General features: G+C 40.8%; 1 protein-coding gene, 2 long non-coding RNA genes and 1 pseudogene across 3 annotated transcripts; 2 read left to right on the forward strand and 2 right to left on the reverse strand.

Moving 5' to 3' along the window:
• Nucleotides 1–32621: 32621 nt before the first annotated feature.
• On the forward strand, nucleotides 32622–43662 carry LOC120952277 (uncharacterized; annotated as a pseudogene).
• A 190-nt stretch (nucleotides 43663–43852) lies between these two features.
• LOC120953422 (uncharacterized) lies at nucleotides 43853–46287 on the reverse strand. Its single transcript, XM_049605533.1, has 4 exons — nucleotides 45978–46287; nucleotides 45517–45913; nucleotides 45132–45442; nucleotides 43853–45055 (listed from the first exon to the last, which is right to left on the reverse strand). Exons 1-4 carry the CDS (start codon nucleotides 46090–46092, stop codon nucleotides 43872–43874), a joined length of 2007 nt encoding a protein of 668 aa, XP_049461490.1. The 5' UTR covers nucleotides 46093–46287; the 3' UTR covers nucleotides 43853–43871.
• A 17779-nt stretch (nucleotides 46288–64066) lies between these two features.
• Nucleotides 64067–64920, forward strand: LOC125906505 (uncharacterized). The gene is made up of 3 exons (XR_007451881.1): nucleotides 64067–64170; nucleotides 64233–64327; nucleotides 64409–64920. It is a non-coding gene; the product is annotated as an uncharacterized LOC125906505 (long non-coding RNA).
• A 10861-nt stretch (nucleotides 64921–75781) lies between these two features.
• On the reverse strand, nucleotides 75782–77304 carry LOC125906504 (uncharacterized). Its single transcript, XR_007451880.1, has 3 exons — nucleotides 77029–77304; nucleotides 76872–76966; nucleotides 75782–76790 (listed from the first exon to the last, which is right to left on the reverse strand). It is a non-coding gene; the product is annotated as an uncharacterized LOC125906504 (long non-coding RNA).
• Nucleotides 77305–144179: the final 66875 nt, after the last annotated feature.

Raw genomic sequence — 144179 nt, forward strand, 5'->3', positions numbered from 1 at the left:
ACCTAACGGCGCGCAATTCATGTGAAGCGGTCAGAGGGAGTTACGTTGTAGGAAAGGAGAAACAAGACACCGAGAGAGAAGATGGTAGAGATAGAGATGTGTGTGATATCACTTTTTTCCATATATATATTTTGTCCACCAACACTTTTGCTATCAAAGTGTGTGTGTGGTCAAAATTTTTGGCCATTTAAATTTTGTCCACCAACACCGTTGCATTTCGGAGCTTTTTTCTTGCCAGAAAGAGATAACCATACACTTGACATACGCTGTCTCGCTCATATGACACTTCCAAGGCTCGCAAGCTCTTTAATGCGAGGGCTCTGGAGCAGTGAACTTGTATGGCGTGCGAGCCCTCGCGCGCCCTCGCAAATCGCTGTCACTCGCACTGCGGGTTTAAATGTACTGTCCCAACGAGCAATGTTTACATTTTGCGACGCCGTCTGTCATGCAGCCCTCGACGCGAGAGTTGTATGGAGAAAGTAGTCGCAAGGAAGGCCTGTGCGACTTTTTTGAGCGCCTTGTTTTGATTTTGTGGCGGCGCGCTTCAACGGTTGTGTTGGTAATGAGTTACTCTCTCTCGCAGCAGTGAGCTCTCATGATTGGTGCGCTGTTCCGGAGCGCGCATAAAATGGCGGCCCATATGATCGTGCCATGTGATAGAACGAAAAAAAGGACAAAAGTTATATCTTTATCTATCTGTCTTATTACCACCCATTGCAGTATTCATCTCTATCTTTCCCGTTGAAGCGTATCCTCCTTGCATGCATGCTACCCTAGTATTGAAGGAAGATCAGCTGGTAACAATTTTTTTTATAAGTACAGATATTGAGGAAAGAAACGTACTTACGGTTACATCCTGGTGATTGCTATCCCCTCACGATGCTGGCACGACCAATCGGGTGTTGCGTGCCAACCACGTTACGAACGCAATATAAATGGTTTAGTCAGCTAACTTGAACACCAAGTTGAAGGCGATTGTTTTATGACGCTCGCTTACAATGTCTTTTAAATTACCGTTACATTGCGGTGTGATTGTGATGTACATTACCGAATAAGAGCATTAACATTATTACTGTCTTTGAGGACAAGGTTCAAAATAGAAAATGACTACGGTTTATTTTTGTAAAACAAGGATACTCTTGCAAACATGAATTTAATTTCAATAGAAAATAATGGGTACATTGCATGTGAGAAATCCGGGAATGCGTATTTCTCCTTTCCTTTTTTCTTCAGCTAGCTCTTTTTTAAAATAATGTTGTTGTTTTTTATTCCCTTCCGGAAAAGGTAATAAAATGTGAGAGTGTTTAAGCTCACCTGACTTAAAAAATCAGGTAAAATTGTGCACCTGTTGAACCATGCATAGAAGACGCCGGGCAAACATGGATGAGGTAGATTTCCGATCAGTTCTGGGGTAACGACACTGTACTGAAGGGTCACATTTAGTACCTACAACAATGAGTATAGTGAAAAAGGATACATACAGAATGGGACAAAACGGCAAAATTCGGCATTCGAAGAATGAGAATTGGCAAAACATACCCGTGCTTAAATACGTATTCCGCACCGTTGCGTGGAACGGGTGCAAATTTGCATACCATTTGTCTCTCTAACCCTGTCCTTGCATTAGGGTGAGTGTGTGTATGTGTGTGTTAGGATATGTCAGCTCGCGCTTATGTTCGTATCCTCCATCATTCACAACCAGTACGCAGTGCAGTTCAAGTAGTAGGAGATTCAGTTCCTTTTTTGAAGCTACAATGTCGTCAAGGGCCGGATTCAAGGAGCGAGCAACGGAAACCGGCAGTCATAGTGGTACCAATTCGTCAACTTGGTCAGCAACTGAGTTCGATATACCACTACAGACAGGCATCCGCGGCTTACTCCCATCAATAGAACTGCCATCAACATCAGCAGTGCCAGCAAAAGCATCATGGGCACAACAGCATGCATCAGCATCACCTGGAATGATGTCGACGATGAATGAGGCAATACTCGGAAAACCATCATCATCAGCTAGACCGCTAAATTTATTTTCACCAACTGTACTGCCAAAACCGCCATCATCATCAACAAGGCCGTCAAAACTTCCATCATCATCAGCTGGGCCGTTTAAGCTATCAGCTGGGCCGCTAAAGTTAGCACCTAGGCCGCAAAAGCTAGCACCTAGGCCGCAAAAGCTAGCACCTAGGCCGCTAAAGCTAGCATCATCATCAGTTGCACCGCCTAAACCACCATCATCATGAACAGGGCCGCTGATGCTATCATCATCAACAGGGCCGCCAAAGCCGCCATCATCATCAGCTGAGCCGTTCAAGCTTTCAGCTGGGCCGTTGAAGCTTTCAGCTGGGCCGCTAAAGCTGTCATCATCATCAGTTGCACCGCCAAAACCACCATCATTATCAACAGGGCCGCCAAACCCATCATCATCATCGACAGGGCCGCTAAAGCTATCAGCTAGACCGCCAAAACCATCATTGGGGCCCTTTCCGTTTTAAGTTCGTAGGCTGAAATTTCAGCCTGTCAACTGTTTGCATTGTGTACCAGATTTTGAGCAGCTATCTAAGTGGGTATAATATACAGGTAGGCTTATCCCAAGGTGTATGAATTTAGAAGGCGGATTTTTATCGCTGCTGTTTCTGAACTAAGTTTTTTAGAGTGTTTTGTGTATTCGTCAAGCCTCCAGAAAGCTTGTTTGAACGCACCCATCCTGTCAAAAAGTGATATTCAAATTTGGTTATAAAAACATGCTATGAGACCACCTGGACTACATACACTTTGATTGTGCACTCCATCACCTGATCTCTTTAATTCACCTTGGGTTAAATGTAAACACGATCTTGTTTTGCCATTTTTCGAGCAGGTACTCGAATCTAATTCTAGCTTTGAGGCTAGAATAATCTAGACTGAAAATTGCAGGCTAGTTTTATATGTGGTTTTGTATGGAGTGTTTACATGATTTCAGCCTCCAACTGTCAAACTCCATACAAAAAGCTGACTAGAATCGTGAAGGGCCCCATTGATTGATTTTAGATTCTCCGAAGAACTAATTGACCGTCATCACATTTCATTTTAATAACTAATTTAATGCGAAGTTCGTTTCTCATTGTAGAGTTGTCCCGTTCGGTTTCGTTATTTCGCTTCTTTGGTTATATGTGTATATACGTCCGTTCGCTAGCGTCGTTCGATCACTTTTGCCGTTCACCATCAATTCTATCTCTCCTTCTCCTCTCATTTCTCCTCTCTCGTCTATCTCAGGAGTGTAGAATGATCATGAGCGATATGAGAGACTGAGTTTTTCTGGTACTCAACTCTACATCCCTTTTCTCGTCCAATTTAAAGAAAGCAACAAGAGAAAAAAAATTACCGATACCTCAAAGGTGGTTTAGGAGTTCGTTTTACTCTTTCTGTTTTGACTTGAGAAATTTCCCGATCTACCATTACGTTACTATTTTGTTCGCTTGCCTTGCCATTATTGTTTGAGAGATCTTTCATATTCTCGATCTTCATGAGGTGTGCGACTGGTCTACGGTATTGTATCCACTGATCACTTAAAGAAAACTGATAACGATACCATTGTGTTAAGACCTTGTAATTTTCCTTTGACCATTTCGATTCTAGTTTCTTCTTCTTTGGCTCAACAACCGATGTCGGTCAAGGCCTGCCTGTACCAAACTTGTGGGCATTGGCTTTTCAGTGACTAATTGATTCCCCCCCATAGCAGGATAGTCAGTCCTACGTATGGTGGCACGGTCTATTTGGGGATTGAACCCATGACGGGCATGTTGTTATGTCGTACGAGTTGACGACTGTACTACGAGACCGTTCGATTCTAGTTTACCTGAATCATAATTCCGAATTCTAACTTTGTTGCCCTCTGTTTGACGTTTTTGACCCGCGCCTCTTATTGGCATACATTTTTCCTTTCATTTTACGGATTTAGTCAGAGTCTCTTTCATTTTCATCTCTACTCCAGCATGAATCTGTCTTTGGGGACGGTAAAAGATCTTCACCTTCAAAATTAACTGTAGGGTTTTGTGATCAGTAAAAAAAAGTGAATCTTGTTCCAAACACGTAGTAGTAAAATTTTTCTACTGCCCATACTATGGCTAGAGCTTCGCGTTGGGTTTCAGGATATATCCTTTCGATATTCGACAATCCTTTAGATGCGAAACTAATGATGCGGGCCTGCCCTGTCTTGGATCGTTATGCTAATACTGCTCCTAACCCTACCGGAGAGGCGTACATAATTCAGTGTTGTCTGTTGGGTTAAAGAAACCCAGTCTGCTTACTGTATTACACAGTTCTTTTCTTTACTCGTCAAAGGCCATTTCTCCGTCCTTTCCGAATGAATCAGTGTCTCCAAGCATAAATGTCTTGAATGGTTCTGATTTTGTTGAAAGGTCTGCGATAAATTGGCCTAAAAAATGATTAACCCTAGAAAATTCCTCACTTCTTCTCTTGTCTCTGGTTTCCTAAAGCTATTAATAGCTGTTACTTTTTCTTATGAGGGAGATATTCCTTCCGCACTGACGTTGTATCCCATAATCTCTAAGCTAGATTCTCCAAAAGTACATTTGTCTTTGTTAAGCGTGGCATTGTTTTTGTTTTAGATATCTAGGACCTTCTTTAGGTGATAGTCATGTTCCTCTTTCGATTCTCCTACGACAACAATATCGTCCATATAAATAAAAACACCTTCGATCCCTATCAACATTTGAAACATGATCCGCTGGAAAATTTCAGGCGCACAATTTAAACCGAACATCAATCGTTTAGATGTCATTAATCCATTGCTCGTCATAAACGACGTGATGTCTCTTGATTCAGGGAGTAACTCTACATGATGATAAGCTGAAGTAATGTCTTATTTCAACAATATGCGTGAACCTCTCAACTTGTTAATCTAGGTATCTATTACAGGTAGTGGATAATATTCCCGTTGAATGGCTTGATTTGGGCCGCGCATATTAATGCATATTCGAATATCGTCCTTTCCTTTTGGCACTACTACCATAGGAGATATCCAATCTACTGGTCCCTTAACTGCTTCAATTATATTGGTGTCTAACATGTCCTGAATTTTACTTTCGACTTTCTCTTCTAACGCTATTGGTATTCTTAGATATGAAATATTTTTTGGTACTACTTCTCTGTCAATTGACTATTTCACCTGGATGTTTGGAAATTTCGGAAAGGTTTTCTTCATTTGATCTACTTGTAGTACTTCTAACCCGACTTTCAGTACCCGTAATGCCTCTGTTGTTCTTTTCCCCAATAAACATTTCCTACTACCTTCAAATCACGAAAAATTGCGCGTATGCTTTTGGTTTTGCTTCGTTCACTTTTACCCATGCCTCGAATTTTTCTTGGAGTCTTAACGGTTTCTTAGTTGCATATGCAGTTATACGCAGATCGTTGTCGGTTTCTTGATGAACAATCGTAGCATTAGTTTGTTTCAGCTGTTTCCATACTTCTGGTGTAACTGTGCTTATCGACGCTCCCGAGTCAATTAAGAAATTAACTGGAAAAATATCAATCCAACATGTTATAATACCATTTCCATTTTGTTTTCCCTAAAATAAATAAAGACGAATGCAAACAAAAACAAGGAAAGTGGCAAAATAAAGGAACTTCTATTTTATTCAGTTCAATTGTAAATATGTATGTACACATAAAAATGCATGATCCCATATGCATATATACCCATGTAAATATGCTATCTTCTCTTTTCAGCTATATAGTTGTTTCCAAAAACGATGTTGGCCTCTTTTGACCTTTTCCATTGGTATTTTGAAGCAATGCATTTTCCGCAGCATTTTCCTCTTTTGCTCCGTTACAGGGTTTCACACTTTATCTCAAGACCGCGGGACCCCTTCCCGAATCTGTCTTAGTCAATGCCAAGACTGCGGTATGATGCTTGAAAACGTTAATGATACCTGAATTCATCCGATGCAATGCTGAATCTGCGGCACATTTCTCGAAACACACTGGTCCGCGCCGAGGACATGCGGTCGAATATTTTTTTACAGATATAACCTTTGTGTACATCAGTGTACTGGACTTCTTCTTCTTCTTCTTTGGCTCAACAACCGTTGTCGGTCAAGGCCTGCCTGTACCACTAGTGGGCTTTTTGGCTTTCAGTGACTAATTTATTTCCCCCCATAGCAGGATAGTCAATCCTACGTATGGCGGCACGACGTATGGAATAGACATTTGGGGATCGAACCCAAGACGGGCACGTTGTTAAGTCGTACGAGTTGGCGAATGTATTACAAGACCGGCTCAGAAACTGGACACACCTCACCTCAGAAACTGGGCTCAGTGTACTGGACACACCTGATTATTCTTTTCGTGTTTTTACCAAAAAAGAGTATTTAAACAGTTGAAACTACTCTCTTAACACATTTAAAATATTTTTATTAAACAAATATGCATTCACTCATTTTATCAAATTGTCTTTTTTGGTTAAAACACGAAAAGGATAATTGGGTGTTTCTAATACACTGATGTGCACAAATGTTATACGTGTAAAAAAAATATTCGACCGCATCTCCTCGACGCGAACAGTATGTTCGAGAAATGTGCCGCAGATTCAGCATTGCATCCGATAAATTCAGGTATCATCAACGTTTTCAGGTATCATCAACGTTTTCAAGCATCATACCGCAGTCTTGGCTTTGGCTAAGACAGATTCGGGAAGGGGTCCCGCGGTCTTGAGATAAAGTGTGAAACCCTGTAACACCTCACGATTTATGGCATAATTGATCAATTCGTCAATATTCATAGCATTTTCCATGCCCTTGTCTCGCACTCTTTCGTTTTTTGCGCCGATGGTAATTTGATGATATATTTCTTTTGGTGTGCGCGTTTGGAAATCGCATTTTGCTGTCTGCGTTCGAATTCTTAGTACGAATTGATTAAAACTTTCTTACTCCTTTTATTATCAATTATTATTATTATTATTTATTGTTTAATATTTACGGGCCGTATGGCCTAATAAAGATAATTAACAGTACATTAAAAAAAATATACATAGCATCAACAAGATTTGTAACGCAATTCACTGCAGCCACGGCAGAAGCCGGAGACGTTTCTTGAAGCACTGAGTTGAGATGTCGAAGTCGAAGCAATCCGAAGTGTTGAAAACAGCCGACATGCGGAACATAGGGCTAGACCGACCAGCGCTGGATCGGGGTTCAGCGAGCCGTAGAGTCTCTCCAGACCTAAGTTTTCGGGATGGTGCATAGATATCGACTCGATGCAACAAGGGCGATGAGTCGATAGAGCCATTTAGCAAACCAACGATGAAAGAGCACTGTGCATTGTTTTAACGACCGAGATATTTCCTGTTCGATTCTTTCATTTCTTTTTCCCACAAAGAAGTTGTTAAGTCTTTTCACCGCATTGTCGTTCACAGGTGTAACTTTCGGTCGGAATGGTATTTCAACTCGCCGGAGTGCTTCTTCTTCCTCACTAGGCGTTAAGTTATATAAAATTCGCTGCAGGTTCCTTCCTTCACGAGCTTGCATATATGCTAGTTTGGTTTTTTACGATTTAATCGAATTGAGCAATAAAATTAATTCCAGTGCACGATGCCACTCTTCCCATTCTCGCCGTAAGTCTGCCGGGTTCGCCGCGTCGTTGTATGGTTCCAATGGCCAACGTTCCAAATTCATCTAAAGAAAAATAAAAATTAATATGATTCATCTCTTTACATAGATGTTCCTTTACATAATTGACGCGCAGAATTGCTTGTAATATCTGACGCGAAAAAAAGAAGGAAAAAAATTAAAAAAAAAACTGTCCCAATATCATTTTTCCTTTTTTTTTTGGGTTATCGCTACCATTTTACACTCTTGGATATTCTCAACCATTTCCCGCTCACACAAATACAGCGCGATATTTGTTCCTTGCTAATTTATATCACGATATGGATGTTTCCGTTTGCTATGACCAATACCGTACGTTTGTCATTTCAGCCACTATGGAGTTCTTCAAACCTGTGTTTGTGCTGCGGCTTTGCACCGGACCCACACTTCTACACTTTTCTACTCATATGCGACATTACGGATTTCTCCGGATTTGCGTTTGTGCTGCGGCCACGCACCGGACTCACAATTGAACTTTTTTTTTTTCCTTTCGACACTTCGGACTTTACCGGACTTGTCTTTTGTGCTGCGTTTCTATTTTGTATAGGAGTCACACTTTTACACTTTTCTACCCGTATGCAAGCAATCGCAAAACTAAATTTCCTTATCACCCATCTTACAGGGTTTCCAATCATATAGCGCGTGGCCACGGAGCTGAAAAAATGTTGAAAAATTTTTCAACTTTGTAAGCGAAAGGCCATGGGAGTGACAAAATGCTGACAATTTTTTCAAAATGTGAGCTTTTGTCACTTTTTTGAGCTTTTGTCAAAATTTTGTAACCTGGAGCAGCCAGGAAAAAAAATTGACAAAAGTTGACCAAAAGTGACAAAATTTGACGTTCGTGAAAAAGCGTAAACAAACAGCTATTTGGCGCAGTTGTGACCCATTGTTATGATAATAATGCTAAAATGCATGATTCTAATTGATTTATGTACCTAGTTAGTGCTTCTTAAACAAAATATCGATGATATTCAGATGTTGGAGCTTTTTGTCGCTCTTGTGTATGTTTTTGGTGCGGCCACGAGAAAAGCTCTTTTTTGCAGTTGACAAGCAATTTTGACAAAGTTGAAAAAATTTTAAAACATTTTTTCAGCTCCGTGGCCACGCGCTATATGATTGCAAACTTCCACAGCTTGCATGCAACATTCCCTTACCGATTTGCAACTTTCACCTACCGATTTCCAACATTCCCGTACCGATTTGCAACATTTCCCTAAGTGATTGAACTATGCCCTTATATTATTAGAAACCCCGTAAATGAAATGAAATGAACTGAAATGAATCATCCACAATTTGCAGCACGTTTTTGAAGACGTTGATCGTTTTTCTCTTTGCCAGAAATTTCAACTTATCCATTCGAAAACATGCTTCAATACCTGAAAAATTTACTTCGTAGTGGATGGAAAAATCTTGACCAAGCCATCAACAGACTTTCAAAGTTGGATGAATTCGACATTTCAAAGGAAAGCAACTCTGTAAAGTATTCTACAATCAGCACCAAAGGAAAGATTACGTCTGTTCGTGTCCGAGAAAATTTTGATTTTGCAGAACAATGAGAAAAATTGTTGGTTTATTACGAAGGACAACTGCACCATAAAGTTTAAATCAACAAAAACGGATACGGTTGCTGATAATTGACTGTCTATAAGCGAACAAAAGCTCGCAGTAAAAGGATCAGCGTTTAGCGAGCCATTTGATTCCAGCGAGATATTTATGTATAAGGGAAACACTGAAAGTCTTGAAAAATATCGTTTAGAATTAAATGCTGATGTTATCGAATAAAAGTTAGTAGGGTAAATGTACCTATAGTGGTGGTAGTACCAATAGTGGTGCTATTGCTCTAAAATGCGGTTCATAGGGCAAATTAAAAGTATTTAAGTTATTTAAGTTAGTGTGAAATGTTCTTTAGCCTTTTACAAAGGGTTTAAAAGTTAAATGGGACCATTCCGTTATTTAGTGACCGAAAAATCCATTATTTTGTGAAATGTGTCAACATTTTTCCAAAATCCGTAGGATTTCATAACGAAACTCATTTTTCTGTTAACGTTCTAAATGACCACATAACCACGCAATAACTAGTTTTTCAACCTAACTGTTATGAAATGTTATTGTTTTACTAAAATTATTTGCCTTTTGACCATATTTATGCATTTTTAAGTGTTTTTTACCATAGTGCCATTATAGGTACACAAAACAGGCATGTTCCTATAGTGGTTATAGTTATAAAATCAATAACTACAGGTCATTTTAGATTTTTTCGAGGAAATTTTTGACATGTCGTACTGTTTTCACTAGAATAAGCAACAGAAATGAGTTTTATTTAGGTAATTTACCAAAAACTGGCCAATATTAGCTTATCTGGCTGAATGAAAAATTGACTTCAAATCAAACACACTCTTCCGGGTGTTGGTTGATGACAGGTGTGATGCAGTACTTTAGTGAATTTCATCAATCAAATTTATACATTTTTTTATGATCAAATTACGCAAGAAACCAATATTATGGCAGTAATCGTTGCTATTCACACGAAAACATCTTCAAAACTAAGTTATATTGATATTATACACTGTTTTGAGGCATCCTTGTTTACCACCACTATAGGAACACAATACGACGACTATAAGAACCTGTTCAGGCTTAGGCACGGAAGCCCTGCCAGTTGATTCGTGTTTAACGAAACACGAAGATCATTCGTTGAGTTCGGAGCGTTCGGGCACGATCGATTAGTTTATAAGTATAAGTGAATTGCGTGAAATAAACTCTCTTCTAATTGTGCAATACAAGGAACAACACCCGGTAATTAAAAAACGCTAGAAAAAGTTACACCGAAACGCGAAAGAACATTATCCGAAATCGTAAGACTGAACATTGGTGCCGTGACCAGGATAACGACGGATTCTGGTTGAACTAGTTTTACGGATTCTCGCGATATTTGTGATTATTGTGCGTGTAACTTTGCTTTAGTCGCAACACCGTCGACCGAGCTCACTGTGTTCGTGAAATTTAGCTTCATCCTAAAACCGAACTATGGCAACCCAACAACGCATCCTATCGTCCAGAAGGACAGCGTTGCTAGCGATGTTACCGGATTACGAAAAGTTTCTCATAAACTTTTACCCAGAACGGGATGCAATGCAGATCGACCCTCTCATTGCAAAAATCGAACAGCTTTCCATCGACTTGGAAACTGTGCAATGCCAATTAGAAGACGCAGCAGTCACACACGACGAAATTGTGCATAATGCCGCTGTACGCGATGATTACGATGACCGTTTGATACGCATAGAAGCCGTATTAAAATCGAACAAAATGCATCTGCTGCGAAATGAAAGCGCAGGCATAATTTCTTTGGCAGGGACAAAACAGCCCACCATCGCGCTTCCCGGGTTAGCTTGTGGTTACACTAGTGTAAACAATACCGCGGCGACACCTAGCGGAAAACAAATGTCCTACCAGCATAAAAAAGCTAAACCTTTACGCGAAGCTAATTCTCCGGCTACGACTTACGCACACACACGCACATGCCCTATATGCTATTCGCAACACTCTATAGCGAAATGCCCGCAATTCATGCTCATGAATTCGGATGAACGATATCAGAACGCAAATACACTCAAGCTCTGCCTAAATTGCTTGCACGACAATCACCACACGCGTGATTGCTCGTTGCAACACAAGTGTAAGCACTGTAGTTCAGCACACCACACACTGATACACACGCCGCACTACACCAGCACATTTGCCACTGCACCGAAGCCAGCTGCGCCAAATGCTCCTGCGTGTAATACACAAAACACCGGCACATTTTCCACTGCATCGACGCCAGCTGAGCAAAATGTTTCCGCGTGTTACACACATAAAATCGGTGCATTTTCCACTGCAACCAAGCCAGCTGCGCAAAATGCTCCGGTGACACACACACACAACACTGACGATCACACGGCAAGCACTAAAACAAACAGCGAGGCAGCACTGAGACAAACTTCTGAGAAAGTTCTGTCTCAAACTGCGGTTATTCATGCTAGCGATGCACATAGTATAATGCATCCTACAAGCATACAGTTAGATGGTGTAACTCAGCTTATTCCAATCAGCGATCGATTCGCTTATACATCAAATACAAAACATAATTCGATCGACATCACTCTGACTGGTGCGGATCAATTTTCTATCCCGGTGCAAAACACGGTGCTTGCGAAGTTTGCGTCCAAAGCCACCCACTACGAGCTGGATGTTGATGTTTTGATGATCCCCAAATTGTCCGAAATCTTTTACATGCCATCGGTAGCATGCATGGCATCACGAAATCAATCCACCGAGCGATTCTGTAAAGAAGAAGAAGCACAAGTTAATGATAGATATTCACTCAAAGTACGAAAGCATGAAAAGTTTCACGAAGTGACAAAACACCAAGCTGTTCACTTACCTATTGAGCTACATTTAGATAAAACGTATGACGTATCCAATTCACTTAATGTGCTCGCTGCTATATGCTACATGGCCGTAACGATGTTACACCTGTTTCCATCTACGTTCGAATCTCGTGCCGTTTGCATCGAATCGCAAACCGCCTGCTTCGAACCGCATGCCACTACGATCGAATGCGTGCAACCATGGTTGAATCGCGTGCCAGTACGGTCGAATCGCGTTCCACTATGGTTGAATCATATGCCACTACGATCGAATCGTGTGCCGCAACCATTGGATTTCTGAAAGCAAGAGCATAGTAAACTGTTTGTTTACGTTTGAAAGCTGTTTCTATCTTCACCGACGGTATTTAGCTAGTAAAATACTAATAAAAAGGGATTCTCTGATTACAGATAAATCACGAATATTGGTTTAAACCAGGGGCCTCCAAACTTTTCAGCCCGCGGGCCGCATTGCTTCAAAAATCACCATGTTGAGGGCCATTTGATGTTACCTATAATTGATGAGTGAACGTTTAAATCTCATTTTTATAACAAAATACTAACGATACTTGAACAGATTCGTGTTACTAAAGCTTGATTTTTGTCTAAGAAATGTAAAAAAATACAATTTCTTTTGAAAAAGTCAAAATAACCTAATATTTATTCTAAATCTGGCAAAGTCATCGGGGCCGCATTTTAAGCACTTGAGGGCCGCATGCGGCCCGCGGGCCGTAGTTTGGAGACCCCTGGTTTAAACCATAGATTTTACCATCAACAACGAACACCGAATATTAGTTGAAAACATGGATTTTACCATCAACAAAGGACCATGGTTTGAACCAATATTCGTGATTTACCTATAATCAGAGAATTCCCTTTTATTAGTATTTTACAAACTAAATGCCGTCGGCGAAGAAAGAAACAGCTTTCAAACGTAAACAAACAGTTTACTATGCTCTTGCTTTCAGGAATCCAATCGTAGCGGCACACGATTCGATCGTAGTGGCATATGATTCAACCATAGTGGAACGCGATTCGACCGTACTGGCACGCGATTCAACCATGGTTGCACGCATTCGATCGTAGTGGCATGCGATTCGAAGCAGGCGGTTTGCGATTCGATGCAAATGGCACGAGATTCGAACGTAGATGGAAACAGGTGTACATGCTGAACAGATCGAGACACGCTCGGCGCGAAAGCTTTTACCATACGAGGAGGTAAAGGCTCACGTTGTTTTATATGATCCAGAGCAAGATGATTCATGCTTCGATGTGCAGCACCGTTCGCACCAGCGATCGTGGAAGCATTTATCCTGCGCGTATTTTCCCGCAGATTTCGTTTTTCACGGTATGTCAGCAGAATTCCTGAAAAGTAAGCTGCGGAGCTTCGGTCCGGATTGGTTTTGTCTACCCGCTTCCATCTGGCCCAACTCTAACCCTGAACCAACCGAAGAAAAGAATCTTGAGATTCGTATGGTGAGTGCTACCGTAATGATAACGCCTACTAATTTTCCTTTGTTTACGTGTTACAGCTACAAGCGATTGTCGCGTATCGTTGCATACTGCATTCGCTACGCACGTAACACTAAGGAAAGGTCACGCACTCAACGAACAGCAGCACACCACCACGCACCTTTAATCATCACTACCGAGCGCATGAAAACTGCAAACACTGTGCTACACCATACAGCGCAGCTGGATGCATTTTCAATGGATCTCGGGCAGCCCGAAAAAGGCAACGTGGTGACGAAACAAATACCCTGGCGAACACTAGCTTCACTCCTAGACCCTCTAGGAATCATTCGAGTTTCCCAGCTGCCCTACCATGCAAAGCATCCTGTCCTGCCTCCTAAAATGCAGTCGTTTACGCAAATGATCGACAAGTGCCGTTACACGGAGCTTCATCAGCAAGAAGGAAGATCATTGCTCTCGACGGTACGGGATGAGCATTGGCCGTTAGATGGAAGGCTAATTTTGTATTGGTCAGTTGAAATAATTTTTTGTCGGTGCACACGACAGCAACCAACAGTTTAACAACTACAACTTTTATCACTACCACGATTGACTGCGCGACGCAGTTTACCAGCACACAACGCGAGTGCTGCAAGTGAGCTTCATGAGCTAGTTAATCTGTTCCGCGGCGAACAACTATACTTATTCGTTACAGATCGCAACCGAATTTGCACTTGACACTTTCCTCTACCCACACCACACCACCCTCTTGCGGATTGTGGAAGGCAGCAGCGAAGACCGTCAAGCGATAACCACCTACACTGCAACTTTCACCTGCACTACCGGTCTAAACTTAATCGAAGCAGCGACGCGTTCGCGTCCTCTTCTATCGATGCCTGATGACCCTATCGATTAGTCGTCACTTACCCCAGCGCATTTCCTAGTCGGCACATAGGTTCAGCATTTGTCGAAGGCTTGCCTACAAGAAGTACAACGCGTTTATTCTATGGCGATGATGAACAACAACAGTTTAGTTTACCTGGCAGACAGACTATCCCGAAGATCGGTTTGCTCCTTTGCAACACCACACGGCATGCGCACACCGAAGACGATAAGCTGGCACGGGTAGTAAAGCTGAAAATAACGAAAGGTATCGTAACATGCCCCCTCTTAAGAATTTGTATCTTACCTGCATCTGAACGCGAAGGCACATACTTTTAACTTCCGTTATTTTTATTTGTTATTATTTTGATTATTGACTTGCGTCAAGGGGGGGAGGATGTTCAGGCTTAGGCACGGAAGCCCTGCCAGTTGATTCGTGTTTAACGAAACACGAAGATCATTCGTTGAGTTCGGAGCGTTCGGGCACGATCGATTAGTTTATAAGTATAAGTGAATTGCGTGAAATAAACTCTCTTCTAATTGTGCAATACAAGGAACAACACCCGGTAATTAAAAAACGCTAGAAAAAGTTACACCGAAACGCGAAAGAACATTATCCGAAATCGTAAGATTGAACAGAACCATACCACCATTATAGGTACAACGAAGCAATCACAAAAATATGTATTTTTTCGTAAATGTGATGTGTTTCATGGTAAAAATGGTTGCAATTGCGAAGATAAAACATATTCCAATTGCTATGTGTTAAAATATTCAGAAATTGTCCTTCCTGACACTTTAAATACATTAAAACACATCGGTACCTCTACAAATTGCACCACTATTGGTACATTTACCCTAGTTATGTGAGGGACACATTGAGTCTTGTAAAAAAAATATATTTTTCTTAATCAACCTAACACGTCTATCGCTGGTGAGTTACAAATCTGAACTGACTGCGAGCATCCAAATTACTGCCCACGCCCGAATGCAGAACCTATGGCATACGATTCTATCTTTACCATTAACATGATAGGGACAGGGCTTACACCCCGAAGGTACCCTAAAGGTATGCATGCTTCACCCATCAGGTTCTAAAGGCAAGGATAAGGCAAAAGAGACACAGAAAAGTTTCCTCACGGCTACACATATCCTTTTGATGCGTTGTCTATGCGTCTCGCTTGGTATCACAGCGGCATACGGCAGGTAAGCAGTACAAATGCTGCTACCTGATACGCACGTATGTTTAACGAACACAACTATTCGGTTTGGCTCAGTAAAGGTCGGGTTTACCCGACGGAATAGCCGGAACGCAAAGGCGCAGAATTTTTCATGATTTTGTATGACTTCGGCTGTTTTGGACCATACGTGTAGGCGCTGGCACTTAAACTCCCTAGTCCTAACTAGCTCGAGCCTAAGGCTATTGCGCCGATGCTTCATGATGTCATCTTCGGGCGGATGTTCCACGACAGTGGTCTTCGGGCGGATGCTCCACTTCGGGTAGATGCTGGTAGTCGCTGTTCCATCGGGCATGGCACATTTTATGCTAGCTCAGCATAAAATATGATCTGCGATGTTTCGCTGTGCAGAACCATGGGAGATTGCTACGATGATCTTGTGGTGTGGTTCTTGTGATAGGTAGTCGATGTCTGCTTTGCTCCCGTTTAGCTGGAACTACACCCTATGTGTGTAACATAAGTATATGCTGAGCAATGTTTTGTGATTATGATTCAATCTCAGACATTTCTAAAACTATACTAAAGCACTTAAGTAGCTAGACGTTAAAAAAGTGTGTCTATGTTATGTCTTTGTTATCTTTGGTTTCTTTATTACACACGTAACAAGATAGCAGGATAATAATGTAATAATACGTAATAATTGCTTCGACTGCCGCTCTGTCTCGATTTTGAGCTTTCGAGCCTTTCTCTCAGCAGTCGAAATGATCCTCGTAATCGGTATTTTTCCGTTACGCTCGGTTCGTCAACTGCAGTATAATTGTTTACTATATAAAGTGCGCGTGAGTGGCTAATTGCATTCTTTTATTCCAAAACGATCATTGACGCAATACAAGCTTTAATACTATGCCGCTCGCCACCGTGTCCTACCTGTGCTCCTGCTCGACCGGTTGCTCCTTACACAACCTCGTGTCTGCTCACACGACAAGCACTATGCAGTTCGCGTTTGGCGTGCGATCGATAGTGTGACACGGCCAACAACAGTTTATTCAAACCAATTATCGTGATTAATTGCGATGAGTATCAATTTCAAAATCGGTTTAAACAAACCCCTTGATACAGCATATTTTTATGTACGAGCAGCTACGATTAAGAATGAAGTTTTACTGCAATGAAGCTCAGCTTAAGGTAACTACCTTCTTAATTTCTTACTTATGCGGCGCTAAAAATATTTTGCCAGTTTGGCCAGTTGCTGGTGTGTTATAATCCACATATGGTATTGGGCTTTCATCTGCCAATCTAGCTATGCTAACTTTGTTCGCACTGGCTATATTCACACAAGTGCAACTGCTTTTTTCTTTTTTTTTCGTCTTTTAGTTGAAACATGTTTTAAGTTTGTATTTTGTACACGAGATTTTAACATTTTTGTTTTATATTAGAAGGAAGTACATATTTTATTTTTAAACAGTGGATATAAAATTCAATTCAACTATGTTGTAGTGAATAATTCAATTAAATTGTAGAAAATTTGCCATATGCATTCGGATTTGCATCATATCTATGTTTGGTCGAGATCTGTTGGCATCTATACTGCGCATATTAAAATTATCTTCAACTCAATTTGGCAGAAATTGTCTTATATCTTGTCTTCTTGCATGCTCAGTCCTACGTATAAAGTTGTGCAAGTATATAGTATCCAATACCACTTTTTTTAATTTTCCTCATTTAATTCAATTGGCTTCCTTAAAACCCGAAATCTCCCACTATGAATCCCGTATGCTGTTTTTACTGGTTCCCTGGCGATAGAGTGTCGCTGGTTAAAAATTCGCTCAGCAGATCCTCTTTCCGTAAATCCACTGAAAGGCCTAAGGCAGTAACGTGTTAATGGGAATGCCTTATCTCCTAAAACCATATAAGGGACATGGATGTGAGATGATTCATGTAAAGGCGTGGGATTTGAAAATCTAATTCGTTGCGTTCTAGTTTTTTGTAGAGTAATGAATCTCTGAATCTGAAATTCTGTTTTTGGACCCAATGCCTGCATATATAAAATTGCAGTTGGAGTCAACCACTCCTAACGATACTAAAAAACTTTTTATAATTAAAGTAGTCCGATCCACTATGTGGGGGAGATTTTATCATAACAAGTTTGCCATCAATTGCCCCGAGCGTATGAGAAAAGTTCCATTTGTCTTCAAAACCTCGAACAATGTCCATCCATTCGTCTGATGTTGAGGGTAGAGTACCGAACAATAAGATAGGGCCTTTTTTTCAACGCACCATGCACCCGTTGGGACAGGTTTATGTGTAGGTTGTATGTGTTTGTGTTTGTGTGTGTGTGCATATGTTTGTGTGTGTGTGTGTTTTTTTTTGTTTTACAAGGAGGGAGAATCTCCGAAAGACTCCCGTTGTCGCACGGGTGTTGACATGGGATTCTTACCCAGTAAACCCCCTCCTTGGGCCATATACCCTTCCCCATGGGTTCACCTCTCGGTATGCTTCTTGGGGAAGGCCTTATGCATTAGCATTTCATCCTCGCTACTGCACGATGAGCCAAAGTTCGCGAGACAGATTTGACAGTTATCACGCGAACACAAGACGGTCATGACGACGACGCGAAACACTAGACATTAAACGACACTTTTTCCGCCGCGCACTCACGCGTTCACTAACACATACACTCACGACGAATTTAAATATCGCCGAGCTGCTGGTCTTGCTTCCATTTTTGGTGCAGCTTGGTCAGGATCAGACGCATTGTTGTTGCCGCTGCCTCCCATGAGTCGGTGTGCTGCAGCATGACTTGTACCAGGTTTGAACGGCCCACCTCTACTCTGCAACTCTCGTTCAACTGCAGGCGTTCCTCGGCGAATCGAGGGCAGTGGAACATGACGTGGTCCACCGTCTCATCTTCATCCTTGCACGCAGGGCACCGAGATGAAGAGGCGCGATTGAACCTGTGCAGATAGCTTCTAAAACAGCCATGGCCGGAAAGAACCTGGGTGACAAAGTAGTCCACATCACCATGTTTCCTGTCTAGCCATGCTGCAACGTCGGGGATCAGCAAGTAGGTCCATCTTCCGTTCAACGAGTTACTCCACTCGTTCTGCCATTGCCGCATCGATGCTTGCCTTGAGGCTTTCTTGGCAGTCTCAGTGAAAGATTCCCCCGCACGCGATTTCCGGAAGTTCTTCGAGTCCTCCTCGAGGGTGATGCAAAGAGGCATCATGCTCGCAATAACGCATACCGCTTCGTACGAAATGGTACAGTACGCGCTAGTAACACGCATGGCCAACTTCCTGTGCACCTTATTCACGGTGTTTTGGTGCTGCTTCTCCTTTAGTATATGCGCCCAAACCTGCGCTCCGTACCTCAACACCGAGATGGCGCAGTTAGCATGAAGGCGCCTAATGCTGCTACTCGGTCCGCCAGTGTTTGGAGTGAATGCCGCTAGTGCATTTATTGCTTTCATGGCCTTCTTGCTGGCTTCCTCGAGGTGGCTCTTAAATTTCAGTCGGTCATCAATGACTACTCCAAGATACTTCAACGATCTGGTAGACTCGACTTGTACAGTTCCTGCCATTATCGATGCTTTTTGGTGCACCTTGTGACTGCTGATGACGATGAACTCAGTCTTCGCATGCGCAATCACTAGCTTTGCGTCCCGCATCCACCGGTCAATCCGACCGACTGCGTCGGTGGCGAGCATCTCTACCTCCTCAATAGACACAGCTGAGACAGTGATAGCGATGTCGTCTGCAAAACCAGTGATTTCGACACCAGGAGGGAGGGCGAGGGTCAATACTCCATCATACATGACGTTCCACAGGGTGGGACCAAGCACTGATCCCTGGGGTACGCCTGCGGTGATAGCATTGGTTTTCACTCCTTCCGCCGTATCATACTGCAGCACGCGACCGTCAAGATAATTCCTCAACAGCCTGCACAAGTGCGGGGGAATCTTCATGCGCTCTACCGCTGCCGCAATTGCCTCCCAACTAGCACTGTTGAAGGCATTCTTCACGTCGATGGGTATGAGCGCACAGTATCGAGCTCCACATCGCTTCCGTTGAAACGCCGCATTACCTTTTTCCAGCACCGCCAGTATCGCGTCCACTGTAGATCGTTTTTTTCGGAAGCCTAATTGACGATCAGACAGACCGTGTGGTCCCTCAGTGTATTTTGTTAGGCGGTCCAAAATCACCATCTCTTGCACTTTGGCCAGGTTATCCACAAGTCCCAAGGGCCTCAAAGCTGACGGGTGACCTGGCGGCTTACCTGGCTTCGGTATCAAGACTAGTTTCTGTCTTTTCCACATTGACGGAAACTGGCCGGTAGTCAGGGTGTTCATTAGCACGTTTTTGAACACATCAGGGTATGCCAACATAGCAGCCTTGATCGCCATATTGGGGATGCCATCTATCCCAGGAGCTTTGCCACATTTTAAACGATTGGCCAGGTTAATAATCTCCTGTCTCGTTATAGGCACAGGGTCAGTCTCTGGCGTGTTGATCGTAAGACTGAGGTTCGGTGGTGCATGTGTTGGAAACAGGGTTTCAATAATGCTCTTCAGTTTTACAGGACACTGTTCTACAGGTTCCGAAGACTTTACCTTATTCATGAGTGTATTGAAGGCAAGTCCCCAGGGCTTCCGAGCGATTTCGTCGCATAGCTTGAGGAAGTGTTGCCTTTTACTGGCTTTAATCGCTCTTTTAAGTTCTGACCTAGCCGCAATGTATACGATCCTGAGTTGTTGTTTTACTTCAGGGCATCTTTCTCGCTGCATTTTGCGCCGTGCTGCTACGCATTCAGCCCGTTGTCTTTTAATCGACGCGTTCCACCAGTACACAGGTGGTCGTCGCCCGTTAGGAGGTTTTCTTCTTGGCATAGCGCCATCACAGGCTTTGGTAAGGGCTATCACGATTTGAGAGGCGCTCACGGCTTCGCCGAAATCTCCGAAAGCTAAAAGCTCCTTAAAGAAATCCTCATTGAAGGATTCGGTTTTCCAGCCTCTACCACCAACTCGGGACCCATGCGCTGATGATGATGTTAGCCTATGCCCTTGGATGATGGCGTATCTGACAACATTATGGTCGCTGAGAGTGAGTGCATCACTAACTCGCCAGTTCAATCTCTCCGAGAGGGTGGGACTGCAGAACGTAATATCAACGATTGATGTCCTCTCGTTTCTGTTGAACGTGGGGGTTGTGCCGGTATTTCCCAGCGTTACTCCCAGCCGGGCGAAGCTTTCGAGAACAGCATCACCTCTGCTATTAGTTCGCTTGCTCCCCCAATCAACAGCCCAAGCCCAAGTTTGTGTGTGTGTGCATGTGTGTGTGTATGTGTGTATGTATGTTTGAATGTGTATTGGTGTGTGTGTTTGTGTCACAAGTATGTCGTTTCGAATAGAGTTGTTAGTAGTTTTTTTTGTGTTTGGGTTAGGTTTTTGTTTTAATTAGCAGGACCACTGCCCTCGCGACCAGTGTTTCTTCGATATATTAACAATCTTACGGTCTTCTTTCGCCATGGTCTTCAGAGGACGTCCGGGTGACTTGCGCGTTTCGGTTGTCCAAGCGCGTTTCGGTTGTCCAACCACGTTTCGGTTGTCCGAAGCGCGTTTGCCACAAAAGTGCGCGATCGTTCCATCACGAACTCGATCGTTTTGCGCTTAATGCCAGCAGCCGCCATTCGCTTTATGATATGGCGCTGATAATCGGCACAATGTTTACCTCGATCGATTGTTACTAACATTGCTTCTAAACGCGATGAATCACATCGTTGTAGAGCTGCGAAAATAGCGTATTGATAAAAACTATCAATGAGTACGCGAGTAAGCGTCTACCCATCAAAATCGAGAACAGGATACTGCCGCGCTCATCAAACGAAACGCTCATTGAAAAGAACACCTGCGCGCTTGCTCAATGCACACTTAAAGTTTCCCATGCACACACGAGGTTCAACGCAGAGATGCACGCAGGCCTTTAAATGGCGTGCACTGGAAAAACACCTCTGAGGGAATGCCGAGTTCATTGCTGTTGTGCGCGTTTCCATTTCGCATCGCTGTCACATGCACATTCATCAAACTGCACACCTGCGTTTTCGTCCGAGGAACAAGAGCTACTGTCGATGCAAACTTTAGCTTTTATCCAAGTGTAAACGCACGCTGTTTCACATGATAACACACATTATCAGAAAACTTTCAATGCATTATGTCATAAATGGCAAGCTACGTTTTTCAGACACAAACCCGAGCACTTGCAAATACACATTAAAAAGCACACTCTCTTTCTACTACACACACACACTCAAACACACACACACACACACACACACACACACACACACACACACACACACACACACACACACACACACACACACACACACACACACACACACACACACACACACACACACACACACACACACACACACACACACACACACACACACACACACAACACACACACACACACACAAGTAACGTGGTAAAACAAGTGCGCGGTGCAATGAAAAAAAAGGCCCTGTCTTATTGTCCGATACTGTAGCTGTAAAAAGAAGTAAAATAATAAATTAAATTGTAGTTAATTGTGACAACATAATGGCTGGTATTATTGAATCCGTTCGTAGCGGGAACGTACGGCGCTCACATGAAATTCTAGGGATGGCAACACATTTCTTGAACCCGGTCCTACAACGCCGGGGTGAATAACTGTAGCAACCATCTAGTGTGCTGTTTTGGAAATTGAGGTGTTAGGATATAATGACCCTCAACTTGGGTTGTCCGAAGCGGAATTCCCACATTCTGGTACATCGCGTGAAGGGTAGCCACTTTCGGGATCGTCTGGTGGATCGCTGTCACGTTCAGAACTGTCGCATGAATTCACAACTATTGTCGGAACGTTATCCGTGACCGTCTGGTGGATCATCGTCACGTTCAGAACTGTCGCATGATTTCACAACTATTGCCGGACCGTCACCGCGTGAACAGCCGCAGAGCTCAATAATGTATAGTGGATACTCTCCGCAAGCTTTGCCAAGTCGAATGCCGCGCCGCTTCGCTGAGGTGTGCAGCTCGTCCAACTACTCCGCAGAACCAAACATTAAAGAACCGAAAAAGGCGTTTGAAAGATATTAACAATGCATTTAACGAAGAGATGATTGAAACATTGCGGACGGTAGGACAGACGACAAATAATCTAATAGATCAGCAGAGTACGTCAGTGATTTTTATAATGGTATTCGTCAGACCGCGAAAAATTGGACCCCCGAACACCAACGTACAATTGAAATGCGCATACGGCGCATGGTTGCTGACGAAGAAGACGACAGATTCCAACAAAGTTTTGGTTGCAGGGCTTAAAGCTCTAATAAGAAAAAAAACAAACATGTTTTTTGGTATATATTATGAAGGCTGTTTATGAATTTAATGTGATATAAAGTTCAAAACAAGAAAATGAATTAACTATCAATTATGAATAAATAAATATTCAGCGTAAGTTTAATTATTTAAATATTTAACCAATAGCACTAATAACTAGAACTAATAAATGATTGAAAGTTAAAGCTGATGAAATCCACATTCTGTAAACATTTTGCCCAATATTATCTAATTGCCAATTTTGCATTCCAAACATGTATTGCATTTAAACAGTCTCGCAGAAGAAAAGAATTTGCAGACTGCAATGTTCAATAAAAAAAGAAAATTACACTCTTAAATATACAGGCTTGGATAGATAAAAACTAGATAAATCTTATAACGTAGTACTTAGGGACAATATTGGTAAATCTAAACACCCTTTGCCAATCAGGAATTATAAACAAATACCGGGCGAACAATTTTACACCAAACCATTAGCAATGCTAGGACTTTGTAGTAAATTTTCTGTAGATGATACTGTGTAAGTTTTAAACAGATGACATATGCTCAGCTCAACATGAGGTTACATGTATTACAGCCGTTGCCGTCAAATTTTGGCTCGAAGTCACCAATTTTTGACAGTGTGCATCAATTTTTGTCTTGAAGGCGTCAATTTTTGACAGTGTGCATCAATTTTTGTCTCGAATGCGTCAATTTTTGTCAGTGCACGTCAATTTTTGTCTCGAAGGCACCAATTTTTGTCTCATGGTCATCAATTTTTGTCGCTTGTTCATGAAATTTTGCCTCTTTACACATCAACATGAGTTTACCTGATTTGACGCGTAGTTGGGGTTATTTAATTGTAGTAACATTTAATTTCAATAAAAATCTGTGGTTTATGAATATTTTATTGGGATTTTAAGGAAAATGCTTCAAATTTTTTGACTAAATTACAGGTACGTAGATCAACACAGCTGATTGCTTTTGAACAACGAATATACTTTGTACTCCTCAATCGAAAATAGCAGTACAATGATAAACCGTAATACAGTCGTCAACTCGTACGACTTACACATGCCCATAATGTAATAACATGCTCATAATGGGTTCAAGCCCCAAATGGACCGTGTCGCCATACGTAGGATGGACTATCCTGCTATGGGGGGTAATCCATACAGGGTTTTACAAGTCAGAATCGAATGTCAGCAAAACAATTTCAGAAGCTCAAGATTCACTTTAGCCATCAAACGTTGTTGTTTCACCGCACCGATGCTATTTTCAATAGCGCAATTTGATTTTTAAATCGCTCAAGTTGGTTTTTTAGAGGCCTTTCGCATCGTTTTGCAAATTCAAACACGAATTTTAAGATTATTTGTATACAAATCAATTATTTAGTGCATTTCTAGCGTTATATTCATGAAACATTACGTATTTATTGTAAAAAATGAGTGTTTCTGTGTAAAAAGCTACGAGCACTTGCGTATGTAAACATGTACAATGTTTATGTAGCTTTTTGCACAGAAAATCGCCATTTTTTACCATAAATACGTAATATTTCATAAATATAATGCTTAAATGAATAAAAGCATTGATCTCAATCATATAATCTAAAAATGAGTGTTTGAATTTGCAAAACGATGCGAAAGGCCTCTAAAAAAACAACTTGAGCGATTTAAAAATCAAATTGCGCTATTGAAAATAGCATCGGTGCGGTGAAACAACAACGTTTGGCAGCTAAAGTGAATCTTGAGCTTCTGAAATTGTTTTGCTGACATTCTATTCTGACTTGTAAAACCCTGTAAGTCACTGAAAGCCAAGCCCACAAGTTGTGGTACAGGCAGGCTTCGATCGACAACGTTCGTTGAGCCAAAAGAAGAAGAAGATTTGCCACGATGCCAAAATGAAGAAATAATCGAGGATTAATCTTCTCTAAATTGTTTTGATATTATTATAATTAAGACATAACACTATGTGAAATAAACAGATTTCCTGAATTAATTCCTTTGCATTGTATAACCGCTCTAATTTTGTTGTGCATTCTGCAATTATTAAAATATTAAAATAACAAAAAAATACCAAGAGACAAAAATTCGTGACCATGAGACAAAAATTTGTGCCTTCGAGACAAAAATTGATTCACACTGACAAAAATTGACGCATTCGAGACAAAAATTGATGCGCACTGTCAAAAATGGACACCTTCGGGACATAAATTGATGCACACTGTCAAAAATTGACGGCTACGAGACAAAAATACATGACTTACGGCCAAAATTTGACGGCAACGGCTGTAACTCAGTTGAGCTGAGCAAATGCTATCTCTTTACAGGGTTTCACACTTTATCTCAAGACCGCGGGACCCCTTCCCGAATCTGTCTTAGCCAAAGCCAAGACTGCGGTATGATGCTTGAAAACGTTGATGATACCTGAATTCATCGGATGCAATGCTGTATCTGCGGCACATTTCTCGAAACACACTGGCCCGCGCCGAGGACATGCGGTCGAATATTTTTTTACACGGATAACCTTTGTGTACATGTACAGTGTACAGTGTACTGAAAACAGTTAATTATTTTTTCGTGTTTTTACCAAAAAAGATTATTTAAACAGTTCAAACTACTTTCTTAACACTTGTAAATATTTTAATTAAACAAATATGCGCAGTTAAAAATATTTCACGACCTTGGTTAAAAAAACTGCCGAAATCCGTCGGCTCTTTCGATTCTTGCTGATATGTCAGTTGAAAAAACCCAGTAGCCGAAAATCAGTACCATTTAAAACTGAAATATCAGTTCAATAAAAATTTGAACCGAAACTCGGCAACACAACATGCCGAGAACATACGTTAACACTGCTGTCATCGAGATAATCCGTCAAAATAACCGAGATTTCAACTTTACTACTTGGATTAGCCGAGGCTCGGTATTCTATCTGTCATTCGGCATTCTGTTAATCTCGTGCTAATGAAACGAAAACTTTTCGGAGTGATGTTGTGATGTAAAATAAAAAATGTAAAAAAAATGAAAATGAGTCTCTCAGCGTGAAAAAAACGAGAATCAGTTGCGTGCGATCGAGCACAGGTATGGAGCGGGGTTGGGGCTAGGAAACTCCATCAGCGCATGCAACCGGTGCTCTTCAGAGCGTCGCTCGGAGCAGTCCTTATTTAAGGATCAGATGTGGAACCTAATCCGGTTGGTTCAACCTTTGCCAGACCGTACAGACTTCCAGGATTCATTTCCGGTCACCTACACGAGGTAAGTATCAACACTCGATCACAAGAAATCTAAAAAGGGTTCACTCAGACTTGTTTCACTCTGCCCGCTTTACAGAACCGTGCCTGTACCAGTGCCCGCTCCTTGTCCGGCTCATTTTCCTGTACCGGTACCACATCCAAACGCTGTGCCCCAACCGGCGGTTGAATCGGCGCCTGTCCCAACGCTTTCCATCACATCAAAAAACCCATTTGATACGCAAATAAAATCACTAAAATAAAAATAAAATGTTTTTTTATTTAGCCGAAATCTCGATTTGCTCTAACCGAAAATCTCGGTTAAACGTAAACGTCAAAACAAAATGACATTAACCGAGATGTCGGCAACAGAAATTTAACCGAGATCTTTGCCGAGATCTCAGTTGTGCAGATCTCGGCAAAAAATAACCGAGATTCGGCAAAATTTTTTAAGAGTGTACATTCACTCATTTTATTAAATTGTCTTTTTTTGGTAAAAAACGAAAGGGATAATTGAGTGTTTCTAATAGACTGATGTACACAAAGGTTATCCGTGTAAAAAAATATTCGACCGCATGTCCTCGGCGTGGACCAGTGTGTTTCGAGAAATGTGCCGCAGATACAGCATTGCATCCGATGAATTCAGGTATCATCAACGTTTTCAGGTATCATCAACGATTTCAAGCATCACACCGCAATCTTGGCTTTGGCTAAGACAGATTCGGGAAGGGGTCCCGCGGTCTTGAGATAAAGTGTGAAACCCTGTAAGACTTACACAGTAACATCTCCAGATAATTGAACCTAATGAACCTGAAGTATATGTATAGATAAATACATAGCAATGATAAAAATACTTAAATAATAAGAATAACTCCAAAAATTAACCATTGTTTATTACCTTAACATATTCCCCAAGAAATTCGATTACACAATCACACACCTCGGGAATGAATTTACCGATTATTTGAGCTGAAATCTGAAAACAGATAAAGATTAATGGAGAATGTTGGTTTTATAAAGTATGTAATACTCACCCGAAAATGATATTCAAGAGATATGTACTGATGTCCTGTGGCCAAATATCCTAAAGTAACTATGAGTTTATCTTTGGCTGATACACTCGGGCACATATTTCTATCCATATTTTGAATCGCTGGTCCGATTTGCTCTAGTATACAGATGATGTCGTTTCTGGACATCATCATAAAGTTAATTATTATGTTGTCCAACTCTTCTTGTAGAATAGTTTCAACTAATCGACTAGCTTGGTTATTTCTTTCGAGAAGCATGAGGCGCGCCCATTCTCTAAGAGGTAGAGGGCGACGGAGCGAAACCATATACATTATTATAAAATTGGACCATGCATTGGTTAATCGCAAAGCGGTAATTTTTTGTTGACGGCTCATTTCAGAAGGTTTTCAAATGTGTTTGTTCTAATTTTAATCTGTGATATAATTCCTTACTATCGGAACGTATACAATAATTCCCAACCATAACCACAACCACAAGCCGCATTCAATTGTCATCTGGAGCTCGGATGGTTGCATACACGAACCACGATTTTCTCGCTTATCCGTCAGATTTTATAACAGAATTGACAACTCAAGTCATAAGCGATTTTCGCGGTACCACGACGATCTTGGTTCGTCTATTTCCAGCCTCACAAGCACACTGCCAAGATATGTATTATGAAACAGAGACGGAAATCCAAAACTGTCAAACTGCTTTCCATTAGCTTTTTGCCACGTAAAGGCGCCAATCTCAGATTCTTTATATATATATAGGGGGATGTTCAAGAGTGACCAGACCGCTTTTTGGGAAGAAATGGCCGAGCATATTTACGACCTTGGACCGCTTATAAGAACGGGTGCAACGTGGAAGCGGGTAATATGAAAAGAGCAACAATACTTCTATACATTTTGCTTTTAATTTTCGATGTCAAGAGGTTTGGTTTACAGGTATGGTTGATTAAAGTTGAAAAAATGAAAAAAATGAAAGGTGCAAAAGAAAGTTTTACAGGTATGGTTGGATAACAAATCTGCGGTGAAAAAAAGCTGCGAATAAATTAATCGTCGTTGTTGGCTACTGGTGGCGGGCCGTTCCATCAAAGGCCTTTAAACGACGTGGAAGAACAAGTGGCTAACTTAACTAACTTAAAGACCGCCATAGAAGGCAATTCAGACTGTTCTTTGGGCAATCAGATTGGCACGATTGACAATAACAACAACAACAACAACAACCAATTGTTGGCCATTAACAACAGCGAGCAGCCAAACATCGACAACGAGAAGCCAAATAGCGACAGCGAGATGCCAAATGTCGAGCAGCAAAATCCGATTACCACCCCGCTGCGCAAAGCGATCGAAAACTTCTCAAACTCAAACTGCAAACATATTTCACAGCTCATGGCTGTGAAATATTTCGCATTTAAAATTGTCGCAAATTTATAAATGAAATATTTCAAATATTTCAGCGATGAAATTTTTGGATTGAAATATTTCTTCGATCGGAATCCAAGCGTTTTCTCTGACATTCCCGCACGACAAAATCGAGCAGTTTTGTAGCTCGGATTTTCGATCGCTTTCCGCAAAAACCGATCGAAAAAGCAAGCAGAAATGTCAGGGAAAACGCTTGGATTCCGATCGAAGAAATATTTCAATCCTAAAATTTCAGCGCCCCGCTGCGCAAAGCGATCGAAAACTTCTCAAACTCAAACTGCAAACATATTTCACAGCCCGTGGCTGTGAAATATTTCGCATTTAAAATTGTTGCAAATTTTTAAATGAAATATTTCGAAATTTTCAGCGCTAAAAATGTCGAAATATTTCATTTATAAACTGTGAAATATTTCGCATTTGAAATTGTTGCAAATTTTTAAATGAAATATTTCGAAATTTTCAGCGCTAAAAATGTCGAAATATTTCATTTATAAATTTGCAACAAGTTTGAATGCGAAATATTTCACAGCCATGGGCTGTGAAATATGTTTGCAGTTTGAGTTTGAGAAGTTTTCGATCGCTTTGCGCAGCGGGTTTCTGCTCGCTTTTTCGATCACTTTTGGCGGAAAGCGATCGAAAATCTGAGCTACAAAACTGCTCGATTTTGTCGTGCGGGACCAAAGCTCGACAAAAGCGAAGCTGGAAGCGTATAAACACCGAAGCGGTGTTGCGCCAGAACGAAGAGCTTCTACAGCTCATGAAGCGCAACATCGAGGCGCAAAAAGAATCAACCGCCGCTTTAACAGTGGTAGCTGGCGCAATAGACAACGCCACAACAGCACTGAAAGAGGCTATGGAACGCCTTACAATTATTATTTTTTTTGCATTATCTTTAAGTTTTTAGTTATTTGATTATGTTTAATTTTATTGATCAGATCTGAACTCTGATGCATTTTGTGATGTTAACTTTTGTGATGAATTTAAAATAAAAAATAGAACTCAATCGCTAACTTAGTTGTGTAGCCTTTTATTCATCTGAGCTTGGCTCTTGGGGTCTCTGATATTCAATCAAGACCTGTTTATAGCATGGTTCAATTCTTACAGACAAGTGATACACGTTCCAGCCAAAACTAAAACAACCCGTGCCGCATCTGAGGTGTGTTTTCGAAGACGACAATTGTGAAATTGATATGGACAGTGTACCAAAAGTGTACCAGTGCTTATATATATATATATATATATATATATATATATATATATATATATATAAATATATATATATATATATATATATATATATATATATATATATATATATATATATATATATATATATATATATATATATATATATATATATATATATATATATATATATATATATATATATATATATATATATATATATATATACATATATATATATATATATATATATATATATATATATATATATATATATATATATATATATACATATATATATCCGGTACTCGCCCCGATAGTCACATCTACCGCCGTCGTTGGAAGTGATGATCTAAAAATAGATCTGTTGGGTGATTGAGAGAGGGGGGGGGGCGTAGAACTGAGAACGTCAGCGTGAGTGTGTGTGTGTGTGTGTGTGTGTGTGTGTGTGTATGTGTGTGTGTGTGTGTGTGTGTGTGTGTGTGTGTGTGTGTGTGTGTGTGTGTGTGTGTGTGTGTGTGTGTGTGTGTGTGTGTGTGTGTGTGTGTGTGTGTGTGTGTGTGTGTGTGTGTGTGTGTGTGTGTGTGTGTGTGTGTGTGTGTGTGTGTGTGTGTGTGGTGTTGTACACTCTCGAGAACGGGAAGTAGAAGGCTACTTCATATTATATTTTTCTTACTACTTTGGAGTGTTTTGAATCGCTTGAGGAGTCCGTACTCCGGCCCTTTTATCCTCGATGGAGTTTTGTCCTGTCAAACAGTGGAACTCTACAACAGTTTCACAACATTCTCCCCATCCGTTTAGCGCCCCTGAGTGCTACACTCGTATGACGTTTGTTTCTGCTCGTTCTGTTCTCCACTGCTGTCATTAATCCCATGCGGTTTCCTCTGTTGTTCTTTGCTAGACTCATCACTCGACTTAGCCTTTTCGCCTACATCTAGAACCGCAATTTTGGTCGCCGGACATTCTAATTTCCCGTTTACCGTCTGCACTGTCGCTTTTTTGACTTGCCCATCCATTGCACAAATTATCCTTAATACTCTCCTCATCGGTCAACTGTTCCTCGGCAAATTTCCGTCCACAATCACTTCAACATCATCTACCTTGGTGCGCGGTGCCGGATGAAACCATTGCGATCTGCGGGTCAGTGTAGAAAAATAATCCGCGATCCATCTCTTCCACAACAAGTCCGCATTCCCTTGTGTGGCGTTCCAAGACGATTTAATCAAAGCCGAAGTCATCGAAGAACGTCGCAGTTTTTCTTCCACCTGAGCTGCCTAGCAGTAGGTGGTTTGTGGTTATGGGAAAGTCCAAGTCCGAATCGAGCGGTATGTAAGTGTTGTGGGCAGCCGTGCCGACCCCTGGACTTGCCGTGGCAGTTGCGCTGCCACCGGTCAACGTCCAGGGGGACGACAGTGTGTCACGCACACTGTCGCACACACTAACCAGCGCAAGGCTTAGTGTGTGCCGAGCGCACAAGCAGAGTGTGTTTGCGAGCCGATCGAGCAGGAGCTCTCGGCAGGGGCGCTCGGTGCGGCTGGTGCGCGGCCACCGCACTTGTATCATTTTAAAGTGTGTTGTATCAGTTCTATATTGTGTTTTATTATTCATTATGTTAAGTTTTAATATGTGTAATAAAGTAGCAAAAGTTACAAACACAACAGTAAGTCAACGGCCGAGAGTTTACTATCATCTCAATCTCCGTCATCGTGGTGAGTAGTATTTCATCTGTCGGTAAACGCGGTAAATTAAAATTACATAATTTTTTTTCTGATTGTACCAGGCGTTCCCAACATCCACCAAAGTGTGGTGCGGCCGGCGGACTTAAACTCCACTTTAGCTCGAGTGAGCTGAATCTCGACTGCAGTGTAACCTCATCTACTTCCTACAGGGCATAGTTGAGCTCTCGTGCGTTACCAATGAGGTTAGTGCCCCTGTCACTAACAATTTCTCGCGGTGAGCCTCTTTTAGCGATGAATCGACATTTTGCTAGGATACAAGAAGCAGTAGTTAGCGAATGTGCCAGTTCGATGTGTATCGCACCAACTACCACAAGTATCGGTCCGAAAGAGTCCAGTCCTGTATGTGTGAAAGCCCTTTGAGGTACGGCCAATCTCTGGGTTTGGTAATTTGGCATTTGGCATTCTTCACCTTGCAGCGCTGCCAGTCACGTCGAACCCGGTTAAATTCCATCAGTGGGGTCCTTGCCGTTTTAAGTTCGTAGGCTGAAATTTAAGCCTAACACCTGTTTGCATTGTATAGCAGTTTTCGAGCAGCTATCTAAGTAGGTATAATATACAGGTGGGCTTATCCCAAGGTGTATGAATTTAGAAGGCTGATTTTTATCACTTCTGCTTCTGAATGAAGATTTTAGGAGTGTTTTGTGTATTCGTCAAGCCTCCAGAAAGGTTGATTGAACAAAAGTTTTCACCCATCCTGGCAAAAAGTGATATTAAAATTTGGTTATAAAAAACATGCTATCAGACCACCTGGACTACATACACTTTCATTCTAGATACCACCACGTCATCTCTTTAATGCACCTTGGGGTAAATGTAAACAACACCGTGTTTTCGAGCAAGTATTCATATCTAATTCTAGCTTTGAGGCTAGAATAATATAGACTGAAAATTGCAGGCTAGTTTTATGTGAGGTTTTGTATGGAGTGCTCACATGATTTCAGCCTCCAACTGTCAAACTCCATACAAAAAACTAACTAGAATTGTGAAGGGCCTCAGTATCGAGTAACTCCATAAAAGTAACGAGTACGCAGTTGGTTTATCACTGTTCTGTGGCTCTGATGGCAGTACCGTTCATGGAAGTCCCAGATGATTAAGTCGGTCACGTGATGTCGTCTCGGTAAGATGGCCGGTTTTTCTTCTACAAAAGAACATTCAGTTAACCGCCCACAAACCCTCAAAATCCTTTTTTCGTCTATCATAGGTGATAATTTGTACAACACGCTGCCGCGAGCAATTGGCTTCTTCCACGGATGATTTTGCTGTGCATCACTCTTCAGCCGCTTAATGTCCGACAAGAATCCATCGGCCTGAGTCCAGATAAGCAGCGAATGCGCGGAATCCAACAATTCCTGCTGTGTCAATGGACCATCGATCTTCGCTGACTGTTGAACACGCTTTCGCATGTTCCCGATGAAACGATGAACGTAACTTACCGTCCTTAGCAATCTCTTCCACCGCGAGCATCGTGGGAAATTAACTACAGTGGCATCTGCAACGTGATGCATTAAAAAGCAACTACAACAGATACGCTCGCACAGCCCGTTACGATTTCCTCATCTGCCATGACCACTACAGACTCAGCTTTGTTTACAAACGAACCACATCTTGACCTTAATGAGCGAATGCTTGTTACCACCACACCTACCAGGTCACCTCCCGAATGTTTAGCCGCTCCTAAAAAACGACCGAAGCGAAACGCTAAACGGACTGATGAATCTGCTGACGCTGGCCCGTCGGATGAATAGCAATCTTGTACTGCATCCGGCGATGCACCTCGTTCAGCTCATCCCAGTCTCTCTATCTACTACCAAAATGTACGCGGTCTACGAACGAAAACTACAATTCTTCGCCTGGCGCTATCAGAATCAGAATATGATTTTATCATTCTCACCGAGACTTGGCTTACTCAGTCCATACCTTCTTCGCTCCTCACTGACGATCATTATCATATCTACAGGTGCGATAGGAATCTTTCCAACAGTGCCCTCTCACGCGGTGGGGGTGTTTTAATTGCATGTTCCTCTTCAATACCGACATGTGAAATCGCATCGCCTAATACCATACTGGAACAACTTTGGATCAAAACATTGCTGCCAGATGTCTCTGTTTACATCGGTGTTGTTTACATTCCGCCTAGTCATGCGAATGACCCCGCAGTGATGAGCGCTTTACACGATAGTGTACGTGAAATTTCAAGCCGCATTAAAGAGAGCGATTTATTATACGTCTTCGGAGACTTCAATAAACCTGATATCAGATGGGAGCTCACTAATACATTAGAAGCCACCGATTGCTCTCCATATTATTCTGTCATGCATTATGCACCTTTATGCAATTCCGTGGCTAATACCGATTTCGTTGATGGGTTGCATAGTATCGGATTATTTCAGTTGAGTGGTATTGCAAATCAATCTGGGCGTCAATTGGAGCTGGTCTTCGCAAACCTTGCTGCAACCAATATTTTGTGCGACTCAATCACACCTCTGCACTCTGTGAATAGTACTTCGGCTCTAGAGAACTTCCTCCCATACGTAACACTCTGTAGTATTCCACTTATCAGTGAGGACTTTCATCATCCTTCATTGGATATGATGATTTTTTATCCCGTACAACTATCCCACACCACCAACTGTCACACTAGCAGTACAGTCAATAGAAATTTCTTCAAAACGAATGTGGAACGTATGAATTCTCTTATTGTGTCGTTTGACCGCAATTTTGACTGCTCCAACTTTGCCACTATCGACGAAGCCACCGATTTCTTTAGCGTTTTTATGCGCTCAGCGATTAACTCCTGCGTTCCTGTTGCTCGACGAAAGTCTGGCCCCGATTGGTCTAATGCATCTTTAAGACGGTTGAAAAAAATAAAATCAAAAGCCTACGCGGATTACAGTAGAACGAGATCATCGCTGCATAGGAGAATTTTTTTCGATGCACTGAACAATTATCGTCGTGTGCTCTACCGCTCCTTCATTCGCCGTACTGAAAGGCAACTATTTTCTAAGCCGACACGGTTCTGAAGCTTCTGGAACAAACGGCGCAATATACACCTGTTCTCACTTTCCTCTGAATCGTTATCCGGTTGCTATGGATCGCAATCCATGAGAATGGATCGCAATCAACTACGTCTGAATCGTTGTCAGCTACGTTTGGATCGTTTTCAGCTACATTTGGATCGCTCTCAGCTACCTTTGGATTTTGGGGTAGTTCGCGCAAATTTCATTGTAGCGCAACCGTTTATTCAGTGACCGCGGGACACATTTGCATCCCAAGGAAAGCATTAAAAAATTAATGCATTCAATTGTAAAATCTAATCATATTTTTTATGTGAAACTTACATACATTACCATTCATACATTTCTTTATTCTTTGACCAAGTTTTCCTAACAAATCTGCACAATCTTCTTCTTTTTGGCGTAACGACCTTTGTGGTCTTTCAGTCATGTTCCAGCTTTCGAGATTTAGCCGGATATTCCTTCTATGCCATAGAGGGACGGTCTGGTTGCGAATCTATTCTGATGCGTTTCTACAAATCTGTGCCGACAAATCTGTCAATTGTTATTCATTGCCTAAAAATGGGTTTTCAACACAAGTTCTCAATTGGGTTCAAACATAGAACAATATTAAATTGTTGCTTTTCATATTGTCTGTTATGATGTGAATCGTTCAGTACGCCAAGGGGTCACTAAATAAACTTTGCGCCGCAACGAAATTTGCGCGAGCTACCGCAAAATCCAAAGGTAGCTGAGAGCGATCCAAATGTAGCTGAAAACGATCCAAACGTAGCTGACAACGATTCAGACGTAGTTGATTGCGATCCATTCTCATGGATTGCGATCCATAGCAACCGGATAAAGATTCAGAGGAAAGTGAGAACAGGTGTAAGTAGTATCCCTCCGTCAATTAGCTACAATGGCGAAACTAGTATCGATACATCCGATATCTGCAACACTTTTGCCAATCGTTTCGCTGATGCATTCACCCTTCCTGTTCACAATCATAATACACTAGCAGAGGCCACCCGCAATACTCCATCCGATGCTATCGATTTTATTATTCCCACAATTGACCAAGCATTAATTTCGCGCACACTCAACGATATAAAACCATCTACATCATCTGGACCTAACAATATTCCCGCATACATTTTGAAGCACTGCCGTCAATCACTTGCACCCATTCTTGCCAAAATATTTAATGATTCCCTTATGCGTGGCACGTATCCTGCGTCCTGGAAACACGCGCGAATGGTTCCTATCCATAAAAAGGCAGTCGACTTCATGCTAGTAATTATCGTGGCATTGTATCCCTATGCGCTTGTGCAAAGGTGTTTGAGCTCATTCTATACAATCCGCTACTCACAGCAGTTCAAAACTATATGAGCCCTAGTCAGCATGGATTTCTCCCAAGGAGATCTTCCACCACAAATCTTGCTGAATTTGTTGGCTACTGCTTCGACAACATGGATCGTGGTACTCAAGTTGATGCAGTATATATCGACTTCAGGGCTGCGTTCGATAGTATTTCTCATGATATTCTACTTTCGAAGCTAAAAAAACTCGGTTTCCTCGACTGGCACATCACCTGGCTGCGTTCATATTTAACTGGTCGTTCGTACTACATAAGCATAGGATCTCATCGTTCTCACTCCTTTACCAGCTCCTCCGGTGTGCCTCAAGGGAGTAATTTGGGACCGCTACTCTTCCTCATCTATATAAATGATTTATCTTTCGTTTTACCGCCAGGCCAACACCTAATGTACGCCGACGATGTAAAAATATTCGCTCCAGTTAGAAACGACAGTAACTGTGTACGCCTTCAAACGATCCTTGAGAATCTGGATAGCTGGTGCAGCAGAAACGCCCTCCAAGTGTGTGCTGATAAATGCCAGTGTATATCATTCAGCAGAGCCCGTCACCCCATCACGTTTACATACACTATGCTCAACACGGCTTTGGCTTGCACGACATGTATCCGTGATCTGGGGGTGCTACTAGATCAGAAGATGTCATTTCGCAATGAAGTGTTATGTAGCGCCCGATAGTTAGGCAATTAGTATAATACTAGGAATAATCAATTATAGTAAGCAATTATGGTAGCGATCGTTTATGGTATGACAGGAAGGATAGGAAGGATAGGAATAATTATAGCAAGTAAATTACATAAAAATGCATTAGCTAGATAAGGACAGAATATAGGGCATATGATAGAATAGGATAGGGAGATAAGCTAATAGCCACATAAGATATGTTTAAGATAAATACTTTTAGCCAATAGAAAAAACGTAGGGTAAATTTTGGCGCGAAAAGGAGTAGTATAAATAAGAGTTAGGAATAGGAATTAGGTCATTAAGGAAACTGTATACTAAGAGGAAACGCTGCCCAAAAATACAAAGAGTAAAAAGTATTTCTAAATCGGTGTAGTTATTTCGAGTTGGATGTAAAGAAACCTTTGTCCACCACAAAAAAGTATTTCTAAATCGGTGTAGTTATTTCGAGTTGGATGTAAAGAAACCTTTGTCCACCACAGTTAGATTTGTTCGATTTCAGTATGTCTACTTCTACGTTCAAGGAGAAATTGCGTCTACGTCACATTTAATGTTAGCTTATAACTAGAGGTCTATTTATATGTTATAAATGATCATTGTTATACATATCTTAATTTAATTATAAGGTTGCCGATTAGACACAATGGTCCGTCGGTTGTTTATGAAATAAATAAATAAATAAATAAATAAACTGTGGCGAAATTCTTCGAAGGTTTCACCTGGGTCGACAGGGTTAACCGGCCACTTATCTTCCGACTCCCACAGAAACTCAGGACTGCGGAACCACCTGCTGGATGAACACAAGTCAGGATTCCCTTGCCATTTGGTTCCGTCGTCGGCAGCGTTGACCTTAGTGGAGAGCCAGCGCCATTCATCCACGTTCGTAGTTTCCGCTTATTCGCTCACTCGGAATGCGACGAAGGCACATGATCAACCGCACTCTATCTTGTTTTTGTCAGGGCTGCTTCGATTGCCTTAAGGGGGGTTATAAAAATTTCTAAATAAAAAAAAACTAAAATCTTTGACCCTGGACACGATCACCCAAACACAAAAAGCCAAAATAGAAACAAACACGTTGCAAACAGTTCGCAGTTCAAACAATAAATTTAACCAAATTGATACAACAGTGCATCGTTTTGTCAATAGTAATGTAATTCTCAACACAGTGGATAGGCAAATGATTCATATTTACATGTTTTGATACGTCAAAAATTTTAATCTTCCGGACGGACTTTGATGGCAATTGTACCAGCAGTCTGTTGCAGGTACTTCTGGTTCAACTCTAACGTTGTCTCGATTCTAAATCAAGCGACCACTTGTAATGCTTGTAATTGTTTATATTGTTTCAGCAAGCATGGATGCATCAGTGGTCGCACCTTGACGCCGAAACTAAACTCCTTCGAACGAAGACTGGAACTGAATACAATGGTGTTTGAAAACAGAACATCCGGAAAAGACATTGCCACAATGCTGAATATGGTTCGAGTAGCAGTTTATGGCATTATAATAAACTTCCAAAACAATTCTTTGTAAAGTTACGGCTGCCAAACGAGGTGGCAATCGTAAAAAAACTTTTATTGGAAGAGGTAGCTCACAGCCGCATTAGACAATTCTCTACTACTAGCAAACAGATATGAAACTATGAGCGAGAGGTAGAACGCTCTAAAAACAAAAATAATAAATTGTGTAAATAATACACTCCCGTCACAACGTAGCAACACCAAATCTGGCTGGTTCGACAAAGACAGAAACCCGAAGTCCAAGAAGAGTAAGGAGGATGAAGAACATGATGCGACTCATAGATCAGTGCATAGCGAAGCTCAAAAAGAGCTTAAGGAAAAGTTGAGCTAGAAAAGTTTTGAGGCGCAGGAGGATGGAGAACCTCCGAAACAACACACAAAACACAACTCGAGCGCTTGAAACACTACGCAAACAATCTCACGATTGAATACCTGTATGGTGGAATGATTGCTTGAGTTCATGGAAACAATGTACAAGGAGATCGGTGCGTTGAAGAAACAACTAAAACAGCGCAAAACCCGTGACACGGAAGTGCAAACGGCTCAACAATCCGAGTCGACAGAAGAGGCTCCGTTTGTGCCTCAAACACGGAAGGGTCGAGTTCCAAAGGAAGCTCGAAAATATGATATCAATGCGCGGCAAAGGTCTGCGCAGAGAGAGGCTCCGAGGAACAGGTTGGGTCTAAACAACAAAAAAGAGAGACCCAAAAGAAAGATTAAGAAAAAGAGACCAAAAGCCAGACCCGAAGCAGTGGTCATCGAGAAATGCAAGGAAGTCGATCTGACGAAGGTACTCATAACGCTAACTCTGTTGGACACAGGACCACCCTGTGTGCAACGCAGGACAGTTAGCTGTCACACCTCAAAACTGAATTACCCTTGTCTACACACTATTCACCTGTACTGTATGAACTTGGATCATTTTGTGTCAAATAAAACTTCCTTCTTCATCATCACTCCAATCGAATCACACTTGCTTCTGTCTATTCCTCATTTTCCTATGGCACTGCAATCTCTAAAAAACTCATGACGAATCTCCCAATGACGTCGGCGATCAAGTGGCCAAGGTGCGCAGAACGCAAAATGGTGGCATGCTGGTGCTTAAAAGAGGCAAGGCAGCGACGCAGTTGGAAGCGGGCATCAAGAATGCCTTAAATGACAAGACGTGTGTCAGGTCACTTGCGCCTATGGTCACAAAGACAATCGATCACAAAGACATCAAAGTCCTAGAAGGTAAAACAAAAGGCACACAGAATTCGATATTCACAGTGCCAAAATTGGATGGTGCGTTTGCAGTCTGAGAGAAACTACAGCCCCGGTGAAGTGTTTCAAAGGCTAGAGAGTGGGCCATAGAGGCTTCGAGTGTAATGGCCAAGATTGAAGCAAACTTTGCATCAAATGTGGCCAAGAAGGGTATAAGCTACGTGAGTGTGGAAACGCTATGTGCCTAGACTGCCGTGGGGTGATGGTTGAACCCCACCACAAAGGCAGCTTCAAAGAGAAATGGACGTATTTATTGTTGCTGACCCGGTGAAATAAAAACAGCACAATAACAATATATTATACAGTGAGGATCAGTTGACAGCAATTGTAAAATGTGGCAATTTCCCGATACAAAGGGTTGTCAACAAATCATCAAGAGGAATGCTAGCAGTAGAGGTGGGAGGCATCCTTGTCGTAAGTGCATACGCTCCACCCAGCTGGACCCTGCAGGAATTGGAACAACTGTTAGATAATATTGTTCTGACTGTTAATAGATCATCGAAGTTTATCGTAGCAGGTGATTTCAACGCATGGTCGGCAAGCTGGGCAAACACTCTTGGAGCGTTTAAGAGGAGACACACTGCTAGCAGCCTTCGCTGGACTAGAGATGGTATTCATGAACGACGGTCAAGACACCTTCGTCACGCCTGAACGTAAATCTGCAATTGACCTTATGTTCGTGAGCCGATCACTAATGCGGACAGTAAAATAGGAAGTACTGCCAGATTACTTGAACTCAGACCAAAAGGGTACTTTAATCACCATTTGCCAGGAACAAGTTCGTAGTCTGAAAGGCAACGCAAAGAAGGGATGGAAGACAACTCTTTTTAAGAAGAACTATTGGCCGCAGCAATAGACAGAGTTTTACACGAGATGCGAGACCTGGTCAAAGCTCTAGAGAAAGCATGTGATGCTACCATGTCCAGGCTTAAGAAAACTTGTAAGAGGAGGGGCGTCTACTGGTGGACGCCCCGATAGCAGACCTGGGTATAAGATGCAAGGCCGCAAGCAGAGTTGCCTAAAGGGCATTCGGCACTCTGGACTTCCCAGAGCACAGAAGATAATACAAGATGGCGAGAAATTCACTAATGAGGGATGTTGGAACCTCGCACCTAAGTTCCAACTACCTGTCATAAACGGAACGTTTAAAACGAGCGTAGGCGTGAAACGAGCAAGACACGAAGCGTAACCGAAGAAAAGGGTAAAAAAGGCCCGCAAGACAGGAACGAGCTCTTTAAAAAACCAACCGCGGAAAACCCGTCGAATTTTTTGGCGCGTAATATTGTAAAAAATCGTTTTGGCAAGAAACGTAATCCGCCTTGGTTTTAATTCCCAACAAGGGAAATAAAACGAACCAAAAAAGCAACTAGGAATAGGCTAGTCAACATGTCTGACACTATCCTTTATGGCGAGGTCTATGTTATCGTAAAGCGCATGGTTGGAGGTAGGCATGGGCAAAACGATTCTTTTCACCGAACGTACTAGTTTGCTCACCAAAAAGAACCGAACATGAACGACGATCATTTCGTTCTTTTTTTTCATACGGTTTTTAATCACAAAGAACGCTCGTTATCTTTTTCATTTACCCACCATAGACGCATACTGTAGCTAAAGAAGTACTCATTCTGCGGTTGAAACCAATCATTTAAAAATATTAAACACTCGGCCCATCTGCTGTCTGGTCAACACAAGTTATCGCTAAACCGACCAAAAACTAGAATGTAAAAAATTAATACGAGCAAAAATGTATCCAGCATTTATTGTAACCAATGCCTTGTACACACTTAAGGATTCTATAAAAAAACTACTTAAATATGGATTAACATGATGAGCACAATCCATTCAGTTCAGTTCATTCGCGAACAATGACGAATCTGTTTGGACGGGCTCGATCTATTGAATTGCATAGGTATAATTTCCACACCAACAGAACACAGATCGAACACAAATGAGCCATTTCGAACACGATCGATGAATTCAGTTGTGTAGGTACGATTTACACACCAACAGAACACAGATCGAACACAAATGAGCCAGTTCGAACGCGTTCGATGAACTCTATTGTGTATGTACGATTTACACTCCAACAGAACACATAACGAACACTAATGGATCAGATCGAACGCGTTCGATGAATTCAGTTGTGTAGGTACGATTTACACACCAATAGAACACAGATCGAACACTGATGGACCAGTTTGAACGCGTTCGATGAATTCAGTGGTATAGATACGATTTCCACACCAACAGCACACGTATCGAACACTGCTGGACAAAATCGACGGCGTTCGAGAATTGAGTTGTATGGGTGCCTTTTTTAACACCAACAGAGTACATTTTGATTTCTGACGACCCGTTCGCACGGTGCGAGAAAGAGCGAGAAAGCAATACGATTTTGAACGTTTCATTGCCTCATTTATGTGTGCCGTCGAACACTGCCCAGGCTGCATATGACAGCCAAAAGACGTCTTTCGGTAAAACTTTTCGTCTTCCCGTCGGACTACCGATAGTCCGACTTTTTAACGATATGGTTAGACCGGTTTTGACAGATATGGCCAGATGTCATTCAAGAGGTGTATATTTTTTATTGACGGTGTAATGCAATGTCCAAAAATTACTGAGTGGCCTACCACAGTGCAAAAAAATTGGCGGACTCTTTTTTCTCCCCCCTCTTTCCACCGATCTTTTTTCCCTACCCTCTTCCTTCTTCTTTCTCCTAGGTTGTCCCGGTTGTTCCTCTCGAGCTCATTTTGTTTACTTCGCTTTTCGCCTTCGCACAGTTCGGCTATTCTTTGGTTCGGTTCGGTTGTGTTTTCTTCTTCTACTCCTCTTCATCTCATCTCCGCTGCACACACGCTCCTTTTGTTTGTAAGGCCGGTGTTGGTTTATTTAGAACTTTTTCTGTGTTTGTGCTTGTGTGCTGAGGCAATTCCAATTGTTTAGAACTCCTGCATGGAACAAGCGTGAGGGAACCTGTTCCTGCGTGTACAGCCGGAGCCACGGTGTCCCGATTATCTGGTTCAGCTCACAACGCTTTATAAACGTGATACTTCCAACATGGACAGGTGTGTTTTACCGTGCAATGAAAGATGTGACTTTTTTCACACCTTCATCTTTTTTTTTGTTTATCCTTAGCGCCAAACGACCTAAGCTACTTGTGTCGATAAAAAATGGAGAATACAAATTGCTCCCGTTAAACAATAATAGTAAGTTTTAATTAAATATGTTTTGTTAAAAATCATAATCATTAACATGAAATTGCATACATTTTCAGATTCAATAAACAACACCACACCTACCACAATGCTTCATCCGCAATTATTGAATGAGCTTTCATCGTTATCGTCAGTGTCTATCCATACTGGAAGTCAAAACATGGCTCGCGAGAATGCTTCATCGTCAAAACGTGAGAAAGTGTTTAAGAGTGTTATAACAAGAACTATAGTTAACAAATATTTCTAGAAACTGTATCAAGCGATAAACGCAAGCCGGTTTCTCGTACGAATAATGCAATGGTAGACAATGTACCGTCCACATCGATGGTAGTTCGTTCTTCTTTGGATCACTTCTCGTTTATGGAAACAACTGCATCAACTTCGGGTGCTTGTCAACGAAAACCTAAACGTATGTCTTAAATTTGTTTTATAGTATATTATTTGCTGTAAAATACTATATGAACGTTTATTTCCAGCCCTTTCATCTACTGCTTCAATGGCAACGCAAACGGATTTTTCTAGTGGACAGAACGTGGGATTAGATGCCATACTAGAAAAATTAGACACCATGCAGAGGGAGCAACAAAGACAGGCAGACATGTATCATAAGAAAATGCTGGATATGGAGAAGCAGCAGAAATTAATACGAGCACAGTTAGATATTTTATCCGACAAATTGATTCCACGGCCAGGATTTGTTGCGGAATCGTCGTTTGAATGGGAAACGGTGGGGGCCAGGGAAGAACTAGATCGACTGGAGGAAAAATTGGGGGAACCAGAGTTCAAAAAAAAATTTATGGAATTTTTAGATACAAAGCTGCCGACCGACAGTTCAGAAGCTAGACTGCATGATAGCATGGACATTATATTCAAAAAGGGTTTTGTAACACAAGCCAACTGGACAGGATTAGGGCCAGATAAAGTTTGTTTTTCAAATTATGAAAGGGTTATTCAGATTTTTAAATTTATAGGAACATGTCATGGAGTTTCACCCACGGACCAACGAATCAAAACATTTTTCCAAAATAAGTTTAAACATTCAAAACAAAGACTTAGCATGGTGGGAAAAGTTAAAACTGTACCTCATAGACGCAAAGTTTAGTTTAATTTATGTTTAATTACTACTGTAATCCTCAGTTTAGCTTCAAGCAGATAGCAGAATTAATGGCTTTTTGTAAAATTAAAGCTGTTACCCAGTTGCGTATCATGTTCCTATTATAGAAATGTTAAAGAATTCAAAGAAATGTTATTATTTTTTATGATATAAAAAACGAATTAAAATGTACGTTCAACAAATATTTATTATTTATTTCATATTACTAATGTGTGAATTAAAGGAACGAAATCGAATGCATCTTCTTGAGCAAGAGGTGCCGCAACTAATTTACATTTTATATCGCTGATTCCTAGTCTAAAAAAACTTTCTTCTAAATCATTAGTACTTGCTCGGTGAATATTTATCATTTTAGAATCGTAAGGATAACTGAAACTACTAGACGAGTAAATGATCTTTTTTGCTGATATTTCTATTACTCCGTCTTGCATGATTGCTGTACCGAATTGACAAACATATCCTGATTTTGTCAAAAACCATTCGTTGCGTTGATCATTTTTTAAACAGAAAGCTTTACGAATATGAAGAGTAACTGTTTCTCCACGAAGATGAATAGAAGGAAAAGTAATTTGTTGATTTGTATCGTGCGTATGATATGCTTCGCTTTCTGTTATTCTATTTATAGCTTGTTCCAAGCATTTGCCCCCGCTTCGTAATGATTTTTTTAAATGTTGAAGCTCATTTTCAAAATCATATGAGGAGATTGTGTTAATGGGGCCAAAGTTTTCGGCTTCTTTGAAAATATGTAAGAGATTATGTACGTTACTTGATATATATTCTGGACCATATAGTGTACTGTACAGTTTTACAAAAAGCTGAAGTAACTTATTTGCTAATGGCCAATGCTCTTTGTAAACTTCTGTAGACAGCAATGTGATGCTGCAAAAAAACAACATGAAGTGATTATATTGTTCTTCAGGAATTGAGTCCTTAAGAACGACAAATGAACCATAAAACAAAAATGAAGCAAATTCTGATCCTTTCCAATGTTTGATGTCAAAAAGTGGACGAAATTTTCTATGGATCTCAGCAGGAAGTTTAATGTTAAGTAACTTAGCTGTAATAAAGTTGATTTGTGTAGGTGTTAATTTTTTTCTTACACCAAACATACCAAACATCCACGCCATCAGCATTCTTTTTGTTATACCTAAATCTATCAAATGCAGAGAATCTGCCACAATAATTTGTATGATGATGTCAAACTCATCTAAATCCAAAAGAGGTGAATCTAATTTGTGATGATCACCGTAAGCTCGGTTTTTGAAACCTTCATGTGTTCTATCTGGGCCAGCGGTGTCCGAGTATGCGTTTCTTCCATTGATGTGTTTTCCTTTCGAAGTGCACTTTAAGCAGCCATCTAACGAGTTGAAATAAGCAACACCTTTTGAAAAAGAAAAATTGTTATACAAAATTTGTTACCCTAATGCTTTTGACTATTATTTTATTTGAATAGTTACCTTTTATAAAAGCTCTTGCAGGAGAATCGGCGATAATAGCACGTAATTTGATGTTAAACTTCTTGTTTTTTACAACCACACCATTTTTTGTGAGAAAATTAACCTCATCTACAAAAGGTCGGAGAAATTGTTCTATGCTGGCTGGTTTTGTTGCTCCACAATAGATTGAAATTGGCATGACTGGTATTTCCGGCATTCCATGAATGTTAAATAGAATAGGCCAAAATTGTAGATTGTTGCTTTTGGCAATCGGCAATCCGTCTATTGACACGTTCAGTAAAATTGTTGTATCAGCTTCAAAGTTTACATCGCTACAAATTAGAAAACATAACGATATGTAATACTTATACATGAGAATGAATTTTTTTACATCCAGAAATATTACCTTAACTCGTTAGTGAAGCAATTTTGAATCCCACGATACCAATACTGTCCACCTTGCACGGTAATAATTTCCGAAGAGCGATTGCGGTTGATTTTTAGCAAAGTTCTAGCATCTTTTGGCAATTTGCAAGAACTTACTTTACCGATTATACCCATGACTTGTTCGATGGAATCATAAGTTTGATTTGTAGACACCGCCCACGTTTGCAAAGCTTCTTTTACGGAGAATGGTTCGTTTGATGTTTCTTGTTCCTCGTCAGAGCTTTCGAGATAATCGATTACAGCCTCTTCTTCCTCAGCGTATGCAGTAGTTTCATGATCATCTTCAACATAATCATGTTCCACAAGAAAACTGTCGTGTGAGGATGTAGCACCAACATCTGGCGTATGTGCATTATCTGTAAAGCAAAATAAACCATGTTTAATAAAAAGTACAAGCAAACTTCATGATTTTCATCATACCATTTTCTCTTTCACTGGTATTATTTTCTTCTAGCTGGTCTTGCTCCACTATACGGTTACGGGTACGATACAAATATGAGTTGAGCCGAATACGCTTCGAGAATGATTGGTCCATCCTATTTTTGATAAAATCACGGCTAGAAACCACTAGATTATCGCAATAACGCACGCAATTTAACTCGTTAGATGTTCTGTATGTTTAGATTTTGTTCATTTGCGCGCGATTGTGGTGTGACAGCAGCGACATAAACACAGACAGTATGGACAAGGGAACAACATCAACAATATCAATATTGGCCTTGTGTGGTATAAAACTAATAAATCTTTTAATTTAGTCTGAATTGTTAAAATAATTGTTTGTAAAATAACTTTAAATAATTTTACCATGTTATATTGAAGAAATGGCTTGATTTATATGTATAAAAGCCCAAAAAACGATTAAACTCTTCAATGTGGTGTTATAAATCTGCTAAATTGGTCTTACGCGCTGTCATTTGCAGCCTGGGTGAATGGAACGTTCGAACGCGAACGGTGTAGTCAGTTTCTTCCAAAGGTCCTTGTCGTTCTTTTTTTTAAGAACCTCGTTCGTTCGTGTACTTTCGATTCTCGCGAACGGTTCGATTCTCGTTCATTTTACACATGCCTAGTTGGAGGCAATAGAGTGCCCAAAGAACTGGACCCTGAAAAACTCAGAACCATCATAGACGAACTATTCCCGCATCACCCTGTCGCGACCTGGCCATCATATCAACCAGCGACTGGCCAAGACAACCCGGAAAATGTGACAGTCGAAGAGATCCGTAGCATTGGAAGATCACTAAAATCCGGGGAAGTACCAGGTCCAAACGGTATACCTAACGATGCTTTCGCAACAGCAATGAAAGAAGACCCTGCAATGTTATTGAACGTGTATCAAAGATGCCTCGACACCGGCGAGTTTCCAAATAACTGGAAAACACAGAGGCGCGTGTTGATATCCAAACCGGGAAAAAGACCAGGAGAGAGTGGCTCATCACGTCCAATCTCTTTGATCGATGGAGTTGCTTAAGGATTAGAACGTCTAATACCCCACAGGCTGAACAACCATATCGAGAGTGTGCAAGGATTGTCTGATAACCAATGCGGATTAAGGACTGGAAGATCGACAACAGACGCTATCGAAAAGATAATCAACATAGCAATTGAGTTCGACAGTGGATGAACTCAGTGGAGCTTCAGCTGAATCACACAGTAGCTCATCGCGCTTCTTAAAGTATCTGGGGATTATGATTGCACCCCCCACCCGCCCCTCCTGCAAACCATTAAAGTGTTTCAAAACCAAATGCAACAATATGCATTACCCCCCCCCCCCCCTCCAACCGCTCGACACCAACCGGGGGGATCCACTCCTTTTATCGCTAGGGGCCTCCAACACCCTAAATCCGCCACTGCATAAACAGACTACATAAGCAGGCAGTCTGCCTGCTCTCATGGTTGAAAGGTCTGAAGTTACCCTTAACAACTTCAACCCCCGTTTCACGGTGGTCGGCTGTTTCCCCACAAATGGTCTAGACTACTGCGTAACAAACAAATCCAATTCAACACGGTAAAACGTGAAGAAAAACCTCTAACTTGCTTAACCGCAAATATTGATCAACTATGTTTGAAATTGAAACGATAAACAAAGCTTCAGAGAATAGATAACAAAATAGAGGACACAGGACATAGGCTTGATGCCGTGTTTGAACGGTTTTTTAGTGTTGGGTAAAGTGCTACTGTACGCACTGTACGCATAGCACAGTGCGGATGCGCTAGCACTTTTCACACAATGCGCACACTTCGCACAGTACACACACTTCGCAGAGATATCAGAGTTACATAGTTTTTTTTAAATATAAAATAGTAGGATTTTTATACCTGGTTACAGGGTTTTTTTCCAGGGGTTCTCATAGTTGTGGGCCACTTCCTTGATTATTTTCAATGGGAAGCGAACTTCATATGGTGGAAATTGACACCATTTTGGACAGGGTGGAGAAAGCCATACCTGTTTGTACAGGCTCCAAGAAACCTCCTATTGGATTTGGCCAACGAGGATGTTATAGAGTCCAAATCCTATTACATTAAGTTCATTACATTTGGCGTAAGAAAGAGTTGATAAAGGGTTTTCCATTCCAATTAACAAATTGTAGTGACCGGAGGAGGAAATACGCTTTTCGGATCTCATTAATACGCCACGCACTCACAGTATATGTGTTCCAGCTGACAGTTCTAACTCAACTGACGATTTATTTTTCTTCACTTCTATTCCTTGTCCTTCTCTCACTGTTGATACAACTATCCATTTATCTCTTTTTTTTCTCTCTCTCTCTCTCTCTCTTCCTCCCATACCTTATAATCCCTACACAAATATCCACAGTTTACTAGCAATCCTTGATTTGAAAAACACGATTGTCTACCACTTATAAACAAGTCAAGTCGTTTTTGGTACACTGTCCAATTCAATTTCACAATTGTCGTCTTCGAAAACACACGTCAGATACGGCACAGTTTGTTTTGGTTTTGGCTGGAACGGAATTTATTGTTTCGATAATAGATCGATATGTTTGTTCGTATCTATTGTCGTCGTTTTCAAAACTATGACGTTTCATACGTGGATCGAGTAACATTGCTTGATTTACGATCGTATTTCGAAACATGAGATCAATTCTTTCATCAAGAACATTAATAAAATAGTTTTCTAATATTCAAACTGAACATTTTAATTCTTCGTTCAATAAATCAGAAGGTTAAGTGATGAGAATTTTTATAAGGAGCCCGATGTGTGATAATGTAATAATACTATTTTTTTCTGATGAAGCATTTTTTGCAGCGTAATCGAAGTTTTGTAAAATTTTGATTGCCTGTTCTATCACTATCCAGTCTTTGTTTGTAGAGAAGTAAATTACAATATCTTTTTTCATTGTGTCATAAAATTGTATGTTCACTCCTCTGTGTCGTCCGAGCTGGGTTGCACTGTCGATCTTGAGACAAAGTAGTTTTCCTTTAACTACCGAGGATATTTCACTCCGAACTTTTCCTGCAGCAGCTCCTGACAAGGTGGCAGACAAGGTTCTGACGATTCAGCTGTATTTTTAATGCATCACATATAGGTTGAAGTATTATCCTCAAACCTTCCCATTCTACGCAGAGCATGGGTACATTATCCATGCATATTAATTTGATCATGCCTTCTAATATTTTTTGTCGGTCGATGATTACTGGAACTTTCGCATTTTTTTTTTTTTGCTTCGATGGAGCTGCAGCTTCTTCTTGCATGAGTCCACATGATTTAGCCATCATTGGGTGAGCCGTTTTTATATGTCGGATGAAGTTCCCTGGATCATACTTTTCGCTCTTTTGGCGGTATTTGCAACCATTAACATTGTCAATAGTGCACATCATATGTCCATTTTCCACAGCCACGCAGTCATCGATCAGTATACTGCGTAGATTTCGTTTCCCTCCCGATGTGCTGGCCGTAATTTTTTCGATCATTGCTCTAATGTTTCGTAACTAATATGACACTCAAAATTATCCACTTTTTCACTTAATATTACACTCAACTTGCTACGTGTTTTGATCAAGATTCGAGCGATAATCGTATTGACACAAACAAAAACTAGTGAAACGAAATCCTTTTCACCGCAAGCTTTGTTGTAGTTTGACATGAATACGGCCATTCATGACACAGTTCACGATTCATACAGGTTGGCGAATGTCAACTGAATGTATCTTGAAAATGTCTTCATGTCAAATGACATTTTTTGACGGGAATGTCAAATGACAGAGAGAGATGCTGATGGGAAGCTTCTAATCCAATGAATGTTTACGATTTTATGTCGATGAATATCACCGTTCGCAACACTGTAGAAGGCTCTCTTCTCTTCATCGGTGCTCCCAAGATGCGGACTGTGCATATTTATAATGCTCAGGGTGAAGAATCTGCCACGATTCCTCAACCTGCATGTCCGTTTGTTGATCGGTCGCAATCCGATCACTCTCTGCTGCTTGTCACCTAGCACCATGAACGCCGTACCGAGCTCGCGCGTTACCGTAGTTTCCTACCAATTTTGGTTGGGGACTTAAATCGAAGGAAGAACCTCGCTAAACAATTCGTTCTAACAGTTTTTCTTACGCGAAATTGCTTGCTATAGTGGTCAATTTCATCGCTCCCTCATAAACGATATTTTTTGTGGAATTTTCAACAAGAAATTTTAATGTTAAGGCCTGTAGTAAGCTTTAATTTATGCTATCCGAGCTTTTGGTCGGGTGCTATAAATATAATTGCTAAAATTCTGGGCGAAAAAACTGCTTGCTCTCACAATCTGCTTATATGCTAGGACGCTGGGGCTATGAAGTTGTACAGAGTGAGAGGCCTCATGCGAGCTCTCCGATTGTTCGAATTTGTTTAGCGGGAATACCGTAAATTAAAAATTAAACAAAAAGGCAAGAATGCTATCGATTACTTTAGTATCCGACGTTGTATCAATTTCCTTTAATTAAACTCTTCCTTAAATACAGGATTTCTCAAGCCAACTCAACATCGTAACACTATTTTTCGAACATGTAAAACGATTGTCAACATCGTACAAACAATTCGAATCCGTGAATTCTTTTCGATTTGGTAACACTAGGTTTTGAACGCGTAAAATCCCAACTCGAATCTGGAAAATGTATAATGGGTGACAAGACAGTCAACATACATTTACATTTACAGCATACATTTAACGTGATTGAAATTTTCAGTTTCAACATTGAAGTGGCTTGGAAAACCCTGTATGTAATGCAGTGCATCACTTTCATGTTCTGATATGTCTAAATTGCTGCTACAAACGCAGCCAAAAATTTCATTTTCAGCGTTATTACTTTCTGCCAGGTTGTTATCTTCTTCCATCAAAGAAATTTCTGGCAGTGTTTGAGGAATATCTGCAATGTAAAATACGTGGCAGACAGATATTCCTCATTGTGCTTTCCTTCGTTGTTTGGTGTATTGCTGTTATTAGAATTATTTTTTACTTCATATGATGTGTGATTTTTCAAAATATTATTCGTCTTTCCCAAAATCATCATTCGAATTCTGTATAAACAACTTAACGGTTAAAGATGATCGTATATTTCTCCTTGTTGACGAATTTGTGACAAAAATATCTCAAGAACATCTTGGTTGAGCTGAGAATTTGATGAACATAATGATAAAGAGGATTCATGACATAATGGAAATCAAATAATGTTAAATAATATTTACCTTATGCGTTGATATAAATGTTATTTCAAGTTTTTCTTTCATGCCTTCAAACAGCATTCTTAGTGATGTAATATGCATCAATGTTGATTTTTGAAAAAAATCATATTATTTTTACCTGTTGGTATTGCTTTCGACATGAGATCAAACATATCGTTTAACGCTTGATTTTGATTTTCATTTGCATTAAACGATTTTTTATAGTGGATTTTTGCTACCGGAGTGTACGAATTTGATTTATTGAACCAAAGATAAAGTTTTCCAATAAAATCGGCTAATTGTTTGGCATCTTTACGGGTCGGAAAATATATCCTTAAAGCTGTAGCAGTGTTTCGCAATATTAGCTCAGCTGCTTTACGTACATTTTGCCGCTCTTGTGGGGACATATACAAGTGATGTTGGGTGAGCTTAAACAACAGAGTTGTCTCGGATTTAGTTCTTTCGAGGACTAATTCACGAAGAGTATGAGTGCTTATATGATTGTCATTAAATTTCAAACCGTAACGAATTTCTAATTAATTTTAGTAAGTAAGGTGCATCCGGAAAAACATAAATTTTTTTTTTGGTTGCTGGGTGAGGAAAGTGAGGACTTAGGTAATTATGTGCACCAAAGTCTTTCCAGCATCCAACATTCGCCTGACAATTATCACTAACTATTGGTTGCTTCCAATTTCTGAAGAGAACCCAAGCCATTACTACTTGCAAATAGCTATAAGGTTCAACAATTTCATTAGCTGCTGGATCATATTCAAAATTCTTACATACTTTCATCTCATCAAAGCTCAAGACGCATTCTCGATCAATCTCAGAAAATTCACGAGCAAAATTTTCGATAAAAATTAATTTGTCGTTGAGGATTCCTTGCTTAAGATCCAGTTTTCTTGCGTAGCGTTGCAATGTTGATATGGATGGCATCGTTATATTTAAATCAAATATTACAGTTGCGTACGAGCTGTCGAACAGATCGGACGTGTTTTTCGGTTGCTGCGCGCGTACGACATACACCTACAATAGCAACTTCGAGATAGTATGTGTGTGTGCCATGTGGCCTGGCGCAATGAAGAGAAGAGACAGAGGAAAAGAGAATTAGCAAAACCGATCGCGATCGAACAGCGAGAGTTCGAGAGATTCAAAACGCTCCACAATAAATGTGGTAAACAGTGTGGAAGAAAGAGAGGCTCTTACCACTACTAGTATGGATACTGGTGAATTCTTCGAAGTTCATCGCAAAGGACAAAATCGCGTCCAAAACGCTCAACCCATCGTCAACGATGGTGCCTCAACATCTGCTTCCCCGAAGCAAACCACACAAACCAATACAAGATTACCACCTATTGTGGTTAAATCTCTGTCTCTTGCCTCCCTACGCCCGGAGCTGCAAGCTAGAAAACTATACGCAGAATTTCAACTCAGTGATATAGGATTTTTCGCAAAAAATCTTGCTGATCATCGTACAATAATCAACATGCTCGAAAGCAAAAAAGCTGAGTTCTCCGCGCATGATTTGAAAGAGAATCGACCCTTCAAAGCTGTCATTCGGGGTCTCCCACTAATGGAAATAGATGATATCATAGATGAACTTAAAATCAGCTATAAGCTAGAGGTAACGGAAGTTCATCGCATCAAGAGAAGAGATGAAACAAACCAAAATTACCATCAACAGCTCTATCTTGCCCACTTCAAACGAGGCTCGTGTTCAATGAACAAGCTCCAAGCTCCAAACTCCAATGAACAATCCAATCGGTAATCATCAAGTGGGAATCCTACCGAGGCGGCCACAAAGGTCCCACCCAATGTCTGCGATGCCAAGGTTTCGGCCATGGCCGCATCCTTCCACGTTGTGCGATCTGCGCGGAACCCCACCTTACTGACACTTGTAACGTAAACAATCCTCAAAGTACAGTTGCAAAATGTGCCAACTGCGGAGCCAATCATCGAGCGCGCGATGTGGAATGCCCCCAGCGTGCCAAATATCAACAAATACGCAAACTGGCGAATGAACGCGGCCACAGACACCATACTGCTGCCGAAAAACCAAGAGCTCCTCCTCCGAATCTCTCCTCACAAGTGCATTTTCCCTCCGCAGGCATGCCGTCTTCTGCTTCTTTCCAGTACAACCTGGCTCAACGCTTGATTGACGCAAAGAAAGTGGCTCCTGAACCGATACCCACTGAAAACGAAAACTTACACGACACAACTACACTCTTGCAAATTTTTAAAGAAATGAGTTCAAAGCTCCGTGCCTGCAAAACAAAGGCCGATCAAATCGCCGTTCTAGGTGAACTTATCATCACCTATGGATAAGCTAAGAATTATAATATGGAACGCCCAATCGGTAAAAGCCAAAGCTATACCACTGAATGACTTTCTACACCAACAGAACATCGACATTGCACTTCTGGTAGAAACGTTTCTTAAACCGGATCTGAACCTTTTCATCGGAAACTTTATCATACACAGACTCAAGAGGAGGTGGAGTAGCGATTGTAATCAGGAAATCGATTCAACATAGTTTACTCCCACATTTCAATACCAGCGTCATCGAGGCAATAGGTATTAAAATTGAAGGGCTAACTGGAAAATTTAATCTAATATCGGCCTACTGTCCAAAACAATGTTCGCCTTCCAGCGGTACGGCCTCTTTGTTCAAAAAAGATCACCTAACATTGCTTAATACCAATACCCGTACGATAATTCGAGCTGATCTGAACGCTCGAAACACACTTTGGGGTAATGTCAAAAACAACACAAATGGAGCAATACTTTCAGAATTATTACTACTCGGAAGTTTTACATTTGAATACCCAGACAGCTACACCCATATCCCACACCGAGGAAACCCTAGTATAATTGATTTTTTCATAACTAATACCACTATCAGCAAACCGATAACAATTGATGACTTAAATTCGGATCACTTTCCGGTACTGACCGAAATCGATAGCAGCAATCCACCAACAAAGCGTTTCAACTATCATCAAGCTGACTGGGCTCGATTCGGTCAAGTTATTGACCTACACATCGCTAGCACGGAAGTACAAACAACTTCCGACATCGATGAGGCTATCGAAACTCTAGAAAGGGCCATAAAGACTGCTGAAAAAGAGTGTATACCTGAAGTTATAATCAGGAACAAGATAATCCAACTCGATACAGAGACTAAGCAACTCATCGGTAAGAGAAATATGTTGAGACGGCAACATCAGCGAACCGGAAATATCATTTTTAAACAGCAAGCGTCATTTCTAAGTAGATTAATTTCCTTCAAAGTTGATGAGATTCGCAACCGTAACTTTGCAAACCATTTAGAAAAGCTTAAACCATATTCTAATGCTTTCTGGAAAATAGCCAAAGTTTGTGCAAAAAAACCAAGACAACAGTTCGGTTTTCGACCGGGTCACTCGACTATAAACCAACTAGTTCGATTGCGCAACACTGTCGAGCACAAAAAACAACATGCAAGGTCCACAGCTGTCATTATGCTAGACTTTGAAAAAGCTTTTGACAACGTGTGGCATGATGGGCTGCTCTCAAAAATGATCAACAAGGGAATTCCAACCTTCATCATTAAAGTGATTCGGAGTTATCTTTGCCAGAGATCCTTTCGAGTCTCGTTAGGTAAACAATTCTCTGGAAACACCATCATTACGGCTGGAGTTCCACAAGGAAGTATTCTGGCCCCCACACTCTTCATGATATACCTATCAGACATACAGTATCAGACAGAATGATAGGACCCTAGTGTTTTCAACGCAGCATGCACCCGTTGGGACAGGTTTATGTGTGGTTTGTGTTTGTGTGTGTGTGCATGTGTATGTACATGTGTATGTGTGCATGTGTGTGTGTGTATGTATGTTTGAATGTGTATTGATGTGTGTGTTTGTTTCACAAGTAGGTCGTTTCGGATAGTTTTGTTAGTAGTTTTTTGTGTTTTGGGTTAGGTTTTTGATGAAATAAGCAGGACCCCTGCCCTCGCGATCAGTGTTTTTTCGATATATTAACAATTTTACGGTCTTCTTTCGCCGTGGTCTTCTGAAGGCGTCCGGTTGACTTGCGCGTTTCGGTTGTCCAAGCGCGTTTCGGTTGTCTAAGCACGTTTCGGTTGTCCGAAGCGCGTTTGCCACAAAAGTGCGCGATCGTTCCATTACGAACTCGATCGTTTTGCGCTTAATGCCAGCAGCCGCCATTCGCTTAATGATATGGCGCTGATAATCGGTACAATGTTTACCTCGACCCATTGTTACTAACATTGCTTGCTTGGACCGTCATGAACGCGCTGGTTAAAAACATGGACACGGCTGATCCCGTGCTCTGCCTGCGTTCTACTGCTATACGCGATGAATTACATCGTTGTCGAGCAGCGAAAATATTGCATGGATAAAAACTATCAACGAGTACGCGAGTAAGCGTCTTCCCTTCAAAATCGAGAACAGAATACTGCCGCGCTCATGAAACATAACGCACATTGAAAAGAACACCTGCGCGCCAGCTTAATGCACGCACAAGTTTCCCATGCGCACACAACGTGCAACGCAGAGATGCACGAAGGCCTTTCAATGGCGTGCACTGGAGAAACACCTGTGAGGGAATGCCGAGTTCATTGCTATTGTGCGCGTGTCCATTTTGCATCGCTGCGCATGCACATTCATCAATCAGCACACCTGCGTTGTCGTCCGAGGAACAAGCGCTGCTGTCGATGGAAACTTTAGCTTTTATCCAAGTGTAAACGCACGCTGTTTCACATGATAACACACATTATTAGAATACTTTCAACGCAATGTGACATCCTGTCAAGGTACGTTTCCTCAGACACAAACCCGCGCACTCGCAAATACACATTAACAAGCACACTCTCTTTCTACTACTACTACTCACACACACACACACACACACACATACACACACACATTCACACAAACACACACACACACACACACACACACACACACACACACACACACACACACACACACACACACACACATACACACACACACACACACACACATCCAAACACAAGTAACGTGGCAAAACAAGTGCACGGTGCGTTGAAAAAACCAGGGTCCTATCTTATTGTCCGATACTGTACCACCTCTTCCTCATTATTGTGAACTATTTCTCTTTACAGTTCACAGCAGTTAAGGGAAGAACTGTAAACGAACTCAAAAACAGGGCCCAGAAATGTGTTGATATTATAACCAAATACATCCAAGAGTGGAAACTGAAACTTAATGAAGACAAAACACAAGCAACAATATTTGCCATTTGGTAACGATATTAAAATAGGCAACTTACACAATTAAATATCTAGGAATAATATTCGATCAAAAACTACTCTTTCGAGATCATATAAACAACCTTATAACTAAATGTATAATAATTACCAAAAAATTATACCCACTCATTAATAGAAGATCTAAGCTTTCCCAGATTAACAAACTAGTGATCTATAAAAACATAATATTACCTGCCATAACATACGCAATTACTATTTGGAATGACTGCGCAAATTCCCGTCGTAAGCGTCTACAAGCAAGTCTCAACAAAATTATAAGGAAGGTACTCAACGAACCCTACGGCATTTGATCAATTGAATTATATAACAAAGGAAATACGCTAAGCCTAGATGAAATAGCTTATCACATTACGATACATATTCGAACCACTAGCCAAGCATCGCATTTTGATATGATTAGAAACCTCTTTGATTAACATGAATTCCCCTACATTAAAAATAGACTTGAATTAGATATTAGCTTTAAGATTTAGATTTAGAGTAGATTAGATAAAATTAGATTTATATAAAATGATACCATTACAAACACCCTCATATACAAAACTATACAACTGCCTAGGCATCAACCCCCGTGAAATAAAATTACAATGAACTGAACTAAATCAAATATTATATACAGGATATGCGGGCTAAATTTGACACCTGTCCTTTGGGTTTATATCTCAGGGTTGAGTTGACGTATCGAAATTATTGATATGTCATTCGATTGCTAAAATTTGTGCGAACAAGTGTAAAAAATGTCTAGCTCCGTAAATATGTGGAACCCGTCCGAATTGTACAAGCGCGTAACGTGTGTTATGATGGTTCGTGCCGGCCATACTAATGCCGAAATTTGGAAGGCGGCGATATGTTCGCTGAACACCGTAAAAACAATACGGTAGACAATGGGCGGCCGTACGTTTGGCAGCAAGCCAATGGCTCACTGCCAATTTCGAGCGATACACCAGCACCGACGTTTGGCCACCCAGCTCCCCTGACCTTAATCCTATGGATTACTTTGTGTGGGGCACAGTTGAGCGGGACACCAACAGGGCGTCCTGCAATACCAAAGCGGAGCGTGTGGCCAGAATAAAGGCCATGTTTGCGGCCATCCCCAGAAACATGGTTGTTCGGGCTTGCGCGCGGTTCCGGAAGCGGGTGCTGGCGGCCATCGACGCGGAGGGGGGGGGGTACTTCGAATAAAAAATGCAGCAAACATGGTAAGCTAAACTTTGTAGAATTTTTTTTTAATATTTCACATAACTTTGATAAAAATTCCTTTCCTATTCCCTCAGAAACTGTCAAATTTATCTCGAACACCCTGTATTATTGGATCGTTGAATGAAATACCTAAGTGTAAACGCCCTACAAATTTCAGCTTTTGTCCATCTTCCACGATTTTTGTCCAATAATCAAATCAATTTGATTAGATGAAAGTGTTTGTTTTAAGGCATCTTTCATCTTTGCCAAAAATTGGGATGATGGAATGGTCGAAGTTTTAAAATCGCTCAGTTCTACTTTAATACTCGCCTGCTACAGTTTTCAAAGCAGCCATCTGCTTTAAAGCGTATTCTAATTGATTAGCTTCTGAATGAATCGATTAGCTTCTAGCTAATTTTCGACTTTTTTCTTAAGGTTGTCATTTGCCTCAAGCAATTGTTTTATCTCTGATTCATTTTTGATACATTCTCTGCAAATATCAGTATCATTAGTATGTTCCATTAGTTCATTAAATTTTGTGTGTTTTTGTATTGGTTCTATTGTTTCTGTATCATCTAGCATGTTTGTTTTCACAATAGGTTCAATTAAAATCAATGGTTCTGCTGTCTGCACAATTTCAGGTGTTTGATGGAAAATATTTATTTTTACAGCATTGCCAAACTTAAAAGCAATGTTTACAAAAGTGAAAATATTAGAACTATGATTTGAAAGCGATATGCGACCATGCGATAAAGATAACTTTAAAATATTAATTCAACGGAAACCCTCATAACGTGTTCCCTCTTACAACGAGTTTTTCGCATACCCGTCTTAACGACTAAAATCTCGCATAACGATTAATTTTTGTTCCCGATAAGAAATCGTGAAAGTTTCAATACTTTAAATCGTTAAATATCAAGCTATTTTCAAAAGAAGCAGGTATAAGTGACGAGGAAAAGTTTATGGGGTGTGACACATTAACACCCATTGCCAGTCCAAAACTCACGGAGTCATAAAAACATAAAAAAGCCGGAGCGGGCCGTGAGCGCAATCACTACGGGAAGCTGAGAGTTTTGCTACGCTTATCGACTGATGGAGTAAGTGAGGCAGTGTCACTTCACTTTAATTATTCCATTTATTTCCTTCTTATTTGACAGTATTGGAAGCTATCTTCGGCTTCGGCCGTGGAAGTGGTCAGGACGTGGATTTTAATGTGTAGTTTACTTCTTTTGTAGTTCCCCCCCCCCCCCCCTGTAGCGTGTGTCACAAGTGTGAGGTATATTGAGCGTGTTCTTGCATGCATTCTTGATATACTTGCTGATGAAGGCAAAATTTAGATAGCAATAATTGATCAATGGATTACTGTTGCCACTTGGAGGTGTTCCGTATGGTTCTGATGCATATAATTCCTATATACCTGCACTTTTGTAGACCTGGAACCAATTATTTCACTGTCCATACACATTGTATGCTAAAGAGCATTTCGTGTTGTATTAGGTTTTTATATTATAGTATATTATATTATGTTTACCGTGTATGCACTAGATACGACTAAAAATACAGGAAGCAAATGTCCTGAGAACAAAATCGGTCGATACATAATGTGTTGAAAATCCGGCCGAAGCCGTAATAATATGAATTTAAATAAATTAATGCAATAAAAATATGATTTCATATTATATTTTAAAATATAACATTGAATTATATGTTGTTTGCTTCAAAGCTTTAAATGTTACAAATACATGTTCAACATACCAGTTGGTTTAAGTTTTTTCAACACCCTTCTGTCTTCATTTATAGTTGCATGTACCATTTGATAATCTTCCTGAACGAAGCGTAATGAACAAATAACGTGTATGGTATGGTGAACTATAAAAACGAGAGAATTCGGGAAGCAAGAATCAGTCGATGTACAACTTTTAAACAATACACGTCAATAAAGAGAACTTTACATTTGGTATCAGAAGTCGGATGAGCACGGATGAGCACGGATGATCAAGGATGTGCACGGATGAGCGCGGATAAGAAAAAAAATGGAAGGACGTGATATTGGAGGATAAAGGTGTATGCGACTCGGAATTTGCTGTTGACGAAATTCCTACGAGCGACGTGTGTGTGTGCTTGTGATAGCTGCGCTATAGCTTGGGCAAAGACGTGCGTTTCGTGTGCGTTGCGTGTTGAGACGGACGCGCAACCGACTAATTTGGATACGTGTGTTGTGTGCTGTGCTGTGTGAAGAGCATACTACTGGAAGACGTGTGTTGTGTGCTATGCTGTGTGAAGAGCGTACAACTTGAAGACGTGTGTGTGTGCGTTGAGTGTTGAGACGAGCGCGCAATCAAAATCAGGAAGACGTATTTTTGCTTGCGTGCTGCGTTCTGGGGCGGATGCGCAACCGGTATACGCAAAGACGTGTTTGCTTGTGTGTGCGCATCGAGGCAATTTGAAGTCGTGTGTTCGCTTGTGAGTGCTCGTTGAGACGGTCGCGCAATCGGCAAACAAGAAAGTCGCGCGTTTGGGTATGTGTCTGTGTTGAGGGATGAAACGAGCGCAACCGACAAACTTAACCGTAGAGTTGGCAACCAGATTTACACACGTAAGTTGGCAACCGGCATACCCGGGTATTCCACACGTTTTAATGCAAAAAATTAACGATTTTCATAGGTAAACAATGCTTTCTATATTATAATGCTGTAAGCAAGTAATGCCGACCATATATTCCCTTCTATTTCATTTATTCATTAATTTTTTTTTTTTTTTCATTTTATTATAAAACTAACAGTCAAATTGAAATTTGGAATCGCTTGAATTTGACTCGAAAATAAGCACAATACGAAAAGAGGAAGAAGAGAAACGTCATTCTCCATATGTCGCGCACACGAAAGTGTCTTTCGGAGCAGCAGCTTAAGACAGGCACAGTACACGCCGACTTAAGCACAATAATGAACGCACCAACTGGCTCTTGGCAAATAATCGCTTCATTAATTTATTCAATTGATTTTATACTCTAAAAATGCTGACCGTCGTCGATCAGCATATTCTTCTTTATCTATTCTTCTTAGCCTATTTTTCCATTTAATCGTTAAACCAGCGCACATCGCTGGCACGTTGCATAACATAGCTAGTCAGCATTTATTGACCTAGCAACGCTTTGTTTTTTAAGCCTAAATTGTCGTCAGCGACACCATACAAAATGTATGGAATACCCGGGTATGCTGGTTGCCAACTTACGTGGCAAAGTTAAAAAAATTCAAAATAAAATACTTAGAGGCTGTTTAAAATTACAACTTATGCACCAAAAAATCAGATATTAAAAGTTGGGAGGCTACGGAAAATTTCAGGTCAATAAAAGCAATGAATCAAAAGTTATTGCAGTTTAAAGTAGAAAAAAATACCCGGGTATCCGGTTACCAACTTAAAGGTTAATCAGTGTTGTGACAACTGCGTTTGTTTACGTTGGCGAAACTCCACAACTTTTATTGATCGTGTGAATTTATAGGGTTCTGCGACAAAGGTCGACGGAGGGATACAGTGCACACCATTTTGCAACAACGGTTGTGTTGGCGGTGGGGAGAAAAGGGATAAATAGCCCCGAAATACGCGCCCTCGATCTCGTTGTACGCCACAACACCAAAAGAAAAGAATAAAAACTAAATTTGTGATTTTTATTCCCAGTAAATATCAAAATTTTCTCCTATTCTTTCGGTATTTCGCAACAATCAGTGTTTCACTTTATTTGACTGGCACCAACCTACGAGATTCTCCAGTCCAGTTTGTCCAGTCAATTAAATACAATAAACAATTAAACCTTTAAACAAACGGAAGCAAACATAACTCAAGCGACTTTCCGTCATTTGATTGCTACGGAAATTACTACCACGAGTAGAAAAATCGCATAAATCGTAAGTAAGAACGAAACGAATAAATTGGAATGTGTTCATAACAGACATAATACCTTTTTAACATTAGAACCGCCGAATCGCATTCGAGAACTTATTCCGCTTGCCGTCGTGACAACTCATTGAAATTTTCTGACTTTTATTTATTTTTAACGATCTTTTGAATGCACCTGTAACATTTTTTTAAATCTCATATGGTATTTAAAAAAAATCATTTTCAACCTAAAACCGCCATATGGGACATTTATGTCCCATAAACAAAGTTAATTGTAATGACAGTCCTCTCTAATGTAAACGAGTGACGGGTGTGCTTTTGCAAGTCTGGCAGCACTGGCGTGGCGTGTTTTCGTGACAAGGCATGTCAATACGAATAGAACAATAAAAGTGCGCGAAAGTATTCAACTACTTTACTACTTGCTTACACTCCACTGCAATTTTATTAGTAGCACTGGTTCGTCTGAGAGTCCCTATCCTCCGCTCTCCACCCAAAGCATCGACTACTGGCTTGTTCGTATTGGGATCCCCAGCACAATGCTTGCAGGTCCAAACAAGTAGCCTACACGTTTCAATTGGTCCGGTTTGCTTGGTCGCTGTGTATGCTCTCCCAACACCCGCGCAACCAGTTTGCCTGGTGCACTAAGGACAATGCAATTGTTTGCAAGGTGTAATATTTATTTGTGCGCCATCTCAATATAACGCTCCAGCTTGGTTTACGATCCGGAGAGATTGTCGATGCTCTGAACAACAGTGATCAATCAGAAGGGGATACTCTGTCGGATACCTCAGATTGCGATTTTTTTATCCATTGGTATGCTCATCTAGTGAATCATCCGACAACAAGCATGAAGATTGTGTTCCAGAACAAGTAAAGCACTCAGTTGAAGGCAAGTATCATACAACAGTAGTTTGGCTGGCAAACCACTTTTATAAACTTTTTCACACATATGCTATCAACAAAAATATTTTATTTTATGTTTATTTCAGATAAACAATCTACATGCCAATGCCCTGGAAGAAAGCATACCTCCGTCACAGACATCGGTACTGGGCCTTCAAAAGAATTCCTTCATTTTTTAATATTCTGGATTTGGTGGGAATCAATGTTTGGGTCTTGTACAAAGAACTTTCAAAAGAAAAGATATCAAGACGTGATTTTCTTTTCTAGCTAGGGAAGATCTTGCCGAAGAGTACGATGAAATGTCTCGTCGGCGCTGCCAGGTTGAAATGTCTTGTCACGAGGGCAAAAGGGCTAACGAATGCTTCACATGCAACACCAGTATGTAAAACATGTACTAAAAGAGTTTCGTACCTATGCGTTTCATGTGAGCCAGGTTCTGATGTAGCAATATAATATTTTGTCCTGATGCCAAGAAACCTAAAGATGTGTTATAGATGCTTGATATAATTAATCTAGGTGTTCCGTTTGCTTTTGAAAAAGCTTTGCCGTCTTCTTTTGACCATTTAGAACTGTATTGAAATCAAATTTTTGTAATGGTTCTAGAGGGAGTCACAGACGCCCACGTAGACCAAAAGAACGAAGAACAAAAGACTTGTTTCATTTTCTTATCACTTAAAACTCTACTTATCACTTGATTGTTTAAATAATATATAGCTATAAGCCAAGATTTACTATCATTCAACTCTGTAAGGAATAATTATGAGCGTTTATCACTTAAAGCCCAATACTATTATATTAATTCAAAGAAAAAAACATGGTATGCGGTTGATATGATCGCAATTCGTTTTTTTTATTGATTGAGTTGTTTATAAAGATTTATTATTCTTATTTATGAAGTTAATTAATTATTTTGCCAAAAGAAACCCTTAGGAAATAATAAACATGTTTAAATATGTACACATAACGAATGGGACAAAATTATCCATTATGGCGGTTTTAGTAAGGTTGAAAAGTCCGGCGGTTCTAGTGTGAAGCAATATTTAATATTCGATTTTCAGGGAAAATGCTGAAGGACGTACTATTAGAGTAGAATATGAAAAAATGGTCGATATGATGGAAATTGCTCGAAACATCGCCAGAGCATTGTTTAAAGGCGATCAAACCCGATTCTGGACTAATTTGGTAGAAAATCTGGTAAAAGATTTTTTAAGGCCCCCCCTATGGCAATCGAAGCAGCCCTGACAAGAAAAACGAGATAGTGTGCGGTTGATCGGTCATGCAATCTGTCAAATATTCAAAAAATAAAGTTTGTTTACATTTTGAACCGAACGATAGCTCTCACGGCCAAGCTACACGTACCGGACGACATCGGACGATGCCATAAAACGTAGGACCCCAGACAAGAGATTCGCGTCGGGCCGGGCCGTGTCGGTTCACAGCGGGCCGATTTTGTATGAGATTTGACAGTTGGCGTTAACGGATTTATAGCATCGTCCGATGTCGTCCGGTACGTGTAGCTTGGCCGTCACGATGTACAACGGCGAATGATTTAAAAAAGGCTACATCGGTGATGAAAATGTTGTGTGTAATGTGTAAAATAAACAGCCTAAAAATTATAAATGGTGGTAGAATCGACTTCGCACGCCTGAAAGCCGTTTAGGGTAAGTAAAACATAGCTAATATTTGTAATATTAAATCAATTAAAGCGGTATTTTCTATGCAGCTGTTGTGCAACCGTGTTGAGCCGGCGATAGTTAGAAAGAGGGAAGAAAGAATGCCCGCAATCAAACTAAACGATGTTTGATCATGGAAAACAAGGTAAGTTGATAATGAACGTAATCCGCACGGTATCAATATCTCCTCGCGTTTATTTTTTTAACCACTGGTTTTTTTCTATAGTTAAAAAGCATACAAAGCTCGCTCGCCGTTGAACGCTTGGACAATTACATTTACAATCATTCGGTGATCAGTTTGCGAAACGTCTTGCCGCACGCCTGGTACAGGCCCTTCTTGTCCGCGTCGGTATCGATCGTGGACTGATCGTTCGGCAGCGTCAGCATCATCACCTTCATCTGCGGGTAGTTGTGGTACGGCACAGTTCCGGTCGTCATCTCGATCGCGGTAATGCCGAACGACTAGAAGCCGTATCCGTGGTCCCGCTCCGTCTCCTCCAGCGCCATCCAGCACGACGTGCCGATAAACGTGTGGTACACCTTCTGCCGCGACGTGTCTCCATCGGTGGCGAGCCACGCGCTCATCCGCTATATTTAAGGAGCCGTCGTCGCCGGGCAGTATGATGGCCACCTTGATGTCCACGTAATGAGCAATGCGAAATGTGCTCTCAATTGGCAAGCGCACAGCAAGAAACGTTACTGACAGTCTTTGTCGCCGTGAAAATGCTTCTAATGCACGGGTGAGTTGCATTATAACTACAAGCATACGTTTTTTTTCCTTTCTTTAGTTTCAGCTAATGCCAGACGAACGTTCGAATGACTGTTGCTTCGGAAGGGAGGTCGCATTACAGATACCGACTTGGACATGATCCAGTCGGTCGGTTGCAGTTGCTCCATGGTGCTTCGGATAAGGCAACAACGGAGAAGCGCTCCGGACGCTCCGGAGAAGCTGATCGAGATCGGCGAAGCGGTGTAGTGTTGTGATATAGTGATTGTGTGTACATTTAAGGTGTAAAGGGTGATTAATGCTAGTAACGTTGTGTAATGTTATGCAGAACAAAATGCAGCATAAATGGCGATGAGCCAGCATTGTTTAAAGGTGCCGGATGTTATACGTTAGAGCCGTTCTTTGTGGTGTGATGTGTTAACATATTAAACCAGTATTAGGATTAGGATATAATTAGGATTTAAACCAGTGCCGTTGAATAAAATAGTGTACAACAGGTTAGAAAACATTCGGTGTATTTTGTTTTGTTTTTTTAAAGCTCTTTCGATTACCTATTACGGAAGCAAATATGTTTCACTAATGTGCAAAAGGTAAGGAATCAGTGATCGCGTTGGTAGGTAATTGCTCGTTTACGGTGTTTCTCCATTTGTATTTATTGTTTCTCGCCCGCTGTGTTTGCTTCCCCATTCCTCATAATGGTGCGTACGTTTCGTTAACAATGTGCATTAGATGGTGATGTTACATGATAAGTAAATGTTGAGCATGTTGGCGGGTTAAAAAAAATATTTTACCTGCTCCGTTGGTTGTCTGGTTGTCTGGTTGTCTGGCTGGCTGGCTGGCTGGTTGGATGGCAGAATGGCTCACTGGCTGGTTAGTGCAGACTATGATCGGATGCGCATTTCCCTACGCCGTAGTGCCGGGTGCATCATACGTCGGTGTTGGGTTGCTGTTACTGGGCCGAGCGGATGCGCGTGCACACGTGGGAATAAACGACACGCAACCGTGTTGATATCACAGAAACTATATATTTTGTTCTATTTCATCACAAAAAAATTCTTGCCATTAATTTTTCTTTTTAGGTATTTTATATTGCATCGGTACGATTATCGTGTTCAAAGGCTTTATCGAAAAATGCCAATACATAAATGGGTTAGTCCGTTTATATCGGTTTCTCAAACCCCTGCAAGCAATGGTCAATCATTTCAGTCTTAAACTTTTGACGAACGTAAGTATAAAAAAACACCTTAATGGGTTGATATGTTCAATTCTTACTCATGGCCTACTCATTTTCATTTGGTTGTAAAAATACTGCCTGTACATTGTTTCATTTTGGTTTTCTCCCTCTCCATCTATCTCTTGATAGGAATGCCTGGTCGCTAGCTGTAGCTTCCCATCGATGTAGGCACCCGATCTTCGAGATTTTACTTCACCTGATCTAGCCATCGAACTCGCTGTGCTTCCTTGCTTCTAGTACCGAACTGAGAGCCGCTCGAACACCTAGCTGCTGGGGCACGAGGATGCCTTCTTCACAACATGCTCCAGCCATCGCAAACAGCCATGTCCGGTGCGCCATACGGCTTCAGTAAGCTCGTGGATGATCATTCGCATCCACACCCCATGCTCGAATTCACCGCCAAAGATGATCCGGAGGATGCGTCGGCCATCGTGTTTCGCCGCTGTCCTTTGCATGCTGTAAAGAAACATACCTATTCATCGTCGGCCAATGGTGCAGCACGAGCGCAACGTGATACATCGTGACATCATCCGGAAAACTTGCAGCTGGGGCACGGTGGTGATCTGAAGATAGCTGATTTCGGTTGGTCCGTGTACGAGCCGACCTTGTTCCGGTACGACGCGGTGCGTTTCGCTCGACTATTTATCGCCCGAGATGGTACATGGTCAGCCGCACACAAAAACTGTCGATCTATGGAATTTGGGCGTGCTGGCGTACAAGCTGCTGTGCGGTAAGGCCCCGTTTTTGGCGACCACGTATGAAGAATCGTACCGTAAAATTACGAAGCTGCAGTGTAAGATGCCGCCAGATGTAACGAAGCCGGCGGTCCATCTGATCTCGCGACTGTTCGTTAAGGATCTGGCCAGCCGTATGCCGCTGAAACATGTTGCGACCATCCCTGGATTCTGCTGCATGTGCACAAAAAGTAAATAGGTACTGGTGCTACCATGTACCATTTATCGTTATGTTCTAACTAAGTATGTTTATAAGATACCTGTACCTTTTAGTTTTTTAAACCCTATCTCTTATAAGAAGTAGTGGTATTTGAATTTAATATGAACAAGGCATGTGTAATGATAAGTAATGATAATTGTTATTTGTGTGTTCACTCAATTGTTATTATACTTTCTTCATGTTCAACATCTGTTATTATTTCAATTATTAACAATAAAATATGGCAAAATATTTTTTAAGCTATAGATCGTCTTTGTATTGAATGAGTGCAATTGATGGGTGAATGAATGCAAACATTATGATGATCAAGACCGTGACCAGCCTCTCGGGGTGCCTTTGGTGTCTCAGTTCTGTATAGAGGAGAGCGTAGAAGGGTATAAGATAGAGAACAACGATAAGATAGAGTTAATGTTTTTTTGCACCACTGAAGCACACACCAACCAGCACACACCAACCAGTGATTGACTATCCGGTTAGGTGATACGAATAAGTCTTGTAAGCATTTATACATAACGTCAGCATGACCACGTTTGTCGGCTGTAGCGGAAATAAAGCATAACAATTATTTAATTGTTACGATATAAATAGGAAGAAAGTGCAACGCTGTGCGGTCCCGTGATACAGTCATCAATTCGTACGACCTAATAACATGCCTATCATGGGTTCAAACCTCATACGGTCCGTCCCCCCGTAGCAAGGATCAACTATCCGGCTGCGTGGTACCAAATCAGTTTCGAAAGCCTGTACAGGTCGACATGTTCGCGTCGTTAAGCCAAAAAGAAAGAAAGTGCTACGTTGTCGTGATGGATACGGTAAAAGTGCTTCCGTCTTAACAGAAGGTGTTCTATCATCTACCAAAATTGTTGTGTGAGAAATGGAACTAGCTTGCAAAAAGGTTTGGTCAGTCTGATTCATGAAAAAAAAAAATCAAAATAGTTAGGTGTTTTTACTTCTCTTTGCTCGTATGCCTGTACCACTAATTGATTTATCAATGTAATTAAGCTATTGATTACCCACATCAGGATAGTCAGTCCTATGTATGAGGGGGGCGGTCCATACGGGACTTGAGCCCATGACGAGCATGTTGTTTGGAAAACTAGTTTAGTGCATAACAATAAACTTATTTTCCTTCATTGAAGAACAGAGAAGCTGTTGTGGTCCGATCGAACTTACCCATTCTGTCCATCTGGGTATGCCACTCAGCGATAGCAGTCGACGGCTTCCGTATGATGTGTGCGTGGAAGGATGTGCGTGAGTTACAGGTCGCTGACCAGACGATTGAGAGAGAGATAGTGCAAAATAGAGGGAGATCTAACCTACAGCGCACATGTAGTGAGTATTCAAATAGGACTAACGGGCCCGTGCTATTCATTTATAATTAGGGAATAAAGGATTTTATATGTTTGTGTCAATGCAAAGTAATCGTTTTCATCATTGTAGTAACGTCCATGCATCCGACATCAAAGAAGCCAAAGCAATCAGAAACCGATTGAAGATTTTAAAGCTCGCAGGCCACAGCAGGCATTAAGCACTGTTGTGGAAGGTCAGTGTTTTACGAACAAGAGCCCAACTGAATAGGAAAGGACTGTTCAAAGGGGAGTGGTTAGTACCAACATGTGATCGTCCTGATGATAGTTTTAAGAGTGTGTTCCTTTAGTCAAATAATTATTGTTTAAAATACGGTCGAGTAAAATACGTATGTTTGTCAATGATAATAAAAGGTCAAGGCTAAGTATGTAGAGAGAAAAAATAAATAAATAAATAAATAAAAATAAAACATAGTCCCCCGATCCTATTAGTATACGATCGTCAGCAATTGACGTCGCATTCCAGCTAGCACCACGAGGAGGTAGGATTCGGAGTTCCAAGATAGCGGTTGCATAATAACACATCCGCTTCCTGGCATTAGCTAGCCAGCTGGAAAGAGCTCGATGAATTTAAAGTGTTTAAAAATACGAAGAACAATATGTTAATACTTACTCAAACTCCTGAACTGATTGGATGGCACGCAAGATGGTAATGAAATTGTTGGGCTGGGCTCGCTTAAGCTGGTACTCGCGTATATATTCTATTAATGCTCCCCGGTTTGTGCCTTTAGATCTTAAAAAGGGCTTGACCCAGCGCCATAAATTCTCGATGGTCTGTGTGTGTACTAATGGATCGCTTGGGTCGACAAAATTTTCGGAATGGTTTATCATCTCGTGCTCATACCCTTTTCCGTCTAGTCCGATGTAGGCACGCCAACCATCCGTCACAATTGTCGTTCCGGGGGCCACATTGTTCATTATAATGCCCTGCAAGTTGCCAGCGTCGCGTTTCTGAACCAGCTCCAGAAAAATCTCTTTTGTCTCCCGACAAATACCACCGACCAGCCAAACCTGGTTGTTGTCCGCGATCCGTCCTCTGTGGTACTTCCGTTTGGTAATGACGGACTCGTCGATCTCCACAGTGAGCCCTTCGCCTCCGATCTGTTGTCGGTGGGTTTCCACATATTCAGCGCTTATTTCACGGAGTATTTTGAACCATTTTAGAATGGCTGTCTTACCTACAATGAGATAAAAATAAAACAAAACAAAAAATTAATCAAAACCGACTGATTGAAAAAAATACTAAAAATAAATTACCGGCTGCACATTCAGCTTCCGCAACCATCCGCGTCGTATTTCGAGACCATTCGAAGGTTATCTCCATCAACTGGGATAGAGACAGCCTCGAATTTTTGAAAATACTATCCGTGCGGACAGTACATTCCCAGCCGGTGCAGCTCGATGTAGGCTTGCAAATCCATTTGCAAGCATTGGAGCGCTTGGTTACCTTCAGCTTCATTTGTCTCTTGCACTTGCTGCATTGTTGCGTTGGCGGCAAGAGTTCCGCTTCCTGCAAAAGACGAACCAACCCTTCCTCATCCGCGGTTAGCTTCTTCAGGTCACTGGAATTTTTGACTGCTGCAAATATATCCATGGTTAATGGTTTGTCCTGAAAATAAAACTTTCAAAAAGAGAGAATCTTTAATCTGTACACCACTTTGTTGATCAAAACATTCAACTACATACGGAGCAATATTTTCCAGCGCGATCTACACTTCCACACATAACCGATTTTACTCATTCGTTAGTACAATACATTTAAACACACTCAACCGATATCGACGATTGATTGTGTGGTTTGTGAAGTAGTGATGTCCTGCTCGACCCGCACCAACCGGATTGGAGACATCCGGAAGCAACTCGGAGTCGTTCGAAACGACCCGTAAGATTCAAGGAGGTTCAGTAGGTGCAACGATTCCGGAAATCCGGTAGGTGCAAGAAAGCAGTCTCGATTCCGACACGTTGGTGCATTTCGGGTCGGGTCAAGGTAGGTTCAATACTCGACCAGAAATCGCTGCACCAACGGGTCGAAGTCGCTTGTCACCTACTCATCATTCGGGTCGACCCGAACTCGTTACACCCGCGGGTCGGAATCGATTACAGCGCATTGCACCTTATGCGCAGCGCTGCATTGTTATGCGCTGTAATCGATTCCGACCCGCGGGTGTAACGAGTTCGGGTCGACCCGAATGATGAGTAGGTGACAAGCGACTTCGACCCGTTGGTGCAGCGATTTCTGGTCGAGTATTGAACCTACCTTGACCCGACCCGAAATGCACCAACGTGTCGGAATCGAGACTGCTTTCTTGCACCTACCGGATTTCCGGAATCGTTGCACCTACTGAACCTCCTTGAATCTTACGGGTCGTTTCGAACGACTCCCAGTTGCTTCCGGATGTCTCCAATCCGGTTGGTGCGGGTCGAGCAGGACATCACTACTTCACAAACCACACAATCAATCGTCGATATCGGTTGAGTGTGTTTAAATGTATTGTACTAACGAATGAGTAAAATCGGTTATGTGTGGAAGTGTAGATCGCGCTGGAAAATATTGCTCCGTATGTAGTTGAATGTTTTGATCAACAAAGTGGTGTACAGATTAAAGATTCTCTCTTTTTGAAAGTTTTATTTTCAGGACAAACCATTAACCATGGATATATTTGCAGCAGTCAAAAATTCCAGTGACCTGAAGAAGATAACCGCGGATGAGGAAGGGTTGGTTCGTCTTTTGCAGGAAGCGGAACTCTTGCCGCCAACGCAACAATGCAGCAAGTGCAAGAGACAAATGAAGCTGAAGGTAACCAAGCGCTCCAATGCTTGCAAATGGATTTGCAAGCCTACATCGAGCTGCACCGGCTGGGAATGTACTGTCCGCACGGATAGTATTTTCAAAAATTCGAGGCTGTCTCTATCCCAGTTGATGGAGATAACCTTCGAATGGTCTCGAAATACGACGCGGATGGTTGCGGAAGCTGAATGTGCAGCCGGTAATTTATTTTTAGTATTTTTTTCAATCAGTCGGTTTTGATTAATTTTTTGTTTTGTTTTATTTTTATCTCATTGTAGGTAAGACAGCCATTCTAAAATGGTTCAAAATACTCCGTGAAATAAGCGCTGAATATGTGGAAACCCACCGACAACAGATCGGAGGCGAAGGGCTCACTGTGGAGATCGACGAGTCCGTCATTACCAAACGGAAGTACCACAGAGGACGGATCGCGGACAACAACCAGGTTTGGCTGGTCGGTGGTATTTGTCGGGAGACAAAAGAGATTTTTCTGGAGCTGGTTCAGAAACGCGACGCTGGCAACTTGCAGGGCATTATAATGAACAATGTGGCCCCCGGAACGACAATTGTGACGGATGGTTGGCGTGCCTACATCGGACTAGACGGAAAAGGGTATGAGCACGAGATGATAAACCATTCCGAAAATTTTGTCGACCCAAGCGATCCATTAGTACACACACAGACCATCGAGAATTTATGGCGCTGGGTCAAGCCCTTTTTAAGATCTAAAGGCACAAACCGGGGAGCATTAATAGAATATATACGCGAGTACCAGCTTAAGCGAGCCCAGCCCAACAATTTCATTACCATCTTGCGTGCCATCCAATCAGTTCAGGAGTTTGAGTAAGTATTAACATATTGTTCTTCGTATTTTTAAACACTTTAAATTCATCGAGCTCTTTCCAGCTGGCTAGCTAATGCCAGGAAGCGGATGTGTTATTATGCAACCGCTATCTTGGAACTCCGAATCCTACCTCCTCGTGGTGCTAGCTGGAATGCGACGTCAATTGCTGACGATCGTATACTAACAGGATCGGGGGACTATGTTTTATTTTTATTTATTTATTTATTTATTTTTTCTCTCTACATACTTAGCCTTGACCTTTTATTATCATTGACAAACATACGTATTTTACTCGACCGTATTTTAAACAATAATTATTTGACTAAAGGAACACACTCTTAAAACTATCATCAGGACGATCACATGTTGGTACTAACCACTCCCCTTTGAACAGTCCTTTCCTATTCAGTTGGGCTCTTGTTCGTAAAACACTGACCTTCCACAACAGTGCTTAATGCCTGCTGTGGCCTGCGAGCTTTAAAATCTTCAATCGGTTTCTGATTGCTTTGGCTTCTTTGATGTCGGATGCATGGACGTTACTACAATGATGAAAACGATTACTTTGCATTGACACAAACATATAAAATCCTTTATTCCCTAATTATAAATGAATAGCACGGGCCCGTTAGTCCTATTTGAATACTCACTACATGTGCGCTGTAGGTTAGATCTCCCTCTATTTTGCACTATCTCTCTCAATCGTCTGGTCAGCGACCTGTAACTCACGCACATCCTTCCACGCACACATCATACGGAAGCCGTCGACTGCTATCGCTGAGTGGCATACCCAGATGGACAGAATGGGTAAGTTCGATCGGACCACAACAGCTTCTCTGTTCTTCAATGAAGGAAAATAAGTTTATTGTTATGCACTAAACTAGTTTTCCAAACAACATGCTCGTCATGGGCTCAAGTCCCGTATGGACCGCCCCCCTCATACATAGGACTGACTATCCTGATGTGGGTAATCAATAGCTTAATTACATTGATAAATCAATTAGTGGTACAGGCATACGAGCAAAGAGAAGTAAAAACACCTAACTATTTTGATTTTTTTTTTTTCATGAATCAGACTGACCAAACCTTTTTGCAAGCTAGTTCCATTTCTCACACAACAATTTTGGTAGATGATAGAACACCTTCTGTTAAGACGGAAGCACTTTTACCGTATCGATCACGACAACGCAGCACTTTCTTTCTTTTTGGCTTAACGATGCGAACATGTCGACCTGTACAGGCTTTCGAAACTGATTTGGTACCGCATAGTTTAGTTTAGTTTAGTTTAGTTGAGGATAGTTGATCCTTGCTACGGGGGGACGGACCGTATGAGTTTTGAACCCATGACAGGCATGTTATTAGGTCGTACGAATTGATGACTGTATCACGGGACCGCACAGCGTTGCACTTTCTTCCTATTTATATCGTAACAAATAAATAATTGTTATGCTTTATTTCCGCTACAGCCGACAAACGTGGTCATGCTGACGTTATGTATAAATGCTTACAAGACTTATTCGTATCACCTAACCGGATAGTCAATCACTGGTTGGTGTGTGCTGGTTGGTGTGTGCTTCAGTGGTGCAAAAAAACATTAACTCTATCTTAAACTCTATATGTTCTCTATCTTATACCCTTCTACGCTCTCCTCTATACAGAACTGAGACACCAAAGGCACCCCGAGAGGCTGGTCACGGTCTTGATCATCATAATGTTTGCATTCATTCACCCATCAATTGCACTCATTCAATACAAAGACGATCTATAGCTTAAAAAATATTTTGCCATATTTTATTGTTAATAATTGAAATAATAACAGATGTTGAACATGAAGAAAGTATAATAACAATTGAGTGAACACACAAATAACAATTATCATTACTTATCATTACACATGCCTTGTTCATATTAAATTCAAATACCACTACTTCTTATAAGAGATAGGGTTTAAAAAACTAAAAGGTACAGGTATCTTATAAACATACTTAGTTAGAACATAACGATAAATGGTACATGGTAGCACCAGTACCTATTTACTTTTTGTGCACATGCAGCAGAATCCAGGGATGGTCGCAACATGTTTCAGCGGCATACGGCTGGCCAGATCCTTAACGAACAGTCGCGAGATCAGATGGACCGCCGGCTTCGTTACATCTGGCGGCATCTTACACTGCAGCTTCGTAATTTTACGGTACGATTCTTCATACGTGGTCGCCAAAAACGGGGCCTTACCGCACAGCAGCTTGTACGCCAGCACGCCCAAATTCCATAGATCGACAGTTTTTGTGTGCGGCTGACCATGTACCATCTCGGGCGATAAATAGTCGAGCGAAACGCACCGCGTCGTACCGGAACAAGGTCGGCTCGTACACGGACCAACCGAAATCAGCTATCTTCAGATCACCACCGTGCCCCAGCTGCAAGTTTTCCGGATGATGTCACGATGTATCACGTTGCGCTCGTGCTGCACCATTGGCCGACGATGAATAGGTATGTTTCTTTACAGCATGCAAAGGACAGCGGCGAAACACGATGGCCGACGCATCCTCCGGATCATCTTTGGCGGTGAATTCGAGCATGGGGTGTGGATGCGAATGATCATCCACGAGCTTACTGAAGCCGTATGGCGCACCGGACATGGCTGTTTGCGATGGCTGGAGCATGTTGTGAAGAAGGCATCCTCGTGCCCCAGCAGCTAGGTGTTCGAGCGGCTCTCAGTTCGGTACTAGAAGCAAGGAAGCACAGCGAGTTCGATGGCTAGATCAGGTGAAGTAAAATCTCGAAGATCGGGTGCCTACATCGATGGGAAGCTACAGCTAGCGACCAGGCATTCCTATCAAGAGATAGATGGAGAGGGAGAAAACCAAAATGAAACAATGTACAGGCAGTATTTTTACAACCAAATGAAAATGAGTAGGCCATGAGTAAGAATTGAACATATCAACCCATTAAGGTGTTTTTTTATACTTACGTTCGTCAAAAGTTTAAGACTGAAATGATTGACCATTGCTTGCAGGGGTTTGAGAAACCGATATAAACGGACTAACCCATTTATGTATTGGCATTTTTCGATAAAGCCTTTGAACACGATAATCGTACCGATGCAATATAAAATACCTAAAAAGAAAAATTAATGGCAAGAATTTTTTTGTGATGAAATAGAACAAAATATATAGTTTCTGTGATATCAACACGGTTGCGTGTCGTTTATTCCCACGTGTGCACGCGCATCCGCTCGGCCCAGTAACAGCAACCCAACACCGACGTATGATGCACCCGGCACTACGGCGTAGGGAAATGCGCATCCGATCATAGTCTGCACTAACCAGCCAGTGAGCCATTCTGCCATCCAACCAGCCAGCCAGCCAGCCAGACAACCAGACAACCAGACAACCAACGGAGCAGGTAAAATATTTTTTTTAACCCGCCAACATGCTCAACATTTACTTATCATGTAACATCACCATCTAATGCACATTGTTAACGAAACGTACGCACCATTATGAGGAATGGGGAAGCAAACACAGCGGGCGAGAAACAATAAATACAAATGGAGAAACACCGTAAACGAGCAATTACCTACCAACGCGATCACTGATTCCTTACCTTTTGCACATTAGTGAAACATATTTGCTTCCGTAATAGGTAATCGAAAGAGCTTTAAAAAAACAAAACAAAATACACCGAATGTTTTCTAACCTGTTGTACACTATTTTATTCAACGGCACTGGTTTAAATCCTAATTATATCCTAATCCTAATACTGGTTTAATATGTTAACACATCACACCACAAAGAACGGCTCTAACGTATAACATCCGGCACCTTTAAACAATGCTGGCTCATCGCCATTTATGCTGCATTTTGTTCTGCATAACATTACACAACGTTACTAGCATTAATCACCCTTTACACCTTAAATGTACACACAATCACTATATCACAACACTACACCGCTTCGCCGATCTCGATCAGCTTCTCCGGAGCGTCCGGAGCGCTTCTCCGTTGTTGCCTTATCCGAAGCACCATGGAGCAACTGCAACCGACCGACTGGATCATGTCCAAGTCGGTATCTGTAATGCGACCTCCCTTCCGAAGCAACAGTCATTCGATCGTTCGTCTGGCATTAGCTGAAACTAAAGAAAGGAAAAAAAACGTATGCTTGTAGTTATAATGCAACTCACCCGTGCATTAGAAGCATTTTCACGGCGACAAAGACTGTCAGTAACGTTTCTTGCTGTGCGCTTGCCAATTGAGAGCACATTTCGCATTGCTCATTACGTGGACATCAAGGTGGCCATCATACTGCCCGGCGACGACGGCTCCTTAAATATAGCGGATGAGCGCGTGGCTCGCCACCGATGGAGACACGTCGCGGCAGAAGGTGTACCACACGTTTATCGGCACGTCGTGCTGGATGGCGCTGGAGGAGACGGAGCGGGACCACGGATACGGCTTCTAGTCGTTCGGCATTACCGCGATCGAGATGACGACCGGAACTGTGCCGTACCACAACTACCCGCAGATGAAGGTGATGATGCTGACGCTGCCGAACGATCAGTCCACGATCGATACCGACGCGGACAAGAAGGGCCTGTACCAGGCGTGCGGCAAGACGTTTCGCAAACTGATCACCGAATGATTGTAAATGTAATTGTCCAAGCGTTCAACGGCGAGCGAGCTTTGTATGCTTTTTAACTATAGAAAAAAACCAGTGGTTAAAAAAATAAACGCGAGGAGATTTTGATACCGTGCGGATTACGTTCATTATCAACTTACCTTGTTTTCCATGATCAAACATCGTTTAGTTTGATTGCGGGCATTCTTTCTTCCCTCTTTCTAACTATCGCCGGCTCAACACGGTTGCACAACAGCTGCATAGAAAATACCGCTTTAATTGATTTAATATTACAAATATTAGCTATGTTTTACTTACCCTAAACGGCTTTCAGGCGTGCGAAGTCGATTCTACCACCATTTATAATTTTTAGGCTGTTTATTTTACACATTACACACAACATTTTCATCACCGATGTAGCCTTTTTTAAATCATTCGCCGTTGTACATCGTGAGAGCTACCGTTCGGTTCAAAATGTAAACAAACTTTATTTTTTGAATATTTGACAGATTGCATGACCGATCAACCGCACACTATCTCGTTTTTCTTGTCAGGGCTGCTTCGATTGCCATAGGGGGGGCCTTAAAAAAATCTTTTACCTACTGTATTATTAAAATCATCCAAATAATTGCAATATTATACGAAAAAGCGTTTGACAGCACGTGCGATAAAATCGCATGCGATGAGGGCGGTGGCAACGCTTTTTCGCATGCGATTTTATCGGACGCCTTGTCAAATTTTTGTATAGGATTTGACAGATAACGTCGGACGATGAGCGTTGCCACCGCCCTGAAGCACAGACACGGGCCTTAGGGCGGTGGCAACGCTCATCGGATGCGATTTTATCGGACGAGATTTATATGGGATTTGACAGATAACGTCGGACGTGCGATTTCGTCGTCCGGCGTTATCTGTCAAATCCCATATAAAAATTTGACAGGCCGTCCGATAAAATCGCATGCGAAAAAGCGTTGCCACCGCTTTTAATATGGGAGTTCGCAGACTGATTGATTTTGTTTAGCGGGATTATTTATTGGGTTATCACCTGATCTCCTCTATCCACCTTGGTGCGGCCGTGCAAACTGTCAAGTTCGTTCGGTTTAGGCGGCGCTCTGGGTTCAATCGAATGAGACAAACAAACACGACTCAGTGCGAAAGGTGCTCGTCAGCTGTTCTATGTCTTATAGCCCTGTCATGATGCACTGCAATACGCCTTTCTTTTCGTCTCGAAAATGAAGCATTTTCATAGTTTAAATGAATATCCACCTACAGGGGGAAGATTCAACTCATAATTTACTAGTTATTAACATCTATAGTAACATAGAAATCATTCAAATTTAATATTGAAAAATGTAAACAAACGTCCATGCCAAAACACATACAGTGCATACACATGGATTATGTACACACAATGGTTTAATACGTTTCAATCCTTTATATTTGATGTTATAATTGATTGAAAAGTTTAACAATAATTATTGATAGCTATTTTAAATATTTTTCACGCAATTTTAAGAAGAAAAAGAGACAAACTACGTAAACAAACTTAAAAATGTCCCGAATTGAATTCTATCTACTGTAGCTGTGAAGCGTTTGACAGCCAAGGTACTCACAGCACAGGTGGATATCGAACATCAGAGCGTTTCATCATACACCGAGAATGCAGCTGAGAATAAAGCTGACAGCATGCTTTGACAGCGAATGACAGCATTTTCGGTGAGAGAAATCTCCTCAGCATGCACAGAACGATAGAGCTGAGAAAAAATTGAATTGGCAGGTTTTGGCGAACGTTCAATTATTGTTTGTATTTTTGCCGTCTAATAATCGTAGAAATGTTACTAAAAGGTAAAAGAATTTTGTTTTACTTCATTTTAGCGATTCAAATTTTTACAACATAATTTTAAAAAGTCTCATCTCGACGCTTTCCTGAGCTTCTACACAGACCAGCGTGAGAAACCGGTTGTCAATTCTCTCACAGCCATCTCTCAGCTGCTTTCTCGGTGTATGTAGAAACGCTCTCAGAGCGTATTTATCGGCTATTTCGAGAAAGTGATGTAGTATGACCAAACTATTGTTGTTATGCTTGCTGATGAGTTGCATCGACCAGTCTATCTTGATGATAGGATTGTACCACGGTTTTTGCTTGTTTTTGTGTTTGGGTTATATTTGTGGAAATTCATAGCCTATGGTGAGTTTCATGTTATATTTTGCCTACTTTGTTCATCAATACTGTTGTGTGTGGGATGACGTTTTTATCAACTGCAATTATTCTTAGAACATTTTTCTTTTACTTGCCGACTGCGGCTATTCATGTGTGAAGAGTACAGTTATTCATAATATTGTTTGTTTCCCTAGCACAAGACCAATGGCAGATCCCAGGGCCTGCCATCGACATACGGGAAAGATCACTGACAGACCCTGGGGCTGAACATGTTGAAGGTGTCACTGAAAGTGTCAAAATAGCATTATTTCTTAGTTTTGTGATATTTGAAGCAAATTTTTCGTGCAATTTTGTAAATACAGTAGAACGTCGATTATCCGGGGGCGGATTAACCGGCGGGCGGCTTAACCGTGCGCATAAATGTGACAGCTGTTCAAACGTACAGCGAACATTTGCAGCGATAGTCAAGTGAGCAACCAGTTTTTTGTGCAGCTCTGTAGTGTCTAGTGGTATTTTCGAAATTCATTTTTGTTCGTGAAAAGTTTTTAATCCTATTGTTATTGATTAAAATAATATTCTACTAACGATTAATCGATAGATTCAAGGTAAATTAATCGTAAAACTAGTGAATTTTACATTTTTTATATGAATTTGACATTTCTTGGACGATTATCCGTGCAAATCGATTAACCGGCAACCGTGTGGTCCCGAGCTGCCCGGATAATCGACGTTCTACTGTAATAAATTTGTATATTTGTTGCGCTGATTGGTAGCCTACACTAAAAATATATTTTTCATGTTTTTTTTTTATTGTTATATCGTGTTAAGTAAGTTGCATACGTTGACTGCCACTAAACCTTCTGAACGCCTGGAACCAGCGACTAATTCTAGTCGGCATTACCAAAGAAATAGTTAAAAATTAACAGTCGTTGAAACATAACCATGGGGCCCTTTATGATTCTAGTAAGATTTTTGTATGCAGTTTAACTGATGGAATCATGTAAACACTCTGTATAAAACCACACACAAAACTAGTCTGTAATTTTCAGTCTAGATTATTCTAGCCTCAAAACTAGAATTAGATCCGAGTATCTGCTCGAAAAGTGGCAAAACAAGGTGGTGTTTACATTTATCCCAAGGTGCATTAAAGAGATCTGGTGATGGAATCCAGAATCAATGTGTAAGTATTCCAGGTGGTCTCATAACATGTTTAATATAACAAAATTAGGATATCACTTTTTGACACGATGGGTGAACATTTTTGTGCAAACCAACTTTCTGGAGGCTTGACGACTAAACAAAACACTGTTAAAATCCTCATTCAGAAGCAGAGGCGATAAAAATCAGCCTTCTAAATTCATACATCTTGGGATAAGGGCACCTGTATATTATACCCACTTTGATAGCAGCTCGAAAACTGATATACAATGCTAACAGCTGACAGGCTGAAATTTCAGCCTATCAACTTAAGACGGAAAGGACCCTCATAGTTGTTAATAATTGATCGATATTGACATCACGAACGCATTAAGCGTATGCGCTTCAAATTAACTGTTGATTGTTGGGCTCACATCTAATAACTCTTTTATAAACGTTGAATCTCAAATCAACTCTTTTAATTTCTTTATGATCTAACGGTTATCTGACTGCGTAAAAACATGTTATGTCGCAAACGTATATCAGCATTTAGGTTATTTTTGAAGAAAAACAATTCACCAAAAAGATAAGAGCACATTCTTTTCTTTCATGCCAATTGAACTGTTGTATGAACCATACTAGTGATGGGAAAATGAAATTTTTGTCGGAATCGATTCCGGCTAGCTCCGCAGTTTTCCGGAATCCATTCCGGATAGTAGATCGGGAATCAGTTTCTGGAATCGATTTTTGCTTCGGAATCGAAATCGACTCCGGAATTGATTCCGGAATCGGCTCCAGAATAGATTCCGGAATCAGCTCCGGATACGGAATTTGTTCCGTAATTGACTCCGGAATCGGAATGGGTTTTCGAATCGGAATTGGCTCCTAAATTAGAATCGGCTTCCAAACAGAATCAGTTTCGGCATCGCCATAAAAAAGGCATTTGGGTTTAATCATACTACGTATCGATAACCGCTTAAAATCAAAATTTACTTGTAAAAAAATCATTCTTATACACGGTTTGAGCGAAATCGGCCTGATCTTTATTCCCGGCCTGATTTCGCTTTTAACTTATATTTTTAATTCAAGAACTAATTCACATTCCGGAGTGTAACGACCAAGCGTTCTACGGGTAGCAGAAGGTTAATTGACCGTTTCAATAATATTAAGCACGATTCGAAAGAGCACATAAATAATTAGACGCAGAAGTCAGTGGCTTACGTCTGTTCAGTTCAATGTCGCGCCAAGAAGAGCTTTATTCCATGACAGTTCATCTTGCACAATCGGGTGCTCCAGCGGTCAAAGTATAATACGTTTATACTGCTGCGTTCGGGGTTCGGGTTGAGTGCACAGTGGGCGATATTAGTCCGGACGTTACAGGAGCTAATTCTAATTCTTGAGTTAATTATGATTCCGTTATCGGGGCAAATTGCGATTCCCAGGTCAATTCCGATTCCGAAGCCGATTCTGATCGCGAAATCTGGTAGGTTCGATTCCGAGCTCCCATCACTAATCGATTATGCTTTGGAAACTACAATCACTACGGTTAATGTTACCCGCCTCTTTTAACCACGTTGGATTGGGCAATACCCTGGATGAAAGAAAAAGACACACATGTTCTGCTTCAACTTAACTTAATTCCGGTAATGACTGATGTGTGCGTGCGAAAAAATCAAAATTGTTTGATTCTGACGCATGCGATTGCAAACTGTCACCCGCTGCGGGTGTCAAATTCCATACATTTTCAGAAAACGCACGCACGCCCGCATCAGCGATTACCGCTGCCTAAGTAAATGTTTCTTATACAGTGATCGACAAAATAAGACGACCTGCAATCAATTTTAATTTCAAAGCATAGCAGTTTAATTAGTTTTTGCATCGATTATTTTATAACTTAGATCCGGAAATACATGAAAATGTCCTTAATCTACTGGGATTAATATTCCGAAAACGTAAGATCATGTATGAAAAGAAAATTAACAGTTGCTAATTCAAACTGCTATCGTAAAAAAAATCACAAAAAACAACGTAAAAGCGTCCCCCGAGTTTCGACGATTCGCAGATACGACGATTCCCAGATATGACGACTTTGATTTTGACAGTTAAAAGTTGTCATTGAGGAGAAACTAATGTACAGTAGAACGTCGATTATCCGGCATGCTCGGGACCGAACGGATTCCGGTTAATCGATTTGCACGGATAATAGTCCCAGAAATTTCGGAAACTCAAAAATGTTTGTAACTTAAGGGTTTAGTTCTGCTAGAATGTAAACAAAAACACCGGAGATTTTTTTTATATAGGCATTCCAAGCTAAGATTTATTTTCAATTCATTACTGTATTGTCGAAATGCACGTTGCTTATATTCATGTAAGAAAGGGGAGACGAGAGCGGAAAGGAATGAGGGAAGGCGCCGAATACTCCAACACTGGAGAACAATACTCGACACAACCGGATCACGACAACCGCAAAACCAACCGAGGGGGTGGAGGAGGTGGACCGAATGAGGGAGAACGTTGACACAGACTTTTTCTCTTTTGACGGTGTTGCTTTATTGAGTTCTGATCAACGACTGCCTGCTCAGCCCAAGTTCTCTTCTTTATAACATTATCCCGATTGCATCAGGCAATACTAGCTTTCAACTTTACATACAATTCTACACTCGGCCCTTCCTGATGGACTTCGATCCTCGATGTCCTACACCTAGTTTACTTATCCTTATTCCTTCAATTCCTGATCTTCATCTAATTCGTCTTCGTCAGACGATTCAATCGTAGCATATGACCATAGTTTGATATTGTCGTCACTCGTACTCGTAACTTGAGGCCCTTCGCAACTAGCTGCCTTTTTAACGTCATACCGCCCATTTCTTTTTACCTTCGTTATTTCGTACGGACCCAAAAACTCATTAGCTAACTTTCTTCCTGCCACAAATTGAGTTCTCTTTATTGCTACCAAATCACCAATCTTATACCCGTTGTCGCGCACACGAAAGTGTCTTTCGGAGCAGCAGCTTAAGACAGGCACAGTACACGCCGACTTAAGCACAATAATGAACGCACCAACTGGTTCTTGGCAAGTAATGGCTTCATTAATTTATTCAATTGATTTTATACTCTAAAAATGCTGACCGTCGTCGATCAGCATATTCTTCTTAATCTATTCTTCTTAGCCTATTTTTCCATTTAATCGTTAAACCAGCGCGCATCGCTGGCGCGTTGCATAACATAGCTAGTCAGCATTTATTGACCTAGCAACGCTTTGTTTTTTAAGCCTAAATTGTCGTCAGCGACATCCCTCCCCCCGTAAATCCTCGTAGGGGAGTTACAATTCTAGGTTTAAAGTGGGTGGCCTGCATGGAGGAGGACCAATATTTTGTTTTAGATATTTCTTGATTAACATCGCGGAAACCAAGATGACCGTAATAGAAACACTTAGTATGGTTATCGAGAAGAGTACATAGTTACTGGTTACTGATTCTACTTCGTTAGACTTATCTTCTTTTGATATGCTTAAATTTAACATGGGTTTAAAATATGCTCTAACTTGCTCAGATTTTATTAGCATCGTCGGTTGTATTTCGAACTTGCTCGTCAAAATGCTACAGTCTAGTGACAAGGTTATGATTCCGATTGAGCAGCTTGGTGTAGTGAGTGTTTTATTACATTTTAGTAATATCTTATCAGGGTTGGTAGAGAAGAACAGAATACTGTTTGGATTTGTAAGTTGTATAAATTCAGTGACTTCTGGCCCTATTTCCTTTGAACTACATCTGGTACCACTTTCTGTGTGTAGTAATGCTGATGCTATGCAGTCTGGTTCTCGTTGTATTATTTTCTCAGAAGATATGTAATGCGATTCGTTCAGTTTAACAATTTCCTTCGGGTATAAGTAACTAGTTTCGTTGATGGCTATTGTATTTTCGTGTATGTCTAAAATCGTATAATTAGCAAAGTTTGGAATGGCTATGACTTTAAACATCTCGTAATTTTCTATCGATACAATTACGTTTTTGATAGAAAAGACTATTTCACCATTTTCTATCCTCCTATTGGTTATTTCCGAGTATTCTAAAACATTATAATGACTTGCCATCTTTCTTCGTATAGTTTGTTTTAACATCTCTTCATCCTCTAAATATAATTGGTTTGAATCTATTTCGTGATACTTATTTATCATGTCTTGTACTAGAGCGGTTGTAAGCATGATCGTTTCTTGTATGTACTTTGTTAGAACTTCATTTTTGTTATGCTTAAATTCTTTGCTGAGAACATCTATACCATCATAGAGTTTGTCTATTCGGTGACGTAAATTTTCTGTTAACTCATTGTGTTTTTTATTTGTTTGGGTCAAACGTTCGGACACATGTGTAATTTTTGTATCCTCTGCTGCTCTGAAGGCTGCTAATTGCTCGTCTATGTCGTCTCCCCCGAACATGAAATCTTTTAATATACCAAATATTCCCCGGGAGCGTTTTGTCCTTTTGTGACTTATTCCTTGAATTAGTTGAATTGCATGGTTGCATTCGCGCTGGATTGTAACTTTTAGATCTGAGAGTTCGGAGTCCGTACTATTAACGGAGTTCAATACTGTGGTTAAGTGTTTTTTCAACGTTTGTAACGTATCCGTATCATTTGCCGGACGTGTCCCCGTATGGAATGTCGTTTCCCATGCTCCTTTTTTCAATAGGAGTGTCCCAATATGATCAAAGTATATTCCTGGTTCAGGGATAGGTACGATCGATAAGCATTCGACTCTAAACAGAGCGGCTATGTATATTGTTATTTTAAGGATGAGCTCCATGATACGGGCCTAATTTTGAGCTTTTTCCTTTTTGGTATTTGACTTGCTAGTTCTTCTGCTTTAGCTTTTATAACGTTAAGATTTGTTTCCTTCCTTTTTCCCCAATTTGGAAATGTTTGATCTCGTTTTACCTCGAGTACTGCTAGTTTTACAGTTGGCCTATTAACTACATTATTACCTACTTTGATTCGTGCTGAACGAGTTTGTCCGTCTACGCCAGTTACCAGCTCGCAGATTCGGCCTTTAAACCACTTTCCTTTCCTTTGTTCATCGGGAAACGTGACAATATCGCCTATTTGTAATGGTTTGGCCGGTTGAGTCCACTTTTCTCGTATAGAGAGCTTTGGGAGATACTCAGCTATCCACCGTCGCCAATATTGTTGTGTGATTGCCTGGGCCCTTTTCCAATCGGACCGTACCAATTCCGTTTTGGTGATATCTGAGATATTCGGCTCTGCCTCGCCGGAACAACCTAGCAAGAAATGAGCTGGAGTTAGGGGCTCGTCATCTTCTTGTTCTAGTGTTAAGTGAGTCAATGGTCGATTATTTGTTAGGAACTCTATCTCAGTTAGTATTGATCTGAGAACGTGTTCTTTATAACTCTCAGCCATGGGAAGCAGACTCTTGATTTCTCCAACCATTCGCTCCCACGCACCTCCAAAATGAGGGGCGCCTGGTGGGTTAAAGATCCATTCTATGCCTTCTGAGGCACATCGATATCTTATTTGTTTCATCTCATTGTCGGCACCGACAAAGTTGGTCCCATTATCGCTGTATAGGAAAGATACCTTTCCTCTTCTGTATTGCAAATTTTTTAGGCAAACAATAAAGGTGCTTGCCGTTAGATCAATGGCTATTTCTATATGGATTGCTCTTGTGGTTAAACACGTAAATATAACACCCCACCTTTTTTCTGACCTTCTGCCTATCGTAACGAATAGGGGGCCGAAGTAATCTACTCCACAATGCGTAAATGGTTTTTTAAACACTGCTGTTCTACATGTTGGCAGTGGTGCCATTATTGGTGGGATTGGTTTAGCTCGTGCGTTTTTGCAGTATTGACATTTGTTTATTACGTGCTTAAGACTGCTTCTGAGATCTATCACCCAGAATTTTTGACGAACTGCAGCCATCACTGATTCGCTCTTCTGGTGGTAGTACCTCTCATGATAATGTTGCAGGATAAGGTTTGTAATGTGATGCCCTTTTGGTAGGACAATAGGGCTACGTGCGTTAAATTGAAGAAATTTAACGTGTTCAAGTCTTCCTCTAGAACGCATGATCCCATCTTGGTCCAACATAGGGCACAGGCACCTAATTTTACTGCTGCCATTAATCGGGTTCTTCAATGAGAGTTGTATCATCTCCGTTTGAAAGCTTTCCCATTGAGCCTTTTTTATTAAGTGGCACTCAGCTAAGTCAAGGGTAGCTTTATCGATTGCTGTTTTTGAATCGGTGCAAAAGAATTCTGTTTGAACCCTTAACCGCAATTCCCTCTTGATTGATTCGTTTAGGCGAGTGCCTAGCACTGCCCCTTGCAATTCAAGCCTAGGGATCGACAGTGGTTTGGTAGGAGCGACTCTTGATTTTGCGGCCACGATACTTATGTCGATGCCTAAGTCGTGGACTGTCCTAAGATACGTGACTGCGGCAAAGGCTTTTTCTGACGCGTCTACGAAAGTATGGAGCTCCCTGATCTTTACGTTATTTTCAATCGAAAAACATCTAGGTATGGATATGTTGATCGAGTTTTCGATTCGGCTTATCCAGTTTTCCCATTTTTCCTTTATGGACTGTGTGACTTCGTCATCCCAGTCTAGTTTAGTTTTCCAAAGATCTTGCATCAAAATCTTACCTTCAACAGTAATGTTGGCAAGATGGCCTAGAGGATCGTAGATTTTCATTATATATGAGAACATCTGACGTTTCGTTAGTGTTTTAATATCTGCCCTTTTAAACTTGTAGGCAAAGACGTCAGACTCTTTGTCCCAAACCAATCCCAACACTTTATCGAAGTTTTGATTTTTCTCCTCTATGCCAAGTACACTTTTCTCGGATAACCTGTTGGTTGGAATGCCTTTCTCCACTTCTTTTGAGTTGAAAAAGAAGTTTCTCATAAAGAATTTAGCATCATCATGTATTTTACACACCTCCGAGATAGTATTCACGGCTGTATCAATATCTGGATAACTATCTAAGTAGTCATCTACGTAGTGGTTTTCAATAATCGCTTTTACTGCCTGGGGATAAATAGTTTTGTAACGCAGTGCGTTCTCGTTCTTCACAAACTGAGCACAAGTTGGTGAGCAAGTTGCCCCAAATGTCATCACTTGCATAACGTAAACTTGAGGAACGTCAGAAGGCGATTCTCGAAATAGAAATCTTTGAGCGTCTTGATCTTCCCGTCTCACCTTTACCTGGTGATACATTTCCTTGATATCTCCTGAACAGCCTATTTTGTGTTCCCTGAAGCGGAGTAGCACTCCGAACAGGGACGCAGTAAGATCTGGACCGGAAAGAAGTTGAGAATTAAGGGATATATTTTGATTTTTTGCAGCCGCGTCGAATACTAAACGTGGTTTGGGAATGGGTTTATTATGGTTTATCACGGAAAAGTGGGGAATGTAGTTTATTTTTCCGTTTAATTGCAGCAGTTCCATTGGTGTCGCCTTACGTGCATATCCCTTTTCAACGTATGCGTTTAATTCTTTATGATACCATAATTTTAAGTTTGGATCCCTTTCCATTGCCTTCTCTTGACTTTTTAAGCGCGTAAGCGCTTGTCCGTAACTGTCTGGCAATTTAGGATTGTCGGTTTTCCATACTAAACCAATTTCGTATCCGTCGCCAGTATTTTTAAGCGTGTCTTTCATAATTTTTAACGCTCTTTTGTCTTCTTCAGAGGCACGGGTTGGAGTAGGTTTAACTCCAAATTCCTCTGTAGAAAAGAAACCACGCAAGATTTGCATCATGTTCTTGTTTTCTTCTTCGTACGTCTCTGTCATCACAAATGAGTTCTCTGTGACATTTGGCGTATTCGTTCCCCCAAAAATGACCCAACCAAGCCTCGTTTCATGGGCAATTGGTTCGTTTGGTCTACCTTCTCGATATTTTGCACCATGGCAAAGATACGAATGAGGAAGGCCTAGTAGCACGGTAGGCCTCGCATCTGCATAGCTAGAGATACTAATGCCTTTCAAATGTTTAAAATTTCTTTGCAAACACGGAGCATCTATGGTTTGAACGGGAAGGTTAAGTTCCCTTACACTTCTGAGACCTTTTACTTGAAATTTTCTTTTGTTAGCTCCCTCTACTGTTATGGGAACTATCCTACTTTCTGTCTCTTTTTGAATGCTTCCGTCCGTCCAGGAGAGAGTTAGCGGTCTTTTTGGTCCGTGAACGTTTAGTTCTTTTCGGACACTTTCCAAAATGAGGCTAGTTGAAGAGCCAGGATCCATGAATGCATAAGTTTCGAATTTTCTATCATTATGGTGCAAAGTGATGGGCACGATCTGATAGAACAGATTATTCTTTTCCTGATGGCAATTTATTTTGTTTGTAGGTTGCCCTTCTACCAGATTTCTTTTATGAAACATACTATGATGCCTTTTGCCGCACCCGTACACACTACATTGTGGTGGTAGACGACAGTTTTGGGCGTTATGGTTGCTGTACTTGCAGCAATTGGTGCAAATTCTATGCCGAATGAAAAGAGATAATTTTTCATCGGGCATCTTACCGTTCAATTGTCGGCAACTAGTGGTTTCATGAGGAAATCCACAAATTAGACATATCGTTTGTTTTTCTGGCCCTTTATGACGATGCTGCATGTTTTGACGGTTCGACCTTTCTTGTTTGGCTACTCCTTCGTTCGCGGCCAGTATAATGGCCAGTTCTTCAGAGGGTTTCAGCCATTCTGCTAGGTCTTTTAGCGTGAGATTCTTATTATCTTGCTTCCTACTTATTGTGTGTTTCAACCAATCGTTCCGAAGTTCGGTTGAAAATCTTGATGTCAAATCGTTTAGCAGCCTCTGGTCATTCAAAAAACCTTCTTGCTTCAACAACACCATGTTGTCAATGAGATTGCGCAAAGCGTTGGAAAATTCTAAGAATGCTGAGGGATTATCTATCGTTATGTGCTTTACTACTAGTAATTCTAACAGTAAAGACTTGTAAATGCTTTCAGCATTTCCAAACATTTTGTCGAGCCTGTTTAATACAAGCGGAACGTTTTCTGGGTTAAGCATTAACCCACTAACCGCACGAAATGCTTCGCCCTTCAGATGCTTTTGCAGCCTATTCATGTTTTCTAAATTTGAAAAATTACAAGCTCGGGAAGTTTCTTCGTAGGCTTGTTTAAATTGAGGCCAGCATTTATAGCTTCCATCGAAATCTGGAAGCTTTGAAAGTGTTACTTTCGAGTCCTTAGAACACAACGATTGAACCATTTTGTCTAAACTCTGAGTTAACAGTTTTACGTCTAAACTTGTCATTGGTTTTTCATTGACATCTTCTGATTTTTTGTTTTGTATCTCTTCTTGTAGCCGTTTTAGCTCTTCTTCTATTCTTACTTTTTCTTTTTCTTTTTCTTCTTCAATTGTCATTTTTTTCTTTCAGCAGTTTTTGCGTTTGCATTAGTGCTGACCTATATTCCTGCCGTTCAACTTCCTTATCTTTACATTTTTTGCATAAAAAATCTTTAACAGGTGATTTTATGTCTAAGCATGACAAGTGAAACCACCTGTCGCAATCAATACAAGTTATCAATTTCCCTATCTCATCTGGGTTCGTGCATAATTTGCAGTGCCCATTCGGATTCTTTTTAAAATCGTATTCCATCTTGAACTCACCGTGGTTCAGATCCGCTTCAGCAGGGTCAACTCCTATTCGGCTGGTCAGGGACGGCTGGATCGGGAGTGATGTCTTCACTGCTGCTTGTTGGTCTTCTCAGGATTACAATACGACGTCTTCCGTATTACGTGCCGGTTGCCCTCAAACCGAGAACGATGGTTGCCTCAACCGGAACGATGTTTTCTTAGCGGTGGGTCGGCGGTCATACACACGACGGTCATACACACGATGGATACACTCGTCACAATTAATTTCTTCAATTTGCTCTTCCTACGTTGCACTGCGTCGGATGCCTTATGCAATATTTAGCTCGCGGCACACGTGTTTCGTTATACGTTTCGTCGGAGTTAACGTCCGATACTTGCGACGCACGCGTTTTACGATAACTGTTTGTTTTTTTTTTTTTTTTTTCTACTGGCGCTAAACTGACGGTTTCATGTTGCGTTGCGAGAACGGATGCACCTTTCGAAGCTCGCGACGTACACGTATTGGTCACCTTTTTCACTAGTTCAGCATTTGCCTTATACGTTGGCAGTATCGAGTTCACTTTCGATTGCGTCACTACACTAACGGTAATGACCGCGTTCTATTCACTGTTGTGTCGTTGCACTTACAGTTCTTTTGCACTCACTCACCGCCGAGGCGCTTCTCGGGTTTTGCTTCGTCGAGCTCGCGGCGTACGCGTATTAGTCACCTTTTCACTAGTTCAGCATTTGCCTTATACGTTGGCAGTATCGAGTTCACTTTCGATTGCGTCACTTCACTAGCGGTAATGACCGCGTTCTATTCACTGTTGTGTCGTTGCACTTACAGTTCTTTTTGCACTCACTCACCGCCGAGGCACTTCTCGGGTTTTGCTTCGTCGAGCAACTGGTGCGTGGCCCTTCTTCCTGGGCTGGCTGTCGTAGATCGGCTACGCCGGATCGTCGTCCGTCGCCGTTGTTTCACTATCACAACCCTGCTTGGGTTGCTGTGGGGTCTATTCACGCCTCTACGGGCTTGTTACTACTTCGGGTTTTTATTTCCCGATTTATTTGACTACTTGCCGAACCATTGGTTGATGCGTCCTCTCTGGAGCCACCATTTGTCGCGCACACGAAAGTGTCTTTCGGAGCAGCAGCTTAAGACAGGCACAGTACACGCCGACTTAAGCACAATAATGAACGCACCAACTGGTTCTTGGCAAGTAATGGCTTCATTAATTTATTCAATTGATTTTATACTCTAAAAATGCTGACCGTCGTCGATCAGCATATTCTTCTTAATCTATTCTTCTTAGCCTATTTTTCCATTTAATCGTTAAACCAGCGCGCATCGCTGGCGCGTTGCATAACATAGCTAGTCAGCATTTATTGACCTAGCAACGCTTTGTTTTTTAAGCCTAAATTGTCGTCAGCGACACCCGTGTTCCGGCTTTCATTTCTTATCAAATTGCTCCTTATATCTCTTTTGCGCCAACTCTATTTCTTTTCTGGCCTCTTGTCTCATACCCTGTCTATCCCGTTCGTATTCTTCATACCATTCTTTTTCCAGCATTTCGTGTAATAAATCATCAGATGCCTGTCTCATTCTGACCCCAAACATTAATTCAAATGGAGATCGCCCTGTTGACGAATTAAGGTGCCCGTTTACCGACCGTTGAACTCTGTTGACTTGTTTATACCACTTAGCGGTATCTCCCATCGATAGTTTTCCCAGCACTGATAAAACCGTCCGATTTATACATTCCGCCTGGCCGTTTCCTCGTGGTACTCCCGTAGTGGAGACGATATGCTCGATGTTTTGCTTCTGAACGAATTCGGCAAATACCTTAGCCGTGAACGCTGCCCCTCTGTCCGTTATTACTCGGGTCGGATATCCGAATATCGACGACCAACTCTCCAGTTTTTGCAACACTTCCTCCGCATTCGTTGTTCTAGTAGGATAAAGCCAAACAAATTTAGAAAACCCATCCACCACGGTTAAAATATACCTGTATTGTTTTGAAGTGGCGTCCATGGGCCCCACATGGTCCAAATGCAATGTGCGTAGAGGCGCATCTCCTTTGTCGATTGGGTTCAAGCATCCCTCTTGTCGTCCTAACTTTTTGTTGTGTAAGATGCACTTCACACAGTTCGATATATGTTGCTTCACCAATACCTCTAGATGTGGAATCCAAAACTTCTGCCTTATGGTATGCATAGTACGCTGTGCCCCATAATGCCCGTCGTTATGTGCGTTTTCTATGATCTGCTTCCTCATGTTTCGTGGAATCACTAATAGTTCGTTTCCATCCACTACAGTGTATAAAAGTCCACCTTTCAATTTATACGATCCGTAGGGCTTATCCAATAGAATTTCACTAATTGCTTTCACCATCTCGTCCTGTTGTTGGTTCTTACGAATACGTGCCGTTAGTTCATTTGTCACAGTCATCACTTCCGTCGGATATCGGCTCAAACAGTCCACGTGCTGCATTTTTTTACCCGATCGGTGTTCAACTTCAAACACAAAATCTTGTAGGAACATCACCCATGGTAACACTTCCTGCGGCACTTCCGATTTTTTCAATGTACACTTAAACGCTGCACAGTCAGTAACTAATTTAAAAGGACGACCCAAAAGATACTGCCGAAACTTTTTAACCGCTAGAAACACTGCTTTTGCCTCGAGCACGTAGCTATGTTTTTTGGATTCCGGTTCACTTGTCTTTTTACTCCAAAAATACACTGGATGCAATTTTCCTTCTACCCACTGTAACAATGTTGCACCAAACCCTGCTTTTGAAGCGTCCGTATGAAGTTCCGTTTTTGCTTCGGGATCAAATAACCTTAACACTGGCTCTTTTATTAATTCCTCTTTTAGCCGTTTGAAGGCTTCCAATGCACTTCCCGTTATTTCGAAAGATGTATCTTTCTTCAACAAATCCGTAAGCGGCCTGGCGATTTTCGAATAGTCTTTTACAAACTTCCGGAAAAACCCCGTTAATCCCAGAAACGCTTGCACTGCTTTAACGCTCTGCGGAATACGAAAATGTTTCACTGCATTTATTTTTTCCACACTTGGCGATATCTGTCCAGTTTTCACCCGATGACCCAAAAACGTTATTTCCCTTTGCATGAACTGGCACTTTTTCCACTTAATGTTCAAACCGTGCTCTGCTGCCACTTTTAACACTCTTTCCGTTTTCCATAAACATTCTCGTTCGGTTGAGCCATGGATAACCATGTCATCCATGTACAAATCCAGTAGGTTGTTTGTAATAAGATCCCGAAACACATGATTAACATACCGGATAAACACTGCGGGCGAATTACACAAACCAAACGGCGCGCGATTAAACTCGTACAACCCTCGTCTCGTTGCAAACGCTGTATATTTTTTACTATTCTCTGCTACCGGCACATGGAAAAATCCATTCTCCAGGTCCATAACCGTGAACCATTGTGCACATTGTAGTTTTTGCACGACATCATCGATTACTGGTATCGGGAATCCGTCTTTCAAAATCATCGAATTCAATTTCCGATAATCGACACACACCCGGTTGCTCCCGTCCTTTTTCTTCACTATAACTATGCGGCTCGCAAAATTCGACACAGAAGGCCTAACAATACCCTCTTTAAGCCACTCATCCACTTGTGCATCCACTGCTTCAGATTCCGAAAAAGACAATCTGCTTGGTGGGTGGCGGAACGGCATTATCTGTCCGTCTGGAACAATTTCCAACTTAACTGGACACGTTTCTTTTCTCTCACTGCAGCTGGTATTATTGTATGTCTCGATCATTGTCATTATCTCGCCCCGAAATTGAGGCGGGATAACCGGTTCCATTGTCTCGCTGGCGCACATTGTGTTCATCACTTCGCTTAAAATATTGTTCACATGCTGTTGTCGTTCGTGTTCTTCTTCATTTCTCTGTATCCCCAACACATGCTCGTTTCTTCGGGGCTCGATCATGACCGTTTCGTTGTTAATATTGTAATTAACAGAATGCAAAAAATCCATACCTACGATAAGGGGTGTTCTAATCGCCTCGTATGGTACCAAAACCCACTGCACCTGATATACCCAATTGTCTATGTTTACGGCAAGTGTGGCTTCGCCGAATCCATTTTGGGGCACTCCACCTAGCCCTCTCAAAATGTGGTTCGATTGTTTACATTGTTTGAACTGCGGTGGAAGTCCCGCGAAAACATCTTCACGCATGAGTGATACCTCGCTCCCGGTGTCGATCAGAGCCGCATATTCCTTCCCGCACACGCTCACTTGTTTTGTTGGTAATTCTTTATTTGATTCCTGGATCTGACCTCCCATCACGCTGTAGCTATTTTTATTACAGTTTCGAGCGATATGCCCCACGCCTCCACATTTGAAACACTTTACCGGAGATCGCTCATTTGTACTCGGTACAATAGCGCGCGTGTCAGCTACCAGTCGCTTCTTGATAGAACAATCCTTCGCCCGATGCCCCGATCTACCGCATTCAAAACATTTTGTTGACTTAACACACTTTTGCGCTTCATGCCCTAACTCCCCGCAAATATAACACTTCCGCAAACCTACCCCACCATTCCTTTGATCTTGTTGACCATTGTTCCTCTTCACAACACTTTTCTTCTCCGCTCTCTCCATGCGCAACAGCTCTTCTTTCAGCTCGGCCATACTGCGCGCTCGATAAAGGGATGCACGCACTTTTGTGTCGCACGCCACACCGTCCACGATATACTCGATGATGCTCTCAACATCGATTTCCGTATCTCGAGCTATACGCTGCATCTCATACACGTATTCGAGCATTGTTTCCTGGGGACGTTTTACCAGTGACATAAGCCGCCTATGCACATCACTCGACCGCACTATTTCACCAAATTCCTTCATCAGCTTTGATCGCAAAGCTGCGTACGATATTATGTTTCTTTCAGTCGAGAGAAAACTCCGCGCAACTCCCACCATTTTTCTCCGACACATAATAAATCTTTGCTCGTCTGTCCAGTGCGCCATGTTGGCCACTCCCTCGAAATCGTCAAACCATGCCCCAATGTCTTTGGTAAGGTCATTGCCGTAAGGGTCAATGCCTTCTTCCACGTCGCGGAACGAATAGGGCTGCACAAACGGTGCATGTGTTTCTATACTTCTAGGCACATCCATCTTTTGTGACACCACTTCTGTCACAATTGCTCTCGATTCCGCGGTAACAGCCATAGCACCACCCACCGCAGTCGCACCATTGCTGCCAGTTTCTGAATCCGCATCCACGTCAAAATATCCAGACGCGTTTATTTCGCCGATATTTTCCTCGCGCTGGCCGTCGCTTGTTACCCCTGCTTCTAATAAACGCTTAGCTAATTCTTCCTTGGTTCCGGACAGTGCTAGTCCCGCCGTTTCGCACATCCGAACCAATCCCGCACGCGTATATTCGCTTAGAAAACGTTCCATTTTTTTTTTGTATATAACGCGCCAAAATGCTAGAAAACGCAACTCTTTTTCGCACCCCAAACGCACAGCGTTAGTTCCTCACACACACACACGCACAGCGTCTGCTCCTCAGGCACCCAGCACTTACAAGCACGACGCCTAGTTATGCAGCACACCTCTTTCAAACCGCAGCTTTTCGGGCCCACCGCACCAATCTCCTTGCCTACCGCTTAACTTGCGAACCCAGTGCAGAAACGCCGAAAGCCACTCGCGCACACAGCGCCTTTCTGTTGCAAACCGCAACTTCACGCGCACACAGCGCACAAACGCACACAGCTTCTCGCGCACCCCGCGCCTTTTTCGATGCTAACTGCAACTTCACCGCGCACACAGCGCTAATCCTTTTTTCACCTAGCACACTCGCGCACCCAGCGCAAAAAAAACGCACACAGCTTCTCGCGCACCCAGCGCCTTTTCGTTGCAAGCCGCAACTTCACGCGCACACAGCGCACCAACGCACACAGCTTCTCGCGCACCCAGCGCCTTTTTGTTGCAAGCCGCAACTTCACGCGCACACAGCGCACCAACGCACACAGCTTCTCGCGCACCCAGCGCCTTTTTGTTGCAAGCCGCAACTTCACGCGCACACAGCGCACCAACGCATAAACACGCACAACTACTCGCGCACACAGCGCCTTCTTTCACACCGCCAAAACTTGCGCACCCAGCGCCTGATCGCACCGAACACCCGTACGAAACGCCGCTACACTCGCACACTGTTCTTTTGTGCTCCGTCCAGCGCACCCAGCGCTTTGATGCCTCACTGTCTCACTCCACACAACGTCGATCGCAATCGAATTTTCAGGAAATTCACACTTGTCCCAAAGCGCGTTCGTCGTGATCCCACTTCTGACACCAAATGTAAGAAAGGGAGAGACGAGAGCGGAAAGGAATGAGGGAAGGCGCCGAATACTCCAACACTGGAGAACAATACTCGACACAACCGGATCACGACAACCGCAAAACCAACCGAGGGGGTGGAGGAGGTGGACCGAATGAGGGAGAACGTTGACACAGACTTTTTCTCTTTTGACGGTGTTGCTTTATTGAGTTCTGATCAACGACTGCCTGCTCAGCCCAAGTTCTCTTCTTTATAACATTATCCCGATTGCATCAGGCAATACTAGCTTTCAACTTTACATACAATTCTACATTCATGTTAAGTAGAATTTTTATTATGATCAAAGAAATCCGTAATCTTTGATTGTTTTTGGGCAGACTGTATCATCTGATTGATATCAGTTATTATCTTACATACGGCTATTTTGTCGCAATATTCAAAGCCTTTCTGATCCATAAAAGTTAGAAGGCCGTCTACATGAATTTTCGCTGTCTTGAAGTCAATTTTTTCATAGGCAATATCTTCTTCCTCAGATCCACTCGAATCTTCCTCCTCATTTGCCATTGCTACAATGTCACAATCGTTTTTAGTTTCAAAGCCATGGGCATCTGCATCAACAAGGAGCCATTCTTCTACATGTTCAATGGGAAGAGATTCGCTAAAACATGATAACGTTTTGAGTTCTGCAAACATTTTGTGTACATGATTTTCATTCTCTTCTTCATCATCTACTATCGAAATCATTGTTGGCAGAATGTATTTCCTGGATCGTATCAGAGTGATGGGTTCTACTTTATTCCATGTACTCGATAAAGCGTATACAGCGTCCAAAATGGTGAGCTTTTTCCGAAACTCTAGCACCTGATCATTTTGGTTTAGAAGCATATTTAATATTGTTGATCGGTTAAATCGTTTTAATAAACTAATCATACCTTGATCCATTGGTTGAATTAGGCTGGTCACATTTGACGCAAGAAATTTTATCGAAAATATATCATCCGTGTTGAGAAGCGACTCTTGTGAGTGTGATGGAGCATTATCCAATAGTAAAATGGCTCTTTGAGGTATGCCTTTTGATGCCAAAAACGCCTTGACTTCTGGAGCCCATTTGTTTTCAGTAAATACGTCTTTATTCATCCAAGCACTCTTCTGGTTGTAGTAGACAACGGGTAAATCATCTGTGTTTATGTTTTTAAACGCTCTTGGCTTCTTTGATTTCCCTATCACAACAAATTTTATCTTATACGTTCCTGACGCATTTGCACAACACAATACAGTTAGCCTTTCTTTTGGTTCTTTGAATCTGGGTACAAACTTTTCCGCACCAGTTACCAGTGTTCGTTTTGGTAGACATTTCCAGTATAGTCCTGTCTCGTCTGCATTGTGAATTTGATCTAAGGTTAAATTTGCCTCTTCGAGAAATGTTTGGAAATTTTGACAAAAATCTTCGGCATTCTCTACACAACCACTCAAAATTTCTCCTTGCGTCGAGAGCATTCGGATGCCGTAACTGCATTTGAACCTCTTAAGCCATCCAGTCGAAGCTTCAAAGTTCCCCTGATACCCTAGTTTTTGGTGAAAATCTTTTGCCTTTTCAGTCTTAATAGTACCACTTATGGGCACACCTTTTGAACGCTTTTCTTTGAACCAGGTTAAAACGGCGGTATCGAGATGTTTATACGACGACATCTTCATGGTTTTTTTTCTCTTAGAAGGACCAGCCAAACTATCGCAATTTTGCACAAAAGTTTGCAATTGATTTTTTTGTTTTAAAGTGTTACGTACTGTTTGTAGTGATACGCCATATTCTTGGGCGACACTTGATGTTGATATGCCTTTCTCAAATTTACGAATGAAGCTTAACTTTTCTTCCACAGACAACACCACTCTCTTACTTTTTGGCACACTGGTATTTTCCATGCTGGTAAATGCGTTAAATGATGATGATCGATGATTGTGATTATTCGATGTCGTAATTGCAACAGGTCTAATTATTTTGTCATGTACAAAACACTGAAAGCGGAATAAATTGTTTATTTTATCTGTGCATGAAATAACCTTTGTCCTGTTTTGTTATCAAATCACTCATATAACTAACATCTGCAAGTCGAGCGGCGCTCTGGCACCAATCGAACACGACAACGAACATGAAAACTGTATGAGATTTTCCCTGTTCGATTTGATAACCAACATATCGAACAAGTTTAATCCCATACATTTTTCATGTTCGATGTTGTGTTCGATTGGTGCTAGAGCGCCGAGTCAACATGGCTATAATTTATCATCAAGGTTCCTCAACAAAATCAATTATAGGCTTGCATCAAACCGCAGAAGACAACATAATAGCTCACGTGAAATTAACATGCTATTATATTGATTCGGAATGTAAACAATCGAATGATACAAAATCATGTATTAACATAATCCAAGTATTATTTCACGGTTTGATGCACATTTAATATAAATTTAAAAAAGCATCTTGACATGAGCTCAGAAAAATCATTTTTACCAACCTGTCAATCGCTACTCATGTTCTCCACATTTAAACAACTGTAAATTTTAGTCGCACGGTTAAGCCACCCGCCGGTTAATCCTTCTTCTTCTTCTTCTTCTTTGGCTCAACAACCGATGTTGGTCAAGGCCTGCCTGTACCCACTTGTGGACTTGGCTTTCACTGACTAATTGACTAACCCCCCCCCCCCCCCCATAGCAGGATAGTCAGTCCTACATATGGCGGCGCGGTCAATTTGGGGATTGAACCCATGACGGGCATGTTGTTAAGTCGTACGAGTTGACGACTGTACTACGAGACCGACCAACGGTTAATCCAGCCCCGGATAATCGACGCTCTACTGTATTTTTTAATTACTTTCTGATACCCGTTACACACACATTTCCAACGATTCCCCAACTACACGATCTTGAATATCTAAATCGTGTAAACAGCTTTTGGAGTAAAATTAATACGTAATCGAACATTACAGGGTTTCCAGTCCAATAAACTGTCCACTTGTTTATAACAATAGTAGTTTTGAATAGACACCGCTGTCGACCACTTGCTCACACGGCAGATGGTGTAAGCTACTCTGTCCAATTTAATAACACAATTTTCGCCTTCGATTATCAACTGTCAGATTCGGCACAATTCGCTTTCGATTAGCAACTGTCAGACACCGACGTCACCTGCATATAACTTTTTCGTTTTTCACTGTGATCCTTGGTTTGGGGCGTAAAAGCATTGTTTTTAAGAGGAATCTCCTCATTTTCAGTTCTCTCTGCCGGTGTTCTTCCATTTCACTAATTTACTGCGCTTTGCTCTGTACGACTCCCGTATTAATCTCAATCAGAATTGACTCTCTTTTGAAGTTGATTTTTTTACTCCTTTGCTACTCTTTACGAAATTGAAACTTGTTACTCCTTTGCGATTCTTTTTGGAATTGAATCTTTTTATTCCTTTGTAACTCTTTTAACTTTTAACTTTGTAATTAAATCTTAGAGGGATTGAATCTTTGCGGATTTGAATCTTTTCGGAGTAGAATATTTGCAGAATGACACTGCTAATTCCTTGCCGAAATGAATTGGTTTATTCAAGTGAGTAAATAACTGTATTATTCGCAGTAAGGAATTTTTATTTTGGAACGATGCTGGTATAAAAAATGGTTTTGGTTTTTAAAGGAACTAGGTTTAAAATGAACAACTCCAAAAGAGTAGATTTTTTCGTATCATGGGAATTGACTCACTCACTCAATTAAAAGAATGGCTCAGATTAATTAATCATCAATTAATAATTAATCATTAATAGTTTTGATTATTTCATAGGGGAAATTTAAATTCTTTTTTTTTACAGAACCATTCGGAAACGAATTGGAATTTTCCATCTGAGTGTATAAAACAATCGCAGTATCGTTTATGTTAGCTTGCAGTTTGGTTCCATCAAATCAGTCGATTCTCCTGCTATTCTATAATGATAGACTCAAGATTATTTGCCATCAATTTTGAATATTATGAATATTGAATATATATATTTGCACTGGATGTATAGATTTTCTTCTTAAATAAAATGTAACCTCCGTTACCAATATTCCTTTTCTTGGTAGATCTAATTTGTATTTTTGCACATGAATTGATCGACGGTTCCAAAGTCCATATACAGTGTTGTCGAGCCCATGTAAACAATGTTAAGTTGCTTTTGATAACTATTCAATTCTAAGTAAACATTTGAAGGTCAACTAAAATTCTGAAGCTTTTCTGAACTTCGTTCAATTGTAATTACTTTTGCTTTCCTCAATATAATGTGTGCTTAGATTACCCGGGTTCGTTTCTTCGCTGATAATTTTGTTGCTATTACATCAAAATCATTCATAGAAATCATGGATACAAGATCCACGTGACGATCTTTTACTATTTATGAAGTAAATTTGTAACACTGGATGCAACTGAAACGAAAAAACGATGTAATAGCGCTCTTAGAAATGCAAAGCGATAGTTGGATGTCCTGACGAAGAAAGAACTACTTAGATATCTATGAGGCCTATACGGTTTTTCAGTTGTTCCTTGTATCATGGGATTTAAGGGACATAAAAAAGTGAAAATTGTATGGCCTTTATCTGATGTCAGTTCTTGGTTCACTTTGTAAAGAGGAGTGCAATTATCAACCAGCAGCAACATCTTAGATTTCAGATTATTCTCATTTGAAAATTATTTTTCAACCGGGATGAAATTGTAGTGGAACCAGGCTCCAAAGATGGTTTGCGTTATCCACGCGGTTTTTTAGTTGCATTAGTTTACCGGAAGATACTCTGTTGTTACGTGTGTAACAGTATGTGAGTAGCTTTATTCGGACTTTCTTAGAACTGTCGTTTCGCGTATGGATTTTCGCCGATCAGTTTAAAAATTAGTCTTTCTTCTTTGGAATCACTTTTGCTACTGTCCTTCTCGATGGCGCCTATTCTCGATCAGCTGATCAGCCTTGACCTCACTTGAACCTGTTTCGCGACCGCTGCCGAACTTTGTTCCTATTGGCCCTATTTTTGATACGCTTGTTGTCTCGCCTTAAGGGTTATCCTTATGTCCTTGTCTGTTTAACAGCGCCATCTGGTGTTTTTCACTTTCGCTGTCACTTTCGTACCCCTTGAACTGCAGCTTGGATCTTTCTCATCAGAAGGTAAACGGTTTACGTAAAAATATGCTGGTTTTAACTGATATATCTATTAAAATGCTTGGGGAATGGCTATTTGCTAATTTTAGGACATCTAAGAATGAAAAATAACACGCTTCGGCACAGGGTGTAAACAAAACAAACGAGAGCTCAATAGTATCGCCGAACATGTCAACGCCTGCTTTCGAACAGTAAAATATCTCGCTGAAAGAGTCAATTATATGCTCGAACGAATCAACAATTCGCTGATCATGTCAATAATATCATCGAAAACCCTGTAAGTACCAAGCACTCAGAAAGTCAGTCTTTGCTACGGGTAACGGAACCACGGAACTGCGATACTTAACTTAACACTAGAACCGCCGATGGGACTTTTTTGTCCCATCGTATTCGAGAAAGGTGTGTTATTCCGCTTGCCATCGTGACAACTCATTGAAAATTTCTGACTCTTATTTATTTTTAACAATCTTTTGAGTACACCTATGAACAAAATTGTATCTCATATGGTATTTAAAAAACTCATTTTCAACCTAAAACCGCCATATGGGACATTTTTGTCCCATAAGCAAAATTGATTGTGATGGCTGGCATCCCTGCTGTCAACTAGTGACGCGTGTACTTCTGCAAGTCTGGCAGCACTGGCTTGTACGCGTTTTCGTGACAAGGCATGTCAATACGAATAGAACAATAAAAGTGCGCGAAAGTATTCAATTACTCTTTACGGAATTGAAACTTGTTACTCCTTTGCGATTCTTTTTGGAATTGAATCTTTTTATTCCTTTGTAACTCTTTTAACTTTTAACTTTGTAATTAAATCTTAGAGGGATTGAATCTTTGCGGATTTGAATCTTTTCGGAGTAGAATATTTGCAGAATGACACTGCTAATTCCTTGCCGAAATGAATTGGTTTATTCAAGTGAGTAAATAACTGTATTATTCGCAGTAAGGAATTTTTATTTTGGAACGATGCTGGTATAAAAAATGGTTTTGGTTTTTAAAGGAACTAGGTTTAAAATGAACAACTCCAAAAGAGTAGATTTTTTCGTATCATGGGAATTGACTCACTCACTCAATTAAAAGAATGGCTCAGATTAATTAATCATCAATTAATAATTACTCATTAATAGTTTTGATTATTTCATAGGGGAAATTTAAATTCTTTTTTTTTACAGAACCATTCGGAAACGAATTGGAATTTTCCATCTGAGTGTATAAAACAATCGCAGTATCGTTTATGTTAGCTTGCAGTTTGGTTCCATCAAATCAGTCGATTCTCCTGCTATTCTATAATGATAGACTCAAGATTATTTGCCATCAATTTTGAATATTATGAATATTGAATATATATATTTGCACTGGATGTATAGATTTTCTTCTTAAATAAAATGTAACCTCCGTTACCAATATTCCTTTTCTTGGTAGATCTAATTTGTATTTTTGCACATGAATTGATCGACGGTTCCAAAGTCCATATACAGTGTTGTCGAGCCCATGTAAACAATGTTAAGTTGCTTTTGATAACTATTCAATTCTAAGTAAACATTTAAAGGTCAACTAAAATTCTGAAGCTTTTCTGAACTTCGTTCAATTGTAATTACTTTTGCTTTCCTCAATATAATGTGTGCTTAGATTACCCGGGTTCGTTTCTTCGCTGATAATTTTGTTGCTATTACATCAAAATCATTCATAGAAATCATGGATACAAGATCCACGTGACGATCTTTTACTATTTATGAAGTAAATTTGTAACACTGGATGCAACTGAAACGAAAAAACGATGTAATAGCGCTCTTAGAAATGCAAAGCGATAGTTGGATGTCCTGACGAAGAAAGAACTACTTAGATATCTATGAGGCCTATACGGTTTTTCAGTTGTTCCTTGTATCATGGGATTTAAGGGACATAAAAAAGTGAAAATTGTATGGCCTTTATCTGATGTCAGTTCTTGGTGCACTTTGTAAAGAGGAGTGCAATTATCAACCAGCAGCAACATCTTAGATTTCAGATTATTCTCATTTGAAAATTATTTTTCAACCGGGATGAAATTGTAGTGGAACCAGGCTCCAAAGATGGTTTGCGTTATCCACGCGGTTTTTTAGTTGCATTAGTTTACCGGAAGATACTCTGTTGTTACGTGTGTAACAGTATGTGAGTAGCTTTATTCGGACTTTCTTAGAACTGTCGTTTCGCGTATGGATTTTCGCCGATCAGTTTAAAAATTAGTCTTTCTTCTTTGGAATCACTTTTGCTACTGTCCTTCTCGATGGCGCCTATTCTCGATCAGCTGATCAGCCTTGACCTCACTTGAACCTGTTTCGCGACCGCTGCCGAACTTTGTTCCTATTGGCCCTATTTTTGATACGCTTGTTGTCTCGCCTTAAGGGTTATCCTTATGTCCTTGTCTGTTTAACAGCGCCATCTGGTGTTTTTCACTTTCGCTGTCACTTTCGTACCCCTTGAACTGCAGCTTGGATCTTTCTCATCAGAAGGTAAACGGTTTACGTAAAAATATGCTGGTTTTAACTGATATATCTATTAAAATGCTTGGGGAATGGCTATTTGCTAATTTTAGGACATCTAAGAATGAAAAATAACACGCTTCGGCACAGGGTGTAAACAAAACAAACGAGAGCTCAATAGTATCGCCGAACATGTCAACGCCTGCTTTCGAACAGTAAAATATCTCGCTGAAAGAGTCAATTATATGCTCGAACGAATCAACAATTCGCTGATCATGTCAATAATATCATCGAAAACCCTGTAAGTACCAAGCACTCAGAAAGTCAGTCTTTGCTACGGGTAACGGAACCACGGAACTGCGATACTTAACTTAACACTAGAACCGCCGATGGGACTTTTTTGTCCCATCGTATTCGAGAAAGGTGTGTTATTCCGCTTGCCATCGTGACAACTCATTGAAAATTTCTGACTCTTATTTATTTTTAACAATCTTTTGAGTACACCTATGAACAAAATTGTATCTCATATGGTATTTAAAAAACTCATTTTCAACCTAAAACCGCCATATGGGACATTTTTGTCCCATAAGCAAAATTGATTGTGATGGCTGGCATCCCTGCTGTCAACTAGTGACGCGTGTACTTCTGCAAGTCTGGCAGCACTGGCTTGTACGCGTTTTCGTGACAAGGCATGTCAATACGAATAGAACAATAAAAGTGCGCGAAAGTATTCAATTACTCTTTACGGAATTGAAACTTGTTACTCCTTTGCGATTCTTTTTGGAATTGAATCTTTTTATTCCTTTGTAACTCTTTTAACTTTTAACTTTGTAATTAAATCTTAGAGGGATTGAATCTTTGCGGATTTGAATCTTTTCGGAGTAGAATATTTGCAGAATGACACTGCTAATTCCTTGCCGAAATGAATTGGTTTATTCAAGTGAGTAAATAACTGTATTATTCGCAGTAAGGAATTTTTATTTTGGAACGATGCTGGTATAAAAAATGGTTTTGGTTTTTAAAGGAACTAGGTTTAAAATGAACAACTCCAAAAGAGTAGATTTTTTCGTATCATGGGAATTGACTCACTCACTCAATTAAAAGAATGGCTCAGATTAATTAATCATCAATTAATAATTACTCATTAATAGTTTTGATTATTTCATAGGGGAAATTTAAATTCTTTTTTTTTACAGAACCATTCGGAAACGAATTGGAATTTTCCATCTGAGTGTATAAAACAATCGCAGTATCGTTTATGTTAGCTTGCAGTTTGGTTCCATCAAATCAGTCGATTCTCCTGCTATTCTATAATGATAGACTCAAGATTATTTGCCATCAATTTTGAATATTATGAATATTGAATATATATATTTGCACTGGATGTATAGATTTTCTTCTTAAATAAAATGTAACCTCCGTTACCAATATTCCTTTTCTTGGTAGATCTAATTTGTATTTTTGCACATGAATTGATCGACGGTTCCAAAGTCCATATACAGTGTTGTCGAGCCCATGTAAACAATGTTAAGTTGCTTTTGATAACTATTCAATTCTAAGTAAACATTTGAAGGTCAACTAAAATTCTGAAGCTTTTCTGAACTTCGTTCAATTGTAATTACTTTTGCTTTCCTCAATATAATGTGTGCTTAGATTACCCGGGTTCGTTTCTTCGCTGATAATTTTGTTGCTATTACATCAAAATCATTCATAGAAATCATGGATACAAGATCCACGGGACGATCTTTTACTATTTATGAAGTAAATTTGTAACACTGGATGCAACTGAAACGAAAAAACGATGTAATAGCGCTCTTAGAAATGCAAAGCGATAGTTGGATGTCCTGACGAAGAAAGAACTACTTAGATATCTATGAGGCCTATACGGTTTTTCAGTTGTTCCTTGTATCATGGGATTTAAGGGACATAAAAAAGTGAAAATTGTATGGCCTTTATCTGATGTCAGTTCTTGGTTCACTTTGTAAAGAGGAGTGCAATTATCAACCAGCAGCAACATCTTAGATTTCAGATTATTCTCATTTGAAAATTATTTTTCAACCGGGATGAAATTGTAGTGGAACCAGGCTCCAAAGATGGTTTGCGTTATCCACGCGGTTTTTTAGTTGCATTAGTTTACCGGAAGATACTCTGTTGTTACGTGTGTAACAGTATGTGAGTAGCTTTATTCGGACTTTCTTAGAACTGTCGTTTCGCGTATGGATTTTCGCCGATCAGTTTAAAAATTAGTCTTTCTTCTTTGGAATCACTTTTGCTACTGTCCTTCTCGATGGCGCCTATTCTCGATCAGCTGATCAGCCTTGACCTCACTTGAACCTGTTTCGCGACCGCTGCCGAACTTTGTTCCTATTGGCCCTATTTTTGATACGCTTGTTGTCTCGCCTTAAGGGTTATCCTTATGTCCTTGTCTGTTTAACAGCGCCATCTGGTGTTTTTCACTTTCGCTGTCACTTTCGTACCCCTTGAACTGCAGCTTGGATCTTTCTCATCAGAAGGTAAACGGTTTACGTAAAAATATGCTGGTTTTAACTGATATATCTATTAAAATGCTTGGGGAATGGCTATTTGCTAATTTTAGGACATCTAAGAATGAAAAATAACACGCTTCGGCACAGGGTGTAAACAAAACAAACGAGAGCTCAATAGTATCGCCGAACATGTCAACGCCTGCTTTCGAACAGTAAAATATCTCGCTGAAAGAGTCAATTATATGCTCGAACGAATCAACAATTCGCTGATCATGTCAATAATATCATCGAAAACCCTGTAAGTACCAAGCACTCAGAAAGTCAGTCTTTGCTACGGGTAACGGAACCACGGAACTGCGATACTTAACTTAACACTAGAACCGCCGATGGGACTTTTTTGTCCCATCGTATTCGAGAAAGGTGTGTTATTCCGCTTGCCATCGTGACAACTCATTGAAAATTTCTGACTTTTATTTATTTTTAACAATCTTTTGAGTACACCTATGAACAAAATTGTATCTCATATGGTATTTAAAAAACTCATTTTCAACCTAAAACCGCCATATGGGACATTTTTGTCCCATAAGCAAAATTGATTGTGATGGCTGGCATCCCTGCTGTCAACTAGTGACGCGTGTACTTCTGCAAGTCTGGCAGCACTGGCTTGTACGCGTTTTCGTGACAAGGCATGTCAATACGAATAGAACAATAAAAGTGCGCGAAAGTATTCAATTACATACGTGCTTTTACTCTTGCTTACTACGTGCTTATGTTTTCGCTATATTCAATCGGCTAGTCCATAAAAACATTCTACCGTACACTCTAGCGCAATTTTATTAGTAGCACTGGTTCGTCGTCTTATAAAGATTTATTATACCTAATTATGGAGTTTATTAATTATTTTGCCACATGAAACCCTTAGGAAATAATAAACATGTCTAAATATGTACACATAACGAATGAGACAAAATTGTCCCAAATGGCGGTTTTAGTAAGGTTGAAAAGAGAAAGTAGTTTGAACTGTTTAAATAATCTTTTCTGGTGAAAACACGAAAAAAAAAATCACTGTTTTCAGTACACTGATGCACACAAAGGTTATCCGTGTAAAAAAAATATTCAACCGCTTGTCCTCGGCGCGGACCAGTGTGTTTCGAGAAATGTGCCGCAGATTCAGCATTGCATCCGATGAATTCAACTATCATCAACGTTTTCAAGCATCATACCGCAGTCTTGGCATTGACTAAGACAGATTCGGGAAGGGGTCCCGCGGTCTTGAGATAAAGTGGGAAACCCTGTAACGTACACTGGTGGACATTAAAATAGGAAAAAAAAATTGTGTGTTTTTTTTGCATAGACTAGGTGTGTCATCGCCAACAGTTCGAGGCGTACTGAATTTGCAATAGCCGAATTTTGCCTTTTATACTCTCATTTTTGGTGCGCTACTTATCTGAGTTTTGAGTGCCGGCAGCGTTTTGCGGCAGTATAAAAGGAGAGCCAAACCGTGTTGTGCTTCATTCTTCCATCAGTGGTCAAGATGAAAGGTTGCTGTTTAAAAATTCCACAAAATCATCATGGGTCGCGGAAAGCACTGCACACCAGAGGAGCGAAAACACATTCAGGGGCTGTATCGTGAGAACGTGCCAATCAAGACAATCTGCAAGGCGTTCGGCCGTTCGCGGACGTTTGTGGACAACGCCATTCGTAGCGAGGCTACGGGTAAATCGACAGGTCGTCCGCGAAAAACAACGGCCGACGTTGACGCGCAGATTGTTGAGATGATCAGGGCGGATCCTTTCAAAACTTGCACTCGTATCAAGCAGGAGCTTGGTTTGCAAGTTTCGGCGAAAACGGTGTCTTGCCGTTTACACGCCGCTGGGTTCTGTGCCCGGAGACCGAGGAAGGTTCGTAAGCTGCAGTTGCACCACGTAGAAGCGCGCATTCGGTTTGCCGAAGAACATTTAGCTGCATCCATCTTTTGGTGGAGCAAAATCATTTTTTCGGATGAGTCCAGAATCAATCTGGATGGTTCGGACGGCATTAAATACGTCTGGCGCTTTCCTAATCAGGCGTATCATCCGAAAAATACGATAAAAACCCTTAGTCACGGAGGTGGCCACGTAATGGTGCGGGGTTGCTTCTCCTGGCACGGCCCGGGTCCTTTGTTCCGTATCAACGGGACACTGAACTCGGAAGGGTATAGAAAAATACTTAGTCGTAAGATGTTGCCATACGCCCGACAACAATTCGGAGACGAAGAGCATTACATCTTTCAGCATGATAACGACTCTAAGCACACATCGCGAACAGTTAAATGTTATTTGGCAAACCAGGATGTGCAAGTTCTACCGTGGCCTGCGTTGAGTCCTGACCTCAACCCGATTGAAAATCTGTGGTCAACTCTCAAGCGTCAGCTTAAGAACCAGCCTGCACGTTCAGCCGATGATCTATGGACACGCTGCAAGGTTATGTGGGAACGCATACCCAGAAGCGAATGTCGTAAGCTCATCGGCGATATGGCCAAACGCTGTCAGGAAGTGATAGCGAATACAGGGTTTTCGAGAATTATATAGACATGTTCAGCGAGTTGTAGATTCGTTCAGGCATATAATAGACTCTTTCAGCGAGATATAGAATTGTTCGGAAGTAGGCGTTGACATGTTCGGTTATACTGTAGAGCTGTCATTTGTTTTGTTTACACACTGTGCCGCAGGGTTCAATTTTTCATTCTTAAAAGTCCTAAAAGTAGCTAATAATCATTCTCCAAGCTGTTTAATAGATAAATTAGTTGAAAAAAGCATATTTTTTCGAAAACCGTTTGTTTACCTTCTGTTGAGAACGATCCAACTTGCAGTCCAACGGGTACGAAAGTGACAGCTCTACAGTATAACCGAACATGTCTACACCTACTTCCGAACAATTCTATATCTCGCTGAAAGAGTCTATTATATGCCTGAACGAATCTACAACTCGCTGAACATGTCTATATAATCCTCGAAAACCCTGTAACGGTCACCAGATTGACCGTTAGAATGTGTTTTCGCTCAGTGGAACACCGCAACACCTCCTCCCAACAACCACTTAAACAGTCCTTTTCAGGGCTACCAAATATTTCTGACAAGAACTATGTCTTTCGGGCACAGAAAAAAGTTCCTATTTTTATGTCCACCAATGTACCACCTGAACAATGTGTTATATTCACAGGGATCAAAGCCGCCGTCAAACACTTTCAGAACATGAAAGTTCCAGGCTTTGATGGTATTTCCAACATCTGCCATAACCATCTGAATTAGCCGCGCTCTGTCTTTACTGATGAATATATTCAACGGTTGCCTTGAACAAAATATTTTCCCACCATCCTGGAAATGTGGTAAAGTGATCCCGATTCTCAAGCCCGGTAAAGATCTCACACAACCATCCAGCTATCGTCCGATCAGCATGCTGAGCTCTGTTAGCAAACTGTTTGAAACGATTATCTTCTGGAGACTGCAAACCATTATCAACGAGTCTCAAATCTTACCACCACAACAGTTTGGTTTTCGGCCGGGTCATTCAACAACTCACCAACTACCAGCTCACCAACTATAGTCAGTAAGCACTATTGCTGTAACCCAACGTGGCCGAGCAATTAATAAAATAAAAAAAAATAAAAAATAAAAAACTAATACACCAACAAAATGCTTTATTAGAGAATAAGCGTATCTCAAGATCCACTGAAATTATGATGCGAAATGTAGAGAAGGCGTTCGACAACGTATGGCATGATGGGCTCATCCACAAGCTCATTCAGTACCAACTTCCATTATACCTGATTAAGATGATCAAGAGTTATTTGCATCAGCGCACCTTTCAGGTTGTCCTTGGGCCTTATGTGTCTGAGGTGCAACGTGTTCCAGCTGGCCTACCACAAAGCAGTATTCTGGGGCCGCTTTTATATTGGCTGTTTATGGCGAATATCCCTGTTCTTCCGAACGGCATTGAGTTGTTTCTGTTCGCAGACGACACAGCTATTGCATCAAAAGACAGAGCACCAGCAAAACTAAGGAGTAGTGCGCAACTATCCTTGGACATCTTGCAAGACTATGCTTTTGAATAGAAGATCCGAATTAATAATACCAAAACACAAACCATGATTGTCCCCCATTACCCAAGTCATAAACTAGTGAAACCCACAGCTGATTGTGGGTGGAATATCAATCCATTAGCTTCAGAAGGTGAAATATCTGAGTCTCATCATTGATAATAAGCTCCTATATAACCATCACATTAAAGAACTTTCAACTCGAATGATCACACTACTAAAAAAACTTTACCCTTTGCTGAATCGTATTTCCCGGCTGTGTCCATAAAACAAAATTGCTGTACATAAGCAGATAATCTTACCAACGGCAACGTACGGCATCCCTGTATGACAACGTAGTGGTTACACAAGCATCCACAAAGTCTTGGGATTAAATCGTTTTTTGCGTCTAATCACGAAGGCCCCACGCTGGATGAGGTTCGAAGAATTGTATGATACAATTGGCAATAAACCTCTAACTAAAATCGTCTATAAAAAACACGAAAAAAAAATTAGCTGTTTTCAGTTCACTGATGTACACAAAGGTTATACGTGTAAAAACATATTCGACTGCATGTCCTCGGCGCGGAACAATGTGTTCGAGAAATGTGCCGTAGATTCAGCATTGCATCCGATGAATTCAGGTATCATCAACGTTTTCAAGCATCATACCGCAGTCTTGGCATTGACTAAGATAGATTCGGGAAGGAGTCCCGCGGTCTTGAGATAAACTGTGAAACCATGTATCAATCGCGCTGTTTTATGGTGGTATCGGACGAGGTTTTTCCTTCAATAATTTTGGCATATTCCAAAAGGCAGGTGAATGTGCTGGGAGTTGTTCAACTTACCTTGCAAAGTTTGTGTTGCGGATTATAGCGACTCGGTCTGACAAGATGTGCAAGAGCATAGTCGCTTGTTGTTTTATTTGCTGGTCTCCACTTCTTAGGAATTGACGTCGAAGTGTACTTCGTCGTTGGTTCAGTTGATGAGTATGATCATCCAGGGTGATAAGCCCTCCACGTACTCTGATAATAGAAGCACCAGTGGCGGGCTTACAGTGTTGGGGGCCCTAAGCAGTAAGATTAGTTGAGGCCGTCTTTACATGGTTACCGAGGGGTAATCAGCACCCGTCTTGAATAATGTAACATTTTAACTTAATTTTTTTTGCTGTCGGAGGGGGAGAAGTGATGATGGTGGTTAGGGTTCGTCTAACACGGGGCCCCAACGTCCATCATCCACGGGGCCCGCCTCGCTAATACAGTGCCGTATTCGACCAACTTTTATAGATGCTGGGATACAGATACACGGGGCCGCTCATCGACGGGGCCCCCCGCAATTGCTTACTTTGCTTACCGTTAAAATGGCCACTGAAGGACACATATTTATCGCTGTTTTAATGGAGTTCTACGACATAGTAATGGCAGATTCAATTGCCGTTGGCGCCTGAAGTATTTCTGTTGATGAAATGCCTCGGTCAACTAATGCACCAAATCGGTCCCAATAAACATTTTAATAGTTTTAGCGACTCACTGGTGGTGCGCGGGATGTCTCAAAACCAAACTTAGTTATAATCGGGAAGTGATCTGAATACAATTCAGCTAATGGTTGCAAGATCACAGTGTTGATCAGAAATCACTTCAACGATGAAGAAAATCATTTATAGGATTTTTTAGCCCTCACAGACATTGCGTTCCATAGCGCAATTCAAAGATTATCCATTAAGCATGAATAATTCTTCGATAACGGCGAGTTGCTCAGTCTTGTTGCGGCATAGAAGGATTTTCGATATCATCTTTTTAAAAAAAATGTTAAAAAGTTCCTCCATAGAAAAAAGTTCCTCATCAGCAGCAGACGTTGATACGTCTGGGGAGTTTCGCGCATTCTCTAAACGTTGAGCGAGTGTGGTGAAGCCAGGTGGGGAGCGTGTTACTTCTGGTACAGTACGATTTGCTGGTAACACTATACTACTGTGAGGAGAGGACGGTCGAACGGTGGGAGACGTTGTCACTAGAGTAGATGTTATCGCTGGTGGAGCTAAAGCTAGTAGTCTCAAATTTATAGTCCGAATTCCCAGGTTTGGCAAGTTCTGATGTTTTGTCGGACAACGAGTCGCCTGTTGTCTAATCTCTACATACTTGGTTCGACGAGGTTAGATCATCAGCCTGGTGAGGGCCTGCGCAGTTTGAACATTTCAATGCTTCCTGTTGGTCTTCGGTTGGACAGATGTCAGTGATGGGCTGAACTGCACATAGAGCATATCGTGGATTGGTTTAGCTGTGCCGCGTACCGTGACCGAAGTTCTGATATCGGTGAATCTGCGTTTTGGACCCTTTTTGTTTCCACGGTATGGTTCCCATCTGATGATTACTTGTTCAATGGTTCGGACCATCTCCATTTTTTAAGTGAACTAAAGTGCTTATAATGCACAAGATACAATCTGGAATTAATTGTATTAATATGCCTTTTAATTTCAAACGTCTCAAAGCCGTCAAGCTGGTGTACTCCCCGGAGTTCTTCTATTACGTGAATTTCCATTTCTGGAAGTCCTCGTAGAACGGCTTTGAATGGACGGTGTTGTTTGGCATCATGGGTGAAAAATTTAGCATTGCGCTCATGCAGGTATTTTATAACACCTTCATATTCAGTCTTCTAACACGAGATGATTGAAGTACCAATTCCGCTGAGCCGGAATGTCGGCCTGAACCCGCATGATAGAAGCTCCGGTCGAAACTCAGTAATGGATATTGTTTTCATAACAATTGGTAGTGGTTTGTAAGTTGGTCCAGGGGATGTACACTCATTTCGATCTGCCAATGGAGCGATAGGTACTGCAGGTGGATGGACTGGCAGGCCGGTGGATATTTCGGTGGACATTCGAATGGTGTTATTTTTCTTCCGACGAGTTACTACAGTAAATTCATTACTGAACTGTACCCGTTAGCTCCTTATTTCGTTCTGTCGTAAAGGCGGTGCCCTTACACATTAGCGCGTTACCTCTCTTACACATACTTTTGCAATTCATCCTTAGTTTATACTTAAGTCTAATTCTTAATCTTACAATACTTCGAACTTCGTCTTGATCCATGGTATCAGAGGTGCAGGTTTCAATGGTTTCTTGTTGTTTCCAACTGTATTTAGCTAATAAATGATACTCTTTCTTTTTTTTTCTTTTTTTTTTGGCTCAACAACCGATGTCGGTGAAGGCCTGCCTGTACCCACTTGTGGGCTTGGGCTTTCAGTGACTAATTGATTCCCTCCCATAGCAGGATAGTCAGTCCTACGTATGGCGGCGCGGTCTATTTGGGGATTGAACCCATGACGGGCATGTTGTTAAGTCGTACGAGTTGACGACTGTACTACGAGACCGGCTAATAAATGATACTATATACTAAAATAATTAAACTTATATTAGACCTTGGTCGGCGCAGACGTGCCTCTATTGGACTCGATTATTTAATACTTATTTATTATTAATCCATAGCAAGATGTTCTCTTTTGCATATCGATGACTCTGGCCATACGAAACTCAAACCTTTATGTGTATCTCGTCATTAAAGTTCTCTATCAGCTTTCCCTGGAGCATTTCCGGCTTCCCGTAGTGGTTGAACTAAAGCGACTAAAAAAGATAAAATTGTTCCATTTCTTAAACCGAACAAACTTCACATTTGGGGTCAGAAGTGGGAAGAACATCCAGACAAGAGTAGTTTTACGCCTAGCTTGTGGGGTTAAAATCCAGAAAAAAGTGATTTAAATTTACATCCCTAGTTTTGTGGGATGTAAATCAAAGAGAACGTTGAGTGTATTGATCGAAGAAAATCAATTGAAGTGAGGGGAAAGTAATCCCGTGAATAATTGATTTGGTGATTAGAGTAAGACTCAACTTTCTGTTCAATGGAGTGAAAGTCAATTAAAGTGAAAGATAAGTGATCCTGTGATCAATTGACTTAGCTCAACTTGGCTGTTTGTAAAGTGAGCAAAATCAGTCAAAGTAAATGAAAGTGTTCCTGTGACCGATTGATTTTCACGAAACGAGTTGAAAGGCGCTGGGAGCAAAATTCGATGAAAAAGTGCGTCCGATGGACATTCATCGTCAAATTGCATAACGGTGACGAAAAAAGGGTAATCTGCTTTGGTTTTCTTTTACTCTATGCGCATCAGCTTGGCCTTGACGATAAAAGTATGTGTGAGTACATCGTTGATGGTACCGCCGAGAGCGAAGCACAACGTGCCCCGACAGGCAAAGAGAGCAAAATTTTCAGGCGAGGGAAATGTAGAAACAGGAAGAAGAGGTTCGGTCGAATTCGTATAGTCCGTCATAGTAGAATGCCATGTCGCGCACCCGCCTTACTGCCTGTTTCTGGTTGTTTATGTTGAATACTGTAAAAAATAACTTGGAAATAAAGCAGCGCAAATCACTTATACATGAAGAATGATAAAAGATTAAAGCAACTTTATTTCAATGCGCACAACACTTCAACGCCTGAAAATTCAGCCGAAGCCGTAATAATTTGAATTTAAATAAATAACACTTCAACACTTCACTTAATATTACATCAGGCGCCCGAGACTTAAGCCTAAATGCTCGCGGCTTCAAAATGCGAAGGCTTGATCTGTACTGCCGATTTTGTGTGGTAGTAAGAAAGAAGTGCATGAGGAAAACTCGCTGCACTAGTGCGAGCGAGACATCGACACCAGCATTGGTCTAGACGACCAACTTTAGTACCGCAACAATTTTCGGTGACAATTTTTTTGACAGGTCTTTGTTCTAAATCTGCTGTCAATATCGAAAATGTTGCTAAATTTTGCTATGGACGTCCAGAAAGCAAATGTCGCAAATTGTTTTAGAGCTGTCAAATTGTATTCACTTGTGATGAAGCTGTTTTTCCAATCTTGAATTGATTGTTCGGCATAAGCAGATATAACGTAGACACAACTCATCTAATGAAATGTTGTATTAGTTTTCCTAATTTAAAATATACTTAGCAGGAAAATGAATCTAACAAATGTTTTGCTGGGATATACAGCTGCATGGATCAATTTTATTCGGTCGCATACACTGCAACTGAGACAACCCAAAAAGCGGTTGTGGATGCGACCTATTTTACGAGGTAGTACATCTGCATTACTACATAAGACATAAGTACAACAAAATATAAGAAGAAGAATTGGAAAACACTGTCGTAAATTTCCTTCGACTTTCAAGAGAAGATTTTGATTATTTATTGGCTCTAATCACTCCAATGATTGCAAAAAAGATACGGAGATGAGAAATGCTATACAGGGTTTCCCACGATTTATTGGTTGGTTCCCACGATTTATTGGTGCGTTCCCACGATTTTTTGGTCATTTCCCATAATTTTTTGGTAGCAACCCACGATTTATTGGTCGGTTCCCAAATATTATTGCTCGGTTCCCAAATATTATTGCTCGGTTCCCAAATATTATTGGTCGGTTCCCAAATATTATTGGTCAGTTCCCATAATTTTTTGATTTGTCGCGATATGATGTGTATACTCTAGCTAGAGCTTAATTTAGGGTGGCGTGGGGTGGCGTAGGGTGGTGTGGTTTGGTGTGTGGGGTGGGGTGGAAATATGTGGTGTGATATGGGATGAGGTGTGGTGAAGCTCGATGGGATAAGGAGAGATGATGGGAGTCAGAACGGGGCGAGGTGGGGTTGGGTTGGGTTTGGTGGGATAGTGGATGGATGCACCATAGGGGTGTAGTAAGTTGGCATGAGTAGATGTGTTAAGTGGGGTTGTATGTAATGGGTTGATGCGAGATGGGGTGATAGGTGGTAATGGGATGGGGTAAAGTGTGGTGGAATGGGATAGGATGGGGTAGTGCGGGGTGGGACGGTGGGGGAGGGAAGTAGGGGGTCGATGAGCAGAGCTGGGTTGATATGGAATTTGATTGTGTGATTTTTGGTTTGCATGTAAAAATAAAATTATGACATTCAAACTTAACTGTTGGCTTTTTTGGAGCATTTATTGCATTAAATGTTAATGTTTTGTTTAGCATTATTAACATTAACAGTTTGAGCGCTGGCTTTCTGCATTAAAACAGTGCAAGATAAAAGAGCGGTGAGAGCGTTTCGTTGGGTTACGATCGTTTACTCCCTTTCTGATCTTCAGAGACGATGCTTTTTCTGCATTATGTTCTCTCTCTCTCTCTCTCTCTCTCTCTCTCTCTCTCTCTCTCTCTCTCTCTCTCTCTCTCTCTCTCTCTTTGATCCCGCTCATATTGTCTGAGACCATTCACAGAGAGTCAAGCAGACCATTCAAGCCGGCGATAGAAATCGATCGCCGTAGCGCCACAGCCATACTAAATGTCACACTAATAAACGCAGCCATACTAAAACATTAAAAACACTAAAAAAACACTACCAAAATAGAATAAAAAATCTATAAAATTAAAATTAATGATATCTTCGTTTAGTGATAATTATTTGTAACATCTATTATATTCTCAACATAATTCGTTTATAAGTAGTTTTTTTATATATTAATATTATTTATTTAGAGAGGAGGTGTCTACTTAATCCTCAATTATCTCCGAGTTGGATGATCGCGTTAGATACGGAATGATATTCCGAAAATAACTTTCGCAATCCCGTTGTGAAATTAAGTTTCTTCCGGTTTCTATGAGATCTGTCATCATCGCCTCATCGGTCGGATTCCCTCGTTTCACAATATTTTTCCATTTGCTAAACATATTTTCGATCGGGTTTAGAAATGGAGAATATGGTGGTAGAAATAATATTGTGAACGAGGGATACCTATCCACAATGGCTTTAATTGCCCTAGCATGATGAAAGCTTACGTTGTCCATTATTAATACGCCTTCACAAATGTTTCTCTCCTGCAAATCAATAAACAATTGCTCTAAGAAGCTACCAAAGCTAGACGTATTAAAGGCAAACCTTTGGGACGTATAGGAAATTACTTCGTTTTTGTTGATTGCGCAACAAATAGAAATATTTTTGGACTTTATGTGTGGCACACGCATGACTGCCGGGGTGCCCACTAACGATCGTCCATATCCTGTACGCATTGAAACGTTAAAACCTACCTCATCTATGAAAATAAATTTCTCTTCCGATACTTGACCCTGAAGTAGGTTTAAAAATTGATCTGCATATTGTTTCCGTTTTGTAATAGTCGACTCGCAATTCCTCCTCTCTGGAACTACTGAAGTTCTCTTAAAACTATAATTGAAGCCTTTAATGGCCCTATCAACGGTCGATTTCGAAACATCTATTCCGTAACTAGCACTAAGCCTGTTCTTTAACTGAACTAGTGTAAGTCCGCAATCATCAGCCAGCCAGTTCTGGATTGCCCCACACATTTCTTCGGTAATTTTGGAACCAGTACGGGGCCCTCTCTTCTTTTTATAAATTCGTCCATTTGCTTCGTAGTGTTTAATAATATGTTGAATGGTAGACGGTTTTATCCCCATTACAACCGATATATCTTTCTGCGATTTACCGCTCTCGAAAAGAGTGCAAATACGCACACGGTCCTTGTTGCTCGTTAGTGTATTTTTTCGCTGAGCCATTTTTCACGTACAGTAGATTTTTTCTAGAAATTGAGATGTTTTGCCTAATGAGTACACACGATAATAAACAATTACTTTTTACAGTTTTACACGTTTTTGTTGTCTATTATTTGTATTTCAACATACTGCAAATATGATTTATTGCTTCCAGTTGTGAATTTGTCAAACACTCTCACCAAATTGATCGAATCTCATGGATTTGCAAGAGATAACCCTAAATACAAATCAGGTGCCTACTAGTATATGTAAGCCTTCACTACAGTGAGTATTTGTATCTGTATTTGCATTGATACTGTTATCATCTAGATCATACGGTTATTCTCGATGCGTATACTATCCGAACGTAATCTATCATATCTGATTAGAGAGGCTGTGAACGCGAACACACACGTGCAATCAGTAGCGGATATTGGGGCAACAGTGACACCTGTTGCAGGCAGAAATTTGTTACTTAAACCGGTTTGGCAAAAAAGCTGATAACGAGTGCTTTTCGATTGTAAATTTATGTAGTTTTTACATTAATGAGATCCAAAAAGCTTAAATGCTTCAACAAATGTGTATAAACAATTTTTTGAACATGGTTAAAAAAGACGATCACTTCATATATGGGTTGAAAAAACATTTAATAAGTTACCGTTATTTCAAACTTATTTCTAAACTTATCTCTAAACTCATTTGGTCATCTAATGTAATTTAAATCGAAACATATTTGGCGGCACTTCTGCCTTTACGGCGCTTTTATCCGCAGTGCGCCTTTACCCCAACACCGCACAAATATACACAACACATTGAAACATCATGACCATCCTATAATTGAAGATAAGAAACACTTTGCTTGTAAGCAGTCAACGAATAGAATGATAGTTTTACCTTTTTTTCCAATACATGTTGTCCCCGTGATACGCGTTACCTCTTATTATTTAAAAAATCAATCTAAGATAGTTGTAATATTCGGTCAAATTCATATGAAATAATAAAACAAGTGGCTAAACCACACTCTAAATCCAAAATTAAACAAAACTTAGGTATATTTTGATTGATTCGATGATTGAGTGATTCGAATTATGCAAAAAATAGAGAAAGTTGGTTTTTTTTGGTCGGTATTTACAAGCGTATCTCGGGGACAACCTGTACATGGATTCTGTGTGACAGACATTCTAAGCAATGCCGTTAGATTACGTTTCAAGCGAAACGTTATCACATGCAAAGCACCGTTGCACGTGTGTGTTCGCGTTCACAGCCTCTCTAATCAGATATGATAGATTACGTTCGGATAGTATACGCATCGAGAATAACCGTATGATCTAGATGATAACAGTATCAATGCAAATACAGATACAAATACTCACTGTAGTGAAGGCTTACATATACTAGTAGGCACCTGATTTGTATTTAGGGTTATCTCTTGCAAATCCATGAGATTCGATCAATTTGGTGAGAGTGTTTGACAAATTCACAACTGGAAGCAATAAATCATATTTGCAGTATGTTGAAATACAAATAATAGACAACAAAAACGTGTAAAACTGTAAAAAGTAATTGTTTATTATCGTGTGTACTCATTAGGCAAAACATCTCAATTTCTAGAAAAAATCTACTGTACGTGAAAAATGGCTCAGCGAAAAAATACACTAACGAGCAACAAGGACCGTGTGCGTATTTGCACTCTTTTCGAGAGCGGTAAATCGCAGAAAGATATATCGGTTGTAATGGGGATAAAACCGTCTACCATTCAACATATTATTAAACACTACGAAGCAAATGGACGAATTTATAAAAAGAAGAGAGGGCCCCGTACTGGTTCCAAAATTACCGAAGAAATGTGTGGGGCAATCCAGAACTGGCTGGCTGATGATTGCGGACTTACACTAGTTCAGTTAAAGAACAGGCTTAGTGCTAGTTACGGAATAGATGTTTCGAAATCGACCGTTGATAGGGCCATTAAAGGCTTCAATTATAGTTTTAAGAGAACTTCAGTAGTTCCAGAGAGGAGGAATTGCGAGTCGACTATTACAAAACGGAAACAATATGCAGATCAATTTTTAAACCTACTTCAGGGTCAAGTATCGGAAGAGAAATTTATTTTCATAGATGAGGTAGGTTTTAACGTTTCAATGCGTACAGGATATGGACGATCGTTAGTGGGCACCCCGGCAGTCATGCGTGTGCCACACATAAAGTCCAAAAATATTTCTATTTGTTGCGCAATCAACAAAAACGAAGTAATTTCCTATACGTCCCAAAGGTTTGCCTTTAATACGTCTAGCTTTGGTAGCTTCTTAGAGCAATTGTTTATTGATTTGCAGGAGAGAAACATTTGTGAAGGCGTATTAATAATGGACAACGTAAGCTTTCATCATGCTAGGGCAATTAAAGCCATTGTGGATAGGTATCCCTCGTTCACAATATTATTTCTACCACCATATTCTCCATTTCTAAACCCGATCGAAAATATGTTTAGCAAATGGAAAAATATTGTGAAACGAGGGAATCCGACCGATGAGGCGATGATGACAGATCTCATAGAAACCGGAAGAAACTTAATTTCACAACGGGATTGCGAAAGTTATTTTCGGAATATCATTCCGTATCTAACGCGATCATCCAACTCGGAGATAATTGAGGATTAAGTAGACACCTCCTCTCTAAATAAATAATATTAATATATAAAAAAACTACTTATAAACGAATTATGTTGAGAATATAATAGATGTTACAAATAATTATCACTAAACGAAGATATCATTAATTTTAATTTTATAGATTTTTTATTCTATTTTGGTAGTGTTTTTTTAGTGTTTTTAATGTTTTAGTATGGCTGCGTTTATTAGTGTGACATTTAGTATGGCTGTGGCGCTACGGCGATCGATTTCTATCGCCGGCTTGAATGGTCTGCTTGACTCTCTGTGAATGGTCTCAGACAATATGAGCGGGATCAAAGAGAGAGAGAGAGAGAGAGAGAGAGAGAGAGAGAGAGAGAGAGAGAGAGAGAGAGAGAGAGAACATAATGCAGAAAAAGCATCGTCTCTGAAGATCAGAAAGGGAGTAAACGATCGTAACCCAACGAAACGCTCTCACCGCTCTTTTATCTTGCACTGTTTTAATGCAGAAAGCCAGCGCTCAAACTGTTAATGTTAATAATGCTAAACAAAACATTAACATTTAATGCAATAAATGCTCCAAAAAAGCCAACAGTTAAGTTTGAATGTCATAATTTTATTTTTACATGCAAACCAAAAATCACACAATCAAATTCCATATCAACCCAGCTCTGCTCATCGACCCCCTACTTCCCTCCCCCACCGTCCCACCCCGCACTACCCCATCCTATCCCATTCCACCACACTTTACCCCATCCCATTACCACCTATCACCCCATCTCGCATCAACCCATTACATACAACCCCACTTAACACATCTACTCATGCCAACTTACTACACCCCTATGGTGCATCCATCCACTATCCCACCAAACCCAACCCAACCCCACCTCGCCCCGTTCTGACTCCCATCATCTCTCCTTATCCCATCGAGCTTCACCACACCTCATCTCATATCACACCACATATTTCCACCCCACCCCACACACCAAACCACACCACCCTACGCCACCCCACGCCACCCTAAATTAAGCTCTAGCTAGAGTATACACATCATATCGCAACAAATCAAAAAATTATGGGAACTGACCAATAATATTTGGGAACCGACCAATAATATTTGGGAACCGAGCAATAATATTTGGGAACCGACCAATAAATCGTGAGATGCTACCAAAAAATTATGGGAAATGACCAAAAAATCGTGGGAACGCACCAAAAAATTATGGGAAATGACCAAAAAATCGTGGGAACCAACCAATAAATCGTGGGAAACCCTGTAAGTGCTAGAGAACGTTTGATAATAACTTTAAGATTTTTGGCAAATGGAAACAATTATAGAAGTTTGGAGTATACATTCAACGTAAGTATTTAGCTATTGACATGTTTATATAAGTAGATATTTACTGACTTCCGGATCAACCTGTCTGCCGGGTTGGAGTCATCCGTTAGTCAATGGTCTAATGTTGTTGGCAACATGAAAGACTTCAAAATATTTTGAAATCGTATAGCAACGTAGAAGCTTCGTTCGCTGGCAACTGTATTCTGTACAACTGCAAACAAGAATATTGCCGGAGTCTTTCCAGAGACCCTAAAGGTACAAGTAGGTTCAGTTACTGCAAGACAACAGTTGGAATGCAAGTCGATCATGGTTTCTTGCATCCATCGGAGTTACTTCTTTTTCTTCTTCTTTGGCACAACAACCGCTGTCGGTCAAGGCCTGCCTGTACCCACTAGTGAAGTGAGCTTGGCTTTCAGTGACTTTTTGTTACCATAGCAGGATAGTCAGTCCTACGTATGGGGGCACGGTCTCTATTCGGGACTTAAACCCATGACGGGCATTTTTTTCTTCGTACGAGTTGACGACTGTACAACCAGACCGGACCAGATCGGAGTACACTCGGAGCACCCACAGATGGGAATCCATTCCGATTGCCTCGCATCGAGTGCGTTTCCTGTAAAATAAATCTTATAACCAACAACTAATATCTGTATTGTATGTCATCCAATAGGTTTCGGCATAATCAATATCTACGTTTATCCTAGAGATTTGCGATGCTTTTATCGAAGTTCTTGGCAGTTATGTACATGTATGTTAAAGATAAGTATGTATTCAGAAGAAGAAAAGGCGTCCGTTTGTACACTGAAGAACAATAAAAAAAGTAGTGTGTATGTACCGCAAATGTTCGTTTACAAAGACTTAAATGCTTTGATCAATGAACGAAAGTAGTTTAGCCCGAATTTTATTTAAAAAAAACATTAATATTACTTTTGAAGGATCCCAAATCTTTTTGGGATTTATTGGAATTTATTCTTAGTTGTAATAATTTTCATAACGTGCCGTGCGTTCAATAGATTGCATAGTACCAACACGGGCTACTATTCTATTACGCCTCTTTGGAGACCATGATTCAATTTCTTTGTCAGCTCTGACAAAGAAACGCATTTCCTCACTGCCCTCGTCATTTATTGAATTCAAGAGAGTTTGTGAAACTGATGAAACTGTTTTTAGCGCCTGAAGGACTTCTACATTATACGTCAAATTTGCCTCTACCCGACGCTTCTTCGTTTTTCCAGCCTGTTGGTGAAGCGTAATTGCGAGCAAAGGTGGCTCAAGAACAGCGGTTTGCTCGTTGTTGGCTGGTGACGAAGGCGACGACTCGTTGGCCATTTGTGGGTCCTGAATAGCCGAACTCGAACGATGCAATGAGTCTTGCGTGTTGACATTTGCTCCTCTGTATATGTTCCTTCTATCAAGTTTTCCTCGGGACAATGCCATTCAATTTCTAGCGATTCCTCCGGAGATGGCGTTCTTGTGAAGTCGGCATTACACGTAGAGGTCTCTAAAAAATATTCAGGAGTGTCTATATTGCAATTTTTAAAACGATTTTGATTTTTAAGCTGGATGATATAGATAATATGAATTTAATATGGATATATTCATCAAATCAATGAGTTCTATGAAAAATCAATGAGAATCAATGGTTGAAAATTTCCAATGATTTTAAGCAACAATACGGTTTCCTTAATGCCATCGGAGCTATTGATGGAAAGCATGTTCAAGTCAAATGAGAGTGAGAGTGGAAGTGATTATATTAATTAAAAAATATTCAGCATTGTGCTTCTTGCCGTTTTTGACGCCAACGGTTTTTTTTTGTTTGCCGATGTTGGTGCAAAGGAAAGAATTTCGGATAGTGGGGTGGTAAAGCATTCTCGGCTATATGAGCTATTAGAAAAAAAGAATGATACATATACCTGAACAATGACCAATACGAGAAGGAGAACATGTAAGAGGGCCTTTTATGTTACTCGGTGATAGTGCGTTTGCTTTCATAGATTATTGTATAAGACCCTGTGGAGGCGACCCAGAACGGCACAATCAAAGTCAGCGGAAATTTAACGAACGGTATTCTAGAGTTCGTCGCGTTGTAGAAAGAGCATTTGTGATTTTTAGCGCAAGATTTAGGGTATTAAGAAAGGCTATGGAGTTGGAACCTGGCATAGCCAGCTAAGTAACGCTAGCGGCAATTTACCTGCAGAACTTTATCCGAAGAGGCTAGTGATAATTTAGTATTTATACTTTATATATAGTTTAGTAAATTATATAACAATGTATCTTGCAAATAGTTTTTCGTCGGTATCATATTATTAATCATAATGATTTTCTGGGTTATTTACGGAATGAATTCATTCTATGAATATGTTACGCAAAACAGCTGGACTGTCACTACTTGAATAACAAAATAAATACATAAATTCACAACATACAGCAAGTGTATGTGTACCAATAAGATAAACGACTCCTCTCCTTAAGAACATTCGGATCGTTTACCCGTAGCAAATACCACCTATCCGGCTGCTTAGTAACGCCTAATGGAGAGGGAGAGAAAGGATAATATCACACCGTGAACTATAAGTGTAAAAGTATGTATATATCTAGAACGATTCAGCGTATCCGTTAACCAATGAAAAAATTCTCTTTTCTTCTTTAGTTCTACCTTCTTTTTTAAAATAAATACAAACAAGATTAACTTTATACACTTACCAACGTATCTACTGTAGTTCCACATTCGTTGGTCACCGATATGAAATTCATTGCATCATATGCAAACCATTTTTTCCTATTGGGTTGCGCAGCTAAAATAAAATAAAATAAAATAATAATATTAGTCTAAACATCGTCTAGGAAGCTGGATAGAAATTGCTTATTTCGTTAAAAAGTTGTTTTTTTTTATAATGTTTATGCATCATGCGTAATGGTGTGCATCCTTTCCTTATCCTTTGATGCCTAGGAGACGTCATAATTTTCGCTCCAAGTCCAGCTACGTTCCCAGCTTTAGTTTCAAATCATTCGACCTCGACGACGAGAAGGAGGAATGCGAAACCGATCATCTGCTGAAGGGCGGGAAGCTGGGTCTGGAGGAAGCATCCGTAGGGAATCCGTTTACCGGGCAACGGTGCAGGGGCAGCCACGAATTTTTCGTGCCCATAAGCATTCACGCATTTGTTTTTGCTGTATGAAGAACAAAGAGTCTTCCTGAGACATGTTTGCTCTCTAAAAACGAAACAAAAGAGCAAATAAACTAAGTCCACTTATTGATAGTGTTTTCATTGTTTGTTTCATGTAGGGTAAGTGTATCAATTGTGGCTATAGCACCAATTATGGCTATAACGAATACTATTTTTGCTATAAAACAGTCTATTTGCACTCTAAACCCACGGAAGGATTTTTCATTTCAAATATGAACATTTTAACACATTTGTGCTTCATTGGTTCCGTACTGCTCACTGTCGTTTGTTAAATATCACCCTGATAAATTGTGTTGTCAAGATTTTTGGTATCTCTTATCATTTTGCTTAGAGCAGCACTGCAGGATATTAGCGATTTTCAAGCACCTAACCATATTTTTTCTTTAAACCATCATTTTGGTGCAAAATATTAGTTATTTAACGACTACACATCAAAATCTACCTAAATTTCAGCGAAAATATGCCTTTTTTCCGGTATGTCCATAATTGGTACAACTAACCTTCGGTGTACCAAATATCGTAGCATGCTATGGATGCTTTGTTGACAAGTGTCGTTTTGTTCGTAGTGCTTAGTTGACAAGTGAAAAAATGCGGGTTTCTCGTTGTTATTTTCGAAATATAGTCAGATATAAATAGTTGAACACTTTTTAGTTGGCATGCTTTTTAGTTGAACGCTCAATAGTTGGCTGATAGTTCAATTAAAAAGCATGCGTTTGTATGGGAAAACCGGTTTCTGAAAAATTCTCAAAAATCTCATGGCATGCCCAGAAAAAGTTCTTTCAATGATTTTTTTTTGTATGGAAAAACGTGCCAACTAAAAAGCACATATTTAATAGCTGGCAGGGAATCGAAGTTCATCCAGTGAGTTTGGACTGTATAAAGTATAACAGTCAACTCTCTCTTATTTGAGAGGCGATGGGTCTGTCGAGTAAGAGGGGGTTTCAAATTACCGAGGTTGAAAGTGAATGGTAGGTCCATACTAACAAGAAAGAGACAGAACATTTAGTATGCAGCCTTAACTGTTGTTATAGGAAACTGTGAACACAATTGCCAATTTGAGCATACATCATTGAATAACCATGGCAACGCCATACACAAATAAGAGGGACACAGATTTCAGAGGTTTTCCAAATTAAAGGGACAAAAATGTACTGGAAATAAGGGGACTGTGGAAAATGTTTAAACAAGAGAGGGTTTTCAAATTGTAGAGGTGTCAAATAAGAGAGGGTTCACTGTATATTGTGTTTTAAGCATCATTCTCTTCTAAAATCATACAACATCGAGCATAAGTTTCATCGAAATAACGCAGTCTTGAATGACTTTCACGAAAAAAGGTGTAATCTGAATGCCGCTCGTGTCGTACTATTGCCAAGTGCGTTCTTCTCTGATCGATTATAAAGCATATTTGACCAGAAGTACTTTGAAGATAGTTGGGCAATGGCTACAATTTTTCTACGATTTAAATCAATTTAAACAGCCCACCCTGATTTGCGCTCCTCTGTGACTCGTGCTGAAACACGGTAGCTAGTTTCGGTATAGCTCCCAAATGAAGGAATATGAAGTTTTATCAGTAGAATAAGTCCATAACATTTTAGACGAACTGGTTTCAGCCACATTATTTCTTTCTCTCACTCTCTCCTATTTTATTTAACTATACTCTCTCTAGCGCTTCCCTCTCTCGTGTTATGTCCATCCGTGACCTTGGTATTATACTTGACTGTCGTCTTAACTTTAAACTGCAGCTTGATGAGGTGCTACTAAAAGCAAATCGAACCCTTGGGTTTATCTTACGTTTTACCTCTATTTTTAGAGATCAAAGCATCCTAAGAATCCTTTATTGTGCTTTGGTAAGGCCTATTCTTGAATATGCAAGTATCATCTGGAATCCTCCCACTATTGATGGCTGTTCGAGAATTGAAAGCATTCAGCGCCTCTTTACCAGGATTGCCTTTCGTCGTTTGTTCGGTGCTGCCTCACTACCTCCCTATGAAACGCGATTGCAGTTATTCAATCTTCACTCCTTAAGCTTCCGCCGCCAAGTGTTTCAGGCTTGTTTTATTGGTGGCTTATTACTTTCTGCTACTGATGCTCCTGATTTACTCTCGTCCATCTCGCTGTATGTTCCCTCTCGTTCTCTTCGTCCACGTGATCCTCTGTCAATTGAAACACGTCATACTCTTTATACTTTCAATGACCCTCTTCTGTCCTGTTTCAGGTTGTTTAACCACTTTTACTATCTCTTTGATTTCGACTCCTCTCTTAACTCTTTCCGTAACCGTATTTTTTCTTCTAATTCCCTTTAATTATTCTCCTTAGTTTTCTATTACTCTCTTTTTTTTGTTTTTGTTAAGTTTATGATAGTCTCTACGCTCTACTCTTGTTTTTTTTCTTTTCTTTTTTTCTAGGTCAAGACTAGGTTAGTTAGGCTTAGTTTTTCATGAATTATTTTGTTTATTTGTTAGTATTAAATTAGTTTTAAGTCTATTATATTTAGCCTTGATGGCGGATATTGTATTAAATAAATGAAATGAAATGAAATGAAATAACAGAAAAATATTTTCATGCATCGACTTGCAACGTGCATATCATCAAATACCTGTGGCTCCTAAAGGCATACCCAAAACAGCCATTTCAACACCATTTGGGTTATTTTAATTTAATTTTATGACATTTGGCCTTCGAAACGCAGGACAAACGTTACAACGGCACTTGCATTCCATTCTTGGCGATTTAGATTTTGTTTTTCCGTATGTTGACGATTTATGCGTCGCCTCCGAGAACGAAGAACAGCACCACCAACATTTGCGCATATTGATCGAACGTTTGAGGCAGAACGGACTAACAATTAATGCAACAAAAAGTCAAATCGCGCAAACAAAAGTAGAATTTCTCGGTCATCTTGTAACCGCAGATGGCATTAAACCAAAACCCAGCAAGGTTCAAGCTATGTTTGACTTTCCAAAACCAACCAACAAATGAAACGCTTCCTTGGCACGATTAATTTTTACCGGCATTTTATACCGCATGCAGTGATGAATGAATTTTGCACGGTATGATGAATGGCAATATAAAAAATGACTCCAATATACTTAACTGGGATGAAAACAGCACGCAAGCATTTGAACAATGCAAACACGATCTGGCAAACGCAGCTTTATTAGCTCACCCTTCACCAAATGCAAAGCTCGTCTTAGATGTTGACGCTTCAAGTCATGCTATAGGAGCTGCATTAAATCAGTTGACTGACAAGGGTATCGAACCTCTCGTTTTCTTTTCTAAGAAATTGTCACCTGCACTTAAGAAAGCCAGCACTTATAATCGCGAACTTTATGCTATATACGAATCGATAAAGCATTTTAAAGACCTTTTAGAAGCACGTGAATTTATCGTGTACACGGATCACAAACCGTTAACCCCACTGCATTTGACCAAAAACGCGAAAGAGCCAATCCCACGCAACAAAGAAGACTGCTTTTCATCAGCGAGTACACCACCGATATACGACACGTGGCCGGCAAACACAACCTAGTAGCAGATATGTTAAGCCGTATAGATAGCATAAGCACGCTCATCAATTATAACCAATTAGCAGATGCACAACAAACCGATAGCGAACTACAGCATTTTTTAAACAACCCACCGAAAACATCATCACTGATATTAAAATCACTGGCTATACCGAACTCCACCAAATCTATTTTCTGCGATATTTCCACTCAATACATCCGACCTTTCGTTTCCAAAGCGCACAGAAAACTGATCATCTCCAAACTGCACAGCTTATCGCATCCCGGTATTAGAGGAACAACACACCTGGTATCGCAACGCTTTGATTGGCCATCAGTTAGAAAGGAATGCAAAGCGTTCGTAGAGACGTGTATAGAATGCCAAAAAAAACAAAATACTACGTCATAACAAGACACCTACAGCCGCTATAGCCATACCGAACGCACACTTCACACACGTACACATAGATTTAATCGGGCCACTACCACCATCAGAAGTAGTGTTGGGCATTGTGCGCGAGTACACTTCGCACAGTGCGCGCACTTTTCGCACAGTGCGCGCACTTTTCGCACAGTGCGCGCACTTTTCGCACAGTGCGCGCACTTTTCGCATAGTGCGCGCACTTTCGCACACTCCGCGCTCTCTCTCTCTCTCTCTCTCTCTCTCTCTCTCTCTCTCTCTCTCTCTCTCTCTCTCTCTCTCTCTCTCTCTCTCGCTAATGATATGTCATTGGTTGCTTTGTGTACGTTCGACATACATTTGACAATGTTGTTTTGAGATTTTACGAATTTGAAATGAAGCTTACAGTTGAAGCTTGAGTCAGTTAGAGAAACCCCGCATTTTACAACCTGGTGAGAACCTGTACGACAAAAGGCGGTTTGTCAAAATATGCTCAGTATTACACCACCTGACTTCCTATAATATGGTACGAAGTGTGCTCTCACAGTGCAAAGTGAAGCAAGCGAAGCTTCCACTGTGCGAAGTGTGGAGTGTGCTCGCAATGTGCGAAGTGTGCGAAAATTCGGGACTGTACTCGCACTGTGCGAAGTGTGCGAAAAGTCCGAACTGTACTCGCACTGTGCGAAAAGTGCGCGCTCTTTGCGAAGTGTGCGAAAAGTGCGGAGTGCGCGCACAATGCGGAGTGCGCGCACAGTGCGTATAGCGCGCACAGTGCGTAGAGCACGCACAGTGCGAAATGTACACCGCACACTGAGATGTGCGTGCGTGTGCGCACAGCACACCTAATTGTGCTCTTTTACCCAACACTAATCAGAAGAAAACGCGTACTGCTTAACAATGATCGACAAATTTACGCGTTGGCCTGAAGTAATACCGATCCCCAACATCACCGCCGAAACTATCGCACGTTCCTTTATTACAGGATGGATTTCGAGATTTGGTGTTCCCTCTAAAATAACCACCGATCTCGGGAGGCAGTTTGAATCGGAAATGTTTCGTTCATTGTCCGCAACGCTCGGAATCGATCACCTTCGAACAACACCTTACCACTCCCAATCAAACGGCCAGATTGAAAGGATGCATCGACAGCTAAAAACCGCTATCCTTTGCCACAAAAACGCTCGTTGGACGGAAGCACTCCCAATAGTGTTGCTTGGTATGCGCTCCAGCATAAAAGAAAACATCGGTGCAACCAGTGCAGAACTCATCTATGGTACAACACTTCGATTACCTGGTGAATTTTTTGACGAACCATCGAAGTCACCTAACATCACGCTTGACTACATAGGGAAGTGATATAGGGGGAAGTGATGTGGCGTACCTCGCACGCAAGCTGCACCACACCACAGGTGTGTAGTTGCGCTAATACACCACACCTGCGTTACACCACACTTGTGTTACACCGCATGCAAGCAATCGGCTTAATTCGGTAATCGTACCGAACCGGATAATTGCACTAACGTGCATCGGAATTAGAATAAAAATGTTCTCTTTTCATTTTGACCGCAAAACGAACCAGACGTGAGTACAATCATTCCGCACATCCGAAGTAGCTAATAGTTGACACGCATAACCCTATACGGCTACTTCGTGTACACCCCCTCTCGATCGTTCAACCCAAGTTTCTTCCTGAAGACTTTGAATCAACCAGCTTCTGATGCTGCATTTAAATGTAGCTTCCGAAGGGTTCGAATCAATTTCATTACCTTCAATCCAACATCCTGTAACAATCCCAAGAATTGCCTCAACAAACCAGGAGGAGCTTCAGCCAGTTTTCCATGAAGAAATGATACTTCAAAATTAGATACTTCAGGCCTTGATGTTAACGATTCACCTTTGATAGCTTTCTTCCTAATTTCACAATTATAATGACTTACGTTTGCGCTGAGTTTTGAAGTTATTGGATATTCCCTTTCGCCACTTTCTTTTTCACATATTCCTTTATCGCTTAATATTTCAAAATATTCCTCATGATTCTCTTCAATATCGACTAAATTTTGATGCACTTGCAAAACCGTTGGCAGCATTATCTTTTCCGACCATTTCCCCCTCTTGCTGAAAACGGTCATTGTCCCGCTGTTCACGAAAGGGGAATTTAACATCTCGATTTTCAGAACCACAAGTGTCGTTATCCGATGAGATAAACGCCAATTCTTGATTTTCTTTATATGGTTCTCGGCATACTTCGCAAAAATGTGTCGATTTTCGATCGCGACCGTCTACCATACAGTTTTGCATCACCATGCCTGTAGCTTGAAATCGAAAATATTCTTTACGAGGCTTTAGTGTACTCACCGCTGTCATACACATATTTGCAGATCGTCTCGTTTCTAACTGCAACTCTAACTCATAAAGATTTTGTTTCATATGAGCAACGCCAATTACCATCTTCTCTAGCTTCATTAGGACTTTTTCAAAGCCATCTTCACGAGTGAAAAGGACATCGATTCCAGCATGCGTCATTTTCTTTACTGAAACTAAGTTGCTCCTCAACTCTGGTAAATAAATAACATTCTTCATTTCTAAAATTACGCCTTCTTTCGTTTTTCCATACCTTCGGCACCTTCGTATTCTCCGACTAAAGTTACATCGTCTTTGGTAACATCAACAATAAACGGTTCTTTCAATTTTTGAATGTTTTAAAGGTATTTGATGTTGTTGATGAAGTGGTCACTGCATCCGGAATCGATTACAAATGAATGTATTGCTTGCTCTTTTTCTTCCACTTCACACTGAGGTTTCACCATGAAACTCACAGTTTTGCCTGCCACAACAGAGTTAGCATTTCTGTTTTCCATCTTGGATCGGCAATCCTTTTGCATGTGACCTAATTTTCCACACCGGTAACATCTTCCTTTGAATTTCTTCATCTGATTACTTCCACCGATAAAAGCGGTTGAATTTTCTTCGACATAGTAGTCCACCCTGTCGACTCGCTTAGACTCTTCTCCTAGTAACCGATGTTTCACCATTTCTAATGAGAGGTCTTTATCTTGGATATTTTCAAGGGCTGTCACAAGAGGATCGTAGCTATCCGGCAACGTTAAAAAAAGTTGCGATACCAAATCGTTCTCTTGCATTTTCGCACCTGCATTTTTCAACTGTCGCACTAGCTCGTCGAATTCGGCAAAATGACTTCGCATAGAACACCCTTCCTTCATGCGTAACGTGGCCAGTCGTTTGCGCAAGATCGTCTGGCTTGCCCCCGACTTCTTCGCAAAAGTGTCTTCAAGGGCTTTCCACATTTCCTTGGCTGTTCCCTTTTCTTCGACTATGGCTAGACAATCGTCTCCAACAAATCCAACCAGCAAGGATTTTGCCTTCCGGTCCATTCGCAAAAACTTGTTCCGCGGTTCTCCGACCGCCTCAGGCACGTCTTCTTCGAGCGCCTCCCAAACTTCCGAAGCTTCCAAGAATAAACGAACTCGAAAACGCCATTTTCCGTAGTTCGTTCCATTCAGCTGGGGAATGCCAGCACCTTCCTTTACAGAGGAGCCCATAACCTAAAGGAACTCTGTTCTATGAAATAACTTCGATTTTTTTATTTAACAAGTTTTTCTTTTATATACGACCGTTCTCGTCAATGGATCATTTGCGACTAACTTGTAATGAATCGATACTTCTTAAATCTATAGAAGACTACTTCGATTACACGCGGCTACTTCGTTTACAAAAACAAAACAACTTACCGTATCGAGATGCGTGCCGTCCTTCATGGTATCATCAAGGAACTTCATCGCGTCGAAGGCGAACCATCTTGGCCGGAAAACGTCCTCAGCCACTACGAATGATAAAATTTTGTCATTGACCACTTACATATTATTTTAAATGTGATGAGTACCTGCTCCGCTTTGCTGACTTTTACGCAGCTTAGACTTATATGTCCGGTAGCTGGTCAGCAGCTTCCTCCACTGATAGCTGGCCTGTTCGACGGTGAGGTCCAAGAGTCCATCAATCTCGGTCCACGCATCCCTTCGTCGAATACCGTTTTTATAAAATTCAGACCGCTTTTGCCATAAAGCAGGCCGTCTCTCCAACTCGGCAATTAGCCGAAGGCTTTTCTCAACGTTCTGGAAGCAAACCAATATTTAAAAAAATGATTAATCTCGACTCTTTTACTTATCATTCACCATCCCCATGACCCCGTTGTTGTTTTGATGGCCCGGAAGATGCAGCACTTTTCTTCTATTATTAGTCCTCTAACTCGAAAGAGCTGTAATATTAAATATTTAAATATACATAAACGTTCCTGAAAAATAAGAAACATTTTTTAATAGCAGCGGCAACAGCAATTGCTTCCATTGTAGCAGTTGGGGTAGATGTTGCAGCAAAAATGGTGCAGGAAAACAGGGTCAGAAGGAATAATTAGTATACCGGATGTAGATTGTAAAAACTTTAAATTGTAAAAATTGTAGATTGTAAAAAAATTTAAATTTTGACAATTGTAAATTGTTAAAATTGTACTAATTTTATGTACCTAGCTAGTCTTGCTGACTAGTCTATTTTTACAGGAATATACCATTGAACTGAAATGTTTTATTTGTACATTGCAGCTCTTTGAGAACTGACCTGGCTGTACCACGGGATGTTGTGTTTCTTATTAGTCCGCATCATCTCATATTTATTCGTTTCAATACCTACCGCTATATGTAAACAAACGTATTATTCCAAGATTGCGCTAAGATTGCGCATATATTTTTCGAGATTTATATGGCCGAGGTATATAATTTTTTTTTTCAGAAGAGGAAATCATACTTGATGTAGCTAATGATGACTTCGGCAGTCAAGAAGAGCAAGAAGATTACCCTGGCCACGAAATGTTCAATTTTAGAGATCATTATTTACTTGACTGTCTTCGTTTTTGGGCTCGGAAGACGAATGCACCGCATTCTTCTGTAAACATAATTTTGAGAATTTCTAGAGAAAAAACCGAACACACTCCACCCAAAGATGCAAGAACATTGTTACGGACTTAATAAAGCAGAAAGGATATTGTAAACATTGGTTATGGCAGATTTTGGTATAACGGGGTTGGTAAATGCCTTAAAAATGCGTTTAGGTGAGCATAAACTTGTAGATTTGTTTTACTACATATAAAAAGTTCTACATGTTTTCACATATTTGTGTATTTTATTAATTTTTATGTATTTTGTTTGTAAAATTGTTTGGTATTGTGTATGTTGAACTGGAAGAGAAACGCAAAGTGGAAATATCGAGTGGACTGTTTTACCAAATGAAAAGACGTGTGTTCGCTTGTACGCTTAATGCAGGAATAATCTTTATTCATAGTTCATTCGTGTGTGTGGTGTGCAAAGTGTGGCCCGATTGGTAATCATTCGGTGTTGCCTGATAGGCGCTTGTCGCAACAATCCGAGAAGCTCAACAGTGTATGGGGTTATTCAAGCTGATTTCACTACTTTCGGGTGTACGAAATGAGTTGGCTTGTTGCTCACTTGATGGTCACTCGTGGAATAATTTTATTTCTAACATAAAATTTAATTCTAATCTAATATGTAATGGTAGCAGTGCAATCGTTTGCTATTGTTAATGTTAGTGAGTGAGTGAGTGCTGCACGTTACGCGCGATGCGTTATGTATGTGTTTGCTATGCGTAACGCGTCTTAAGAAGCGATTACACGTTGTGTCACCACATGTGTTTTGTGGATATTATTTTAATGCATTAAATCATTTTTGTATGGTCTCAAAAGAAATATTAATGTAGCACCTAACACTACATTGTAACTAAACCATTCTTTGGATGGAATACCACTGCATAAAAGTGGCAAGAGATACTTTTTGGCCGGTGTTGATGAGTGCATGGGATGCCCCACATCAAACCGATGACGGTAGCAATTTTTTGTGGTACCAGCAAACCACATTCAGCAGATGAATATTTTCGAAGATTTTGATGTGCGTTGATGTGCGAAGGCATCGTTATCGGACGTAATCAAGCAATGCCGGAAATACGCGTGCGAGCTTTTATTGCAGATTCACCGGCGCGGTCGTTTATTAAAGGTACTTAAAAAAAGTATTATATATGCATATTCATTTGAAACTTAAAATAAATTATTCTGATACATTTATTCCGTTGTAGGTGTGACAGCACACGTAGGGAACACGGCCGCATGAAGTGTACTGTGGTTGGTTGCCGGCACCCAGTTTCACGTGCAGTTTGTTTCCCGGGGGTGGGTGCTCCGCCTAGAACTAACGAAAATTTTCGAGGTCGTGCCTGTCCAGAACACCATAACAAAACATCACCTCTAGTAAAACTTCTTAATTTCGACATGGTGTTAAATGTTGTTTTCATCGACCGTTTGCACCTCAACGATTTAGGTGTTATGCGCAAATTTATACAGGCCTATGTGTTTGGATTGTTTGGAGCTGAGCAGTGGTCGGCCAATGATCTTAACGCTATTTCCCGAGAATTGCAAAACATTGCTTTGCTTTGAAATTCACCGTAAGTTTCGAAAATTAGACGATATAAAATATTGGAAAGACTCTGAAAATAGTTCATTTTTGCACTATGTTAGTCTTGTTGTACTACAAGATCGAATAAGCCCTGAAGCATACAACCACTTCATGCTATTTTTCTGTGCAGTGACCATTTTGTCATCAAAATTTTACAAAAGATTGTGGCCTGTGGCAGGTCAAATGCTGAAGCATTTTGTGACTGACTTTGCTAAAATATATGGGGGAGGATACATCAGCAGCAACTTACACAATTTGTTGCATGTGTCTAGCGAAGCTGAGGATAAAGGGCCACTCAACACAATGATGGCATATCCCTTTGAAAATGCATTACAGCTTCTGAAGCTTCTAATTCGAAGTGGATGGAAAACCTGGAGCAGGTGATTAATCGGTTGTCAGAACTATAAATCTTCAATGCTCCAGAGGACAATGAGTCTTTTAATTATAACATCCAAGGAAAAGGCATTAACGTCACTCTTCACTGTAAAGATTTCATTTTAAAGATAGGTACTCGAAATGGTTGGTTTCTCTCCACTCACAACGAAATCATTGAGTATTGTTCAGCAGCAAACGTAGCTTCTTCTCTAGTGATACATGGAAAGAATCTTACTTTTGAAGAAGAATACTTTACCATCTCATTTTCCAGTGCTCAACTTTTAATCAGTAAGGGTAACATAAGAATCGCAGAGCCCCAAATAACTGAGCATACCCCATCCAACATTTTATGTAAACTTGTATCTGTTCCTTTGAAAGACCACGGTGATATGTTATTCGTTCCATTAGTTCATACTAGGCATGTGTAAAATGAACGAGAATCGCACCGTTCGAACAGTTCGGTAAAGTGCACGAACGAACGAGGTTCTTAACAAAAAGAACGACCAGGACTTTTGGAAGAAACTGACTACACCGAACGCGTTCGAACGTTCCGTTCAGTGTTCGACGGCACACATAAATGTGGTAATAAAACGTGCAAAATCATATTGCTTTCTCCCTCATTCTCGCACCGTGCGAACGGGTCGTCAGAGATCAAAATGTACCCTGTTGGTGTTGAAATCGTACCCATACAACTCAATTCCTCGAACGCCGTCGAATTTGTCCAGCAGTGTTCGATACGTGTGCTGTTGGTGTGGAAATCGTATCTATACGACTGAATTCATCGAACGCGTTCGAACTGGTGTTCGATCTGTGTTCTGTTGGTGTATAAATCGTACCTACACAACTGAATTCATCGAACGCGTTCGAATTGGTGTTCGATCTGTGTTCTGTTGGTGTGTAAATCGTACCTACACAACTGAATTCATCGAACGCGTTCGAACTGGTGTTCGATCTGTGTTCTGTTGGTGTATAAATCGTACCTACACAACTGAATTCATCGAACGCGTTCGAACTGGTGTTCGATCTGTGTTCTGTTGATGTGTAAATCGTACCTACACAACTGAATTCATCGAACGCGTTCGAACTGGTGTTCGATCTGTGTTCTGTTGGCATGGAAATTATACCTATACAATTCAAAAGATCGAGCCCGTTCAAACGGATTAGTCATTGTTCGCGAATGAACTGAACTGAATTGATTGCGCTCATCATGTTGATCCATATTTAAGTAGTTTTTTTAAATAGAATCCTTAAGTGTGTATAAGGCATGGGGTACAATATAGGCAGGAGACATTTTTGCTCGTATTAGTTTTTTACATGCTAGTTTTTGGTCGGTTTTGCGATGGATTGTGTTGACCAGACAGCCGAGTGTTTAATGTTTTTAAATGATTGGTTTTAACCGCAGAATGAGTACTTCTTTGGCTACAGTATGCGTCTATGGTGGGTAAATGAAAAAGATAACGAGCGTTCTTTGTGAATAAAAACCTCATGAAACAAACTTCGAAAGAATCGTCGTTCGCGTTCGGTTCTTTTTGGTGAGCGAACTAGTTCGTTCGCGTTCGGTGAAAAGAATCGTTTTGCCCATGCCTACTTCTGATAGTTTGTTTAGTGATTTTTTTCTGTTTACCTTTGACAAATTCCAATCATAAAAACATTAAATGGTTCCAGAACTGCCTCGTACTTTTCAGCCCTTTGTGATATATGTGCTTTAACATTATCACATACCACATAGAAAGAATTTACTATAAAGTCTTCCCGAACTGAAAATTCATATCTATTTTCTTGCGATTCGTCAAAAAACAATTTTCATTTACGCGAGCGCCTTTCTGTGGTAAAAAATGAAGATATATCAGATATTTCTTTGGCACTGTCTTCGACTTTTGTAAAATCAACACGAAAATGATCTACAAATTTAATAAGTGTATTCAGTAATGTAACCCCTTTCAATAGTTTACATTCTACCGTCTGAAGGGATTTACTCACAGCATAGATTCTCTGTAGAAGTGTTTTCCAAATAACGCAGCGCTGTTTCATGTTTTGCTATTTATTTTAGAAGTGCTTTTGCTTTGTCTAATGTCGCATATTTTTCCTCTTTGTCAGAATAGATTTCTTACAAATCATCTTTGATCTTTTTGAAACCCTCTTTCAAGACATCTGCTCTTGCTGACCATTTGGTTATTGAATATCTTTTCAACAGTACGGGTGACTGATGCGGGTGTTTTTTTGAATTGTCGGTTAAAACTTTCCATCGATGGGTTGAAGAGGAGAAAAATGTAGATAATATTTGCAGAAAATTAAAATAGTGTACAGCTGCTGTACAATTTTTGGCTGCAAAATTATTGACTAAATTTAACAATGATAAGCACAAGAGATAAATAAGGCACTTGCAGTAGGTTGTTTAATGCGAGCTTGTAGTCCCGAATATGTACCGGCCATGTTCGAAGCATTATCAAATGATTGTCCTCAACAGTTCGAAATAGTCAACACTACATTATCTAACTTATCCAACACTTCTTGTTCTAGATAAGACGCATTATGTTTGTCAATCGGGATAAAATCTAAAAAACGTACCTTGACTTTACCACAAGATGCAACAAAACGTGTTATGAATGTTAGTTGTCTATGTGAGCTATGTCTGGTGTGAAATGTACTATTGTACTGTAATATTTTACTAACTTTACTTCTTCGACTATTTTCTTTTTTATAGTTTCACTCATTATGTCTAGAAACTCATCGCAAATATGATGCAATAAATAATTGACTTTTCAGCGACCTTGGTTACCATGTTTCTCAAAATGTTCTTTTAAAAAACTGTCATATTTATTCAATTACTCCGGACATGATTAATAATTTCTTTTCCGGTCACTTTGTTCACTTTCGTTGGGTCCTCTAAATGCTATCCCTAATCTACTTAATAATTTTATTGTACTAACTACACGCGTGAGTACTTTTCTCCAATACTCTTCCTCTTTTCTTATGTCTAATTCTAAGTCAGTATCGATTCTATTTAATCGATGGGATCTTTTATAAAGAGTACACATTGAACCTTTGTGCTTCTTAAATGTTTCATGTGTCGTCAAAAGGCTGGTAAAAGATTTCCAGTTATTTAACCTAGCGACAAATGTAGATGAAGAATTGCAGAAAAGTAAACACGGATAGCAATAAACACATTTTGAAGTCTCTGAGAACACAAGCCAAGTTCTCTCTTCAATACCACCGTCATTTTTTTCCTGTAGAAGTGATCTTTAGTGAGACTGCGATAAATGGGTTAAATGTATAAAGCGTTTTTGAACTTGCAATGTCGCCATAGTTTGAAGGTATCTTGTTAACAACCTCATTGATGAAATCATCCGAAAAGGGACGTTTCCGGAATGCAATATCGTTAATATTGGACTAATTTGTGGACGGACAATCATGTGTTTTCAATGGACTATTCTGTGTTTCATTGGTTTCGAAAAGATTTTGATTTTCTTCTAATGTTGAATATTGCTGGGATGTAGACGGAAAAACATCATTATTTTCGTCTGAATTCAAAGAAGACTGCGGAAAGAGAAACTTGTTTAAAGCATTTTTTTGCGTGTTAATAAATTCTTCTTCTTTCTTTATTTTCTTGCGCTTTTCTGTGCCGCTTAGATAATTAGTTTAATGTTTAATAGTAGAAGTAGTAGTAGTAGTAGTAGTAGTAGTAGTAGTAGTAGTAGTAGTAGTAGTTGTTGTTGTTGTAGTAGTACAGTATCGGACAGAAAGATATCCAAGTGTAAACGCACAATGTTTCACATGATAACACACATAATAAGAATAATTTCAACGCAATATGACATCATGGCAAGCTATGTTTTTCAGACACAAACCCGCGCACTTGCAAATACACATTAAAAAGCACACTCTCTTTCTACTACTACACACACACACATACACACACACACACACACTCACACACACACACACACACACACACACACACACACACACACACTCACACTCACACTCACACACACACACACACACACACACACACACACACACACACACACACACACACACACACACAAACACAAGTAACGTGGCAAAACAAGTGCACGGTGCATTGAAAAAAAGGGTCCTATCTTAATGTCCGATACTGTAGTAGCAGCAGTAGTAGTAGTAGTAGTACAGTATCGGACATTAAGATAGGACCCTTTTTTTTCAATGCACCGTGCACTTCTTTTGCCACGTTACTTGTGTTTGTGTGTGTGTATGTGTGTGTGTGTGTGTGTGTGTGTGTGTGTGTGTGTGTGTGTGTGTGTGTGTGTGTGTGTGTGTGTGTGTGAGTGTGTGTGTATATGTGTGTGTGTATGTGTGTGTGTGTGTAGTAGTAGAAAGAGAGTGTGCTTTTTAATGTGTATTAGCAAGTGCGCGGGTTTGTGTCTGAAAAACATAGCTTGCCATGCTGTCATATTGCGTTGAAATTATTCTTATTATGTGTGTTATCATGTGAAACATCGTGCGTTTACACTTGGATAAAAACTAAAGTTTGCATCGACAGCAGCGCTTGTTCCTCGGACGAAAACGCAGGTGTGCTGTTTCATGAATGTGAATGCGACACCGGTGCGAAATGGACACGCGCACAATAGCAATGAACTCGGCATTCCCTCACAGGTGTTTCTCCAGTGCACGCCATTGAAAGGCCTGCGTGCATCTCTGCGTTGCACGTTGTGTGCGAATGGTAAACTTTGTGCGTGCATTGAGCTGGCGCGCAGTTATTCTTTTCCATGGGCGTTTTGTTTCATGAGCGCGGCAGTATTCTTTTCTCGATTTTGAAGGGAAGACGCTTACTCGCGTACTCGTTGATAGTTTTATCCATGCGATGTTTTCGCTGCTCGACAACGATGTAATTCATCGCGTATAGAAGTAGAACGCAGGCAGAGCACGGGATCAGCCGTGTCCAAGTTTTTAACCAGCGCGTTCTTGACGGTCCAAACAAGCAATGTTAGTAACAATGGGTCGAGGTAAACGTTGTACCGATTATCAGCGCCATATGTAAAAGCGAATGGCTGCTGCTGGCATTAAGCGCAAAAGGATCGAGTTCGTAATGGAACGATCGCGCACTTTTGTGGCAAACGCGCTTCGGACAACCGAAACGTGCTTAGACAACTGAAACGCGCTTGGACAACCGAAACGCGCAAGTCAACCGGACGTCCTCAGAAGACCACGGTGAAAGAAGACCGTAACATTGTTAATATATCGAAAACACACTGATCGCGAGGGTGGTGGTCCTGCTTATCACACCAAAAACCTAACCCAAAACACAAAAAAACTACTTACAAATCTATTCGAAACGACCTACTTGTGAAACAAACACACACATCAATACACATTCAAACATACATCCACACACACACACACATGCACACACACACACACACACACACACACACACACACACACACACACACACACACATGTAATGGGAGATGGACCTTCACGCTAATCCCCGATGTAGCAATGTGGATAAACCGGAAACATGGTGACGTGGATTATTTTGTCACGCAGATGCTCTCTGGCCACGGGTGTTTCAGGAGCTACCTCCACAAATTCCGGCACGCTTCTTCACCTCGATGCCCAGTATGTAAGGACAATGACGAGACTGCGGAACATGTAATGTTCTACTGTCCACGTTTCCTAGAGGAGCGCCAGCTGCTTGACACGAAGTGCAGAACCGCCGTAAGACAGACCAACCTAGTGCAGCTGATGCTACATAGCGAAGAGTTGTGGGAAGCTGCAACAACATGTATGAGACTGATCCTGACAAGGCTGGACCAGCTGTGGAGAGGAGATCAGGACCTGGGACGCGTGTGAACGTGGTACGGTTTGGAGTGTTTTGTATGTGTGCCCCATGGAGCAGTATGCGAAGTGTGAAGTGCTTGGTGTATTGATTGTGAGCTCTATTGCTGTGTGATGTTTGATAGTACTTTTGATCTGTCTCGCGAACTCTGGTTCATTGTGCAATAGCGAGGATGCAATGCTAATGCATAAGCCCTTCCCCAAGAAGCATACCGAAAGGTGAACCCATGGGGAAGGGTATATGGCCCAAGGAGGGGGTTTACTGGGTAAGAATCCCATGTCAACACCCGTGCGACAACGGGAGTCTTTCGAAGATTCCCCCTCCTTGTAAAACAAAAAAAAAAAAAAAACACACACACACATACACACACACACACAAACACAAACACATACAAACCACACATAAACTTGGCCCAACGGGTGCACGGTGCGTTAAAAAACCAATGCCCTATCTTTCTGTCCGATACTGTAGTAGTAGTAGTAGTAGCAGTAATAGTAGTAGTAGTGCCGTTCAAGTGCCGCATATTTCGCCAAGCTTTCCTGGAGCTCCTTACGGCAGAGGCGAAGCTCCTTTGAAAGCTGAACAACCTGCTTGGCCAGAAGCTTCAAGCTCTCGTTCACCTCTGAGAGAGATGGTTCAGTAGAAAGACACTTACCAGCCTTTGGTGTTGAGGTGGCCGATACCGTCATCTTCGCACGCTGTTGAGTCTGGCTAGGCAACTTGTCCAGCACCACCAATGGCACCTTCCCCATTGGTGGAACTGCTAATCTCGACGGGCCTGAAGGGATCGTGCAGTTCAGTTCTTCTTCGTCGTCGTCACTCGAATAGACGACGCCTGCAGTGGGTGGTGGTTCCACCGGTGTTGGAGAGTCACGCACTTTTAGTGCGTCGACCCGGTTGAGGGACACCGATCGAGCTCTCGGGCGAAGTACTCGTCCCGAGCTCCCTGGGGGATGGGCATCATCGCCCAGCCCCGACATGTTGGTTTCAACGTTACGCGCACCTACCTGAGGGTTTCATTTCATTTCATTTCATTTCATTTCATCTATTAATTTCAATATGTCTGCCTATGGGGTTGAACATATAATTGCTGAAAACCTAGTTAGCCCTATTGGTACTAAACAAACTGTAACTTAACTAAACTAAGGGGAACTAGAAAAGGATGTAACAGAATGGAAATCTATGGTGAAAGGAAAATAAGCAGCGGAGAAGAAGAAAATATTTAAAACAAAAAAGAAATTAAGAATAACATAGACATAATTAGAAAGAATAACAAAGAGCCGGAACATAAAATTAGAAATTAAAATCCCGGTAATGTTCATTGAATGGACGCAAACAAATTAGCCACGGGTCGTTAATGCCAAACGCTGCATTGCGGAAAAGTATTGCAAGAGCAGTCCGATTTCTTAAACACCTGGAAGGAACATACCAACTACTGGGCAGACGATGATTGTTACGAAGGGAAGTGATATAGCTCCAGAACTTTATTGGGTGAAAAGTAAATCGGTATTGCAAGAAAGCTATGTAGGACTTCTAACGGGCCCGATTGTAAATACGATACGCCGTTGCTGCATATTTGAACAGTCGTTTAGTGTGTGGATTACGGTATTCCCGATAGTTGCGTAAGTAGCGCTGCTTATCACGTTTCATGGATTTAAGGATTGAATTGAACCAGGGAGGAAAAGAAGGGGCTTTACGTAAAGGACAGCACAATGGGAAAGCTAAATACACTAGCTGTGTGAAAATAGAGACCGCGTCGTCCAGCGAAGGTGCCTAGTGCACACGGGACCAATCGGTATCTAACAGCAAATTATTAAGTTTTTGAAAATCACACTTTCTAAAATTATATGAGCGATTGAGGTTCCCTGCATTACTCCTAACATGAGACGACAATTGATTAACGGATGTGTGATTAATATAAGTACACAATTCTAATGCTGGGTGTTGCTGATCTTCAGGTAATAGCGGAGAAGCGGCTAATTGAAACGACTAAACTACTTTTTCGGAAACGCACAGCACTACTTCTATTATTAAATAAATTAAATATTCCTACTGCAACACTTTATTTAACATCCACTTAAATCCACCACCAGAATGAGAATGAGTCCACGAAAAATGTTCGCGTCTTCCTCAACCGCCATCGCTCCGCCGAACCTCCGATCCACGAACCCCGCACAGTAGCCGTCGATTTTGATAAGGCCGCCTTAAGACGCGTCTACACGTATCTTGTCGATATCTACATCTAAACGAAGCTCATCTGATCGATATTTTCTTATCGTAGCGGCCGAGGTCAACTGCGGCCGAGGTAGCGGAAGGAACACTGACGTGAGACGCGTAGTTATCATGAGGAGAGTAGTAGAAAATTAGGTCTAATTGTACATTCCGATAATTTAAAATGCCACTGAGCTGACGCAAGTTATAAAAACGAATGTGAAAATTGAAAGAAAGAATGCTTTTTTAATTTTTATCATCAAAAATGTCGAAAACACAATGAATTATAGAATAAATTCACGGAATAACACAAAATAACACACTTTAATCCATGTTTTAATGTTAAATAAGAACTTGCGAAGTCCAAAATATTTTTTAAAAGAATGTTTAATCAAAAAATGGGGTAGATAAATTATATGAACAAATTTAATAAATGTAAACAAAGTTGGAATCCTGGGGACCTTACGTCAAGTGACGAATTGTCAAAATGCACTAGAATCCACCACCTGATATTTTTAAATCCACCTTCGCCGTCCG

Source organism: Anopheles coluzzii, chromosome 2 (genome assembly GCF_943734685.1).
Source record: "Anopheles coluzzii chromosome 2, AcolN3, whole genome shotgun sequence".
In the NCBI taxonomy this organism is placed as follows: Eukaryota; Metazoa; Arthropoda; class Insecta; order Diptera; family Culicidae; genus Anopheles; species Anopheles coluzzii.

What these genes read in the sequence shown, in the direction of transcription:
- LOC120953422 (XM_049605533.1), bottom strand. Translation starts at nt 46,092, where the DNA reads ATGGACCAATCATTCTCGAAGCGTATTCGGCTCAACTCATATTTGTAT. An exon ending in TACCAGTGAAAGAGAAAATG is followed by an intron (nt 45,914 to 45,977) that starts GTATGATGAAAA and finishes TTTGCTTTACAG; the next exon opens with ATAATGCACATACGCCAGAT. An exon ending in TGCTTCACTAACGAGTTAAG is followed by an intron (nt 45,443 to 45,516) that starts GTAATATTTCTG and finishes TCTAATTTGTAG; the next exon opens with CGATGTAAACTTTGAAGCTG.